The sequence below is a fragment of the Panthera pardus genome, unplaced genomic scaffold, assembly GCF_024362965.1.
Source record: "Panthera pardus isolate Hobbes unplaced genomic scaffold, ASM2436296v1 HiC_scaffold_1, whole genome shotgun sequence".
NCBI lineage: Eukaryota > Metazoa > Chordata > Mammalia > Carnivora > Felidae > Panthera > Panthera pardus.
Window position 1 is genome coordinate 2,827,464 of NW_026526654.1, and position 144,179 is coordinate 2,971,642.

The 144,179-nt window shown below is 39.8% G+C and overlaps 3 protein-coding genes and 1 pseudogene across 4 annotated transcripts; 2 read left to right on the forward strand and 2 right to left on the reverse strand.

Annotated features, from left to right (window-relative positions):
- Positions 1-21,882: 21,882 nt before the first annotated feature.
- LOC109260333 (heterogeneous nuclear ribonucleoprotein A3-like) lies at positions 21,883-22,939 on the reverse strand (annotated as a pseudogene).
- Positions 22,940-40,463: 17,524 nt separating this feature from the next.
- Positions 40,464-93,904, forward strand: NLRP3 (NLR family pyrin domain containing 3). Of its 2 annotated transcripts, XM_019438493.2 has the most exons (10): positions 40,464-40,681; positions 41,060-41,388; positions 46,406-46,504; positions 47,224-48,985; positions 51,615-51,785; positions 53,751-53,921; positions 59,121-59,291; positions 88,742-88,912; positions 89,627-89,797; positions 93,261-93,904. In XM_019438493.2, exons 2-10 carry the CDS (start codon positions 41,106-41,108, stop codon positions 93,358-93,360), a joined length of 3,099 nt encoding a protein of 1,032 aa, XP_019294038.2. In that variant the 5' UTR covers positions 40,464-40,681; positions 41,060-41,105; the 3' UTR covers positions 93,361-93,904. The 2 variants fall into 2 exon arrangements, with proteins under 2 accessions (XP_019294038.2, XP_019294039.2); XM_019438494.2 differs by lacking the exon at positions 59,121-59,291.
- Positions 93,905-107,313: 13,409 nt separating this feature from the next.
- Positions 107,314-108,240, reverse strand: LOC109260329 (olfactory receptor 2H2-like). The gene has a single exon (XM_019438486.2). It carries the CDS (start codon positions 108,184-108,186, stop codon positions 107,314-107,316), a length of 873 nt encoding a protein of 290 aa, XP_019294031.2. The 5' UTR covers positions 108,187-108,240.
- A 30,703-nt stretch (positions 108,241-138,943) lies between these two features.
- On the forward strand, positions 138,944-139,912 carry LOC109260328 (olfactory receptor 2B11). The gene has a single exon (XM_019438484.1). The coding sequence runs from the start codon at positions 138,944-138,946 to the stop codon at positions 139,910-139,912; it is 969 nt and encodes a 322-aa protein (XP_019294029.1).
- The last annotated feature ends 4,267 nt before the right edge of the window (positions 139,913-144,179 follow it).

Below are 144,179 nucleotides of genomic sequence, written 5' to 3' on the forward strand. Positions count from 1 at the left end.
ACAGAGTTAAGTGGCCCTGAGAAGCAGGAAAATGAAGGGGTAGATGGACAGCACCCAGTTTTGCAGAGCCCACTCTTCGTTCTGTGGGTCCAGGACCCAAGCTCCCCTCCTGCAGGACTTTCTCTTTGTGGGCTTCCTAATAATGGAGCGAAGACAAAAAATCCCCAGGTCACTGGTTGGCCCCAACTGCATGACCTAACTACCATTAAATTAATGGTTTTTCACCCCTGGGGTGTATCACATAGAGTTTCCATGGGAAAAATAGTTCGGTGCCCAAAGCACAGCTCCCATCTGGAGCACCAGGCTCTGTGAATGCACGACCCACAGTCACATATGAACCCGTCTTCCGTAATTCTGGTTCAGTGTCTTTGAGGAGAGCACTGGCCATCTTTTTGAAGTGACTCATCCAACTTCTCTTTTCAGTCTCGTCATCCCTAATACAGTCTCCAGATTTCTCTATGAAGCTCTAACAAAAATTTTGATTTTGTTTGATAGGTCAGAGGTTAACATAATGATGTGCAATAATGACATAGGATGTGAAAGCAGCACGTAGAGTTTGGGAGACACTCACCCCAGATGTACAGCTATAGTTCTTAAAATGTGGTCAGGGAAACCCTGTGGGGCCCTGGCATCCTTTCAGGGCATCTGCAAGGTTAAAACTATTTTCATAATAATTTGAAGACATCAGAGGCACCTGGGTGGCTCAGTCTCTTGAGTCTGGCTCTTGATTTCCACTCAGGTCATGATCTCACAGCTCGTGAGATAAAGCTCTGTGTCAGGCTCTGTGTTGACAGTGTGGAGCCTGCTTAGGATTCTCTCTCTCACTCCCCCTCTGCTCCTACTCCACCCTCTCTCTCTCAAAATAAATAAATAAACTTAACAATAATTAAAGAAAAAACAGAGTGTTATGAAATTGTTAGTAGGCTGCATGATGTATGATATTGCAACAGACTGAATACAGGAGCCAATGTGAGAACTCAGCTATTTTTCACTAAGTTGGACATTCATGAGCTATGCAAAATGTAAGCCAATGGTACTCTTCCTACTAGCAATTTGTTTGAGGAAGCAGTTATTTTTAAGAAAAACATGTTACTTAGGTTCATGTGTTTATTATTATTTTAATTAATTTTTTAACGTTTATGAGCTACTCAGGTGCCCCTAAAATAAAGTAATAATTTAGTTAACATCTTTCCTAGTTTTAATTTACAACACCACAAATATTGACAGATATGATCCCCACACAAAAACCATCTGGAGTTCTCTTGCTTGAGAAAGTGTAGGGGACTTTAGAACAAATATTTTGAGTAGTGGTGGTCTAGACATGCAAGTTTTTTAAACCCTGAGCAAGCCAACCTTTCGGAGTCCCAGTTAAAGGGATAGTTTCTAATGTCTCTTCATTTCTAAACAATTGAAGGTGACTTTTCAGGAGCCTTCTTGTGGATGGGTTTTGATGAGGCATTTGTGGCCCTAAGTGAGGGTGGAGGGAGGGGAGGCCCCCCCCTCCAAAGTAAGTGGTCTGCCGTGTGGGGCTGAGTTTCCAGAGAAGGCATTTCTGCTTACCTGGCCCAGAGTTTGGCTGCTTTCCTGTTCAGGTATGAGGAATGAACCGCACAACCAGATTAAAATATTGTGGAGGGGTGGGCATCAGTAGGGTGGGGTACTTTATCTGAATAAAGGATATAACATTACAGGCTGTCACTGGGAGGCTACAGCACATCTTTGAAAGGGTATGAAGTCACAACCTCCACCGGTGTTCCTGGATTCCTAGACAGCCAGTGGTCAGCGCTGAAAAGGGTGTAAAGAGCCTTTGATCCAGCTTCCCAGCAGAGGACAGGCTTGCCTCCCATGGCCTCTGGAAGCAGGAAGAGAATCTAGAGAGGGACCCGTGGGCTGACCAGCTGCAGCACGGAAGAGGAGTCATATCCCTTCCCTTCTGGAAGAGTGAGGCTCTCTGGGGAGAGTGTTGGGTGGAGGACGTGTGATTCAGATTTCGGGACTGATGGCTTTTGCAACCACATGACTTATTTCCCAGGAAGCATCAAAATCATCACTGTATGCACTTGTCCTGCCCCACCCCTGCACCAGCTCTATTATTCCTCCAGAAAAACAGCATCTTCCACCAGTACTCCTCCCGTGCCACTCTTCTAGCGACGTCAACGCAACATGCACTCTGTCCTCCAGTGAGTGACTTTCTCCTTTTTCCAGCCTCTGCAAGCTCCTCTGCCCTTCCTTTTCTTCCTTTTCTCTCCACTTTGGGAGGACAGTGCAGGATTGACTAACAGCCATGACCAGTGGAGAGCAGCAGACAGCAGGAGGAGTGAAGTCAGGGGCATCCCCATCTCTCCCCAACCCCTAGTAAAAACAGGAAGCTCCTAGTCAGCTGTTAGGGTTGCAGATGCAGGACAGCCAGAGAGAGACAGAGACAGAGAGAGAGAGATAGATAGATACAGAGGGACAGACAGAGTGACAGAGAGACAGAGAGAGATACAGAGGGACAGAGAGAGACAGGGATACAGAGAGAGATACAGAGGGACAGAGAGAGAGAGAGAGACAGAGAGAGAGATAGATAGGGAGAGATACAGAAGGACAGAGAGAGACAGAGAGAGAGACAGAGAGAGATACAGAGGGACAGAGAGAGACAGAGAGACAGAGAGAGAGAGACAGAGGCAGAGAGAGATACAGAGGGACAGAGACAGAGAGAGATATAGTGACTGAGAGAGAGACACAGAGGGACAGAGAGAGACAGAGAGACAGAGACAGAGAGAGATACAGAGAGACAGAGAGAGAGACAGAGACACAGAGAGAGAGAGAGACAGAAACAGAGAGAGGAAGAGAGAGAGACAGAGAGATACAGAGAGACAGAGATGGAGACAGAGATACTGAGAGACAGAGAGACACAGAGAGACACAGAGAAGGAGATAGAGAGAGACAGAGAGTGATACAGAGAGACACAGAGACAGAGAGAGTGGTCAGGCCAGACTGGGGGTGTTGAGATTCCCCCAGCTTAAGATGTGGCTGCACTCAGGTTCTGGAAAGGAGAAGTGCCCAAAATGTGGGAAAAGTATTGCAACAGCAGTTTGAGGCCACTTCCATTTTTCTCCCCCCACCCCCGCCCCTGTTTTTGATTTGAGAATCCAGTAGTGCATTAAGAAAGAAGAAGGAGGAGTGACAAAGCAGGGTTACAAAACTGGCATGTTTTAAATGGTTACCTGGAAGAAACCCGTGTCTGTGTTTAGTGCAATGATATCTTATTTCTATGTGTGCAAAGGAGACAGCAATGGAGCTCTCTGACCAGATGCAAAACTTTAACTTCTGTTTTGTTTCTTAGCACAATAATCTCACCTCCGGGACTCTAGATGAACTGGGGCATTTTTTACGATTAGAAGCTTGAGCAACAGTCATTGATAAAGAGAAAAAATATTCTGACACTTGCTAAAGTGGTTAAGGAAGACCTCAAGGGACAGTTGTAATGGAGGTATTGCAGTAGGGGAGAGACAGCTGGCTCAACTTTAAATACAGTAAAGATAGCTGGGCATTTACAGCCACTGAGAAGAGTGGTGGTCAGTGGCTGAAAAATTCCTAAGAGGATACATCAAGGGGAGGAGGATTCTGGTTAAACCAACCTAACAGGATTCTTGTTAAAGGCCCATTGGATTTAGACTTCAAGGGTGGGGGATGAGAAACCTGATCAGATATCCAAGGTGATCCTATAGCAAGGGTGGAAGGATGATTTAGCAGGAATCCTGCTGAAGCTAGCTTGGCAGGCAGAACACAGTGTGAGGGCCAGTTTCAGGCTTAAAGGGAGGCGCCTGGGTGAGTCAGCTAAGTGTCAGACTCAGGTCCTGATCTTGCCATTGGTGAATTTTATTGGGCTCTGTGCTGACGATGCGGAGGCTGCTTGGAATTCTCTCTCTCTCTCTCTCTCTCTCTCTCTCTCTCTCTGTCCCGACCCTGCTCGCATTGTCTCTCTCATAATAAATAAACTAAAAAAAAAAAAAAAAAAAATGCCTCAAAGGAACCTGAGTGAATTTCCATCCAGGTGAGAATCTTTGTCACTGTTCAACATTACCTGAAAAGTTGATTTTTTTTAAATTTCGATTTTTATTAAAATTTTTAAAAAATGTTTATTCATTTTTGAGAGAGACAGAACACGAGTGGGGAGGGGCAGAGAGAGACTGAGACACAGAATCAGAAGCAGGCTCCAGGCTCCCGGCTGTCAACACAGCCCAATGCAGGGCTCCAAGTTACAAATCATGAGATCATGACCTGAGCTGAAGTTGAATGCTCAAAAGACTGAGCCACCCAGGTGCCCCAGGCTGATTAAAACAAAACAAAACAAAACAAAACAAAACAAAAACCCTCCTATCATACTTAAAAATATCTTGCAATAATATTGTGCTTTGAACAAAAGAGTTACAGAAATATGAAAAAAATATTAGAAGGCTGTATTACAGGCCAATAAGTCCATCTATCACATAGTTACCGTTTCTTTTACTGCTGAGAATATTCAAGATCTACCGTTTTTGCAACTTTCAAGTGTGTAAAACAGCATTGCTGGCCATAATTCTTGCGTGCTGTCATTGGAAATGAAAATTGTTTCAGCTACTTTGGAGAAGAGAATGGAGATTTCTCAAAAAACTAAAAATGGAACCACATATCCATCCCGCTATTCCACTTCCGAGTTTACATCCAAAGGAAATGAAAACAGGATGTCAGAGGGATGTCTCTATGTTCATGCGGCATTATCCACAGTAGTGAACATGAAACAACCTACATGTCTATCGAAGGAGAGTGAGTGAGCTTTGATCTAGTTTGAGGCCTCTTACATCCTGCATCAGAGAGGTGAAGATGCTGGTGTTCTGCCCTGTACATAGACAAGCATCTTTCTTTTCCTCGGGGTCTCCTCGGTGGTTATTCCCTGCACATCCTCTCCCAGCCCTGAGACCTCTCTTTCTCTCTCATCAAGGCCAACCACTGGCAACATGAACCTCCATCCACCCTGATTCTTCTTCCAAATACAAAATTCTGCCTTTCTTTTTACCAATATCTGTCCTCAGAGGTGGCATGGATGGACCTGTTTATGTTATGTGAATTTGAGGCTCTGCATTTTTCACATGGGACAAAAGGATTTGTTATGTGAGAAGGCAGTTCTAGACATGAGCTGAGAAGCTTGGGGAAATGTATTGGCGGGCAGGAGGCCCTCTCTAATACCCCTGTAGTCAGAATGGGGTCAGTTGCCCAAAAGTCAGTTTAATACCAGTTTAATGCCCAATGCTCAATCACATTTGCCCCAAAATTGTACAATTCAGACTTTGCTTTCACATATTTTAGGATAGTTTCAACACGTTTTGTGATTTTGTATGTTAGATGGCATTTCCTATTTGTCTACAACTTATCATTAAAAAAAATGTTCAATACCTATGCTGCTTTATTCTTAGGTTACTAATTGAAGAAAAAAAACACTTTTCTTTTTCCTTCTTCCTTTTTTTTTCTTTCTTTATTTATTTTGAGAGAGAGAGAGAGAGAGAGAGAGAGAGAGAGAGAGAGAGAAAGATACAGAACAAGTAGAGGAGGGGCAGAGAGAGTGGGGTCAGAGTATCCTAAACAGGCTCTGTCCTGACAGCTGAGAGCCCAATGGGGTGCTTGAACTCACAAACTCATGAACCATGAGATCATGACCTGAGCTGAAGTTGGATGCTCAATCGACAGAGCCACCCAGGAGCCCAAATCTGAACGCTTTTATTATTTACTTATTTATTTTATTTTATAGAGAGAGAGAGAGAGAGGGAGAGAGAGAGAAGGAGCAGGGAGAGGGGCAGGGGAAAGAGAGAGAGAGAGAGAAATAGACAGACAGAGAGACAGAGAGAGAGAGAGAGAGAGAGAGAGAGAGAGAGAGAGAGAGAATCTGAAGCAGGCTCCACACTCAGCATGGAGCCAGATTCAGGGCCCAAAATCACAAACCATGAGATCATGACCTGAGCCGAAATCAAGAGTTGGATGCTCAGCCAACTGAGCCACCCAGGCTCCCCTAGCAAAAATAGGTTTATTCAGGAACAGCAGAGAATTGCAACTGGTTCAAGCAAGCTAGGACAGAACCATAGGCAAGTTTGCCAAACAAAGGAGAGAAGCATTCATTTCCAGAGGAAGAGGGAGGTTGGGGAGGCTGTTATAAACAAAAAGTCTGTTGGAATAAACTGGGATTTGGAAGCACAGTGGCTTTTCACTGGCTGGGCAGAGACGGTGTCTCACTGGCTGGGCTGCTGCTGAGGAAGAAGGAAATCTTCCTCCTGCTGTGGAAGTACAGTATCCACCCTGGTTAACCTTGTGACTCCATTTTCCCGAGGTTTCCCTCTATTGATTTTAAAAGCTGAGTGCAGGAAATTGGGTAGAATGTAGCAAGGCCTGCTCATCGACTCCTCCCTATGTCCCTTTTCTCTTGAGGGATGATAATCTCCTTTTCTCTAGAGACAAGGAGTGCACCTGTCACATGAGGGTTTTATGACTGCTTCAGGGGAAGTCAAAAAGTCCTTCTTGCACATGCCATTTCTTAATTCCTTCAGCTTGAAATACTTGGTTCTGCCAAGGTGTTGTATTTTGGGGCAGGGCATCCTGAGCTCCATTGGAGGAATCTCTAATGCTCTACCCAGAGTGTAAGGGAGGCTGTAAAGACATCCAGGGGACTTATTATCATCCTGCAGTTCCTGAATCATGATACCCCTAGGCAGTCTGCTTTCTTCTTGACAACTCCAAGAGACTTCCTACGCTTCTTTGTTGTCTTATGTCCAGTATTCTTTAGTTGTGCAAAGGGGGACTGGGGATAGAACTATTTCATCTTGGTGGAGTCACAGGTCCCCACCTCAGGTTTAAAAATAACCTGCTTATTATAGTACAAACTGCTTCATCCTTTTTAACAGCTGTGGAGCATTCCATGGTGTGGAGTTTTATTTATATGGTCCCAAGTTTTATTTAAACTGTAGAACAGCATTCGTTGAAAATAAACTCTTGTAACCCCCATTGGGATTTTCATGGCTCATTTTCCTTTAGGACCACCAATAGGTGGGCACCCATGAATATTCAAGCTGCCGCCAACCAGCTTGAGGGTAACATTATTAAAAAACTTCTGATTCATATAACTGAATTGCCTTCAAAAATTTTATTTGCCAGGTGTCTGCGTGGCTCAGTTGGTTGAGCGTCCGACTCTTGATTTCGGCTCAGGTCATGATTCCAGGGTCATGGGATCAGGCCCTGCGTCAGGCTTCATGCTGAGCATGGAGCCTGCTTGTGATTTTCTGTCTGTCTCTCTTTAAAGTTAAAAAAAAAAACAATTATTTGCCTTATACATATATTTTTATGCAGACACTTACAATGTAATTTTTTAAAGCCAATTATTGTTTTCTATGTGTCTTCTATTCTAAACTTATATTGTCCATTTTCCTCTAGTGGTAAAATGACTAATTTTTTTCTTTTTATGTTTCTAATGTTTACTATATTTAAATATTAAAAATTCTGCTTTTATTTGTTCATGTGCATGGTCATATAATTAAAATGTTATAAATGGAGACAGTGGGAAGCAAGTCTGCTTTTCATTTAGATTTCTAGTTTCCAAATTTCTCTAGTCTTTCTTCCCAAAGTCGAATCCTGTTTGCTGAGTTTTTATAACTCTTTCCAGAAGTCTATGTGATTAAATACACCTTTCCTTGTTTTTACATAAACACACCTCAAAACATTAATCTTGTACACATACACACATGCTCACATTTTTTTCATAAATGTAAAATAACTCAATAGTTATTTCTCATTCTTTTTTAAAAAGTTTATTCAATTACCTTGAGAGAGAGAGAGAGAGAGAGAGAGCAAGCCAAAGTGGAGGACAGGCAGAGGAAGAGAAGGATAGAGAGAGAATACTAAGTGTCAGCAAGGAGCTGAACACTGGGCTGGAACCCATGAACCATGAGATCATGACCTGAGTTGAAGTTGGGAGTCACATGCTTAACTGACTGAGCCACCCAGGCACATCCCATCCCTGCCTTTTTTTTTTTTTTTTAAGTTTATGCTATTTCTCATTCTTTTCCAAAACCGATTTTTTTTGGTTGCACTAAAATTGACTTATATGGTCCCCTAAACCACTGTGACTGAAAAAGCCAGTCCATGAGATAAGGAGGCTCCTCCAAATGGAAAGCAGCATATTATCTTCTTCCCTGAGGCAGCCTTACCATGTGCTAAGCTATGTGGTTAAGATAAATGCTGGCACAAGTTTCTCACTGTGGCACAAAATGGAAACAAAACAGGTCCCAGGCTACACCTCACCTGTGGTAGTGCTATCTTGATATCAGGTTGTTTCTAGCCTTGACATATCACAAGCAATATTTCAACAAACGTTTCTACATACATCACATACCTTTTGTAAACATTACAAGTATAGCTGTAGGATAGTCTTAGAAATAGAAATACTGGTTCATTGGATGTGTTCATTAAAAACACTGATAGCTATTGGTCAAACTGTGAAAATAGTCATAGCAATTGACACTCCCATACATATGGTGGTGGCTATTTTCCCACATTCTTGCCAACACTGTGTTTTACCAAATATTTTAATCTTTTCTGAAATGTAGAAAGATGATTTCTTTTTTCAATTTCTAATTGTTTAAGCATATTTTAAAAATATTTTAAAAGTATTTATATATTTGTCTTTTCTGTGAACTACATGTTTAAATTCTTTATTTTCTATTGGAATGTTACTCTTTTTTAAATTTTGAAAATTTTTAAAGGTTTTTATTTTGTTTATTTATTTTGAGGGAGAGAGAGGAGAGAGAGAGAGGAGAAAGAGAGAGCGCACAAACAGGGGAGAGAGAGCAGGAGAGAGAGAACCCCAAGCAAACTCCACACTGTCAGTGCAGAGTCTGATGAGGGCTCAACCTCAGGAACCATGAGATTATGAGTGGAGTTGAAATCAAGACTTGGACACTCCCTCAGAAACCATGAGATCATGACCTGAGTTGAAATCAACACTTGGACACTTAGCCGACTGAGCCACCCAGTGCCCCTGCAATGTTACTCTGTATTGAGTCAATCTGTAAGAACATTTTATATATTTAATTTAATTTAATTATTTTATTTTATTTTATTTATTTTTTTCAAATTAAAAAAAAATTAACATTTATTCATTTTTGAGAGACAGAGAGAGACAGAGCATGAGCGGGGAAGGGGAAGAGAGAGGGAGACACAGAACCCGAAGCAGGCTTCAGGCTCTGAGCTGTCAGCACAGAGCCTGACGCGGGGCTTGAACTCACGAGATGTGGGTTCATGACCTGAGCTGAAGTCGGACGCTCAACCTACTGAGCCACCCAGGCACCCCCATTTTATATATTTTAAAAGTGACTCTTGGGGTTCCTGGGTGGCTCAGTTGGTTAAGCGTCTGACTTCAGCTCAGGTCATGATCTCACAGTTGGTGGGTTCGAGCCCCATGTCAGTGTCTGTGCTGACAGCTCGGAGCCTGGAGGCTGCTTTGGATTCTGTCTCCCTCTGTGCTCCTCCCCTGCTCATGCTCTGTCTCTCTCTCTCTCAAAAGTATACGTAGACAAAAAGGTGACTCTTTGTTGCTAATATTATTTTCTAATTTTCTCTTTTTTTATTATCGTAAAAATGCCTAATTTTTACATGGTTACCAGTATTGTATGAAACTTGGTTTTGTATCATAATTTAAAAACCTTTGTCAATCCAAGATTATGAAAAACCTCCTCCTTTGCTTACTCCCACTATTTGTATATACTTAAAATTTCACTCTACATAACAATGTTATGGGGCAGAAGAAACTACTACCCATAGTGTGTGCAGAAGGAGATGGAATTAAGAAGAACAAGCATATATAAGAAGAAGACTTCATGAGTGTTTTGAAGTGAAAGATAAGTTGCTGTAGAATTTTATGATTCACTGGATCCAGAAAGAAGACTTTACCATCATTATTGATCGTCAGTGGTTTGACTGCTGGTATGCTTATGGTCCAGGCTGGAAGGAAACTCTATGCACAAACGTGGGTTTATGGCAGCCCAACTGGCTATTTGTAGGTTAGTATTAAAGCATAAACATGTATAAGTCTCCAGGCAGTGGAATGTGCTATGTGGTTTATTATTGGCAGACACCTGTTATATCAAGTTGTCTCCTGAATTTAATAAGAAGAGTAAATAAAGCCTTGTTGACTGAACATTGGGTAAACTAGAATTTCTTTTTTTATATTAAATATAATTTATTGTCACATTGGTTTCCATACAACACCCAGTGCTCATCCCAACAGGTGCCCTCCTCAATGCCCATCACCCACTTTCCCCTCTCCCCCGCACCCCCACCAACCCTCAGATAAACTAGAATTTCTGACTGAAGCCAATATGCAGTTGGTCTTGGGCAAACAAACATGGTTCTACAACTTTAGAAAGAAGCTGCTGGAAAGGGAACAGCTAAATAGTTTATGCGATCCTTGGCATTTCCTGTGAACTAATGTCATCTTCAGATTATTAGGACTGTATGCTTTGTTATTGTTGTGTAACTCATACGGGTCCATTCATGAACATTAATCAGTTATTTTCAATGTCTTACAATTTGACTAGTCCAACTCTTATCAGTAAAGTATTTAGTATCTTGCAGGTATGGAATATTTAGCTTTTTGCTTAATTGCCTCAAGTGAGTGAAAGACATTATATTTAAGTATCAAGAGGGATATAAGAAAAAGGGCAAGAAATGTTCATGGGGAAGAAACTCTGACTAGCTCATGTTTTTGTTGTATTGCATCATTAGCTGAGTTTATATTTGCAAAACAATTAAAATTTCTATTATAAATTTTATGTATGTATGTCATCTCTAAATTGAACATGGGGCTAGAACTTATGATCTTGAGATCAAGAATCACATGCTATATCCACTGAGCCAGGCAGATGCCCCTATTTATTTATTTTTTAATGTTTATTTATTCTTGAGAGAGAGAGTGGGGGGAGCATAAGTGGGAAAGGGCAGAAAGAAAGGGAGACACAGAATCTGAAGCAGGCTCCTGGCTCTGAGCTGCCAGCAGAGCCCAGTGCAGGGCTCAAACCCATGAATGGCAAGATTATGAACTGAGCCAAAGTCAGACGCTTAACTGAGTGAGCCACCTGATGCCCCCAGATGATCCTATTAATATATATTTATAACAGTCCTAAAGTCAGAACCTTTTCTAATTAGATCAACATAAATGTAAATTCTGCAATTACTTTGAATATCTTGGATATACTCTAAGTTTAAATTTTAAGAAGAAATACCATTGGAATTTTGTTGATTGTAGCTGATTTTAATATGTCACAATGAACTGAGTAAGATCATTTTGAACATCATCTTTCTTATGACTATACTTATATTCTCACAAAAGTTCTATAAAATATATTTGTCAATTTAAAATTTTTGTACCAAAATGTTTGGAAAATTAGATGCTTCTTTTTAATGTGTGTTGGTATGACTTGAATTATTATTTTCTAAAATTAAAAGCCTTGTATCTATGTGTAAATCGTTTCACATAATATCATTTAATCCTTTGTGTTATTATTGTTGATTTAAAGCTTAGTTATTATTTACCTTTTCTTTATAAGGATTCCATCAACATGCATGCTTTTATGTTTTCCAGAAAAAGATGCGTTTGGATGAAAGTATAAGAAAAAATAAAATCTTTCACTGTCAAAAAAAAAAAAAAGAAAAAAAAAAGAAAAAACTACTACTCATAGTGTGTGCAGAACAATGACATGGGATTAGAAGTCAACCTTACTTGGGGCGCCTGAGTGGCTCAGTTGGTTAGGCATCTGACTTTGGCTCAGGTCATGATCTCGTGGTTTGTGAGTTCAAGCCCCACATCAGGCTCTGTGCTGACAGCCCAGAGCCTGGAGCCTACTTCAGACTCTGTGTGTCTTTCTCTCTCTGCCCCTCCCCTGCTCATGCTCTGTCTCTTTCTGTCTCTCAATAATAAATAAATATTCAAAAAAATAATAAAAAAAAAGAAGTCAACCTTACTTTCTTATGGGACATTAGGAGCCAAGGCCACCTGCTACACCAGATCAGTGGTACCTCCTTGGAGAAAGGGGATACATCAGAGGAAATAACTTGTCCTTAAATTTGGAGTATCATCAACAAAACAGATAGTTTCATACCCAGCTGTATAAGAGAAGCTCCTCACTCCCAGTTGATAAGACTCACCCATGCCCTAAGAGCCTTACTGTATTATTTTAGTGCCTCACTGCTAAATATAGCAGATAATCAAGGATCTAGAGACATTTAAGGAAAATCTGCAAGATGAAAGAAAAAAAAATGTGAGAAAACATAATGCAGACAAAAAAAATCACACTAAGAGAAAAAAGTGTACAAATACACTTGTAGAGATAGATAAACAAGAACAGGATGTTATAAAGTAAGAATAATCTGATAACTAGAACTTTTAGAAGTTGAGATGCTTAGAGTCAAAATTAATAAGAAAATGGAAGGGATAGGGTGCCTGGGGGGCTCAGTCAGTTGAGTGTCTGACTTCAGCTCAGGTCACGATCTCATGGTTCATGAGTTCAAGCCCTGCATCAGGATCTCTGCTGTCAGTACAGAGCCCATTTCAGATCCTCTGTCTCCCTCTCTCTCTCTGCCCCTCTTTCACTTGCATGCTCTCTTTAGAAAATAAATTTAAAAAAAATAAAGAAAATGGAAGGGATGGAAGCTACTGTAAATAGAATCTATTAGAAGATAAATGTAAATGATAAACAGGTGAAAGACCCTGGTAGATCAAACCACAAAGGTTTAAAAAGCCAATTATTGGGGCACCTGTGTGGCTTAGTCAATTAAGTGGTTGGCTCAGGTAGTATCTCCTGGTTTGTGAGTTCAAGCCCTGCATTGGGCTTGCCGCTATGAGCCTGTCAGCATTGTGCCTGCTTCAGATCATATCTCTCTCTCTCTGTCTGTCCCCCATTCACACACTCTCTCTCTCAAAAACTAAATAAAACATTATAAAATTTAAAAAGTCAATTATTAAGAGATTGAGAAAAATAAAACAGAGGAAATGGGTGAGGGGGGCAAAAATCAAAGAAATCATATTAAGAGGTTTTTCCAGTACTGGTTAGCATTCTTTTTCAAATTAAAATGGATCCTTGAGGGGCGCCTGGGTGGCTCGGTTGGGTGTCCAACTTCAGCTCAGGTCATGATCTCACGGTTCTTGAATTCAAGCCTCATGTCGGGCTCTGTGCTGACAGCTCAGGGCCTGGAGCCTGCTTTCAATTCTGTGTCTCCCTCTCTCTCTGACCCTTCCCCGTTCATGCTCTGTCTCCCTCCATCTCTCAAAAGTGAATAAACATTAACAAAAATTTTAAAAAATGGCTCCTTGAGTATCCATGCATAAAATAATCATATTGTTTTGAAATTTTAGGGCCAGGGAAGAAGTGATCTTATAAGCATCCAGAGAAGAGGAGAAAATTAGCAAAGAGAAAGAAATCACATAGAAAGGAACAAGAATATGGATGTCCTTGTGTTTCTCAAAAGCCACATTTGATACTAGAAGGATCACTGACATAAATTTTTCAACCTAGATAAACTATTAATCAAGTGTGAGGACAATTATAAACACTGTCTAGCATGAAAGGCTCAGGAAATTTATCAGATGATGCTTTTCTCAGGGAGCTACTGGAAGAGGTACTTCTGCAAGTCAAGGAAGTAAATCAAGACAGAGAAAAGATATGGGATCCTAGAAATGAGGGCACTGACACAGGTCACTCAAGGAAAAGTTCTGGATAGATGACCTTGTAGACCTAGTGAGAAACCTGTCCAACTTATGTCAGGAGAATTGACAACCTGGAGGACAGTTTTCAGAAGAGACAGAGATAGAGAGAGACAGAGAGAGAGAGAGAGAGGCAACTGATGGCTCAGTCGGTTAAGCGTTCAACTTTGGCTCAGGTCATGATCTCACGGTTTGTGAGTTTGAGCTCCACGTCAGGATCTGTGCTGACTGTGTGGGGCCTGCTTGGGATTCTCTTTCTCTCCCTCTATCTTAGCCCCTCCTCCACTTGCATGTACGTATGCGAGTATGTACATGCACATGCACACGCTCTCTTTCTCTCAAAATAAAGTTTTTAAAAAAGAGAGAGACTCATAGGATTGATGGTTTGATAGCATATGTAATGGAGTGTTCAGATACACCAAACAATAAACAAACAAAAAATATGAAAAAACATAGGCAATTTTTAAATCATGAAAAGAAAAAGAAACAACATATAAGAAGATAATCTTGGAACAGTCCCTGACTCTGCAGTGAAGAGCGCGAGCAAAGCCATAAATCTGTAAATTGAACGGTTTACATTAAAGTGTGATGAACTATGTTGATAGAAAGGAGGGACAGGAAGTGGAGAAAAGATGTAACATAACTAGATCTGCAACTGTCATAAAAGAAAATGGACAAGGTCTAAAACTGAAAAATCAAGAAATTGCAGTATAAGCAGGTTTAAAGAGATGCAGGAAAGACTGTCCAAATCACTGAAAGTAGGTGCTTCTGAGAGAGGGACGGGATGGAGACAGCAGTTGTTTAGGATTGTTGCTTGGATGCACTGGACAAAAGCCCAAATTGCAGTGACTTAAACAAGAGTCTGCTGTGTGTTTTCTATTCAGAGGAAGGTGACAAGGTCATGGTGTCGCTGAGGCCCCAGATTCTTTCAATTTTTTATATGCAGTCTTCCTTGGCACACAGTTTTTGTTTTCATAGATTCAAGATGGCTTTCTTTTTCCTTATTTTTTAAAAAAATGTTTCTCTATTTATTTGGAGAGAGAGCACAAGTGGGGAAGGAATAGAAAGACAGGGAGACGGACAGAGTCCAGGGCAGGCTCCATGCTGTCAGTGCAGGGCCCCATGCAGAGCTGGGACTCACAAATTCTGACATCATGACCTGAGCTGAAATCAAGAGTCTGATGCTCAACTGACTGAGCCAGCCAGGTGCCCCAAGACATCTTTTGTACCCTCAGGTTCTTGCAGTTGCATTCCTGGCAGGTAGAAGAGAAAGAACAAATTCTAAAAGGCACATGTCAATGATCTTCCTTTTTTAAAAATAAGAGCCTAAAAAAATAATAGTTTTATTGATACAGTGTTAGTCACAGCCTTTACAGTTCAGCTATTTAAAGTATCTCATTCAGTAAAAAAAATATAGTATGCATGCAGTTCAAAAAATTTTAATATATTCGTGGAGTTGTGCAACCATTGCCACAATTAATTTTAGAACATTTTCATGACCACAAACGTTCTAGTGGGGAACATTCTGTGCCCACTAGAAATCACTGTCCGTTTCCTCCCAAATCCTTGGTCCTACGTGACCAAGTACATACTTTCTGTCTGCGTAGCTTCTTTCTCTTGACATATGTTTAATAATCATTCCTATAGGGGCACCTGGGTGGCTCAGTCGGTTGAGCATCTGACTTCAGTTCAGGTCATAACTTCGTGGTTTGTGAGTTCTAGCCCTGCATCCAGCTCTTTGCTGACAGCTCAGAGCCTGGAGCCTGTCTGGGATTCTATGTCTCAATCTCTCTCTGCCCCTCCCCCACTCGTGCTCTCTCTCTATTTCAATAAATGAATAAACATTATTTTTTTAAATTGTCCATGTAATTATATATGTCAGTGATTGGTTATGTTTTATTATTGAATAACATTTCATTAGGTTGACATACCACAATTTGTGTATACACTCAGCAGCTGGTGATTTTTGGTTTGCTTCCACTTTTTGGCTCTTATGAACAATGCTGCTGAGAACGTCCATGTAGAAGTTGCAGGCATGGAAGCCTACCTACCCTGAATGAGTGGGGTTACATGCCCTCAGCTTACCATGCCACAGGTAGAGACAGGAATTTGTCCTCTGCAGCTTGGAATTGAGGGGGTGATGAGGAATACTGGCTTCTTGTCCCTTCCCTTTCTTGGGACATACTATATGCCTGGATTGAGAGATGAGGGTAGAGGGGGCCATATTTTCTTGACTTCATTCACCCAGACTGGAGCTTTCCTCCTGCCGGGGAGGAGACAGGGCGGATAGGATGGGTAAGAAGGATGTGCTTCTGGCTTGAGGGTCACAGATTCTCACTGTTCCTATGAAGATTTAGTGGACTGGGCACCTGGGTGGCTCAGTCAGGTAAGCCTCTGACTTTGACTCAGGTTATGATCTCAGGGCTCATGAGTTTGAATCCTGAATCAGGCAAGCCTGAGCCCCACTTCAGGTGAGCACTGCTTCTCTCCCTCTCTCCCTTTCTCTCTCTCTCTGATATTCATGGGATTCTCTCTCTCTCTCTCTCTCTCTCTCTCTCTCTCTCCATCTGTCTCAAAAGTAAATAAATAAATAAATAAATAAATAAATAAATAAATAAAAGATTTACCGGATTTTCTTGAGTAAACCCTTCTTTGTTTGCTATCTACCTTTAGGACAATTTTCAGAAACTTTTATTTTTGTAATATATTTTTAAAGTGTATTTATTTATTTATTTATTTAATTCATCTCTGCACTCTGGAGAGGGGCAGAGAGAGAAGGAGACACAGAATCTAAAGCAGGCTCCAGGCTCTGAGCTGTCAGCACAGAACACAACATGGGGCTTGAACCCACAAACTGTGAGATCACGACTTGAGCAGAAGTCGAAAGCTTAACCGCCTGAGCCACCCAAGGAAGTGCCCCAAGTGATTGTTGTTTTTACAATTTTTACCAGTTGTGGTTGTTTGTCTTGAGAATGGGTCTTTGGGGCTCCTCGCAGTACCATTCTAGAAGTGAAACACTGTAAATTTTTTTTCCCCTTATAATACTCATGGTATTTATTAGACCATTTAATTTTTAATCATAATCTTGAAACTCCTTGCATGGAAAAGCAAAATCTCAGTGTAAAGCAAAACTTCTGCTTCTGGCTATGATGAATAGCAAATGTCAGACAAAATCTTGCACCAAGAGGGACTCTAAAAGCTTGATTTATAAACACATGGCTGTTTGATGGTCAGCGAACAAGGCAGGCAGGACTTGAAGGGCTGAGATCCTGACCAGAAGGAATCACCAGGAGATGAGCCTAGCATTGTTAGCCACTTTCCTCCTCAGAGACATTTGCTGATTTGCAGATGGTGCAGCTTAGAGCATATCCAGTGTCCTCATGGTCTGGTTCTTTTGCAGCCTCTCAGCTCATAGGGGTGCAAACCGCAGTGCTCTGTCCAGTCCCAACCTTCCATCATCTATCAGTTGGTTTCTTATAAAGGATACAGACGGACAGCCAGATGAGGAGGTCCACAGGGTGAAGTCCAGCAGGTCCCAGTGCAGGAACTTCTCTGCATGTGGAACATACATAAGAGCTTTCTAAAAAGGAACTCAAGAACTTCGGCTACAATGTCCTGAGCCAAGATTGTGACAGACAGATGGCAGCTCCTGCCTGTGAAGGAGGCTGGGAATGAGCACCTTAACCTGATATATAAACACCCCACATAGAGATGGTAGAAAGTGGGTTTAACTAGTATTGTTCCCACATAAGGGTTAGACTACTGTGTGCTTCTTAAAATCATGTGTATAAATGATTACAGTGGAATTTAATTTCAAAAGTATGAAAACAAATTCAGTTGCTGTGTCATTTTACAATATTTTCTCTTTTGTTACAGGTTGGCTCTAAGTTTTCACTTTAACAAGGTTGTGTGTGTGTTGGGGGGGGGTTTCCCCTCCTTTTCCAAAAAAAAACAGGCATTGGGATGGTATTTTTAAGGTTCTTATGTATTTAAAAATGTTTTTCTTGACTACTGTTTGCTTAAATGAATTGACTGAATATATACAAGTCTTCTTCATTTTTTTTTTTTTTTTAAGTAGGCTTTATTCCCAGCACAGAGCCCAGCGCGGGGCTCGAACTCACGACCCTGAGACCAAGACGTGAACTGAGACCAAGACTCAGCCACCTGACTGAGCCACCCAGGTGCCCCTGCATATACAATTCTTAAGCCAAACTTTGCTGTAAGATTTCGGTTAAATGATGCTGAGATTTTGATCAAGTGTGTGGGCAACTTGATTGTTATCCTTTATAAATGCCTTTAGCTGTTTGCTTTTGCCTATTGGATTATTTCTCAGTCTTTGAAAGATATGACCAAATACTGTACATCCTGAATCATTTTTCCATGAGACATATTGTGCCTTTTCAATTGGTAGATTTAAGCATGACTTTATTTTAGGAAAGTTGTCTTTAAGTCTTTGATTTGTTTTGAAGTTTTTTTCTATTGCATTTGCTCTTGTCTTCAGGGACAAAATTTATGTATATATTGGATCTCTTTTTTCTCCACATCCTCTCCAACACTTGTTGTTTCTTGTCCTGTTAATTTTAGCCAATCTTGGGGCGCCTGGGTGGCTCAGTCGGTTGAGTGTCTGACTTCAGCTTAGGTCATGATGTCACAGTTTGTGGGTCTGCGCCCGCATCAGGCTCTGTGCTGACCACTTGCTCACAAAGAGTAATGCAAACTCACAACTTTATTTTCCAAAACTCATTTGTCTTCATGCAGCACCCCCCCCCCCCCTGCCACATCACGTTTCTGCCAGGTGTTTTGCTTCAGTCACTTGCAGTTTACAGTGTAGTTTTTCCAGGAAAGCCTAGCAACCTTGGCACTCTGTGACTCCTGTCTCTTCCCTTCTCCCTCATAGAGGGAAGGTGTGCAGCTCCTGGTCTTCCCTCCATCTCAGCTACTGGTCTCCTTCCCAGTTACGTTGGGCACCATGTCCTCATTCCTCTCTGGCCCCTTGGGACTTCTGGTTGTCCTAGAATGTATGCTCTCTCCTTGGGCCTGGGCCACGAAGGGTTTGTGAATATGTCATGGTCTGCCCACCTGGCATCTCCCACACCATTTCCTAGTTTCTGAAAGGGGATTTCTCTGAGGGCTGTGTGCTCTCTCTGGCCTACATTTGGGATAGCGAGGCATGCTTTCTTCTACTTTCAGATCCCTCCACCTACTAGTATCTTCTGTTAATTCCTCATCATGGGAAACAGAGTCAATAAGATATGTGTGTATATATATATATATATATATATATATATATATGTAAATACATGTGTATATATAAATACTATATACATATATCAATGCTATAAACTGAATGTTTGTGTTCCCCCAAAATACATATGTTGAAACCTGATCCCCAGTGAGATGGTATTTGGAGATGAGGCCTTTGGGAAGTGCTCAGTTGATTAGAATGTATTTAGAGCTCTGGTATAAGATCTCAGAGAGATCCCTCCTTCCTCTTGCCATGTGAGGACAGAGTAAAAAGATGGTTTTCAATAAACCAGAAATAGGTCCTTATCAGACACTGAATCTGCTGACTGCATCTTCGACTATACAGCCTCCAGAACTGTGAAAAATAAATGTTTATTTTTTTCAACCACCCCTTGTATGGTATGATATTTTGTTATATCAATCTATATGTATTTATTTACCTCTCTCTCTCTCTCTCTCTCTTGATTTTAAGGAATTGGCTCATGCAATTGTAGAATCTGTTAAGTCCAAAATCTGCAAGGCAGGATAGAGACCCAGGGAAGAAGTGATGTTGCAGTTTTCAGTCTGAAGTCAGCTTACAGGAAGAATTCCTTCTTCCTTGCTTTTCTCTTAAGACCTTCAACTTATTACATGTGGCCCACCCACATTATGGAAGTAATCTGCTTTCCTCAAAGTACTGATTTAAATGTTAATTTTGTCTAAAAGATACATTCACAGCAACATCCAGACGGTGCTTCACCAAATATCTGGGTACCATGGCCTTGCCAAGTTGTCACATTAAATTAACCTTTATGGGATTCTCCATTTCTCCATTTCAGTTTCACATTAAAATATTCATGTTCTTTAAAATTGTTCTTACATTACCTCACTGTCTTCCCTGTGTTATAGTATATGGGGCAAAATTTATTTTCTGAATTCATGAATGCTCATGCTTTTGGGAGCTCAACAAAGCTTTTCTCTTTCAGAAAAACCTATTTTCTGTCATAAAAGATCCTTTGTTTAAGGGCCCTCATTCTAACTTGAAATTCAGAGTTGGCTGGTAACTCCTTATTTTGTGGCCATGTTGCCACAGGGAAACCTATGAGGATTAAATAGTAAAGGCATGGTAGTGGCTGATAGCAGGAGTGTTATATATAAATAAATATAACATAAATAAATAAATAAATAAATACAAAAATAAATACATATTTATTTATTTTATTTATTTTAGAGAGAGAGTCCGAGTGGAGGAGGGGGAAGAGGGAGAAAGAGAGAGGATCTTAAGCAGGCTCCACACTCAGCACGGAGCCCAATATGGGGTCTGATCCCATGATCCTAGGATCATGACCTAAGCTGAAATCAAGAGTGGGATGCTCACCTGACTGCACTACCCAGCAGGAGTGTTCTTGAGAAATATTTAGCAATCCTTGGGCACATACATCCACCCATTATCACAGCCACAACCTGTCAGCAATGTTGCACCTGTACTAGTGACTCTTAGTTCAGTGTCAACTCCAGGGAAATGGAAACTCACAGAGAAGACTGGTCATGTCTGAAAGATGGCATCTATTATGCCTGTGGCCTTTGGATCTCAGGAACAGAAAAAACATATCAAATTGGCTTAAATATTGAGGCATTTTATTGTTGGGCTGGTTGCTCCAGTGCACACGCTCTTTCCATTTCTGGCTCTGCCATCCTTACTGTTTCATGCTCTCTCATAGCCACAAAATGACCTCGATAGTTCCAGGCATCATACACCAATGTAAGCTCCTCTACTGGTACAGGATCACACATTACCAAAATTATTTTTTAGGAGCTCAGACTTTGTTTTCTTTTTCCTGTGATCTTGGTCTTCACAGGACCTATTCACTAGCCCACTCCTTAAAAAAATCATACTTAGGAGAACAGGGTCTGATGATTGGAATATATAAACTGGAATACACCCTTGGAGTTGCAGGACAGAGCTAACTTTTCCTGAGTCTTGTGGGGAAAAGGTGGATACTTGTGCAAAACTGGGGTCCTGTTACTAAGGGAGAAGGCAACCAACAGATGCTGGTCTAACCATCTCAAGGATTGCTCCAGTCCTGTGAGTTCTACCCTCATTATAGGGTAGAATACATACTTAGCCTTTTATAGTTCATGCCTCGACATGGATTAAAAAGTGTGGGAGAAAGAATTAGCACCTACTGGGGAAAGAGAAAAAAGGCCATTATTAGATATGGGACTGGAATACTGATGGAGGCTGGAAAAGTGGGGAAGCCCTGCTACCTCTATCATCTTATTGAGGCCACCAAAGTTGCACTAACTTGATACATGGGTTAGGTAACACACTCTATATTGTATTGTATTGTATTATTTAAAAATTTTTACTTTTTAAGTAATCTCTACACCCAACACAGGGCTTGAACTTATAACCCTGAGATCAATTTCACATGCTTCAGTGACTGAGCCAGCCAGGTGCCCTTTTTCTTTTCTTTTCCTTTCTTTTCTTTTCTTTTCTTTCTTGTTCTTTCTTTCTTTCTTTCTTTCTTGAAAAATTAAAAATTCCTTAACTTTTTTTATTCCTGGTACCACTACAACAAAGCACATGGCAATATACCTGATGTAATGAAAAGAAAAAGAAGACAACATTACAACAGACAAAAGACCTCGAGAATGTACATCTAATTGACACTACATTGCGTTAATCAATACATTGCACTTCTTGCAAACAAAAAGGGTTTCCTGTTTAAGCTGCAGTAACCTTTCTGACTATGGATCATTGCTCCTTGTGTGACAGATTTCTATAGTTCCTCTAATGCATCTGAGATGACTGTCTCAAAGTAACCTGAAGCTTTCCTGACAACTCCCAGCTCCCTTTCCTGATAAGAACTATAGCCCTTCTCTTCTGAAAAATTTTAAAACCTTCTGCTACCATATCCATCACTTCCACCACCAGATCCATAACCACTGCCACAGGGACTGCCCAAGCTTCTTCCACCAAAACTAACCCTCTTCATGGCTCCATGATTGTTGTTGTACACTATAGTTTCCAAAAGCATTATAGTTCCCACCACCACTATGGTTACCATCTCCAAAATTTCCTCCTTCATTGTAACAATCATATCCTTCAACATCACCACCATAACCACCTCTTTGGTTTCCATATCCTGGTCTACCACCACCATAGCCTCCTCTACTACTATAACCCTCCATAGTTGCCACCATTACCTCCAAATACATTATATCCACCATCACCTCCTCCATAACTACCTCTGCTGTCATCACCTCCACCACCATAGACTCTTCTTCCACCAAAGTTTCCTCTATGACCCATAAAGTTGCCAGATCCACCTCCACAACCTCTTTGTGATCCAGCAGACTGCATTTCCTGTTTAGAAAGGGCCTTTTTCACTTCACAATTAGGCCCATTAGTTGTGTGGTATTTCTGAACAATTTTATCAACTGTCTCATGATCATTAAATCCTCTCTTTTTTCCACTCTGCCTGTCCTCCATAACTTTTATGGTTTCAGTCTTGCCATACTTTTCAAAGTAGACTCTCAAGTTATTTTCTTCTATATCTTCTTTAATACCACCAATGAAAAATTTCTTCACAGTTAGATGGGCACCAGGCTTTGCAGAATCCTCTCTAAATCAGCTATCTTTGGTTCTACTACACATCCATCAACCTTGTGCGTTTGAACACACATTGCTGCATTCACTTCTTCCACACAAGAGTAAGTCATAAAACCAAAACCCCTAGAAAGTTTTGTTTGGGGGCCTGTCATCACCACACAGTTTGTAAGTGTATTCCATTTTTCAAAATGTTGTTTTAAACTATCACCTATAATTTCAAAGCTCAAACCACTAATAAACAGTTTTCTCAACTGCTCTGGTTCCTTTGGATCATGGTCCTCCTCCCTCTGAGGGCTGGAGTTGAGCTGGGTCCCACTGGGTGGTGATTTTACTTCCATTCTGAGACCAGACTCACCTTTTACAACTCAAGTTCAATATGGGCTCTTTTTTTCTTTTTAAATTACAAAGTTATATATGCTTGTTGGGAAAAAAAAACCCAATTAATAAAGAAATGTACAAAATAACAGCATTCTCAATTAACATGCAAAATAAATATCCTCTGTATTATTTTACTTCATGTTTGTAGTTTCAAATACAGTTCTTCCCGATTTGTCTACACATGTACTAGTAAGTGCATGTTTATATTAAAAAAAAAATAAGTAGTACCAAATATACTTTCAGCTATTTGCCTAGTGTCTGATAGAATAATAATTCCATCTGTCATGGATCATTGTTCCTTCTGTTGCAGATTTCTACAGTTCTTCTAATGCATCTAATTTTTTAAAAGTTTTTAAAAATTTTATTTATTTTGAGAGAGAGACAAAGTGCAAGTTGGGGAGGGGCAGAAACAGAAAGAGATAGAATCCAAAGCAGACTCCACACTATCAGCACAGAGACTGATGTGGGACTTAAATTCATGAAACATGAGATCATGACCTGAGCCGATGCACCCCTGGATCTAATTTTTTAATGTTCTCAACCAAGAGAAGTTCCAGGCAGCCCTTCCAAGTAATCAGACCAGGGCTAACAAATAAAACTGTGTGGTTGATGCACATGTTCTATTTTGTGCTCTCCTGACATGTGGTTATTGAGTCCTCAAAATGCCACTAGTGCAGCTAGAACTGACGTGATAATTTTAATTAATTTAAAGTTGAATCAACCAATACCACAGGAATACAATTATGAGAGAATATTATGAAAACCTATATGTAACAAATTGCACCACCTAGAAAAAATAAATGAATTCCCAGAACATATAGACTATAAAAACTGAAATAAGAAGAAATAGAAAATTTTGTACAGACCCATAACCAGCAAAGAAATTGAATCAGTAGTCAAAACACTCCCAAGAGGCACCTGGGTGGCTCAGTTGCTTAAGCATCTGACTCTTGACTTTGGCCCAGGTCTTGATCTCATGGTTTGTGAGATCCAGCCATGTGCTGGGCTCTGTGCTGACAGCATGGAGCCTGTGTGGGATTCTCCCTCTTCCCCTCTCTCTATGACACTCCCCTGCTCATGCTCTCTCTCAAAAATAAAGAGTTCCTGAAGATGGTGGCATAGGAGGATGCTGGGCTCACCGCATCCTGCTGATCACTTAGATTCCATCCACATCTGCCTAATTTATCCCGATAATGACCAGAAGACTAACAAAACAGACTGTCCAGAGCCAAGTGTAGACGAGAGTCCCACAGAAGAGGGTAGGAAGGGCAGAGAGGTGGTGCGCGCTACACGGACTGGCGGGAGGGAGCCAGAGAAGTTGGAGGGGCAGCCAGCCCACCCAGCAAGGCAGAGCCCCGAGTCTGGCTTGCAAAAATGGAGACGCCAGACAGAGTGTGTTCTGACAGCCAGCGGGACTTAACATCTGGAATGTTGTAAGTCAACAGTCTGCTCAGAGAGTGGGAGGGAGAGTTGTTGAGCCCTGGAGGACAGAGGTCAGCTTGGCGGGAAACAAAGATGCTGGGAAGCGTCTACTCCCTCGCCCATCCCTCAGCCAAAATCCCAAAGGGAACCAGTTCCAGTCACAGAACTTGCTTGCACAGTGCAAACACCTAATGCTGTGCTTCTGAGGATCCATCCCTCTGATGGGTCTGCCTCCCACCTGGTGCTGCAGGTCCCCTCCCAAAGCAGACACCCAAGGCAAAGAGAGCTGAGCCTACCCCTCCCCCACCCCTGTGCACCTTGTGGATCCACCCCAGCTAATATGCCAGATCCCATTGAAGCAGTACCACAAGACTGACAGTGTGCAAGTAGCCCAGACAGAGGCCACACCGGTCCACAGTGAGTTCTGCCCCTGGGAGAGGGGAAGATAAGGTACACACCAGTGGACTGTGGCCCCAGGGGTGGGCTGGGGGCAGACATCAGGTCTGACTGCAGCCCCGCCCACCAATGTAAGTTACTCAAGACAGCACAGAGGAAGACCCCTGCAATACCCCGCCACTCCAGGGACTATCCAAAATGACAAAACGGAGGAATTCTCTTCAAAAGAAACTCCAGGAAGTAGTGAGCTAACGAACTGATCAAAAATGATTTAAGCAACATAGCAGAAAACGAATTTAAAATAATAGTCATAAAATTAATCTCTGGGCTTGAAAAAAGTATAGAGGACAGCAGAGAATCTATTACTACAGAGATCAAGGGACTAAGAAACAGTAAGGAGGAGCTAAAAAAGGTATAAATGAGCTGCGAAATAAAATGGAGGCAACCACAGCTCGGATTGAAGAGGCAGAGGAGAGAATAGGTGAATTAGAAGATAAAATTATGGAAAACGAAGAAGCTAAGAAAAAGAGAGATAAAAAAATCCAGGAGTATGAGGGGAGACATAGAGAAATAAGTGACATAATTAAACAAAATAATATATGCATAATTGGGATTCCAGAGGAGGAAGAGACAGGGAAAGGTGCTGAAGGTGTACTTGAAGAAATAATAGCTGAGAACTTCCCTGAACTGGGGAAGGAAAAAGGCATTGAAATCCAAGAGGCACAGAGAACTCCCTTCAGACATAACTTGAATTGATCAGCATGACATATCATAGTGAAACTGGCAAAATACAAGGATAAAGAGAGAATTCTGAAAGCAGCTAGGGATAAACATGCTCTAACATATAAAGGGAGACTGATAACACTCGTGACGGATCTGTCTACTGAAACGTGGCAGGCCATAAAGGAATGGCAGGAAATGTTCAATGTGATGAACAGAAAAATATATGCAGCCAAGAATCCTTTATCCAGCAAGGCTGTCATTCAGAATAGAAGGACAGATAAAGGTCTTCCCAAACAAACAAAAACTGAAGGAATTCATCCCACTAAACCATTCCTACAAGAGATCCTAAGGGGAATCCTGTGAGACAAAGTACCAGAGACATCACTGCAAGCATGAAACCTGCAGACATCACAATGACTCTAAACCCACATCTTTCAATAATAACACTGAATGTAACTGGACTAAATGTGCCAACCAAAAGACATAGGGTATCAGAATGGATAAAAAAAACAAGACCCATCTATTTGCTGTTTACAAGAGACTCATTTTAGACCTGAGGGCACCTTCAGATTCAAAGTGAGGGGATGGAGAACTATCTATCATGCTACTGGAAGTCAAAAGAAAGCTGGAGTGGCCATACTTATATCAGACAAACTAGACTTTAAATTAAAGGTTGTAACAAGAGATGAAGAAGGGCATTATAGAATAATTACAGGGTCTATCCAACAGGAAGAGCAAACAATTATAAATGTCTATGTGCCGAACACGGGAGCCCCCAAATATATCAAAAAATCACAAACATAAGCAACCTTATTGATAAGAATGTGGTAATTGCAGGCAACTTTTTATTTTTTATTTATTTTTTATTTATTTTTAATTTTTTTTAACGTTTATTTATTTTTGAGACAGAGAGAGACAAAGTATGAACGGGGAAGGGTCAGAGAGAGAGGGAGACACAGAATCTGAAACAGGCTCCAGGCTCTGAGGTGTCAGCACAGAGCCCGACGTGGGGCTTGAACTCCCGGACCGTGAGATCATGACCTGAGCTGAAGTCGGATGCTTAACCGACTGAGCCACCCAGGCGCCCCTGCAGGCAACTTTAATACTCCACTTACAACATTGTATAGATCATCTAGAAACAGGATCAATAAAGAAACAAGGACCTTGAAAGATACATTGGATCAGATGGACATGACAGATATATTTAGAACTCTGCATTCCAAAGCAACAGAGTGTATTTTCTTCTCGAGTGCACATGGAACATTCTCCAGGATAGATCACATACTGGGTCACAAAACAGCCTTTCATAAGTATACAAGATTTGAGATCATACCATGCATACTTTCAGACCACAATGTGATGAAGCTTGAAATCAACCACAGGAAAAAGTCTGGAAAACCTCCAAAAGCATGGAGGTTAAAAAACATCCTACTAAAGAATGAATGCATCAACCAGGCAATTAGAGAAGAAATTAAGAAATATATAGAAACAAATAAAAATGAAAATACAACAATTTAAATGCTTTGGGATGCAGCGAAGGCAGTCCTGAGAGGAAAATACATTGCAATGCAGGCCTATCTCAAGAAAGAAGAAAAATCCCAAATACAAAATCTAACAGCACACCTAAAAGAAATAGAAGCAGAACAACAAAGACACCGCAAATCCAGGAGAAGAAGAGAAATAATAAAGATCAGACCAGAAACAAACAATATAGAATCTTAAAAAACTGTAGAGCAGATCAACGAAACCAAGAATTGTTTTTTTGAATAAATAAACAAAATTGATAAACTTCTAGCCAGGCTTCTCAGAAAGAAAAGGGAGATGACTGAAATAGATAAAATCATGAATGAAAAGGAAATTATTACAACCAATCCCTCAGAAATACAAGCAATTATCAGGGAATACTATGAAAAATTATATGCCAACAAACTGGACAACCTAGAAGAAATGGACAAATTCCTAAACACCCACACACTTCCAAAACTCAAACAGGAAGAAATAGAAAGCTTGAACAGACACATAACCAGCGAAGAAATTGAATCAGTTGTCAAAAATGTGCCAAACAAATAAGAGTCCAGACCCGAAGGCTTCCCAGGGAAATTCTACCAGACATTTAAAGCAGAGATAATACCTATCCTTCTCAAGCTATTCCAAAAAATGGAAAGGGAAGGAAAACTTCCAGACTCATTCTATGAAGCCAGTATTACTTTGATTCCTAAACCAGACAGAGACCCACTAAAAAAAGAGAACTACAGGCCAATATCCCTGATGAATATGGATGCAAAAATTCTCCATAAGATACTAGCAAATCGAATTCAACAGCATATAAAAAGAATTATTCACCATGATCAAGTGGCATTCATTCCTGGGATGCAGGGCTGGTTCAACATTTGCAAATCAATCAATGTGATACATCACATTAATAAAAGAAAAGATGAGAACCATATGATCCTGTCAATCGATGCAGAAAAGGCCTTTGACAAAATTCAACAACATTTCTTAATAAAAACCCTCGAGAAATTCGGGATAGAAGGAACATACTTAAACATCATAAAAGCCATTTATGCAAAGCCCGCAGCTAACATCATCCTCCATGGGGAAAAACTGAGAGCTTTCTCCCTGAGATCAGGAACACGACAGGGATGTCCACTCTCACTGCTGTTGTTTAACATAGTGTTGGAAGTTCTAGCATCAGCAATCAGACAACAAAAGGAAATCAAAGGCATCAAACTTGGCAAAGATGAAGTTAAGCTTTCACTTTTTGCAGATAACATGATATACATGGAAAATCTGATAGACTCCACCAAAAGTCTGCTAGAACTGATACATGAATTCAGCAAAGTTGCAGGATACAAAATCAATGAACAGAAATCAGTTGCATTGTTATACACTAATAATGAAGCAACAGAAAGACAAATAAAGACACTTATCCCATTCACATTTGCACCAAGAAGCATAAAATACCTAGGAATAAGCTTAACCAAAGATGTAAAAGATCTGTATGCTGAAAAGTATAGAAAGCTTATGAAGGAAATTGAAGAAGATATAAAAGAAATGGAAAAACATTCCGTGTTCATGCATTGGAAGAATAAATATTGTCAAAATGTCAATACTACCCAAAGCTATCTACACATTTAATGCAATCCCAATCAAAATTGCACCAGCATTCTTCTCGAAACTAGAACAAGCAATCCTAAAATTCATATGGAACCACAAAAGGCCCCAAATAGCCAAAGTAATTTTGAAGAAGACCAAAGCAGGAGGCATCACAATCCCAGACTTTAGCCTCTAATACAAAGCTGTCATCATCAAGACAGCATGGTATTGGCACAAAAACATAGACCAATGGAATAGAATAGAAACCCCAGAACTAGACCCACAGAAGGATGGCCAACTAATCTTTGACAAAGCAGGAAAGAACATCCAATGGAAAAAAAGACATTCTCTTTAACAAATGGGGCTGGGAGAACTGGACAGCAACATGTAGAAGGATGAAACTAGACCACTTTCTTACACCATTCACATAAACAAACTCAAAATGGATGAAGGACCTGAATGTGAGACAGGAAACCATCAAAACCCTAGAGGAGAAAGCATGAAAAAACTTCTCTGACCTCAGCCGCAGCAATTTCTTACTTGACACACCCCCAAAGGCAAGGGAATTAAAAGCAAAAATGAACTATTGGGACCTCATGAAGATAAAAACCTTCTGCATTGCAAAGGAAACAATCAACAAAACTAAAAGGCAACCAATGGAATGGGAAAAGATATTCGCAAATGACATATGGGACAAAGGGCTGGTATCCAAAATCTATAAAGAGCTCACCAAACTCCACACCAGAAAAACAAATAATCCAGTGAAGAAATGGGCAGAAGACATGAATAGACACTTCTCTGAAGAAGACATCCAGATGGCCAATAGGCACATGAAAAGATGCTCAATGTCGCTCCTTATCAGGGAACTACAAACCAAAACCACACTCACATACCACCTCATGCCAGTCAGAGTGGTTAAAATGAACAAAACAGGAGATTATAGATGCTGGTGAGGATGTGGAGAATTGGGAACCCTCTTGCACTGTTGGTAGGAATGCAAACTGGTGCAGCTGCTCTGGAAAACAGTGTGGAGGTTCCTCAAAAAATTAAAAATAAACCTACCCTATGACCCAGCAATAGCACTGCTAGGAATTTACCCAAGGGATACAGGAGTACTACTGCATAGGGGCACTTGTACTCCAATGTTTATAGAAGCACTCTCAACAATAGCTGAATTATGGAAAGAGCCTAAATGTCCATCAACTGATGAATGTATAAAGAAATTGTGGTTTATATACACAATGGAATACTACGTGGCAATGAGAAAGAATGGAATATGGACTTTTGTAGCAACGTGGATGGAACTGGAGAGTGTTATGCTAAGTGAAATAAGTCATACAGAGAAGGACAGATTCCATATGTTTTCACTCCTATGTGGATCCTGAGAAACTTAACAGAAGACCATCAGTGAGAGGAAGGAAAAAAAAAGTTAGAGAGGCAGGGAGCCAAAACATAAGAGACTCCTAAAAACGGAGAACAAACTGAGGGTTTGTGGGGGGTGGGAGGAAGGGGTGGGTGGGTGATGGGTATTGAGGGCACCTGTTGGGATGAGCACTGGGTGTTGTATGGAAACCAATTTGACAATAAATTCATAAATAAATAAATAAATAAAAACAAAAACACTCCCAAGAAAGAAAAGTCCAGAACCACATGGCTTCACAGGGTACGCTACCAAACATTTAAAGAAGAGTTAATACCAATTCTCAAACTTTTCCAAAAAATAGAAATGGAAGGAGAACTTCCAAATTCATTCTATTATGCCAGCATTACCTTGATACCAAAACCAGACAAAAATTCCACTAAAAAAGACAATTATTGGCCAATATCCTTGATGGACATGGTATTTCTCAACAAAACACTTGCAAATCTAATCCAATAGTATATTAGAAGAATCATTAACCATGATAAAGTTAGATTTATTCTCTGTCTATAGGGCTGGTTCAGTATTTTCAAATCAATCAACTTGAAACACCATATTAATAAAGGAAAAGATATATTCCATATGATTCTTTCAATAGATGCAGAAAAAGCATTTGATGAAATACAACATCCATTCATGATAAAAATCCTCAACAAAGTAGGGTTAGTAGGAACATACCTCAATATATAAAAGCCATATATGAAAGACCCACTGCTAATATCATTCTTAATAGGGAAAAACTGAGAGCTTTCCCCATAAGTTCAAGAACAAGACAGGGATGTCCACTCTCTCCATTGTCATTTACCAGAGTATTGGAAGTCCTAGCCTCATCAATCAGACACAACAACAAATGAAAGGCATCCAAATCGGCAATGAAGAAGTTAAAGTTCCATTATTTGCAGATGCCATAGTACTCTCTGTAGAAAATCCAAGAGACTACACCCCAAAACTGCTAGAATTAATACCTGAATTCAGTAAAGTTGCAGGATACAAAATCAATGCACAGAAACCTGGTGCATTTCTATACACCAATAATGAACCAGCAGAAAGGGAAATTATGAAATCAATCTCATTTACAAAATCACACTCAAAATAATAAGATATTTAGTAATAAACAAAACCCTGAAAACTGTAAAACACTGATGAAAGAAATTAAAGACGACACAAAGGAATGGAAAGACATTCCATGCTCGTGGTTTAGAAGAAAAAAAAACATTGTTAAAATTCCTGTACTACTCAAAGCAATCTACACAATGCAATCCCTATCAAAATACCAACAGCACTTTTCACAGAGCTAAAACAAACAATTCTAAACCTTGTAGGAACCACAAAAGACCCTGAATAGTCAAAGAAATCTTGAAAAAGAAAAGCAAAGCTGGAGGCATCAAAATTCCAGACTTCAAGCTATAAATCTTCAGTATGATCAAGATAGTACGATACTGACACAAAAACAGACAAATAGATCAATGGAACAGAATAGAAATCCAGAAAGAAGCCCATAATGAGATGATCAATTAATCTTTGACAAAACAGGAAAGAATATCCAATGGGAAAAAGTCTTACCAACAAGTGTTGTTGGGAAAACTGGACAGCAATATGCAAAAGAAAGAAAGGGGATCACTTTCCTACAGCATACACAAAAATAAATTCAAAATGGATTAAAGACCTAAATGTGAGACAGGAAACCATCAAAACCCTACAGGAGAAAACAGGCAGCAACCTCTCTGACCTTGGTCACAGCAAATTCTTACTTGACATATCTTCAGAGGTAGGGGAAATAAAAGCAAACATGAACTATTGGGACCTCATCAAGATCAAAACTTCTGCATGGAGAAGGATACATCAACAAAACTAAAAGGCAACTGACGGAATGGGAAAAGATACTTGCAAATGACATATCAGATAAAGGGTTAGTATCCAAAATCTATAAAGAACTTATCAAACTCAACACCCCAAAAAACAAATAATCCAGTGAAGAAATGTGCAAAAGACTTGAATAGACACTTTTGCAAAGAAGACATCCAGATGGTGAACAGACACATGAAAAGATGCTAAACATCACTCATCAGGGACATGCAAATCAACACCACAATGAGATACCACCTCACACCTGTCAGAATGTTACCAACTAAGGAAACAACAGATGTTGGTGAGGATGCAGAGAAAGGGGAACCCTCTTGCACTGCTGGTGGGAATGCAAACTGGTGCAGTCAATCTGGAAAATAGTATGGAGGTTTCTCAAAAAATTAAAAATCAAACTATCCTGTGATCCAGCAATTGCACTATTAGGCATTTATCCAAAAGATACAAAAATGCTGATTTGAAGTGGCTATTACACAGTGTTAATAGCAACTCTATCAACAATAGCCAAATTGTGGAAAGAGCCCAAATGACCATCAACTGATGAATGGATAAAGAAGATGGTGTGTGTGTGTGTGTGTGTGTGTGTGTGTGTGTGTGTATATATATATATATATATATATATATATATATATATATGACTACTACTCAGGGATGAAAAAGAATGAAACCTTGCCATTTGCGACAATGTGGATGGAACCCGAGGGTATTATGCTAAGCAAAATCAGTCAGAGAAAGACAGATACGTGATTGCACTCATATGAGCAATCTGAGAAACTCTACAGATGAATATAGGGGAAGGGAGGGGAAAATAAGATAAAAGCAGAGAGGCTAACGGCTAACTATAAGAGACTCTTAAATACAAAAAAGAAACTGATGGTTGCTGGAAGGGAGGTGAGTGGGGGGATAGGCTAAATGGGCAATGGCAGGAAGAAGGGCACGTGTTGGGATGAGCACTGGGTGTTATATGGAAGTCATGATTCACTGGAATCTACTACTGAAGCCAAGGCTCGCTGTACGTTAGCTAACTTGAGAATAAAAAAAGAAGAAAAGAAAAGAAAAGAAAAGAAAAGAAAAGAAAAGAAAAGAAAAGAAAAGAAAAGAAAAAGTGCTCAACATCACTCATCATTAGGGAAATACAAGTCAAAACTACAATGAGATGCCACCTGACACCTGTCAGAATGGCAAAAATTAACAACAGAGGAGACAATAGGTGTTGGCGAGGGTGTGGAGAAAGGGGAACCTGTTGCACTGTTGATGGGAATGCAAACTGTTGCAGCCACTCTGGGAAACAGTATGGAGGTTCCTCAAAAAGTTAAAAATAAAACTACCCTATGACCTAGCAATAGCACTACTAGGTATTTACCCAAAGGATACAAAAATGCTGATTTGAAGGGGCATCCCGATATTTATAGTAATGCTATCAACAATAGCCAAATTATGGAAACAGCCCAAATATTTATCAACTGATGAATGGATAAAAAAGGTGGTATGTATATACAATGGAATATCATTCAGTCATAAAAAAGAATAAAATCTTGCAATTTGCAAAGACGTGGATGGAGGTAGAATATTATGCTCAGTGAAATAAGTTAGAGAAAAATACCATATGATTTCACTCCTTTGTGGAATCTAAGAATAAAACAAACTAGCAAAGGAAAAAAAAATGAGAGAGAGAGAGACCAAGAAACAGACTCTTAACTGTAGAGAACACACTGATGGTCACCAGAGGGGAGGTGGGTGGGGGATGGGGTAACTAGGTGATGGGTTAAGGAGTGCACTTGTGATGAGCACCGGATGTTGTATGTAGGTGTTGAATCACTGTATTGTACACCTGAAAGTAATAGAACACAGTACATTAACTAACTGTAAATAAAACTTAAAAAAAACATGCTCAGGAAAGTGGGGAAACCTTTTGAATTTCAGTAGACACAGGTGGCTAGTGGCCACTAGAATGATCAGTGGAGAGCTGACAAATGAAAAGTAGCACAGTCGCTGCAGACTAAGACAATATCTCTTCCAGGAAAGCAAAGTGCTCTCTCATCATCCATGTAGAAGTGAAACTGGGGATGAGAATTTTTTTCAGAATGCAGAATAATGCTCAGAGCACAGTGATATTTTTCTTGTCTAGTTTTAATTTATGATTAAAGTACCTTTCCAAAATTCTGGAATGATAGTTGAACAATGTACTTTGCATTTCTCTTTCAGGTGTTGTGTTTTTGAGCCTCACAGCAAAGAGCGTGGGCCAGCTCAGAGGTACAGCGTGAACTGAGAGTCAGAGTGGTGAAGTCTGGAAATCATATCTGTTCTTCTTGAGCCTCTTGGTGACTAATGTCCTTAAATCATTGTAAGTGGTTCAACGGCATGGATTTTCAAAATACCTCTTTGTTAATTTCCTTAGTGCATTACACACCTGTTACAATGGCTTAAAGAAGTAAAATGCAACTGATTCTGGCAAGTGCTGGGAGGGAGGCAAAGGAACTGGAACCCTCATGCATTGCTAGTGGCATAACCTCTTTGGAAGACAGTTTTGAAGTTTCTCATGAGGTTGGACACAGTCTTGTCACACAATCCAGCCATTCCACTCCTAGATACTCAAAAGAAATGAAAATATACACAAAAACCTGTATGTGAATGTTTTAGTGGTTTTATTAACAATTGCCCAAACTGGAAACGACCCACATGTGCTTTGTGTGGGAAAAGAACAAACACAGGGTGGTTTGTGCACAGCATGGAATACATCCCATCAGTAAAAGGGAAAGAGGACACAGCAACAGAAGCGAATCTCACATGTGTTCCAGTGCGTGGAAGGACCTGGATACAGAAGGCTGTGTGCCCTGGGGTTCTGTTTATGTGACGCTGTTGAAAAGGCTCAGCTTTAGCTATAGAAAGCAGGCCAGGGGATGCCAGCGTCTGTGGGTGGGGACACAGTTGATTAAGAAGTGGCACAAGAAGGATGGCAGATGTTGGAAGTGTTCTCAGTGACCGCTATGGTGGTGGTGATGGGACCACACATGCCTGTCAGCCCTCACAGCCTTTTACAAGAAGAAAGCATGCGTTTTTACCGTATGTAAATTAACCTGATTCACTCACTCAATTTATGTGAATAAAACAAAGGAAAAAATCCTCAGTCAACAGATCTAAAGAATAAACTACAATTCAATATAGCCTAACCATTTGTTATGTCAGAAAAAATCTTTATATATCTATATCTTTATGTATATATCTATATCTATATCTATATCTATCTATCTATCTATATATACCTACATATATACATATACAGATACATAAAACACTGATAGGAAAGCATGAAAAGTACATAATTATTCAAGGAGGGAAATATTCACAATTAGCTGTTTTCATCACCTTAAAATGAAAAATGTTTTTTTTTCTTTCTGCGTTATTTTTAAATTTTATTTATTTACTTATTTAATTAATTTATTTTTAAATTTACATACAAGTTAGTTAGCATATAGTGCAATGATGATTTCAGGAGTAGAATCCAGTGATTCAAAACAAAAAAAAAAATGTTCTTGTCCTAGAAGTCAGAAATCTCAAGTTCAATGTCAATCCCACCTTGGCTGTATCTTTAAAAATGCCTAAATCCACCCTGTTACTATTCCTTTATCTGTAAAACTATATTTAACTTGTCTGCCTCTTTCACAGGCAGGTTCTGATAATCATTTAAATGTGAAGGTTTCCTGGGGCTTCTGGGTGGCTCAGTCCGTTAAGCATCTGACTCTTGATATTGACTCAGGTTGTGATTTCATGGTTGTGGGATTGAGCCCATAATCCAATCCCACATTGAGCCTTGGGTCAAACCCCTGCACTGGGCACAAAGCATGCTTGGGATGCTCTCTCTCCCTCTGCCCCTCTCCCCTGCTGACGCTTTCTCTCTCTCTCTCTCTCAAAATAAATAAGTAAATAAACATTAAAATAATAAATGTGAAGGCTTCTTTTAGATGTATTATGAAGTAGTATTTAGCTTATTTATTTCTTACTCATGAGTAATGTTTATGGCAACAAAATATAATTCAAATAGTACAGAAAGAATTAAAGGAAAAAGGAGGGGCACCTGGGTGGCTCAGTCAGTTAAGCATCTAAGACTCAGGACATGATCTCATAGTTCATGAGTTCAAGCCCCACATTGGGCTCTGTGCTGACAGCTCAAAGCCTGCAGCCTGCTTCAGATTCTGTGTCTCCTTCTGTCTCTCTGCTCCTCCCCCACTCATGCTGTCTCTCAAAAAATAAATAAATGTTAAAAAAAATTTAAAAAAAGGAAAAGCTCATTCATACACACACATACGCGCGCGCACACACACACACACACACACACACACACACACACTCCTGTACCTGGTTCAGCCTTATCTGTTTGAGCATGATTGATCTGTGTAGCCTGAGTGTCTGAAGCCCTTGATGCTCCTAATGACAGGCAGAGCTTGAGGCTCAGGTCTGCCATTCTTCCCTTGCAGGATATAGTAATAGGTACCACTCTTTCCTGTCTCAGAGCATTCTGCACACAATTACAACAATGGTAGTAACAGGTGTTAACCACTGACACCAGCTTCTCCAAATCAGGTTCTGTTCAAGAGGCCTCACATTTATTCATTTGTTCAATCCTTACAATCCTTACAAAAACCCTCTACAATCGGTGCCATTGTTTCCCTCATTTTACAGGTGAAGAAACTGAGGCACAGAGAGACAAAGTCATTGGCCAGTGGCTCTCCTCTGGATTTGGACTCTTGTCCTTCTTGCACCAGGGTCCCTGAACTTGCCTGGGGTGCTGAGCACCTCTCATTCTTTACGCTCTGTTAGACCCATGTCATTGTCACTGGTTCTGCAGCCACTGCAAGTACTGGAGAAGGTGGTCTGGGTGTTTATCCTCCAAGGTCCTCTTGGGTAAGGCAAGGTGCTTTTCAACTTTGTGTTATTGCCTGGTATGCACCAGGTGCTCCATAAGTGTTAGGAGAACAAGTGCCTAAGTGAGTCAGGGAGTAGAGTGCCTATCCAGAGGAATTGAGACCAGGATCTCGAAGAGATCACACTGCCCATGGCAGCATCACCCATGATAGTTGAGATATGGAAACACCCTAAGTGACCATAAATGGAAGAATGGATAAAGATATACTCTATCTAGGTGGGTGAGGGGTATTGAGGAGGACACCTGTTGGGATGGGCATTGGGTGTTGTATGGAAACCAATTTGATAATAAATTTCATATTAAAATAAATAAATAAATAAATAATGAGAAAAAAGATATACTCTATCTATCTATCAATCTATCATCTATCATCTATCCATCATCATCTGTTATCTATTATCTATCATCTAGCTATCATCATTTATTATGTATTATCTAGCTATCATCATCATCTATTATCTATCATCATCTATTATCTATCATCTATTATCTTTTATTATCTGTTACCTGTCTATGTATCTATCATCTATCTATCTATCTATCTATCTATCATCTATCTATCTATCTATATCACATGATGGATATTATTCAGCCACAAGAAAATAGAAAATCCTGGGGGCACCTGGGTGGCTCAGTCAGTTAAACATCTGACTCTTGATTTCGGCTCAGGTCATGATCTCACGGCTTGTGAGATTGAGCCCTGCGTCAGGCTCTGTGCTGACATTGTGGAAACTGCTTGGGATTCTCTCTTTCTCTTCCTCTCTCAAAATAAATAAACATTAAAAAAATAATGGAAATCCTGCCATTCATAACATGGATGGACCTCAAAGACATTATGCAAGGTGACATAAGTCAGACAGAGAAAGACAAATACTGTATGACATCACTCATATGTGGAATCTAGAATAGTCAAAATCATAGAAACAGAGAGTGGAATGGTAGTTGCCAGGGGCTGGGGAGAGGGAAAGTGGAGAGGTATTAGTCAAGGGTATAAAATTTCTGTTATGCAGGATGACTAAGTCCTGGAGATCTGCTGTACAGCACAGTGCCTACAGTTAATCATTCTGTGTTGTGTTTATTAAATATTTGTTAAATATTTATTTACCAATTATTATTTATTCATTTAAATATTTATTTAAAGGGTAGATTTTGTATGAAGTCTTCTTCCTATAGACACAAAATATTAACAATAAAATAACAACAACAGCAGCAGCAACAAGAACAATAATAAAGGAGTGGGAGGGAAGTTTGGGGGGTGATAAACAGGTGGATTTGATGGCAATGATAGTTTCACAGGTGTGTTTTTTTTTTCTTTTTAAATTTTTATTCAAATTCTAGTTAGTTAATATACAGGGCAACATTGGTTTTAGTCCTTTTTTTAATGTTTATTTTTGAGGGAGAGAGAGAATGAGTGGAAGAGGGGCAGAGAAAGAAGGACAGAGGATCTGAAGTGGGCTCTGTTCTGACAGCAGAGAGCCCAATGCAAGGCTCGAACTCAGAACCATGAGATCATGAACTGAGCTGAAGTCGGACACTCAACCGACTGAGCCACCCAGGCACCCCTTCACAGATGTATTCTCACTTCAAGAAAGTGGTTAAAACAGACCAGCTGGTGATGAGCAGACCCTACTCTGCCTGCCGACTGCCTCCACGTAGTGGCTTGAGAGAGCAAGGATCTATAGTGTGATGGGCCAGTCCTGCTCCTGATTCTCCACTTGCCAGCTCCGGTGGATCCTCCATTCTACCCTCCTATTTGTCATCACAACACTCAAACAGCAGCTGTGAGAGCCGGAGGGAACATCCACTGAGCACCAGCTTAGTTTCCCCCAACTCCCCTCCCCAGTGGGACACTCAGAAGAGTGCAGACATCTCTGGCAGCAACCAGAGATAAGAACACTCGTTTGGTTTGGAAAATCCAGCAATATGAGTAAACATTAGTCTCTAACTTTGTCTGTGATGCAAGCTTGTTCACTCCATGCTAGGCCACATCCTTCCTGCCCATGCTGGGCTGTGGCCACTATAAATTCATCAAGTTTCCTCTTGGGCTGTTTCTGAGGCCTGCATCTGGGTGAGTCCAGCTCTGTGACACTGTGTGGATGCAAGGGACTGGGGAGAAATGGGGAGGGGATGTCGAGGGCCAGATTTTTCTTGGTTAATGCACTAGGGATTCTTAGGCCAGCTTGAAAGTTTGTCCTTCAACGAGGATTTGGAATGTACTCTGATGTTTCTCATTATTGGGCTTTATGTGTTTGTGCAAGTGTGTGCCTAGGGGCAGGGGTGAGGGCCAGGACAGCAGACACAGCTTAGACCCACGACTCTGGGGGATTTGCCGAGCAGTCCCCCAGAGGTTGGATGGAGAGGATGTGTATGAGGAAATGAACATCCTAGACAGCAGGGACACAGGAGATAAAGGTTGGGATAGAGTACACTAGGGTTAGGGAAAGGGGGGCACTGAGGACAGGTACAGACAGTCTGGGTGTGGATGAGAAGATTGGTGGAGGGGGACCAGGGATGGATCCATCTGGAGGCGGCCCACCACCCCTCAAATGCATAAGGAATAGACTTGGCAGGTGCGTGGAGCCAGGAGTGAGATACAGAGAGAGGTGAGCATGTCTCTGTGTCTTGCACACTAATCTGTGGTCATTCTAAATTCTAATTTAAAGTGTTCCATAGCTCCACAGGCTCTCTCCCTCCCATCAGCATCATTTATGCCTTTAGGTTGATGCTGTGATTTTCCAAATTCATTGTGAAGGGACCAATCCCAAACACAATGAGCGCGTTCATCTATCCAAAATCTGGGAAAGGTGGAAGAGAAAAAGTTGTAGCAGCTGACCTCTGCTCTTTGTGGAACCCTAAATTTACGTAGGGAAACTGAGCTCAGTGAGCTCTGTAATACACGGCTGTGTGTGGCAAATGCTGGGAAAATGTTTTTTGCTTTTTAACCATCTATTTTACAGTCTTTGATCTTTTTTGTTTTGGATCTGACTGACAAACCTAGTTAAGTGATGGAAGAGATAGTTACACACCTTTCCACTCTGTGAACAGTGCAGTGTTAGGGATGTGATAAATCAGTGACCCTGATCTAAATCCTGGCTTTGAACCAATTTTTTTTTCTTTCTGTGAAACCTTGGACAAACCCCCTAGTTTCTAAGACTGAGTTCCTAAAAAAAAAAAAAAAAAGACTAAGTTCCTCTTCCACAAAACGGGCTTAAAAATATACTCATGTCATACAGCTTTGTGAGAGTTAGATAAGAAAAAGGATTAGTGCAGGACCTTAGCCCACAAGAGACTCTCAATAAATGTCAGTTCTAACAATTATAATTGTGAATTTTGCAAGGAGACCTTAAAGAGATGTTATGTGTTTATTCCACCCACCCCACCCCCGCGGTACCTAAGTTTCATTTCATTTGTTTCTATCAATCAGTGGATCAATAGACGTGCACTAGAAGACCATCCCCTTCTCTGCCTGCTTCTGTGTTCTTTCTCTGTCCAGCCATGTGCTGCTCTGTTACCATCATAGTTACTCATTTCCTGGGTCAAAACAAAAACGGGGAACCAGAGCCTTTCAATTAGAAGGAACTTAAGAGCCATATTTTCCACTCTGTCATTTTATAGATGAGGAAAGTGAAGGTGAGGAGTAATGAAGAGTTTATCGTAGGCCATAGCCCAGTAATTGGTGAGAACAAAATTCTCTCGGTGACATTTGGAGGTGACATCACAGAGCAGTTGGTTTGGGCATGTATAAGGCTGTTAATGCAGTTGCATTTGTGGGTTTAATTACTGTTTCTGTCCACAGGGACACCTTTCTTCCATGGCTCAGGACACACTCCTGAGTCAAGCTAACAGGAGAACATTCTGGTAGGTATTTGGTTCACTTTTTTTCCTTTTGATGTTTATTTATTTATTTTGAGAGAGAAAGAGAATGCGAATGAGCAGGGGAGGGGCAGAGACAGGGAGAGAGAGAAACCCAAGCAGGCTCCAGGCTCAGCATGGAACCCGATGTGGGGCTCAGTCCCATGACCCCTAGATCATGACCTGAGCTGAAATCCAAAATTGGGCACTTAACTGACTGAGCCACCCAGGTGCCCCTGGTTCACTTCTTAAAATTAAAGATGGCAACTCACAGTTGGGTTATAGTTTTTGTTTTGTATTCTGGATTTTTCATAGTTTCATTCTCTCTAAAGAAGTCAGAATTTAAAAATGACTCTCCTTACCTGTCTGTTTCCACTGTTCCAGCTTCCCAGTGTGGACCTATGCCCAAAGACCCTGACCAGAGCCACGGATGAACATGGCAAGTGTCCGCTGCAAGTTGGCCCGTTACCTGGAGGATTTGGGGGACACAGACTTTAAGAAATTCAAGATGCACTTAGAAGACTACCCTTCTCAAAAGGGGTTCAGCCCACTCCCTCGGAGTCAGACAGAGAAGGCAGACCACATGGATCTAGCTACTTTGATGATTGACTTCAATGGTGAGGAGAAAGCATGGGCCATGGCAGTGTGGATTTTTGCTGCAATCAACAGGAGAGACCTTTATGAAAAAGCTAAGAGGGATGAGCCACAGTGGGGTGAGTGGAAGGAAGACAACATTTTTAAAAATTGTGATAAAATACACATAACATAAAATTTACTCTTACCATTTCTAAACATATGGTTCAGTAGTGTTAAGCAGAGTCATGTTGTGCAATCAATCTCCAGAACTTTTTTTCATCTTACAAAACTCTGTACCCATTAAATAACAATTCTCCATTCCCTTCCCCTCAGCCTCTTGAGCCACCACTTTCTGTCTCTATGAATCTGACTACTCTTGGTACCTCTTATAAATTGAATCATAAAGTATTTGTTTGTATGTGGCTTATTTTATTTAAGATAAAGTCCTTGAGCTTCATCCATGTTGTCACACATGACATGATTTCATTCCTTTTTAAGGTGTAATAATATCCCCTGGTATATGTATACCACATTTTGTTCACCTATTCATCCATCAGTGGACATTCAGATTGCTTCTAGCTTTTGATTCTTGTGACTAATGCTGGTAGGAACATGTGGGTACAAGTTTCTTTGAGACCCTGCTTTCAGTTCCTTTGGGTGTATGTTCAGAAGTGGAATTATTGGATGATATGGTAATTCTAGGTCCAATTCTTTGAGGAACTCCCATAATGTTTTCCACAGTGGCTGCACCATTTTGCACTCACATCAACAGTGTACAAGGGTTCCAATTTTTCCTCATCCCCAAAACTTATTTTATTTTTGTTTTGATAGTAGCTATTCTAATGGCTGTGAGATGATATCTTATTGCAGTTTTGAGTTGCATTTCCTGATTGGCTACTGATACTGAATGACTTTTCATGTGGTTTTTAGCCATTTGTTTATCTTTGGAGAAATGTCTATTCAACTCCCTTTTCCCATATTTTAATTGGGGTATTTGTTGTTGCTGTTGTTGACTTGTGAGGACTCTTTTTATGTCCTGGATATTAACTATTTATCAAATATATGATTTGCAAATATTTTCTTCCATTCCATGGATTGCCTTTTCACTCTGTTGATGGTATCTTTTGATGCAATAAAGTTAACCTTTGTTTTTTAATAATTCCATTTATCATCTTGGCTTTATCCTCTTTCTTCCTCTCATGATACTGCCATGAGACATTGGAAGAAAGCAGTTTGGTTTCCTTCTAGCTCCTTTAAAAATCAAACTCATGGCCCATTTACCCCCTAGGAACTGTGGACATGTTGGGGGTAGAGTTTTTCTTTCTGGCTTGATGTTTTGAACAAGGGAAGGGTACAGGAAAGGGCTCAAAGGAACCTAGAAGATCACAGGATGATGATGTTGAGCTAATAGAAAGGAGGAATAAAAATGAATCAGCAGATCAGGAGAAGTATGGCAAATGGGTCAGTGATATGGACATAATGAGGGAGAGAAACATGATAATGGGGGCATGAGGTGGGGATGCACAGCAGCAGGATGTTATAAAAAATGCATATAATAATATAATTAAAATTGTGTCCTTACTTATATACTAATTAACCAAATTAAGGTGTAATAATCATAGTGGCAGAAGTGGTTCGCTTAAGCAGTTTTTATGGATTTTGGTAATTCCTTGTAAGAACTCCATGAGGCTGGCATTTTTTAAAAATTTTATTTGTAGGCTCTACACCCAACATAGGTCTTGAACTCACAACCCCTAGATCAAGAGTTGCATGCTCTACCAACTGAGCCAGCCAGGCGCCATGAGGCTGGCACTTTCAAATGAACTTTCAGTTTCATTACTAAATAAGACACTCCAGACACAAAAAGACAAACACAGTATGATTCCATTTATAAGAGCTACTACAGTGGTTAAATTTATAGAGACAGAAAGTGGTTGCTAGGAGCTGCAGGCAGTGGGGAATGGGGAATTGTTTAATGGTTATAGAGTTTCAGTTTTGCAAATAGAAGATCATTCTGGAGATTGGCCAACAACTTGAAGTGAGTCTGAAAGAGATTCTGGTTGCCTGAGACTGTTTCAGTCAGATCCAAGACCTGGATTCAGTGCCAGGTGTGCCTTGGGCTGGATTCTGGCTCTTAACTACTATGCTATCTTGGCTTCTGTAACTGGGATCTGAGATGGAAGAATTATAACTAGGGTTAGAAGTCTGTTTTTGTTTTTGTTTTTGTTGAGGGGGAGAAGATTGTAGGGTTAGGTTTTAGATTAAGAATTAAGTCATGGTTTTGGTTTGAGTTAATGTTTAGATTTTGTTTTGTGACCGAGTTATCAATAGTATTTGCATTCAGAATAAGTAGACACCTACCTGGAATCTTAAAAAAATTTTTTTAATGGTTATTTATTTTTGAGAGAGAGAGACAGAGTGCAGCATGGGAGGGGCAGAGAGACAGGGAGACACAGAATCGGAAGCAGGCTATAGGCTCTGAGCTGTCAGCACAGAGCCCAACGTGAGGCTTGAATTCATGAACCATGAGATTATGACCTGAGCTGAAGTTGGACAGTAAACCAGCTGAGCCACCCAGATGCCCCCTTACCAGGAATCTTTTATGTTGCTCTTGGGTTCCTGCTCATCTAAAATTATCTCTCAAATATTTCCCCTGGTTGCTTAGCACTTGTTCTATTGTACTTTAATTTCTCTGGTGAAATGCTTATTTGGGATGTGTAATTTAGTGACTGTTTAGATCTATGATTCTCAACTGTAGATGCATGTTGGAGCTTTCGAAATATATTGATGCTACAAACAGAAGAATGAAACTGGACCATTTTCTTACACCATTCACAAAAATAAACTCAAAATAAATGAAAGACCTAAGTGTGAGACAGGAAAGCATCAAAACCCTAGAGGAGAAATCAGGCAACAACCTCTTTGACCTCAGCCACAGCAATTTCTTGCTCAACACATCTCCAAAAGCAAGGGAATTAAAAGCAAAAATGAGCTATTGGGACTTCATCAAGATAAAAAGCTTCTGCACTGCAAAGGAAACAATCAAGAAAACTAAAAGGCAATTGACAGAATAGGAGAAGATATTTGCAAATAACATATCAGATAAAGGGTTTTTATCCAAACTATATAAAGAACTTACCAAACTCAACACCCAAAAAACAAATAATCCAGTGAAGAAATGGGCATAAGACTTGAGTAGACACTTTTCCAAAGAAGACATCAGATGGCAAACAAACACATGAAAAGACGCTCATCACTCATCATCAGGGAAATACAAATCAAAATCACACTGAGATATCACCCCACATTTGTCACAGTGGCTAAAATTAACAACTTAGAAAACAACAGATGCTGGTGAGGATGTGGAGAAATGGGGACCTTCTTTCACTGTTGGTGGGGAAATGCAAACTGGTGCAGCTGATCTGGAAAACAGTGTGGAGGTTCCTCAAAAAATTAAAACTAGGACTACCCTATAACCTAGCAATAGCACTACTAGGAATTTATCCAAAGGATACAGGAGTGATGATTCAAAGTGGTGCATGTACCCCAATGTTTATAGAAGCACTTTCAACAATAGCCAAATTATGGGAAAAGCCCAAATGTCCATCAACTGATGAATGGATAAAGAAGATGTGGTTTATATATACAATGGAATACTACTTGACAATGAGAAAGAATGAAATCCTGCCATTTATGACAACATGGATGGAACTGGAGGGTATTATCTTGAGTGAAATAAGTCAGAGAAAGACAGATAACATATGTTTTCACTCATATGTGGATCTTGAAAAACTTAACACAAGACCATGGGGGAAGGGAAGGGGAAAAATTAGTTTCAAACAGAGAGGGGGAAAACACATAAAAGACTCTTAAATACAGAGAACAAACTGAGAGTTGATGGGGGTGGATGGGGGAGAGGGGAAAATGGGTGATGGACACTGAGGAGGGCATTTGTTGGGATCAGCACTGGGTGTTGTGTGTAAGTGATGAATCATGGGAATCTAACCCCCAAACCAGGAGCACACTATATACAATGAATGTTAGCTAACTTGAAAATAAATTATATATATATATATATATATATATATATATATATATATATAATAGAGACTAAGAATGTGGGTATATATATATATATATATAATCTGTTTATTTAGTTTTGAGAGAGAGCGAGAGAGCACATGAGCAGGGGAGGGACAGAGAGAGAAGGAGTCACAGAATTTGAAGCAGGCTTCAGGCTCGGAGCTGTTAAGCACAGAGCTTGAACCCATGAATTGTGAGATCATGACCTGAGCCGAAGTTGGAAGTTTAACCGACTGAGCCACCCAGGCGCCCCACTGACAATAAATTATATTTAAAAAAAGAAATATATATGTATATATATATATATATATATATATATATATATACACACACACACACACATATATATATATATATATATATAACTTTTATTTTATATTTATTTATCTATTATTATACACAATGGTGCTGGACCCTACCTCAGATAAATTGAAAAATAATCACTGCGGGTGGAGTCCAAGAATCAGTATTTTAAAATATGTTTTTATTTATTTTGAGATAGAGAGAGGGAACAATCAGGGGCAGGGAAGAGAGAGCAGGAGAGAGAGAATCCTAAGCAGCTTCCAGGAGTCAGCACAGAACCTGACATGGGACTGGAACTTCTAAACCATGAGATCATTACCTGAGTCAAAATGAAGAGTCTGACACTCAACCAACTTAGGCTACCAGGTGCACCTCAGAGTCAATATTTTTAAAGCTTCCTAAGTGAATCTCAAGTCAGCTGGGATAGTGAACCACTGAGTTAGACAAACTTGATTGGTAATTCTTACTTTGGGAGACTAAGAATGTGGGTATGACTAATTTCAGACATTTGGGGGCAGGGAAGGATAATCCTGCTGGTCCATAGCCATCTTGGGGATATTTAGACATTTAAAAGTGCATGAATGCCACGAAGTGGATGTCCAGCTGCACACCTGTCATTTGCAGCTCTGAGCTCTGTTTTTGTTTGGGAGAGATCTGGAACAGGGGACTTTGAGCTGTGCCAGCTGTTGGGTACTGGGTCTGAATTATGTCACCTTAGTCAGGAGTCCTGTCTTTTAAATTTGTATTTCTTTTTCCTTTTGTTTTCAGATAATGCACATGTGGTATACCGGGAAGAAAGCCTTGAAGAAGAGTGGATGGGTTTATTCGGGTACCTATCCAGAATCTCTATTTGTAAAAAAAAGAAGGGTAAGCAATGGGAATAGTGCTTCCCATTGGGTTTGGAAATCCTGCTTTGGAGGCTGGGAAGCTTGTTCATCCTATATGTTCCTGCTCCTTGGGGGTACAGAGGCCCATTTCAGGAAATCCACTAGAGCTGAAGAAACAGATCAGTGTTCACATGGCTCCTTGCAGTCCCAAGGGAAGTCACTAAGGGGAGGCGATTGAGTGTTTCAGGTTTTAAAAAGTATGGGATGCCGGCCTAAAGGAATAAGATAGAAGAAAAATAAATGACTTTCTGGGGGCACCTGGGTGGCTCAGTTGGTAAAATTGATTTTGGGTTAGGTCATGATCTCATGGTTCATAAGTTCCAGCCCTGCAGCAGGCTCTGAGCTGACTGTGAAGAGCCTGCTTGGGAGTCTCTCTCTCTCTCCCTCTCTCTCTCTCTCTGCCCCTTCCCTGCACTCTCTCTCTTTCTCTCTCTCAAAAATAAATAAATAAACATTGTAGAAAAGGATTTTCTAGTAGGTGACAGTGCCTGTGGCACCTTGCTGTTCTTCTGCTCAGCTGTGTATAGGAAGATTTTGACATCCTAGATTTTCTGGGACCGTCTGTACCTGTGCAGTGAAGAGAACCTGCACTTTCCATTTCTTAGCTCTGGTCATCACTCCCTATGGACCAGAGACCCTTGTTGAGAGCTCTCGTGTGCTTGGGCTTCTCCCAAAGTCTACCTTTCTGTTTTGCCTCAGATTACTGTAAGAAGTACAAAAAACATGTGAGGAGCAGATTCCAGTGTATCAAAGATAGGAATGCTCGTCTGGGTGAGAGCGTGAACCTCAACAAACGCTATACCAGGCTGCGTCTTGTCAAGGAACACAAGAACCAGCAAGAGAGGGAACATGAGCTCCTGGCCATTGGCAGGACTTCAGCCAAGATGCTGGACAGCCCTGTGAGCTCCCTGAATGTGGAATTACTGTTTGAGCCTGACGACCAACACTCTGAGCCTGTTCACACGGTGGTATTCCAGGGAGCAGCAGGCATTGGGAAAACAATACTGGCAAGGAAGATCATGTTGGACTGGGCATCAGAGAAAATTTACCAGGACAGGTTTGACTATTTGTTTTATATCCACTGTCGGGAAGTGAGTCTCGGGACACGGAGGAGCCTGGGAGACCTGATTGTCAGCTGCTGCCCAGATCCAAACCCACCCATATGCAAGATTGTGAGCAAGCCTTCTCGGATTCTCTTCCTCATGGATGGCTTCGATGAACTTCAGGGTGCCTTTGATGAGCACACAGAGGCGCTCTGTACAAACTGGCAGAAGGTAGAGCGGGGAGACATTCTCCTGAGCAGCCTCATCAGAAAGAGGCTGCTTCCCGAGGCCTCTTTACTTATCACCACGAGACCTGTGGCTCTGGAGAAACTACAGCATTTGCTGGACCGGCCCCGTCATGTGGAGATCCTGGGTTTCTCAGAGGCCAAAAGAAAGGAATACTTTTTCAAGTATTTCTCAGATGAGCAGCAAGCCAGGGAGGCCTTCAGGCTGATTCAGGAGAATGAGATCCTCTTCACCATGTGCTTTATCCCCTTGGTCTGCTGGATTGTGTGCACTGGGTTGAAGCAGCAGATGGACAGTGGCAAGAGTCTTGCCCAGACATCCAAGACCACCACTGCAGTGTACATCTTCTTCCTCTCCACTTTGTTGCAATCCCGCAGAGGGAACCAGAACCACGATGTCTCTACTAACCTCCGGGGTCTCTGTTCCTTGGCCGCAGATGGAATCTGGAACCAGAAAATCCTGTTTGAGGAGTGCGACCTTAGGAATCATGGCCTTCAGAAGGCAGATGTATCTGCTTTCTTGAGGATCAACCTATTCCAGAAGGAAGTGGACTGCGAGAAATTCTACAGCTTCATCCACATGACCTTCCAGGAATTCTTTGCTGCCATGTACTACTTGCTGGAAGAGGAGGGACAGGGAGACACAGGGAGCTTGCTGTTGAGTGGTTCCAAGCTTCCCAACCGAGATGTGACAGTCCTTCTGGAAAACTATGGCAAGTTTGAAAAGGGGTATCTGATTTTCGTTGTCCGTTTCCTCTTTGGCCTTGTCAACCAGGAGAGAACCTCCTACTTGGAGAAAAAACTGAGTTGCAAGATATCTCAGCAAATCAGGCTGGAGCTGCTAAAATGGATTGAAAAGAAAGCCAAGGCCAAGAATCTGCAGATCCAGCCCAGCCAGTTGGAGTTGTTCTACTGTCTATATGAGATGCAAGAGGAGGACTTTGTGCAAAAGGCCATGGGCCATTTCCCCCAAATTGACATCAATCTCTCTACCAGAATGGACCATGTAGTTTCTTCTTTTTGTATTGAGAACTGTCAAGGTGTGGAATCACTTTCCCTGAGGTTGCTTCATAACTCTCCAAAGGAAGAGGAGGAGGAAGAGGAGGAGGAAGTGCAACACTGTGAGGTGGACCACTGTGTCCTCCTAGATCCTCATGCTGCCTATACTCACCGGTAAGACAATTTGGCTTCAGGCAGGTGGTAGAATGGTAGTGTTGCCTTCACTTTCTAGTCACCTTTCTCTGGGCACTTTCTCTCTTCCCACTTCTCAATTGTCTTTAAAATGTGGTTGCAACAGAGGCACCTGGGTGGGTCAGTCAGTTAAGCATCAGCCTCTTGATTTTAGCTCGGGTCATGATGACATAGTTCATGAGATCGAGCCCCACATCGGGCTCTGCACTGACAGCATGGATCCTGGTTGGGATTCTGTCTCTTCCTCTCTCTCTGACCCTCCCCTGCTAGTGTGCGTGCTCTCTCAAAATAAGTAAATAAGCATTTAAAAAATGTGGTTGCAACAGCTACATAATAATGCCACCACCACCCATTTCTACCAGACTCCTTCAGCGGCAGAGATTGACTAGTAGAGGAAAGGTAAGTGGACAAATGGATGAGAAAAAAGCCAACACCACCACCACCAACAACAAAATAAACGTTTGGTGGATGTGAACTCAGTGCAAGGTATTACGTGGGGAAGAGAGTTGAATGCAAGTGTTGTGAACTCAAATTGCTTGTAATCTACTTGGGGCTCTAGTGCATAGTATCCAGTCAATTCCCAAGCAGCAAAACAATCACAGTGACTGTCCCAGGAACAGAGAGGATAGAGGGCCTTCGGTGCTGGAGGGAGAAGTTTCTCAGAGGAGTGAGGTTGGAGCTTGCCATGAATGATCTGTAGGATGTGAGTGAGTGTAGGAGAAGGTAAAGGGATTTTGGCAGTGGTGTCTGTGTAACAAAGTATAAATATGGTCTGAGGAGCAGTGTATGTAGGAGACTATGGGGGACTGACATGACTTCATTGGAACAAATATAATGAGAGAAACTGAAGGAAATAGGGCTGGAAAGGAGAAGGTATTTTTAAGCTTTCACACTGTGTTTATAACAAGGAAGTCACCAAGGTCTTCCTCTTCAAGAGCACCCTCTTCAAGGTCTGTTCACCGACTTTGCAGGGGATTGGAAGCCAGTTTCTGTGTCTGTACAGCAAAGCAGTTCAGTTCCCTGACCTCTGAAATCCCTGCTTGGACAGCGCCACAGCTACGGTGGGAAGGTAGATGCTCTGCATGTGCTTGAGTTTAACCTGCAAAAACAAAACAAAACAAAACAAAAACAAACAAAAAAAACAATCCCCCCCCCCCAAAAAAAAACACTCGACATGAGACAAAATTAAAGAGATAGGGGGCTGGCCCTTCTACTAGGAGCAATGAATTTTCATCTCCCTCTGTCCCTCTTGGCAGCACTTCCAGGATAATATTTATTTATCATTTGGTCATCAAGGACCACCCACTGGGGCTTCAGTGTCACTGAGACCCAGGCCCTGCTCACAGTGATGTAAGGTTTGGTTGTGGGGACAGTTGGGACACAAGAATGGACTATAGGGAGGAATCATCTATGGCAAGAACACCTGCAGGATGCACCAGAAGCCCACCGTGGGGAGCCCTTGAGCAGCTGGACTCTGAAGGATGGATCATGAGGAGCCAAGCATGGGCAAAGGCAGCTCAAACAGAGGGGATAGTGGGTTCATAAGGCAGGAGTTGGGGAAGCAGGATATGTCTCTATGGTGGGAAATAGTTCAGAATAGCTGCAGGGGGGTGGGATGGGGGGGAGAAAGAGACAGGAAGTGAGGGAAGGAGGCATACCTGCTCATTAGGGCCCTAAAAACCAGTCTGAGAAGAGACCTGACCATGCTTACACAGCCATGGAGAAGGCTTGCAGAGACTTAGACTAAAAGTCCTGATAAAAAGCCTGACACCCATCTTGCTAGATGACAGTTATGTTCTTCAGAAGGTAGGAGCTTGCTTTGTGAGTTCTGGAACCTTCTGAAGCCAGCAGCATGGGCATCCACCTCATGCTTGTTAGAAGTGCAGAATTGCAGGCCCAGTCCTAGACCCACAAAGTCAGAATCTGCATTTCAACATGAGCTACACATTGGAAGCACTGGAAGTCTTAAAAACATTGATATGCTTGGTCCCATCTCAGAGATTCTGACTTATTCCTATGGAGAGGCCTGGCCTAGGGGTTTTTGAGAGCATCACAGATGCTGTTATGTAACCAGTGTCAGAACTAGGCTCTGAATCACTTCCAGAGTGTCCATGGCCTTGGGCAGGACAGCTGACCAATGAGAGGGGAGGAGAAGGACATCTGACAGAGGGGATAGGGGGTGCACAAAGGCAGCCAGTCACAGGCTCAAGCCATTTCCATAATAAGGTGTGTAGGACAGTCGTACCAGGGCCCCCTAGCCTTTGTTATTCCTCAGTATGCAATCTTTGTTTCTGTGAGTCATTTCTTTTTTTTTTTCTCTAAGTTTATTTATTTATTTTGAGAGAGAGAGAGCAGGGGAGGGGCAGAGACAGAAGGAGGGAAAGAGAATCCCAAGTAGGCTCCACACTGTCAGCACAGAGCTATATTCAGGGCTCAATCCCATGAACTGTGAGATCATAACTTTAGCTGAAATCAAGAGTCAGATGCTTAACTGACTGAGCCATCCAGGCAACCTCTGTAAGTCATTTTATAATGCTTGGGAAGTCTTGGTCTGGTGCCAAGCCACTCCTGATTTTCCTTTCTCTCTTTCTTCCTTCCTTACAATTTCTAGGTTGGTGAACTGCCATCTCACTGTTAGCCTTTGGCAGGGTCTCTTCTCAGTCCTAAGCACTAGCTGGAACCTCACGGAACTGAACCTCAGTGACAATGCTCTGGGGGACCCAGGGATGATGGTGTTATGTGAGATGCTCCAGCGTCCTGGCTGTAATGTTCAGAGATTGTGGTAAGAACCTGCATGTGTGTGTGTGTGTGTGTGTGTGTGTGTGTGTGTGTGTGTGTGTGAATGAGATTTAGGGAGGCCTGGAGGAAGACCTCAGGGTCCAGATAAGTGGTTTATTAGTTTTCTAGGGCTGCTATAACAAAGTACCACAAACCCAGAGGCTTAAACAACAGAAATTCATTTTTTCACAGTACCAGAAGTCCAAGATGAAGATGTCAGCAGGGCTGGTTTCTTCTGAGGCTTCCCTCATTGGCTTACAGATGGTGGTCTTCTCCCTGTGTCTTCACACGGTCCCTGTATTCATGTCTGATATCCTCAAAGACACCAGTTGCATTGGATGGGGGTCAATTTAATGACCACTTTTAACTCTTTAAAGCCTGATCGCCAAATAGAGTCACAATTCTGAAATCCTAGGATTAAGACTTCAACGTATAATTTTTGGAAGGAATGGTGGACACAATTCAGCCTATAAGAGGTGGGAAGGCAGAATGAATTGGAGGCCAGTTGTTCAGGAAGTTTCAAATGGGGAAGAATGAAGGAGAAATGAAATTAAGTCATTTGTTGGTGATGTGGCAAAAAGTGCCTGACCTTCAAGGTCTTCCATTTTCTCACCGGCCATCCTCTTAGATGAGAATCAGAGAATTTCATCATGTATAACGGCTACCTAGGCTGGACCCCATCAAAACATTTTGTATACATTGAAATGTCACAGGGACTCTCCTTTAGCTTTCTTAATAAAGAGTGGTTGCTCTGAGCCCAAACTGTGAGTCAGACTTACATGCCTCAAGAGGAGCACACAGGTGTCTGAGACATCACCCAAACTCTCTTCCATAACACATCTGCATTTTGGATGGGCTACACAGCCAGCGTTAGAGTCTACCACTCCAGGGTGTTTTCATAAATCCCTCTCTTGATCACCATACCCACCCCAACACCAAACTTATCAATTTTACCTCCTATACAAACCACTAGCCCAAGTCCAGCAACCATGATTACTTGCCTGGATTTTGTAATGGCCTCCAAGACCATCAGCTTCATGGGTCAGGATTCATGTTTATCTTTCCATTGTCCCTGAAATGTCAGGATAAGTGTCTCAGCAAACATTAGTGCTCAAAAATACATACTTAATGAATATTGACTGGTCTCCCCACATTCACTTTCACCACCTACAATTCTAGTCTCTATATAGAAGTCAGAGGGTTATTTAGAAAATTCTACTTTGATCATGCCATTCTTTTGCTTCTCTCTGCTATTTTGATAAATTACAAATCCCCTTCTTGCCTTCAAGGTCTGTTTTTGGCTCTTTACCTGTCTCTCTATATCTATCCCACGCCATTCTCCCCACCTCCCTGGTGGGTGTCCCTGTGTGATTCCAGAGAGTGAGACACAAACCAGGAGACATGGGTGATAATGATTTATTTTACCACAGTGATTTAGTCATACATTTACTTCTAGTTGGTGTGGAAATGGGGGCAGAAAGGAAGATTAGCAGGTTCTAGGATGATGAACTACTGTCCTGGAAAGGAGAATGTTATTCTTGCTCCTCTGACAGGGACACATAGTTGTTGTCGGTGGTGATGGTGATAGCGGTGTGTGTGTGTGTGTGTGTGTGTGTGTGTGTGTGGTTGTAAAACAAGTCAAGAATTAGAGCTTCCTGCTATTTCAGTGTAGGTGGAAGGCTGGGATTTAATCATCAAACAGAACAATGGGGACAAGATTAGCAAAGAGAAGTAGATGGGTAAAGCCCTAGAGTAGTGCCCACGTGAGGGATTTTCACAGTAAGTCTCAGGCTGTGTGCAGGAGTTCTGATAGGATGACACTTTACATAAGTTTGGTTAAGATTTTCCCTTTGTGACATGAGACCACAAGTGCCCCTGTTTGGTGCTGAAAACAAGCTTAGACTGGAAGGCAGTGACGAGATAAGCAGCCTGTGTTCTGATGCTTTCTGCTTCTGTACTTGACATGAAGGTTGGGGCGGTGTTGCCTTTCCTATCAGTGCTGCTTCAACATCTCCTCGGTCCTGAGCAGCAATCAGAAGCTGGTAGAATTGGATCTGAGCCACAACAGCTTGGGAGATTTTGGAATCAGACTTCTTTGTGTGGGACTGAGGCATGTATTCTGCAATCTGAAGAAGCTCTGGTGAGTCTGAGATATTTTCCTTCGTGAGGAAAGCAGGAGCTGTGGCTTCAATGAGCCAAGATGGGCGATTTTATTTTATTTTATTTTATTTTATTTTATTTTATTTTATTTTATTTTATTTTATTTTATTTTATTTATTTTATTTTATTTTATTATTTTTTAAATATGAAATTTATTGTCAAATTGGTTTCCATACAACACCCAGTGCTCATCCCAACAGGTGCCCTACTCAATATCCATCACCCACCCTCCCCTCCCTCCCACCCCCATCAATCCCTCAGTTTGTTCTCAGATTTTAAAAGTCTCTTATGGTTTGGCTCCCTCCCTCTCTAACCTCTTTTTTTTTTTTTTCCTTTGCCTCCCCCATGGTCATCTGTTAAGTTTCTCAGGATCCACATAAGAGTGAAAACATTTGGTATCTATCTTTCTCTGTATGACTTATTTCACTTAGCATAACACTCTCCAGTTCCATCCACGTCGTTACAAAAGGCCATATTTCATTATTTCTCATTGCCACATAGTATTCCATTGTGTATATAAACCACAATTTCTTTATCCATTCATCAGTTGATGGACATTTAGGCTCTTTCCATAATTTGGCTATTGTTGAGAGTGCTGCTATAAACATTGGGGTACAAGTCCCCCTAGGCATCAGCACTCCTGTATCCCTTGGGTGAATTCCTAGCAGTGCTACTGCTGGGTCATAGGGTAGGTCTATTTTTAATTTTTTGAGGAACCTCCACACTGTTTTCCAGAGCAACTGCACCAGTTTGCATTCCCACCAACAGTGCAAGAAGGTTCCCATTTCTCCACATCCTCGCCAGCATCTATAGTCTCCTGTTTTGTTTATTTTAGCCACTTTGACTAGCGTCAGGTGATATCTGAGTGTGGTTTTGATTTGTATTTCCCTGATGAGGAGTGACATTGAGCATCTTTTCATGTGCCTGTTGGCCATCTGGATGTCTTCTTCAGAGAAGTGTCTATTCATGTTTTCTGCCCATTTCTTCATTGAATTATTTGTTTTTTGGGTGTGGAGTTCGGTGAGCTCTTTATAGATTTTGGATGCTAGCCCTTTGTCCAATATGTCATTTGCAAATATCTTTTCCCATTCCATTGGTTGCCTTTTAGTTTTGTTGGTTGTTTCCTTTGCAGTGCAGAAGGTTTTTACCTTCATGAGGTCCCAATAGTTCATTTTTGCTTTTAATTCCCTTGCCTTTGGAGATGTGTCAAGTAAGAATTGCTGCAGCTGAGGTCAGAGAGGTTTTTTTCCTGCTTTCTTCTCTAAGGTTTTGATGGTTTCCTGTCTCACATTCAGGTCCTTCATCCATTTTGAGTTTATTTTTGTGTATGGTGTAAGAAAGTGGTCTAGTTTCATCCTTCTGCATGTTGCTGTCCACTTCTCCCAGCACCATTTGTTAAAGAGACTGTTTTTTTCTGTTGGATATTCTTTCCTGCTTTGTCAAAGATTAGTTGACCATACTTGTGTGGGTCCAATTCTGGGGTCTCTATTCTATTCCATTGGTCTATGTGTCTGTTTTTGTGCCAATACCATGCTGTCTTGATGATTACAGCTTTGTAGTAGAGGCTAAAGTTTGGGATTGTGATGCCTTCTGCTTTGGTCTTCTTCTTCAAAATTACTTTGGCTATTCGGGGCCGTTTGTGGTTCCATGCAAATTGTAGGATTCCTTGTTCTAGCTTCGAGAAAAATGCTGGTGCAATTTTGATTGGGATTGCATTAAATGTGTAGATAGCTTTGGGTAGTATTGACATTTTGACATTATTTATTCTTCCAATCCATGAGCACGGGATGTTTTTCCTTTTCTTTGTATCTTCTTCAATTTCCTTCCTAAGTTTTCTATAATTTTCAGCATACAGATCTTTTACATCTTTGGTTAGGTTTATTCCTAGGTATTTTATGCTTCTTGGTGCAATTGTGAATGGGGTCAGTTTCTTTATTTGTCTTTCTGTTGCTTCATTATTAGTGTATAAGAATGCAACTGATTTCTGTACATTGATTTTGTATCCTGCGACTTTGCTAAATTCATGTATCAGTTCTAGCAGATTTTTGGTGGAGTCTATCGGGTTTTCCATGTATACTATCATGTCATCTGCAAAAGTGAAAGCTTGACTTCATCTTTGCCAATGTGGATGCCTTTGATTTCCTTTTGTTGTCTGATTGCTGATGCTAGAACTTCCAACACTGTTAAACAACAGCAGTGAGAGTGGGCATCCCTGTCGTGTTCCTGATCTCAGGGAGAAAGCTCTCAGTTTTTCCCCATGGAGGATATTAGCTGTGGGCTTTTCATAAATGACTTTTATGATGTTTAAGTACGTTCCTTCTATCCCGACTATCTCAAGGGTTTTGATTAAGAAAGATGCTGAATTTTGTCAAAAGCTTTTTCTGCATCGATTGACAGGATCATATGGTTCTTATCTTTTCTTTTATTAATGTGATGTATCACATTGATTGATTTGCAAATGTTGAACTAGCCCTGCATCCCAGGAATGAATCTCATTTGATCATGGTGTATAATTCTTTTTATATCCTGTTGAATTCGATTTGCTAGTACCTTATTGAGAATTTTTGCATCCATATTCATCAGGGATATTGGGCTGTAGTTGTCTTTTTTTTTCTGGGTCTCTATCTGGTTTAGGAATCAAAGTAATGCTGGCTTCATAGAATGAGTCTGGAAGTTTTCCTTCCCTTTCTATTGTTTGGAACAGCTTGAGAAGGATAGGTATTATCTCTGCTTTAAATGTGTGGTAGAATTCCCCTGGGAAGCCATCTGGTCCTGGACTCTTATTTGTTGGGACATTTTTGATAACTGATTCCATTTCTTTGCTGGTTATGTGTCTGTTCAAGTTTCTATTTCTTCCTGTTTGAGTTTTGGAAATGTGTGTGTGCTTAGGAATTTGTTCATTTCCTCCAGGTTGTCCAGTTTGTTAGCATATAACTTTTCATAGTATTCCCTGATAATTGCTTGTATTTCTGAGGGATTGGGTGTAATAATTTCCTTTTCATTCATGATTTTATCTATTTGGGTCATATCCCTTTTCTTTCTGAGAAGCCTGGCTAGAGATTTATCAATTTTGTTTATTTTTTCAAAAAAACAACTCTTGCTTTCATTGATCTGCTCAATAGTTTTTTAAGATTCTATATTGTTTATTTCTGTTCTGATATTTATTATTTCTCTTCTTCTGCTGGATTTGGGGTGTCTTTGCTGTTCTGCTTCTATTTCCTTTAGGTGTGCTGTTAGATTTTGTATTTGGGATTTTTCTTGTTTCTTGAGATAGGCCTGGATTGCAATGTATTTTCCTCTCAGGACTGCCTTCGCTGCATTCCAAAGCATTTGGATTGTTGTATTTTTATTTTCATTTGTTTCCATGTATTTTTAAATTTCTTCTCTAATTGCCTGGTTGACCCACTCATTCTTCAGTAGGGTGTTCTTCAACCTCCATGCCTTTGGAGGTTTTTGAGACTTTTTCCTGTGGTTGATTTCAAGCTTCATAGCATTGTGGTCTGAAAGTATGCATGATATGGTCTCAATTCTTTTATACTTATGTATAAAATGTGACCCAGTATGTGATCTATCTTGGAGAAGGTTCCATGTGCACTTGAGAAGAAAGTATATTCTCCTGCTTTGGGATGCAGAATTTAGAACTCTGCAACCCAGAGATGGGAGATTTTAGCATGAGAATGACCTTCACTGCTCAGAAGATTTCCCAGTGTTTATCAATAATTCAGTCAGTTAGTGTTTCCTGTGGGAAGAGCCACATACCAAACCTTAGAAAGGAAGTTAAGTAATCAAATATATCATGCTTGCCTTTAAGGTATTTATAGTCTAGCTGAGAAAATAAAACCCCCATAATGCATTGTTCCAGAAGGGTTTTGGGACTTTATGACAAGCCCTTAGTCTCCACACTAAATAGGAAAAGAGGTGCTAACACAAGAGTGGCAGACACTTGATATTTTATGCAGCTCTCACTAAATGATTCTGGGAGACTTGAATTTTGAAGAAGAGAAAACACTTCAAAATGGTAAGGCCAAGTTATACCCATTTTAATGGCAAAAAAAAAAAAAAAGTAACGAGCATGAGCCTGGGTGGCTCAGTCCATTGAATGTCCACCTCTTGATTTCAGCTCCATTCAGGATTCCAGGGCCATGGGATGGAGCCCTGGGTCGGTTCCACGCTGAGTATGGAACCTGCTTAAGATTCTCTCTCTCTCTCCCTCTCTTTTCGTCTCCACTCCTGCTTTCTCTCTCTCTCTCTCTAAAATACAATTAAAAAAATAAAACAAAATGAAAAACAGGTGTTGGTGAGGATATGGGGAATTAGGAACCGTCACACATTGCTGATGGGAATGTAAACTGGTACAGCTGGTTTGGAAAACAGTACGTCAGTTCCTCAAAAAATTGGAAATAGAATCACTATATGATCCAGCATTTTCACTTCTGGCTATATATAGGAAAGAGCTGAAATCAGGCTCCCAAACATGTATTAGTACACATGTGTCTATAGCAGCATTATTCACAATAGCTGGAAGGTGGAAACATCTCAATACCCATGGATGAATGGATTAAAAAATGTGGTATAGGGTGGGGTTGGGGTGGCATTTGGGGTGGAGGAATGTGGTATATGCATGCATACAGCCTTAAAAGGAATTTAAATGAATCTTGAGGACATTATACTCATTAAAATGATCCAGATTAAAAAGTGCAAATATATATGATCTGGCTTATAGGAAGTACCTAAAATAGTCAGATTCATAGAGGCAGGAATACAAATAGTGGGTCCCAGGGGCTGGGGGAGGGAGGAACAGGGAATTTGTGTTTAGTGGATACCAAGTTTCAGTTTGGAAAGATGAAAAACTTCTGGAGATGGATGGTGGTCATGGTCACACAACAATGTGCATGTACTTAAATGCTACTGAATTGTGCACTTAAAGAGAGTAAATTTTATGTCGCATGTATATTTTAACACAATAAAAGTAAGTATAGGGAGCTGAAAAGATGTGGAGTTGGCATGGGCTTGGATGGTACTTTCTATTACACCAAATAAAATGAAATAAAAAGTTAGCATAGAGTTTAGGCCCACTTTTCCCATGTATGGATGGGAGTAGAGGTAGCATCAGATCACGTGCATCCTTGACTCACAGAGGTAAGAGAAGGTTTATGACATTCTGCCATCTTTATGGAAGGTTGGTCAGTTGCTGTCTCACATCAGCATGTTGTGAGGACCTGGCATCCGTCTTGAGCACCAGCCAGTCCCTGACCAGACTCTACTTGGGGGAAAATGCGCTGGGAGACTCAGGAGTTGGAATTCTATGTGAAAAAGCAAAGCATCCACAATGTAAGCTGCAGAAACTGGGGTAAGTCTTCATGGGTATCTCAGCAGAAAAGCATGTTCTCTCCATGGATGTATGTTTGGAAAATGTGGATGGGGGTTGCGGTATAAAAGACTATACGATGGAGTTGAGGGTAGAGAATGGAGGAGACAGACTAGATACTACCTTCTGCTAGTAAGGTATTTATGACTACAGAATTGGAAATTCTTAGAGTTGAAAGAAACCTTAGGGATTGTGCAGCCCAATTCTCCACCGAGTGAAACACTTTTTTCTAAGACATTCACATGGATAGTAACCGGTTTTGTGTGTGAACACTTCCAAGCACACCAGTCATTGCTGCACAATGTGGCCACTGCAGAGCAGAGAGTTCTTATTTCTATGCAGCACCTTCTTTGGTTTCTGTGCATTGTTCCCTGTTCTGCACCACCTCCCCCCCCCTCCCCCCCGCAACTCCACTGGGTTCTGCTGAGAGATGCGGATCTCAATTCCCCAGAGACAATACTCACACTCTAGGTCTTCTCATCTCTTGCCTGGATGACTCTAAATGCTCAGGTAGGATATGGCTTCACATCTTTACCTATGTAGTCATGCTGTCCTAGGTAAGAGCTGTTCTGTTATTGTTTCTATTTGAAGTACATTGCCCAGATCCAAACCTGATACTCTTAATGATGTATGGTGGAATTTTCACCTCCCATGGCAGGGTACTGTACTGTCTCAGGGGGAACTTGTTATTTCCTTGTTTTTGGCAGTCATATCAGATCACAAGTTCACATGTGTAAATAATAATGTGAAATTCTGGTAACCAAATATCTGCAGACACCAACTGGGTGTCTTATAAGTCAATTCCATTTTGACGCTATATACTCAGAGTTAGTGCAGACCCCCACCCCTTCAGGGCTCAGTCATACATGTTCCACACACTGGCAATGCTAGATACCGATTGCAAGCAGTGGGCACAGGTTACTTGCACTTCCTTCTGACTCAGCTATGAATTGGTGGTTTCCATGTTCCCCTCCTCAGGTTTGAAAATTTTCTAGAATAGTTCACAGAAGCCAGAGAAACAAAACTTACATTTACATTAATGATGAAAGATATTATGAAAAATACAAATAAACAGCCAGACGAAGAGTCACATATGGTGAGGTCCAGAAGGGTCTGGAACACAGGAACTTCTGTCCCCATGTGGTTGGGACAGTCTACCCTCCTGGTACATGGATGCATTCACCAGCCCAGAAGGCTCTAAATCTTATTTTCCAAGACATTTTATAGAGTTTAATCTCCAGCCTTCCTCCTTTCTCCTTCCTTGAGGTTGGTGGGTAGGGCTGAAAGTTCCAATTCTCTAATCACTTTGTCATTCTGGTGACCCACCCCATCCTAAGGCCACCTATGGCCTCCCTTTAGTCGTCTCATTAGTATAAACTCAGATGTGATCAAAAAGGGCTTCTCTGAGGGTCGCCTGGGTGGCTCAGTCACTTAAGCCTCCAACTCTTGATTTTGGCTAGGTCATGATCTCACAGTTTGTGAGTTCAAGCCCTGTGTTGGGTTTTGCACTGACAGTGGGAAGCCTTCTTGGGATTCTCTCTCTCCCTCTCTGTCTGCCCCTCCCCAGTCCCTGCTCTCTCTCTCTCTCAAAACAACAAATAAAAATTTTTAAAAAGGGGTTTCTTTGAATAGCAAAATAGACAGATAGGAAATTCTTTAATTTCCACTTAGGGGGATTAAAAAAAACACATTTAGGATATTTCAAGGGTTTTAGAAGCTCTGTGCCAGGAAATGGGGACAAAGACCAAACATATTTCTTATAATGGCACAAAAAATATTTACTGATAATCATGTACTTAAACATGTATCATTGCTCTTCCATGATCTTAACATAGTTTATCTCAGCGGCCTCATAAAAATTATGCCAAGTAGGTAGGTATCAGTGTCTCCAATTTAAATTAGGAGGAAGTGAGACTAAGAGCGCTTAGGACCTTTGCCTTGGGACACCCAGCTGGATGGCTGTGGAACCCACTGTCTGCTCCCTTAACTCCAGTAAACACTGTCTCATGATGTGTTGCTGCTGCACTTTCTAGAGGGCTTCTACATCCTGCTCTCTCCGACCTGTGTGGACCTCACATTTACCTCTGCTAAATTCCATCTTGTCTTTGTTTTGACTGATTGTTTAGGCATCTTTGAATTGTGATTCTGTCCATGTTACCTCTACCTACAACAAGCGAATTGTAAATGTCTTCATTCACATTACTGATGTAAATACCAATCAGATCAGCACCAAGGCAAAATAGAGCAAGAAGGTTCTTTACTGAGGAATAATCCATTAATCCATAATTAAAACCTCTATATGTTCATAACACTCTGATGTCTCCTACCTGTCACATCAGCCCAACCTCACATATCACCGTATCTCTTTCCTTGAAGAGGCCTTTATTGAATGCCTCCATATCCTCTCCTTATTAGTCTACCTCAGCAATTTGGCTTCTGCTGCTCTTGGTTAGTTCAACAGATATCTTTTGGCTACTTTGTTTCTGGTCACTTGTAGGTGCTGACAGTGGCAGTGAGTAAGAGATCAAGAGTCTGTTTTTACAGACATTCTTATGGGGGCTACAGACACTAGACTCTAGACAGTCAGACAATATACAACACACGTAAATAGTATAATAAAAACTGCAATCACGATGAGGGCTACTTTCTTGCCCACCTTCAGATCAGGTGCCATTGGATCAGGTACTACATGAAGTGAAAGTGTGAGCCATGCAGAAGCCAGGGGAGAAGAAATACTCCAGGAAAAGAACAGAAGGGAAGAGGCCCAGAGCATAGACTCTCTGGTGGCCCTCTGCGGTCCTGGCTGTAACTTGTACATCTTTCCCAGTTTTTATTTTAGTTGACATCTGTTGCCTTTAATTCCACTCATCTTCTTCCTGAAACTCTTATCTCTTGTTTTTGGGGTGCTACTCAGTCTTTCCTGCTAATTTTATAGCTTCCTCTTCTTTGGGTCCTGCATTGACTTTGCTTCCTGTGGTCTGGGGATTTCACCACTGGTTTTCTTTTTCGTTTTTTTTACTGATGTTTTTACACTCACTGGGAACTTTCATATGCCCCTTAGTTTCAAAAACAACATGTATAGAGATGGATCAGAAAAACAGGTCTTAAACTTATATATTGCTTTATTGCTTATTAGCCTTTAAAAATAGATTTTTATATCTTAGAGCACTTTTAGATTCACAGCAGGGTTTGAAGGAAGGTACTGAGACTTCCCACATACCTTCTGTCCCCACCATACATAGTGTCCCCCATTATCAACATAATTAGAGTGATACATTTGTTATAACTAATGGCTGACACATCATAATCACCCAAAGTCCACAGTTTACATCAGAATTCACTCCTAGTTATGTACATTATATGAGTTTGGACAAGTGTATAATGACATGTGTCTACTACTATAGTATCATAGAAAGTGGTTTCACTGCCCCCATATCCTCTGTGTTTGCCCTATTCATCCTTCCTTTTTGCTCATCCCTAGCAACCACTGTTTTTGCTTTTTAATTGAAGTAAACATACAATGTTATATTAATTTTAGGTGTGCAACAAACAGATTTGGCAATTCTATACATTATGCTATGCTCACCAAGATAAGTGTAGTTACCCTCTGTCACCATACAACGTTATTACAATCTGATTGACTATATTCCATATACTGTACTTTTCATCTTCATAACTAATTTATTTTATAACTGGAAGTTTGTACCTCTTAATCCCCTTTACCTATTTCACTCACTCCCCTACCCTCTGGGAACCACCACTTTGTTCTTTTGTATTTTTGATTCTGTTTTGTTGTTGTTGTTGCTGTTGTTGTTGTTGGCTTGTTCATTTGTTTTGTTTTTTAGATTCCACATATGAATGAAATATATGGTATTTGTAAATGGGATAGTTTTCTTAGTTTTTTTTCTTCTACTTCATTATTAGTATGTAGAAATGCAACAGATTTCTGTATATTAATTTTGTATCCTGCAACTTTACTGAATTCATTTATCAGTTCTAATAGTTTTTGTGGTGGATTCTTTAGGGTTTTCTATATATAGTACCATGTGATTGGCAAATAGTGAGTTTCCTTCTTCCTTACTACTCTGGGTTCCTTTTGTTGTTGTTGTCATCTGATTGCTGCAGCTAGGACTTCCAGTACTATGTTGAATAAAAGTGGTGAGAGTTGACATCCTGTCATGTTCCTGATCTTAGAGGAAAAGTTCTCAGTTTTTAACCATTGAATATAATGTTAGTTGTGGCTTGTTCACAAATGGCCTTTATTATGTTGAGGTATGTTCCCTCTAAAGCCACTTTGTTAAGAGTTTTTATCATGAATGGATGCTGTATTTTGTCAAATAATTTTTCTGCATGTATTGAGATGGTCATATGGTTTTTATCCTTTCTCTTGTTAAAGTGATGTATCACATTGATTTACAAATTGGTTTGTGATTTACAAACCAATCAATTGTTCATTGATTTACAACTTGGTTTGTGTGATTTACACATTGGTTTACAAATATTGAGCTACTCTTGCATCCCTGGAATAAATCCTCCTTGATCATGATGAATGACTTTTTAAGTATTGTTGAATATTTTGTTGAGAATTTTTTCATCTGTGTTCATCAGGGATATTGTCCTGTAGTTTTCTTTTTGTTGTGTCTTTGACTGGTTTTGGTATCAGTGTAATGCCGGCTTCATGGAATAAATTTGGAAATTTTCCTTCCTCTTCTATTGGGAATAGTTGAGAGGGATAGGTATTACTTTTCTTTAAATGTTTGGTAGAATTTATGTGAAGCCATCTGGTCCTGGAATTTTGTTTGTCTGTAGTTTTTTGATTATCAATACAATTTCTTTAATTGGTCTCTTCAAATTTTCTATCTTTTCCTGATCCAGTTTTGGAAAATTATGTTTCTAATAATTTATCTATTTTTTTTCCTAAGATGTCCAGTTTGTTGGCATATACATTTAAATAATATTCTTTTATACTCATTTGTACTTCTGTGAGGTTGGTTGTTATTTATCCTCATTCATTTCTTATTTTACTTTTCTGAGTCCTCTTTCTTTCTTGATGAGTCTGGCTAAAGGTTTATCAATTTTGTTTGTAAATTCAAAGAACCAGCTCTTGATTTCATTGATCTTTTTCATTGTTTCTTTAATCTCTATTTCATTCATCTATGCTCTAATCTTTATTATTTCCTTATTTCTACTAGCTTTTGGTTTTGTTAGTTCATCTTTTTTATTTTTCTCTTTCCCGTGTTAGGTTAGGTTGTTTATTTGAAATTTTCCTTGTTTCTTGAGGTAGACCTCTATTGCTACTAAGTTTTCTCTTAGAAAAGCTTTTGCTGCATCCCGAAAATTTTGGATTGTTGTATTTTCATTTCCATATGTCTCCATGTTTTTTTTTTTTTAAACTTCCTCCTTGATTTCTTGGTTGAGCCATTCATCGTTTAGTAGCATGTTGTTTAACCTCCATGTATTGGTGATCTTTCCAGATTTTTTCTTGTAATTGATTTCTAATTTTATATTGTTGAGGTCAGAAAAGATGCTTGATATAACTTTAAACTTCTTAAAGTTACTGACAATTGTCTTGTGGCCTAACATGTGATCTTTCCTGGAGAACGTTTTATATGCATTTGAAAAGAATGTGTATTTTCCTATTTCTCATTGGAATGTTCTATGTATATCTGTTAGGTCATCTGGCCAATGTGTTGTTCAAAGCCACTATTTTCTTTTTGATTTTCTGTCTGGATGATCTATCCACTGATGTAATTGGGGTGTTAAAATCCCTTATTATTGTATTACTGTCATGTTCTCCCTCTGTGTCTGTTAATAACTGCTTTATGTTTTAGGTGTTCCTATGTTCAGTGCATAGATACTTATAATTGTTATACCCTCCTTTTCAATTGTTCCCTTTATCATTACATAGTGCCTTTCTTTGTCTCTTGTTACAGTCTTTGTTTTCAAGTTTGTTTTTTCAGATATAAGTATTGCAGCCCTGTTTTTTTTTTTTTCTTCTTTTTCTACTTGCATGGTATATGTTCATCTTTTCACTTTCAGTCTGTGTGTGTCTTTAGGTCAGAAGTGAGTTGTTTCAGGCAGCATATAGATGGGTCTATTTTTTTTTATCCATTCAGTCAGCCTATATGTTTGATTGGAATACATAGCCTATTTATATTTAAAGTAATTATTGATAAGCATTATTTATTTCCATTTTGTTAATTGTATTCTGGTAGTTTTTGTAGTTCCTTTCTTGTCCTCTTGCTCTCTTCCTTTGTGGTTTGATGGCATTCTTTAGTGTTGTGCTTTGATTCTTTTCTTTTTGTGTATGTGTGTGTGTGTATTTATTTTGGTTTTTGATTTGTGGTTACCATGAGGTTCATATATAGCATCTTATGGATATAACAGTCTATGTTAAGTTGATGGTTGCTTGAACACATTCTAAAAGCACTACATTTTTACTCCCCTCCCATGTTGTATGTACATGATGCCATATTTTATATCTTATTTTAAATTTTGTGTATCTCTTGACTGAGGTTTGTAGATATAATTGATTTTACTACTTTTGTGTTTTAACCTTCATACTGGCTTTGTAAATGATTAATCTACTACCATTACTGAATGTTTGCTTTCACCGGTGAATTTTTTTCCTTTTATAATGTTCTTACTGCTAGTTATGTGTTTTCTTTCCACTGAAGACATCCCCTTTAACATTTCTTGTAAAGCTGGTATAGTAGTGATGAACTCCTTTAACTTTTGTTCATATGGGAAATATTGTATCTCTCTATTCTGAATGATGATCTTGCTGGATAGAATATTCTTGGTTGCAGAGTTTTTCTTTCCAGCATTTTGAATATGTCATACCAGTCCCTTCTGGCCTGCAATACTTTTGCTGAAAATTTTTAGAATTCTTTTGATCATTACTTTGTTGTCATTTAAATTATTATGTGTCCTTGTGTGAACCTCTTTAGGTTCATCTTGTTAGGAACTCTCTGGGCTTCCTGGACCTGGATCTATTTCCTTCCCCAGATTAGGGAATTTTTCAACTATTATTTCTTCAAATATGTTCTGTCTCTTCTCCTTCTGGGATCCCTAGGATGTGAATGTTATGCTTGACAATGTCACTGAGTTTTCTTAACCTATTGTAATATTTTATTCTTTTTTCTTCTTGCTGTTCAGCTTGCTTTCTTTCTGTTACGTTATCTTTTAGATGGTTGATCCATTCCCCTGTATCCTTAAATCTGCTGTTGATTCCCTCTAGTGTATCTTTTAGTGGATTGGATCTATTGTATTTGTATTGGATTGTATTGGATTCTTTATCCTGGCTGGTTCTTTTTTATATTTTCTATCTTTCTGTTGAGGTTCATCCACTCTTAAGTCCAGTAAGTATCTTTATGACCATTACTTTGAATTCTTTATCAGGCATATTGCTTATCTATGTTTTACTTAGCTCTTTTGTTGTAACTTTGTCTTGTTCTTTCATTTGGAACATATTCCTCTTCCTCCTCATTTTGTCTGACTCTTTGTGTTTGTTTCTATGTATTAAGGAGGTCGGCTATATCTCCTGGTCTTGAAAGCAGTGACCTTGTGTAGAAGAGATCCTGTGGTTCCCTATGATGCAATGTTCCTGGTCAACAGAACCAGGCATTCCAGGGATGTTCTCCTACGTGGGCTGCACACACCATCTTGTGGCTGCTGTGGGTGAAGTGAGCAGAGTTTGGTTCTTGCTCTGTTGAAGGGCCTTCTGAGGCTGCCATAGTCTCATAGGTAGGTGAGGTCTGCAGTCAGATTAGCTGTTTGTACTTAGCCTCTCTGCGACAAATGTACGTTTATGAAGTGGCAGGGCATTCTTCCTGTGTAGTCAGCTAAAAGGTTTAGTTGCTAAAACTGTGGTCATGCTGGTGTGTGTGGGTTATTTCCCTATCTTCCCAGGGCAGGAGTCACCTTGGAGTAGTGGGACTACTTGCTGGGGCTGCTTGCTGTTTGTGGTGGGGCAGGAGCCACTTTGGATGGACACTTACTGAGGTGGGTGATTTGGATGTGGTGAGTCTGCAGAAGAACACAGCAGGGCATGAAGTATTACCAAGATAGGTGGATACTATCCACCATAATGTTAATGCTGACTCTTGCACGTTTCCAGCTACCTAGGCTTGGGAAAAAAAAGAGAAATGGTGCCTACTAGCACTTTTGTTCTCAGAGAAATCTTCTGAAGACCCCTGCACCTCCAACACATGTTTTGAGATTAGTAAATAAATTTCTGTCACGTATTCCCAAGACACTTTTCAACTGCTGCTTTTGTGCTTGGGCAAAATTATTTATTATGCTGGCTATTTTTTTTTAATTTAAGTTTATTTTTTTTTAGTAATCTCTACACCCAATGTGGGGCTTGAACTAACAAACCTGAGATCAACAGTCACACATTCTTTCAACTGAGCCAGCCAAGCACCCCTATTATTCTGTCTATTCTAAGGTATGGATTAAATTTACCCTTGCCCTCTGGTCAACTGATTTTTAATATACCCAGAGTTAAGTCACACTGACTTTCAAAGCCAGAGTTTGTGGTGACTTGTTTTCCCAGTGTGGGTCTTCCATGCTTGGGGTGACTGGTGTGAAGTCTGCTTCTCTTCCTTTTCCATGTTTGTAGTATCCCTCTCATTTGTAGTTAGATTTTCCAGGAATTTCCTTCTTAACTAGGCCTCCATGTCTGCTATCCATTTCCATGTGGCCTCCTCTCTGTGGAATGTCTTTTCTGTCAGTTTTCAGAGTTTTGGGTGATAGATGAAGCTGTTGCTGTGTCTGTGGGACAAGATGAATTCAGGATCGTCCTACTCCATCACCTTTTTAAAACGATTTTATTTAGGGGTGCCTGGGTGGTTCTGTCAGTTAAGTGTCGGACTCTTGATTTAGCTCAGGTCATGATCTCACAGTTTGCGAGTTCAAGCCTTGTGTTGGGCTCTGTGCTGACAGTGTGGAGCCTATTTGGGATTCCTCTATCTCCTTCTGTCTCTGTCCCTCCCTCTAAATAAATAAATAAATAAATAAATAAATAAAGGTTTTATTTCAATTCCAGTTAGTTAACATACACTATAATATTAGTGTCAGGTGTACAATATAGTGATTTGGCACTTATGTACAATACCCAGTGCTCATCACAACAAATGTACTCCATAATACCCATCACATATTTAGCCCATCCCCCTACCCACCTCCCCTCTGGTATCCATCAGTTTATTCTCTATAGTTAGGAGTCAGCTTCTTGGTTTGTTTAACTCTCTCTCTCTCTTTCTCTCTCTCTCTCTTCCTTTGCTTATTAGTTTTGTTCTTAAATTCCACATATGAGTGAAATCATGTGGTATTTGTCTTTCTCTAACTGACTTATTTCACTTAGTATAATACTCTTTAGCTCCATCCAGGTCATTGCAAATGGCAAGATTTCATTCTTTTTGACAGGTGAATGGTATTTCATTATATATATCACTTCTTTACCCATTCATCAGTTAATAGACACTTAGAGACTGTTTCCATCATTTGGTTATTGTAGATAATGCTGCTATAAACATTGGGATGCATGTATGCCTTTGAATTAGCAATATTGTATTTCATGGGAAAATACCTAGTAGTGCAATTTCTGGATCATAGGGTGGTTCTATTTTTAACTTTTTGAGAAAACTCCATACTGTTTTTCAGAGTGGCTTCACAGTTTGCATTCCCACCAGCAATGCAGGAGTGTTCCCCTTTCTCTGCATCTTCGCTAACACCCCTTGTTCCCTGAATTATTATTTTTAGCCATTCTGACAGGTGTGAGGTGGTATCTCATCATGGTTTTATATTGCCCTGATGATGATAGATGTTGACCATCTTTTCACATGCCTGTTAGCCTTCTATATGCCTTATTTGTAAAATGTCTATTCATGTCTTCTGCCTTTTTCTTAACTGGATTCTTTGTTTATTGGGTGTTGAGTTTTATAAGTTTTTAAATGTATTTTGGATACTCATCCTTTAACACATATGTCATTTACAAATATCTTCTCCTATTCCATAGGTTGCCTTTTAATTTTGTTGGTTGTTTCCTTTGCTGTACAAAAGCTTTTTATTTTGATGAAATCCCAATAGCTTATTTTTGCTTTTGTTTACCTTGACTCAGAAGACATAACTAGAAAGAAGTTGCTACAGCCAATGTCAAAGAATTTACTGTCTATGCTCTTCTCTAGGATTTGTATGATTTCAGGTCTCATATTTAGGTCTTTAATCCATTTTGAATTTGTTTTTGTGTGTGGAGTAAGAAGTGGACCAGTGTTCTTTTGCATGTTATTGTCCAGTTTTCCCAACACTGTTTGTTGAAGAGACTTTTTCCCTTTGGATATTCTTTCCTGCTTTCTTAAAGATTAATTGACCATATAGTGGTGGGCTCATTTCTAGGTTTTCCATTCTGTTCTATTGATTTATGTATCTATCTTTTTTGTGCTAGTACCATATGGTTTTGATCACTACAACTTTGTAATGTAACTTGAAATCTGGTATTGTGATGCCTATAGCTTTCCTTTTCTTTTCAAGTTTGCTTTGGCATTTGTGTGTGTGTGTGTGTGTGTGTGTGTGTGTGTGGTTCCATACAAACTTCAGGATTGTTTTGGCTCTGTGAAAAAATCTGGTGGTATTTTGATAGGGATTGTGTTAAATGTGTCAATTGCTTTGGGTAGTACAGACATTTTAATTATATTTGCTCTTCCAATCCATGAGCATGGAATGTCTTTCCATTTCTTTCATCCTCTTCAATTTATTTCATCAGTGTTTTATAACTTTCAGAATACAGGTCTTTCACCTCTTTGATTAGGTTTATTCCTAGGTATCTTATTGTTTTATTTATTTATTTATTTATTTATTTATTTATTTATTTATTTATTTTTGTGCTATTGTAAGTGGGCCGATTGCTTAATTTCTTTTTCTGCTGATTCATTATTGGTGTATAGAAATTCAAAAAAATTCTGTGCGTTTTTCTTGTATCATGTGACTTTTTTGAATTTATATATCAGTTATAGCAACTTTTTGGTGGAGTCTTTCAGGTTTCTTATAGAATATCATGTTATCTGCAAACAGTGACAGTTTTACTTCTTTCTTGCTGGTTTGGATACCTTTTATTTCTTTGTGTTGTCTGATTGCTGAGACAATTGGCATAGTACTGGATTTCCAGTACTACGTTAAATGACAGTGGTGAGAGTGGATATCCTTGTTTTGTCACATCTGTAGAGGAAAAGTTCTCACTGTGTCCCCATAGAGAATGATATTAGCTGTGGGTTTTTCATATATAGCCTTTACTATGTTGCAGTATGTTCCTTCCAAACCTATTTTGTTAAGTAATTTTATTATGAATGGATGTTACATTTTGTTAAATGCTTTTTCTGCATATATTGAAAAGATCATATGGTTCTTAGCCTTTCTTTTATTTATTTGGTATATCACATTGATTGATTTGTGCATATTAAACCATCACTGCTGCCCAGGAATAAATCCTGTCTGATCATGATGAATAATTCTTTTAATGTACTCTTGAGTTTGATTTGCTATTATCTTGTTCAGAATTTTGGCATTCATGTCCATCAGGGATATTGGCCTTAATTTTCCTTTTTAATGGGGTCTTTGGTTTTGGAATAAGGGTAATTCTGGCTTAATAGAATGGGTTTGAAAGCTTTTCTTCCATTTCTATTTTTTGGAACATCTTGAGAGGAATAGGTCATAACTCTAAATGTCTGGTAAAATTCCCCTGGGAAACCATGTGGCCCAGGATTTTTATTTACTGGGAGATTTTTGATACCTAATTCAATTTCTTTGCTGATTATGGGTCTGTTCAAATTTTCTGTTTCCTGATTGAGTTTTGTAGTGTGTGAATGTCTAGGAACTTGTACATTTCTTCCCAATTGTCCAGTTTTTTGACATATAATTTTTTATAGTATTCTCTTATAATTGTCTTTCTGTGATGTTGGTTGTGATCCCTTCTCTTTCTTTTTTTTTTTTTTAATTTTTAAATGTTTCTTTATCTTTGAGAGATACAAAGCATGAGTGAGGGAAGGGCAGAGAGAGAGGGAGACACAGAATATGAAGCAGGCTCCAGACTCCCAGCTTTCAGCACAGAGCCTGACATGGGGCTCGAACCCACGAACTCTGAGATCATGACTTGAGCTGAAGTTGGATGCTTCACTGACTGAGCTACCTAGGCGCCCCATAATCTCTCTTCTTTCATTCGTGATTTTATCTATTTGGGTCCACTCTTTCTTTTTGAGAAGTCTGGCTAGGGGGTTATCGGTTTTGTTTATTCTTTCAAATACAAAAAACAAGTTTTAGTTCCATTGATCTAGTCTACTGTGTTTTTTTTTTTTGTTTGTGTGTTTGTTTCTCTATATTGTTTATTTCTGTTCTGATCTTTATTATTTCCCTTCTTCTGCTGGCTTTGGGCTTTATTTATTGCTCCTTTTCTAGCTACTTTAGGTATAAGTTTAGGTTGTGTATTTGGGAGCTTTCTTGTTTCTTGAGATGTATCTAGATTGCAATGTATTTTCCTCTTAGGACTTGCCTTTGCTGCATCCCAAAGTGTTTGGACTGTGTTTCATTTTCACTTGCTTCCATGTATTTTTTAAATTTCTTCTTTAATTTCCTGGTTTACCCATTCATTCTTTAAGGATGTTCTTTAACCTCCTCCATGTATTTGAGGTATTTCCAACACTTTTTCTTGTGGGTTGATTTCAAGTTTCATAGCATTGTGATCTGAAAATATGCATGCTATGATCTCAATCTTTTTGTACCTGTTGAGGGCTGATTTGTGACCCAGTGTATGATGCATTCTGGAGAATGTTCCATGTTTACTCGAAAAGAATGTATATTCTGCTGCTTAGGATGAAATTTTCTGAATATATCTGTGAAGTCCATCCAGTCCAGTGTGTCATTCAAAGTCATTATTTTCTTGTTGATTTTCTGCTTAGATAATCTGTCCATTGTTGTAACTGGGGTATTATTATGTATGCGATTAATTGATTTATATATTTGTCTTTCACATTGGGGGCATAAATATTGACAAATGTTATTCTTCTTAATGGATAGACCCCTTAATTATGATATAATGTCCTTCTTCATCTCTCATTACAGTCTTTCTTTTAAAATGTAGCTTGGCTGATATTAATGTAGCTGCTCTCCCTTTCTTTTGACCTCCATTAGCATGCTAGATGGTTCTCCATTCCCTCACTTTGAATCTGCAGGTGACTATAGGTCTAAAATGAGTCTCTTGTGGGCAGCATAAGATGGATATTTTTTTAACCCATTCTGATAACCTATATCTTTTGATTGGAGAATTTAGTATATTTACATTCAGAGTGATTACTGAAAGATATGAATTTAGTGCCATTGCATTATCTGTAGTTGTGGTGTTTCTGGTGATGGTCTCTGGTCCTTTGAAGTATTTGCTGCTTTGATTTTTTTCTTTTCCTCTCTCAGAGTCCCCCTTAGGATTTCCTGCAGGGCTGGTTTAGTTGTCAGGAGCTCCTTTAGTTTTTGTCTCAGAAAGTTGCTATCTATCCTTATATTCTGAATGACAGCTTTACTGGATAAAGTATTCTTGGCAGCATAATTTCCAGTCAGCACATTGAATATTTCCTGCCACTCCCCTTTGGCCTGCCAAATTTCAGTGGACAGGTCTGCTACGAACTTTATGTGTCTGTCCTTGTAGGTTATGGACTTATTATCCTTACCTGCTTTCAGAATTCTCTCTTTATCCTTATATTTTGCAAGTTTCACTATGATATGTCATGGTGTTGGCCTTTTTTTGTTGGTTTTGAAGGAAGTTCTCTGTGCCTCTTGGACTTGGATGCCTGTTCCCTTCCCCAGATTAGGGAAGTTCTCAGCTATTATTTGTTCAAATAAACCTTCTGACCCCTTTTCTCATTCTTCTTCTGGGACTCCTATGATACAGGTATTGTTTCATTTCATAGAATCACTTAATTCTCTAATTTTCCCCTCATGATCTAATAATTTCTTTTCCCTCTTTTTTCCAGCTTCATTATTTTTTCCTAATTTTAACTTCTATTTCACTTATTGTCTCCTCTGCTTCTTCAATCCTCACTGTCACTGTATCTAGTTTATTTTGCATCTCAGCTGTAGCATTTTTAAATTCATCCTGACTAATTCTTAGATCTTCGATTTCTGTATCAAGGATTTCTCTGGTGTCTTCTATGCCCAGGTATGAATCTTATGACTGTTGTTCTTTTTTTTTTTAATTTTTATTTATTTTTGAAAGAGAGTGAAAGAGACAGAGTGTGAGCAGGGGAAAGGCAGAGAAAGAGGGAGAAACAGAATCTGAAGCAGGTTCCAGGCTCTGAGCTGTCAGCACAGAGCTTGATGCGGGCTTGAACTCATGAACTGTGAGATCATGACCTGAGCTGAAGTCAGACACCTAATCAACAGAGCCACCCAGGCTCCCCTTATGACTGTTGTTCTAAATCTTGTTCATCTATATTGCTTATATCTGTTTTGAGCAAGATACAAGCTGGATGTGATTTCCTCTTGACCTTTCTTTGGGAAGAATTCCCCTGTCTTGTCATTTTGGCTAAATTTCTGTTTTTTGCATGTTTTAAAAGCATGTTATGTGTCCTGCTCCTGAGATTACTACTATATAAAAGTGGGTTATACACTGTCCAGGGCTTGGAACTCCAGGAATTGTTGCTGGTGTATGCTGTGTGCACTCTGCTATTGTGTTTTGGCTGGTCTATCCCACTGGCAGGTCCTCTGAAGATCTCTTCCTTGCTTGCAGTGGTGAAGTGTTAAGTCCTTTACCTAAGTGTGCTTTGATTTGTTTGTTAAAATAACCCTGGGAGTAAAAAGCAAGGGGGAAAGGTTTATTCCAAAAATAGAGAAAAGGAAAAGAAACAAAAGAAACCCAACAGAGAATCAAACAACCAAAAGACTGATTTCAAAGGAAGAGAAATGAAAAAAAAAAAAAGAAAAAAGCAGGAGAAAAGAAAACAGAATAAAAAAGAAAAGAATAAAAAAGTCTGATCAAAGAAAAAGAAAAAAAAAAGGAAATGGGGAAAAAAGGGAACTATGAGCCTGATTCTAAAAGAAAAAGAGAACAGGGAGGAAAAAAGAACAAAGAGTTGTCTGTTGGTTCCTGGGGGGTGGGGGATAGTGGCCAGCTGTGCTGGTCTGGAGGAGAGGCTGGCCATGTTGGCTCAGAATCAGTCCTGCCCAGTAAATAAGCAGTTTCCAGGCACAGAGGGGCAGGGTTGGTGTAAGCAGGTCCTGCTTCCATTGGCGGTCCATGTGTTGCTCTCTGAAGCCCCACTATTTTGGTGTTGGGGGGAAAGTGGCACCACCCCAATCTCTTGACCTTGGAGTGGGGATCTCAACCCCCACTGTCCAGACAGCCATCATAGAAGAGCAAGGGAAGTCAGCTTCCTCTGTGCCAAAGCTCTCTTGCTTTTATTCTTGGGTATGCAGCTGGGATTCAAAACCTAAAGTCTTAAAGGACCTGACACAGCACGGATCCACTCCAGTCCTCTCCAGGTTGGAGAGTAGAGCCTCTCCATCCTGCTGATGAAAGGCCTTTGGCTGGAATCTGAAGGGTCTTTTGTCCTTGTGGAGGCAATAAACTCTTTTCCAAAAGTAGTCAAGGAAGAGGACTTTTCTCACCCAGTTCATCCCAGAGTTCTCTACAACACACTATGCACTCTGGGGCCAGCTTCTTCCACCCCAGGAGCACGAGCCTCAGCTCCATTCCAGAAAAAGTCATGGACTTCCAAAACCTCAGGATTTGAGCTCCAAATGCTATTTTCAAAAAAGAACTGGAGAACTCAATACTTTTTGATCCCCAGTCTGTGGTCCAGAGAAGTTTTCCTCTTGTGCTAACTTGATACTGCACTTTCTCCACCCCTTTCTCTTTTTCTTCTTTCATCTCTCCATGGAAGTTTCCATCCTCTCTGTGGCACTGCCATTTTTCTCTCCCCTAAATCACATCCTTGCACCTGCCATGCTGTCTCCCACCAACTGTAGAGATCCTTCTGCCCCTTTGCAGATTGATTTCCTGGGTGTTCTAAGTAATCAGACCTCAATATAGCTGTGTTTGAGGGAAGAGAATCACAGTCCCCCTACTTAACTACTCCCTGAAATGATTTTTTAAATATACTGTTATATACTGTTTGCTAGTATTTGATTGAGAAGTTTTGCATCCATGTTCATCAAGGATATTGACCTATAATTGCCTTTTTTAGTGAGTCTTTGTCTGATGTTGGTATCAGGGTAATGCTGGCCTTATAGAATGAGTTTCGTCTTCTTTTTCTATTTTTTGGAATAGTTTGTCAAGAATAGGTATCAAGTCTTTAAGTGTTTGGTAGAATTCCTCTGTGATGCCACTTGACTCAGGACTTTCGTTTGTTGGGGGATTTTTGGCAACTGATAGATTTTCTTTGCTGGTTATGGGTCTGTTCCAGTTTTCTATTTCTTCTTGTTTCAACTTTGGTAATTTATATTTTTGTAGGAATTTAAACATTCTTCCAGGTTGTCCAATTTGTTGGCATATAGTTTTTCATAATATTCTCTTATGATTGTTTCTATTCCAGTGGTGTTGCTATTTCTCCTCTTGCATTTGTGATTTTATTTATAGGGGTATTTTCTCTTTTTTTTTTCTTTTTTTAGGTAGGCATGGCTATAGCTTTATCAGTTTTAATAATGTTTTCAGAGAAACAGCTCCTGGTTTCATTGATCTGTTCTATTGTTTTATTGTTGTTTGGCTTTTGTTTTGTTTTGTTTTGTTTTTAGTTTCTTTTTTTTTAATTATGAAATTTACTGTCAAATTGGTTTCCATACAACACCCAGTGCTCATCCCAAAAGGTGCCCTCCTCAGTACCCATCACCCACCCACCCCTCCCTCCCACTCCCCATAAACCTTCAGTTCTCAGTTTTTAAGAGTCTCTTATGTTTTGGCTCCCTTCCTCTCTAACCATTTTTTTCCTTCCCCTCCCCCATGGTCTTCTGTTAAATTTCTCAGGATCCACATAGGAGTGAAAACATGGAATCTGTCCTTCTCTGTATGACTCATATCACTTAGCATAACACTCTCCAGTTCCACCCATGTTGCTACAAAAGGCCATACTTCATTCTTTCTCATTGCCATGTAGTATTCCATTGTGTATATAAATCACAATTTCTTTATCCATTCGTCAGTTGATGGACATTTAGGCTTTTTCCATAATTTAGCTATTGTTGAGAGTGCTGTTATAAACATTGGGGTACAAGTGCCCCTCTGCATCAGTACTTCTGTATCGCTTGGGTAAATTCCTATCAGTGCTACTGCTGGGTCATAGGGTAGATCTATTTTTATTTTTTTGAGGAAATGCAACACTGATTTCCAGACTGGCTGCACCAATTTGCATTCCCACCAACAGTGCAAGAGGGTTCCCCTTTTTCCACATCCTCGCCAGCATCTATAGTCTCCTGTTTTGTTCATTTTAGCCACTCTGACTTGTGTGAGGTGATATCTGAGTGTGCTTTTGATTTGTATTACCGTGATGAGGAGTGACATTGAGCATCTTTTCATGTGCCTGTTGGCCATCCGAATGTCTTCTTTAGAGAAATGCCTATTCATGTCTTCTGCCCATTTCTTCACTGGATTATTTGTTTTTCGGGTGTGGAGTTTGGTGAGCTCTTTATAGATTTTGGATTCTAGCACTTTGTCTGATATGTCATTTGCAAAAATCTTTTCCCATTCCACATTTTAGTTTGTTGGTTGTTTCCTTTGCAGTGCAGAAGGTTTTATCTTGATGAGGTCCCAATAGTTCATTTTTGCTTTTAATTCCCTTGCCTTTGGAGATGTGTCAAGTAAGAAATTGCTGCGGCTGAGGTCAGAGAGGTTTTTTCCTGCTTTCTCCTCTAGGGTTTTGATGGTTTCCTGTCTCACATTCAGGTCCTTCATCCATTTTGAGTTTGTTTGTGTGAATGGTGTAAGAAAGTGGTCTAGTTTCATCCTTCTGCATGTTGCTGTCCACTTCTCCCAGCACCATTTGTTAAAGAGACTGTCTTTTTTCCATTGGATATTCTTTCCTGCTTTGTCAAAGATGAGTTGGCCATACGTTTGTGGGTCTAGTTCTGGGGTTTCTATTCTACTCCATTGGTCTATGTGTCTGTTTTTGTGCCAATACCATGCTGTCTTGATGATGACAGCTTTGTAGTAGAGGCTAAAGTCTGGGATTGTGATGCCTCCTGCTTTGGTCTTCTTCTTCAAAATTACTTTGGCTATTCGGGGCCTTTTGTGGTTCCATATGAATTTTAGGATTGCTTGTTCTAGTTTCGAGAAGAATGCTGGTGCAATTTTGATTGCGATTGCATTGAATGTGTAGATAGCTTTGGGTAGTATTGACATCTTGACAATATTTATTCTTCCAATCCATGAACAGGGAATGTTTTTCCATTTCTTTGTGTCTTCTTCAATTTCCTTCCTACGCTTCCTATAGTTTTCAGCATACAGATCTTTTACATCTTTGGTTAGGCTTATTCCTAGGTATTTTATGCTTCTTGGTGCAATTGTGAATGGGATCAGTTTCTTTATTTGTCTTTCTGTTGCTTCATTATTAGTGTATAAGAATGCAACTGATTTCTGTACATTGATTTTGCATCCTGCGACTTTGCTGAATTCATGTATCAGTTCTAGCAGACTTTTCATGGAGTCTATCAGGTTTTCCATGTATACTATCATGTCATCTCTAAAAAGTGAAAGCTTGACTTCATCTTTGTTGATTTTGATGCCTTTGATTTAATTCTGTTGTCTGACTACTTATGCTAGAACTTCCAACACTATGTTAAACAACAGCTGTGAGAGTAAACACCTCTGTCATGTTCCTGATCTCAGGGGGAAACCTCTCAGTTATTCCCCATGGAGGATCATATTAGCTGTGGGATTTTCATAAATGGCTTTTATGATGTTTAAGTATTTTCCTTTTATCCCAACTTTATCGAGAGTTTTTATTAAGAAAGGATGCTGAATTTTGTCAAATGCTTTTTCTGCATTGATTGACAGGATCATATGGTTCTTATCTTTTCTGTTATTAATGTGATGTATCACAATGATTGATTTGCAAATGTTAAGGCAGCCCTGCATCCCAGGAATGAATCCCACTTGATCATGGTGAATAATTCCTTTTATATGCTGTGAATTCGATTTGCTAGTATCTTATTGAGAATTGTTGCATCCATATTCATCAGGGATATTGGCCTGTAGTTCTCTTTTGTTACTGGGTGTCTGTCTGGTTTAGGAATCAAAGTAATGCTGGCTTCATAGAATGAGTCTGGAAGGTTTCCTTCCTTTTCTATTTTTTTGGAATAGCTTGAGAAGGATAGGTATTATCTCTGCTATAAATGTCTGGTATAATTCCCCTGGGAAGCCATCTGGTCCCAGACTCTTATTTGTTGGGACATTTTTTTTTTTGTTTTTTTTTTTTTTATTTTTTAATATATGAAATTTACTGTCAAATTGGTTTCCATACAACACCCAGTGCTCATCCCAAAAGGTGCCCTCCTCAATACCCATCACCCACCCTGCCCTCCCTCCCACCCCCCATCAACCCTCAGTTTGTTCTCAGTTTTTAACAGTCTCTAATGCTTTGGCTCTCTCCCACTCTAACCTCTTTTTTTTTTTTTTTTTCCTTCCCCTCCCCCATGGGTTTCTGTTATGTTTCTCAGGATCCACATAAGAGTGAAACCATATGGTATCTGTCTTTCTCTGTATGGCTTATTTCACTTAGCATCACACTCTCCAGTTCCATCCATGTTGCTACAAAAGGCCATATTTCACTTTTTCTCATTGCCACGTAGTATTCCATTGTGTATATAAACCACAATTTCTTTATCCATTCATCAGTTGATGGACATTTAGGCTCTTTCCATAATTTGGCTATTGTTGAGAGTGCCGCTATAAACATTGGGGTACAGGTGCCCCTATGCATCAGTACTCCTGTATCCCTTGGATAAATTCCTAGCAGTGCTATTGCTGGGTCATAGGGTAGGTCTATTTTTAATTTTCTGAGGAACCTCCACACTGCTTTCCAGAGCGGCTGCACCAATTTGCATTCCCACCAACAGTGCAAGAGGGTTCCTGTTTCTCCACATCCTCTCCAGCATCTATAGTCTCCTGATTTCTTCATTTTGGCCACTCTGACTGGCGTGAGGTGGTATCTGAGTGTGGTTTTGATTTGTATTTCCCTGATAAGGAGCGACGTTGAACATCTTTTCATGTGCCTGTTGGCCATCCGGATGTCTTCTTTAGAGAAGTGTCTATTCATGTTTTCTGCCCATTTCTTCACTGGGTTATTTGTTTTTCGGGTGTGGAGTTTGGTGAGCTCTTTACAGATTTTGGATACTAGCCCTTTGTCCGATGTGTCATTTGCAAATATCTTTTCCCATTCCGTTGGTTGCCTTTTAGTTTTGTTGGTTGTTTCCTTTGCTGTGCAGAAGCTTTTTATCTTCATAAGGTCCCAGTAATTCACTTTTGCTTTTAATTCCCTTGCCTTTGGGGATGTGCCGAGTAAGAGATTGCTACGGCTGAGGTCAGAGAGGTCTTTTCCTGCTTTCTCCTCTAAGGTTTTGATGGTTTCCTGTCTCACATTCAGGTCCTTTATCCATTTTGAGTTTATTTTTGTGAATGGTGTGAGAAAGTGGTCTAGTTTCAACCTTCTGCATGTTGCTGTCCAGTTCTCGTTGGGACATTTTTGATAACTGATTCAATTTCTTTGCTGGTTATGGGTCTGTTCAAGTTTCTATTTCTTCCTGTTTGAGTTTTGGAAGTGTGTGGGTGTTTAGGAATTTGTCCATTTCTTACAGGTTGTCCAGTTTGTTGGTATATAACTTTTCATAGTATTCCCTGATAATTGCTTGTATTTCTGAGGGATTGGTTGTAATAATTCCATTTTCATTCATGATTTTATCTATTTGGGTCATCTCCCTTTTCTTTTTGAGAAGTCTGGCTAGAAGTTTATCAAATTTGTTTATTTTTTCAAAAAACCAACTCTTGGTTTCATTGATCTGCTCTACAGTTTTTTTTTTTAAATTCTACATTGTTTCTGGTTTAATCTTTATTATTTCTCTTCTTCTGCTGGGTTTGGGGTGTCTTTGTTGTTCTGCTTCTATTTCCTGTAGGTATGCTGTTAGATTTTGTATTTGGGATTTTTCTTGTTTCTGGAGATAGGCCTGGATTGCAATGTATTCTCCTCTCAGGACTGCCTTCGCTGCATCCCAAAGTATTTGGATTGTTGTATTTTCATTTTCATTTGTTTGCATATATTTCTTAATTTCTTCTCTAATTGCCTGGTTGACCCACTCATTCTTTTGTAGGGTGTTCTTTAACCTCCATGCTTTTGGAGGTTTTCCAGACTTTTTCCTGTGGTTGATTTCAAGCTTCATAGCATTGTGGTCTGAAAGTATGCATGGTATGATCTCAATTCTTGTATGCTTATGAAGGGCTGTTTTGTGACCCAGTATGTGATCTATCCTGGAGAATGTTCCATGTTCACTCGAGAAGAAAGTATATTCTGTTGCTTTGGGATGCAGAGCTCTAAATATATCTAACATGTCCTTCTGATCCAATGTATTATTCAGGGCCCTTGTTTCTTAATTGATCCTCTGTCTAGATGGTCTATTCAATGTTGTAATTGGAGTAGCAAAATCGCCTGCAATGACCACATTGTTATCAATAAGGCTGCTTATGTTTATGAGCAATTGTTTTATATATTTGGGGGCTCCTGTATTCGGCGCATAGACATTTATAATTGTTCGCTCTTCCTGATGGATAGACCCTGTAATTATTCTATAATGCCCTTCTTCATCTCTTGTTACAGCCTTTAAAGTCTAGTTTGTCTGATATAAGTATGGCCACTCCAGCTTTCTTTTGACTTTTAGTAGCATGATAGATATTTCTCCATCCCCACACTTTGAATCTGAAGGTGTCCTCAGGTCTAAAATCAGTCTCTTGTAGAACAGCAAATAGATGGGTCTTGTTTTTTTATCCATTCTGATACCCTATGTCTTTTGGTTGGCGCATTTAGTCCATTTACATTCAGTGTTATTATTGAAAGATGTGGGTTTAGAGTCATTGTGATGTCTGCAGGTTTCATGCTTGCAGTGATGTCTTTGGTACTTTGTCTCACAGGATCCCCCTTAGGATATCTTGTAAGGCTGGTTTAGTGGTGATGAATTCCTTCAGTTTTTGTTTGTTTGGGAAGACCTTTATCTGTCCTTCTATTCTGAATGACAGACTTGCTGGATAAAGGATTCTTGGCTGCATATTTTTTTCTGTTCATCACATTGAAGATTTCCTGCCATTCTTTTCTGGCCTGCCACATTTCAGTAGACAGATCCGTCACGAGTGTTATCAGTCTCCCTTTATATGTTAGAGCATGTTTATCCCTAGCTGCTTTCAGAATTCTCTCTTTATGCTTGTATTTTGCCAGTTTCACTATCATATGTCATGCAGAAGCTCAGTTCAAGTTACGTCTGAAGTGAGTTTTCTGTGCCTCTTGGATTTCAATGCCTTTTTCCTTCCCCAGATCAGGGAAGTTCTCAGCTATGATTTCTTCAAGTACACCATCAACACCTTTCCCTCTCTTTTCCTCCACTGGAATCTCAATTATGCATATATTATTTCGTTTAATTATGTCACTTAGTTCTCTAATTTTCCCCTCATACTCCTGGATTTTTTTATCTCTTTTTTCTCAGCTTCTTCTTTTTCCATAGTTTTATCTTCTAATTCACCTATTCTCTCCTCTGCCTCTTCAATCCGAGCTGTGGTCACCTCCGTTTTATTTTGCAGCTCATTTATAGCATTTTTTAGCTCTTCCTGACTGTTTCTTAGTCTCTTGATCTCTGTAGTAATAGATTCTCTGCTGTTCTCTATACTTTTTTCAAGCCCAGCGATTAATTTTATGACTATTATTTTAAACTCATTTTCTGTTATATTGCTTAAATCGTTTTTGATCAGTTCGTTAGCTGTCGCTAGTTCCTGGAATTTCTTTTGAGGAGTAGTCTTCCATTTCGTCTTTTTGGATAGTCCCTGGAGTGGCAGGAACTGCAGGGCTCTTCCCCCATGCTGTCTGGAGTAACTTGTGTTGGTTGGTGGGTGGGGCCATAGTCAGACCTGATGTCTGCCCCCAGCTCACCGCTAGGGTCACCGTCAGACTGGTGTGTACCTTATCTTCCACTCTCCCAGGGGCAGGACTCACTGTGGGGTGGTGTGGCCTCTGTCTGGGCTACTTGCACACTGCCAGTCTTGTGGTGCTGCTTAGCTGGGATCTGGCGTATTAGCTGGGGTGGATCTGCAAGGGGCACAGTGGTGGGAGGGGCAGCCTCAGCTCGCTTTGCCTTTGGTGGTCTGCTTCCGGAGGAGCCCCTCTTCCATGGGCCTCCCATCTAAGCTTGGCTCCATAGAGTCTGTTCTGCTAGTCTTTTGGTGATTTTCTGGGTAAATTCGGCAGATGTGGGTGGAATCTCAGTGATCAGCAGGACGTGGTGAGCCCAGCATCCTCCTACATCACCATCTTCCCGGGCCTCTGGGTTATTTTTTCTGTATGTAAATTTTCTACCCTGCAACTTTGATTAGGTCTAATTTTTTTTTTTTTTTGGTTGAATCTTTTGTTTTATATATATATAAAATCACATCATATGTAACTAGAGTAAAATCTACCTTTTCCTTTCTAATTCTGATGCCTTCTATTTATTTTTGTTGCCTGCTTGTTCTGACTAGGATTTTGAGTATTAGGTTGAATAAGAATGCAAAGAGTGGGCACTCTTTTCTTGTCCCTGATCACAGTGGAAAGGGTTTCAATTTTTCACCATTGACTATATTGTTAGCTATGGGCTTGTTATATATAGCCTTTATTATGTTGTGATACATTTCTTATATGCCTAATTTGGCAAAAGTTTTTTTAATCTTGAATGGATGTTGAATTTTGTTAAATGTTTTTTCTTCTATTGAGAAAATCAAATTGTCTTTCATTTTATTGCTCTAATTTATCACATTTATTGATTTACATATGTGAAACCATCCTGTCATCCCAGGGATAAATTCCACTTGACATGGTGAATAATCCTTTAAATGTGCTGCTGAATTCAGTTTACTCTTATTTTGTTGAGAATTTTTGCATCTAAATTCATGAAGAATATTGGCTTGTGGTTTTCTTGTAGTATCCTATGTAGTTTGATATCAGGGTAATACTAGCGTCAAAAATGAGTTTCTCTGATTGGGAAAGTTTGAGAAGGATTGCTGCTAATTCTTTAAATGATGATAAAATTCATCAATGCTGCTATCTGGTCCTAAGCCTTTTTTTTGTTGGGAGTTTTTTGATTACTATTTCAATCTCCTTAGTAGTAGCTGATCTGTTCAGATTTTCTATTTCTTCTTGGTTCAGTTTTGGTAAGTTGGATGTTTCAAGAATTTTTCCATTTCTTCTAAGTTGTCCAGTTTATTGGGTGTAGTTTTTTATAGTAGCCTCTAATGCTCCTTTATATTTCTGTGGTGTCAGTTGTAATGTCTCTTCTTTCAATTATAATGCTGTTGATTTGGGTTCTCTCATTTTTTCTTGGTTTGTCTAACTAAAGGTTTATCAATTTTGTTTATCTTTTCAAAGGACCAACTCTTGTTTTGTTCATCTTTTTTTATTGTTTTCCTGTTTTCTATTTTTTTTTTATTTCTCTCTAATCTTTTTATTTTATACCTCTTGGTAACTTTGAAGTTTAATTTTTTTAAATTTTTTTAACATTTATTTATTATTGAGACACAGAGCATGAGCAGAGGAGGGGTAGAGAGAGGGGAAGACACACAGAATCTGAAGCAGGCTCCAGACTCTGAGCTGTCAGCACAGAGCCCAACACGGGGCTTGAACTCACAAACTGTGAGATCATGACCTGAGCCGAAGTCTATCGCCTAACCAACTGAGCCACCCAGGTGCCCCACCTCTTTGTAACTTTGGGTTCAGTTTGTTCTTATTCTAGTTCCTTGATATGTGAAGTTAGATTTTTTTAGGATCACTCAATTTTCTTGATATATTCATTTATAGCTAAAAACTTTTGAAATAGAACAGATTTTGCCATATTTTATAAGTTTTGGTATGTTGTGTTTCCATTTTTGTTTTTCTTTCTTTTTTGTTTTTTTTTAATTTCTCCAGCAAATTTTTTAAACCTGTTGGCTGTTCAGGAGAGTGTTGATTTCCATGTATTCTTGGATTTTCAGTTGTTCTCCTGTTATTGATTTGTACTTTCATACCATTGTGGTCAGAAAAGATACTTGGCATTATTTCAGTCTTTTTGAATTTGTTAAGACTTGTTTTGTGGCCTAACATATGATCTATTTTAGAAAATGCTCTGTGTACATGTGAAAAGAATGTGTATTCTGCTGTAGTTGGTGTGAATGATCCAACCACAATCTATTGTCTTCCAGCAGTGTAGGCTACTAGTCCAAGATCCCAATGTTGGCAGAGTTTGTTCCTCCTAGGGCTGTGATGAAGAATCAGTTTCATACATCTCTTTCAGTTTCTGCTGGTTTGCTGGCAATGTTCCACATCCTGGGCTTACAAATGCATCACCTCTTAGCTTTCATCTCTACATGGTATTGTCTCTGTGTTGGTGTGTGTCTTTGTATCCAAATTTCCCTGTTATAGATATAGAAGGTACCAGTCAGGTTGAAATAGGGCTCACTTTCTTGACTTCTTCTTAACCAATTGCATCTTCAATGACCTTACTTTAAAATAAGGTCACATTCTGAGGTACTGGGGGTTCAGACTCCAGCATATGAGGTTTTGGGGAACATAATTCAACCCATAATACTATCTGTCAAAACCAGAATCATAATATGAATGCTTTCTTATTATTTCTTCTTAAATTTATCAGGGATTTATTGCCATGCTGGTATATACAGATCTATAAATTTGGGCATAATATTACATAATATTCATTATAGTGATTTATTTAAGTTCTTATTGAATAGTGAACCTTTGGATGAATTTGTCCCTTTTTACTATTACAAGTAACTATGAAAAACATATTTGTTTTTTAAAATTTTTAAAAATATGTTTTCAATTTATTTTTGAGAGAGAGAGAGAGACAGAGCATGAGCATGGGAGGGGCAGAGAGAGAGGGAGACACATAATCTTAAGCAGGCTCCAAGCTCTGAGCTGTCAGCATAGAGGCCCCCACGGGGCCCAAACACACAAACACACAAACTGTGAGACATGACCTGAGCCAAAGTCGGACGCTTCACTGACTTAGCCACCCAGAAAAAAATACTTGTTTATATAACTTCATGTATGTGTAGATATTTCTTTTGCGATGGATACCTATAAGTGTAATTAATGAGGGAACACTTGTAGGCATTTTATATTTTGTTAGGCATAGCCAAATATCTTGAACTTTAGAACTTTATCTCTTGTTGCATTTTGCACCCCCTACCCCCAATATTACACAACTGCCACAAGGTAAGCATTTGCAAAATTCTTTAATTTTTATAACTTACTCCCCACCCTCATCCCTTTGTTGCCTGCCTGTCCTTTCTTTACTGCCTTGTTGAACAGTGGCACTTTCCAGAGGCTGATCAGCCAATAAACACAGGAAAATCCTCGATTTTCTTTACTTTCAGTTCCTTCTACCTTCTTTTTTCTTTTTACAAACACCGGAGGAGTTTTCTAAAATACAGATTTGATAATATTGAGTCATTTATTTAAAACAAAAACAAAAACAAAAACCTCCAAAGTTTGTGTTTCTTTGCATGGTACGTGAAACTATCTGTGACCAGCTCTAGATCACTGTTTCTGCCCTTTCACCTAACACACCCTTCACTCCATTTTGAGTCATATTGAATTCGCTTTTAGTTTTAGGAACCTGGCCTCTTTCACCCTTCCTCCTCTTGCTTACTGCCTTCCTTTTGCCTGTATGCAAAATACCCTCCCACCCTCACAGTCCATCTAAGAAGCTTCTTCTTATTCTTCAAGTAATTTCCCTGTTACTCAGCTTTTCCATTTAAAAATAAGGATAAAAACAATACCTGCATCTTGGTTTTGTAGTAATTCAATGTGATAATCCTATTTAAAGTCATTGTCTTGGCAAAACATATAGTAAACCCTCAATAAATGTTAAATTTACTTCAATATTTTTTGGAACACATATTTATAACCTAAGGCATATCATTAGTAAATTAAAAAAAAAAAAAAAAAAAGACAGGAGCACCTGGGTGGCTCAGTTGGTTGAGTGTCAGACTTTGGCTCAGGTCATGATCTCATAGTTTGTGGGTTTGAGCCCTGAATCAGGCTCTGTGCTGACAGCTCAGAGCCTGGAGCTTACTTTGGATTCTGTGTCTCCATCTCTGCACTTCTCCCACTTACACTTTGTCTCTCCCTCTTTCTGTGAAAAATAAATAAATGTTTTTAAAAAAATTTAAAAAAAACCCAATAATTTAACAATATAGTACATGGCAAAATATCTGTGCTCAGTGAATGTAGAACTTAGTTGAATGGATTGCTTGATACCAAGATGTACAATGTTGGTTACATCTGTTGAATCAAGTGGATTGGTTGGTAGAATTGGGTGTTCAATTGACTAAACATTTTATTATGCACTCCACGTACCCATCACTCAGTCTCAATGTTATCAATATTATCAATGTTTTGACAATACATATGTGACTCATTCTCAACAAAGTCATCCTGTGCTTGTAACTGTTGTCACTTCATGGTGCACTGCTCCTCAAACATCTGTTTCATAATCTTTTCTAATCCTTTTCTGGGGAAGATGGCAAAGCTTGCCATTTTGTAACTTTCAAATGGTCTTTCCTTTCTTTTTGGATGACTATCTTCAGTCTTCTGGAATGTTGTTCATCTTTTCCAGTGTCTTAGTCTGTTCAGGCTACTGTAACAAAAATACCATTTTCTGGGTGACTCAAACAACAAACATTTATGTTCAAAGTTCTGGATGCTGGAAGCCCAAGATCAAGGTGCTTGTAGATCATCTGATTTCTGGTAAGAGCTATCTTCCTGGCTTTCAGACAGCCACCTTCCTGGTGTGTCCTCACATGGCAGTAGAGGCATGGGAACTCTCTGGGGTCTGTTTTACAAAGGTGCTAATCCCATCATGAAGACTATACCCTCAAGACCTATTTACCCCTTAAAGGCCATACTTTCTAATACTATCACATTGAGGATTAAGATTTCAACATATGATTCTGAGAGGACACAAACATTCAGTTCAGAACAGCCAATAATCCTGCAAATCCCTTGTACATGTTAAATAGAGTCCATCTGATAAAATTATTCTTAACTGGCCATTCTTAACTCACTAGAAGCCCCTCAGAACTTGCCTTTTGTTTGTTTGTTTGTTTGTTTTGTTTTGTTTTGTTTTTACTCCTCCATTTTGGGCTTCATTCCCTTCTTTGTCTTGCTTATTCTATTTTTTAAATTATGATTCTTCCTTGACTGGGAAAACAAGTACTTCTGTTTTCTTTTGATCACCTGCTCATGCTACTTTTATATGTTTCTATTTTTCCTGATTCTAAGACATCTTGGAGCTTAAAGGCATGTCATTGTTAAGGATTGTGGAAGGAGAGAATATGATTGCATGAGATGTTCTTAAGTCAAGGTTTTGTTGAGGCCCTAGCATATGTGGCTTTCTGTATACTGTATACCACCCTCTGAGCTTCTATGCTGGAGTGATGTAGCTCTCTACTTCAAAGCCCTCATGCTTCTGTTGGTGATAGAATATGTTCAACTTGACCCAAGTGTAGTACACCAAAAATCTTAATCCCACAAAGTGTAATGCAAATTTAGAGCTTTATTCTCTGAGAGACTCCTTCCAAGGCAGAAGCAAGAAGAATATGGATAGAAGGGGCAACAGAGGTGAGATTGCACTAGAAGGCTTAAGTCCAGGTCCCCCATCCACTGAACGCTTCCTCTTTGACCTTAAGAGAAACATATGCTTTGATAAACCTAAGATTTCTGATCTGTAACAGATACATAATAGTTATTGCGGCACTGCTAACTTGCTCAGTTAATGTGAGAGTCAAATAAAGCAAGTCTGTGCAATGTGGTAGGAATTATCAGTGACATACAACCTGGGATGCATTTCTTGAAGATGTGGTGGTAGGGAGCATGCATGGCAGAGGGAATATGCATAAGAAGGAAGAAGGATGTGGAAGGAATCTGGATTAATTTGCTTTTGCTCTGTCTCTTCTACTGATCCCAGCCAAGCATCTGCTGAGACTATTATTTGTCTCTTTTATGTGGCCAGAGACAAGGAGTCATGTGCTCCTCAGATTGTATCCAAGATGCTGGCTCCTCATCTTGAAGTTGAAGGATGTAGCTTTTTAGATAAGAAGAGATTCCTCTGGTGAGAGAGCTGTGCAATGTTCAAGGAAGTCTGAACACTGATGACTCTTTTTCTTGTTCCTTCTCCAGGTTGATGAATTCTGGACTTACATCAGGTTGCTGTCCAGCTCTGTCTTCAGTGCTCAGCACTAACCAGAAACTCACACACCTTTACCTAAGGGGCAATGCTCTTGGAGACACGGGGGTGAAGCTACTCTGTGAGGGCCTCTTGCACCCCAGCTGCAAGCTTCAGATATTGGAGTAAGTCCCTTAGCTTTTTTTTTTCATTTTTGCTTATTTATTTTTGAGTGAGAGAAAAGCAGAAAGAGAGGGAGAGAAAGGATCACAAGCAGGCTTTGCACTGCCAGTGCAGCTTGAACTCCCCACGTGGGACTTGAACTCACACACTGTGAGATCATGACCTGAGCTGAAACAAAGAGCGGCTTAAACAACTGAGCCACCCAGGTGCCCCAGTCCCTTAGCTTATTACAATGATGTGGATGCATGGTGGCTAAGGTGTGTATGTGTGTGTGGGGGTAATGATAGAATGATTTGTACCTGAGAAGTAATGATGTTCTCCTAAGGTTTGGCTTGTTACAGGATCATGCACCTGGGAAGAATTCTACTTCTCAGTGCTGTAAAGGTAAATACTGGATTTGGATTTGTGGATTTCACCACAAAAGAATAGAAAGATATGACACTTGTGTTTTAGGGAAATTTAGGAAGAGGCATAGAATTGGGGAAAAATCAATTCACAAACTACTATTCCTAATTTGATCTGCACAATCCAGTAGACTGGAAAAAAAAAATACTATCATCTGAAAAGGAAAGAAGAATAACCACAGGCACAGAGGATTATTCTAAGTTTGTTAATCCTGTGTTTTTTGTGCATTTGAAACATTTCAGGCTGAGATCTGGGGCACCTGCTGGGATGGCTAAGGGGACATTTTCTTTAAATCACCCTGTTTCTTGCAGATTGGACAACTGTAGTCTCACCTCACACTGTTGCTGGGACCTTTCCACACTTCTGACCTCCAACCAGAGCCTGCGGGACCTGAGCCTAGGCAACAATGACCTTGGTGATCTGGGGGTCATGCTACTCTGTGAGGTGCTGAGGCAGCAGGGCTGCCTCCTGAAACGCCTGAAGTAAGTGTGCTCTTCAGAATTCACGTGGTGAGGTTCAGAGTACAAAGGACAGGTTGACCAGTTATCAAAACCTGGGAGGGCTTCATTTGTACTCAGACTGAGGTTTTTTTTTTATTTTTTATAAGTCATGTGAGTCATGAACCACATATTTAACTTCATCCAGACTTTATGCAGACATTAACTTTGAAAATCAAGTTTCAGTTCAGTGTGAAAAGAGTTTCCATTCATTTTCCTGAAAGAAACCCAAGCCCCAATGAAAGTTGCCAAATAGAATTACATGGCTATGCAAGGGACTGGACTTTGCAGAACTGGAGGAGTCCATGGTTCACTGTAATTGCCAAGGTCTTTGCACAGTGGGGTGTTGTAGGTCTTGTTTCTGAGGACTTCCAAATGGAAAGAGAGTTTCAGAATCAGCAAGATTAGAAATGCCACAGACATCAGTTCATCTGCATTGTGTTGGGTTTCCTTATTAGTAATATCACTCATTACCTCTTGAGTAAGAACTCCCTAGTGAGTCTCCTACCTTGGTCAGTCAGGACAATCACAGTCTCCACTGAAGACATTTCCCTCACTTTGCTTTAGAGGCAACACCCTGGACTTTCTTCTACTTCATGAGCTGTTTCTGCTCAGTCTCCTTTGTGGATTCTCTTTATCAACCTGACCTGCACATGCTGCATCCCCAGGATGCAATCATTGAGCTAATTTTTCTTCTCTAAACTCTATCTTGTGTTTGCATCATCTAGTCTTCTGGCTTTATCATATATGTCCTGTGTCACCCAATTTATACCTGTATGAATTCCATGTCCAAATGCTAGTCTGACTTTCCATTTGTCTAATAAACCTAAACTTTACATGTCCAAATTCAAACCTGCATTATACCCCCCACCCCATCTAACACCTGCTTCTTCCCCATCTCCACCAATGCTTACTCATTGTGAATTGCTCAGGCCAAAAAAGAAATCCTGTGTCACCTTTGACACCTTTTTCTTATGCACATGTCCAACGTGTTGGCATGTCCTAATAGCTCTTCTTTCATAACATACCTGCTTGTTGATCTCTTCTTGCCAACTTCATGACTTGTACCCTGGTTCAAGCCATTGTCTCCTCTTATCTGGATTGTTCTGGTGGCATTCTGCCAGGCTCCTCTGCATGTAGTATTCTTACCATGGCAGATGGAAGGTGCAACTAAAACATGTGTCAGGGGCACCTGGGTGGCTCAGTCAGTTAAGCATCTGACTCTTGATTTTGGCCCAGGTCATGATCTCATGGTTTGTGGGATCAAGCCCCACCTCAGGCTCTGTGCTGACAGTGTGGAACCTGCTTGGGATTCTCTCCCCCTCCCTCTCTCTGCACCTCCCCTGCTTGCTTGCTCTCTTTCTCTGTCTCTAAACAAACAAACATTAAAAAAATGAATCAGTGATCATATTATTCCTACCAACATGCTCTAGTGACTTCCTATCACATTTCAAGATCCACAAACTCATAGTATTGTGTAAGGCCTCATGTGATCTGGCTCCTGTTGCTTCTGCAAATTCACCTTCTCCTAATACTTGTTCTTTGTGCTCCACTGATATCTTTGCAGTTTTGCAAAAATACTGTCACCTTTTCATGTGCTGTTTCTTCTGCCTAGAACTCTCTCCCCTTTGATATCCACATGTCTTGTTTCCATGTATCCTTAAATTCTCTGCCTAAAGGTCTTCTACGTGTCTGTCTCTGACCATCCTAATGAAAAGAACAGATCAGCATATCCTTCTTGTTTTTGCCTTTTTTTCTTATTTTCCTCTGTAGTATTAATCAGCAGCATACATACACGCTATATCATTTCAGCAGAATACTTACATGCTATATCATTTTCTTTTTCATTTATTATCTATATCTTACCAAGTAATATAAATTATATTATAACAAGGACTTCTGTTCTTGTTCATGACCTCAAGGCTAAGAACCAACTGGAATGTAAGTTTGAATAAACAGAAGTTTGGATCAGCATTGCATCCTTATGCAGACACAGTGGAGCATGTTTACTGCAGGAAAGCCAACATTCTCAGAGCTAAGATAAATAGAGGGACAAAGTGTAGGATATGTCAGGATGAAGCCAGGGACATTACTGTATGTGGAGTCCTGACCCACCCCAGAAGGACACTCTGGAGGTAAGGGACAAGCTTCAAATAGGCTGAAAAGCCCATGGATCCAATCAACCTATCTCATTAGCTCAGGCTGCCTTAAACAAACAGGCATTTATTTCTCACAGTTTTAGAATACAGAAAATCTAAGATCACAGTGCCAAGTAATTCCACTTCTAGTGAGAGCTTTCTTCCAGGCTTACAGAGGGCTGCCTTCTTCCTGTGTCCCTATATGGCAGAAAGAGAGCAAGACAGGAACAGGGAAACAGAGTGTGGGCATCTCTTATCATAAAGGCAGTGATACCATCATGAGGGCCCACCCCCATGACCTCATCTAACCCTAATTATATCCCAATGGCCCTATTTCCAAATACCATCACATTGAGAATTAGGGCTTCCGTGTATGAATTTTGGAGAATACAAACATTCAGTTCATAACACAACCAAATCAAGGTTGTTAGAAATGATGCAGGACAAATGGTATGATTTCTTAGCTAAGTTGCAAGGGAAACTTACAAAAATAAAAAGGGGGAAAAATGTATCAAAGAACACTTTAGAGGCTGCAATGTGTGAGCTTCATATGGCTCCTGATTCAATAAACATAATATAAAATTGTATCAGTCAGTTGAGGAAATTTAAACACTGATTGGACATATGTTGATAATAAGAAATTATTGTTAATGTAAAAAATTTTTTTTAAAGTTTATTTATTTTGAGAGAGAAAGAGAGAGCTTGAGCAGGGGAGGGGCAGAGAGAGGGAGAGAATCCCAAGCAGGCTCCACACTGTCAACACAGAGCCTGACACGGGGCTCAAACTCATGAACTGTGAGATCCTGACCTGAGCCAAAATCAAGAGTTGGGTGCTTAACCCACTGAGACACCCAATTGTTAACTTTTTACAGTGTGAAAATGGCATTGTGGTTGTGTTTTAAAAAGGCTTCATTTAGTGTCACATAGTTAAATATTTATAGATGTATGAAATGCTGTGTTTGTAATATCCATTGATGTGAGGAGTAGGGGGGCAATAGATAAAACAAGATTGGCCATGAGTTATTAATTGTCAAATCTGGGTAATAAGCATATGGGGATCCCTTATACTATTTTCTCTAAATTTACATATGTTGAAACATTTCCAAACTTGAAGGTTAAAAATATAACAGAAACAACATTTGGCATGAGGTGTAGCATCAGAGACCTTAGAAGTGTGTTAGGTTAAGGGGAGTAAGGAGATGAGATTTATTAGGCAAAAACAAACAAACAAACAAAAAAACCCAAAACAAAACAACTCTGAGAGTGTTCTTTGAAGAGTAGAACCCAAGGCTCTTTTTTGCTTTTTACAGGTTGTGTGGAATGTATTTCAATTATGATACAAAATGTGCATTAGAAATACTTCAAGAAGAAAAGCCTGAGTTGACCATTGTCTTTGAGCCTTCTTGGTAGCAGTTGAAGCTGGCCGCCAGTTGCCAGCGTTTTGGCTCCCTGCTGTCCCGGTGTAGACAAGTGGGAGGGAGCACTCCTCCATCCAGGGTTAAGACCATCACTCCACGATTCTTCTGGTCCAGTGTGGGACAGCGAAACCTTGCTGATGGTGCCTTTGTGTCGAGAATATGAGCATCTCCTGTACCCCTGGCTTGATGACACCAAGACAATGAAATCATCCAAATGATGTGGTTCTTATTGTAGAAACTCAGTCGAAGAAGATGTTCCTCTTGGTGACCTCATATGACTAACTCATTTAAGAAAACACTTTTTCTCTTTTTACTCTCTCTAAATCTCCTTTCCCTCATATCTTTTTTCACTCCTCTTTGCTCTGTTTACTTTTACCCATATCATCACTCTTACATTATTTCCCTTTACTGAGGGTAACAGAAAAAGTAAACTATGTATTATGTTGCAATTTTGTGGCAGCAACTTATTTATTTAAAATTTTTGTAACAGGTATATTTTCTAATAAAATAATTCATGTTTATTTTACCTGGTGAAATTTCAAAAAATATAAAACCTTTTGTATTTATTGATTTAAACGCTCTCTTTTCCTTAATTAAAGGTACCTAGAAATCTCTCTACTTTAAAGATAAGTTAAATTGCTTTATGGATTTAAAAAATCTCTTTACCAAATGGTTCAGTTGTAATGCATGGGGAAAAAAAAATCACCTTGCTCTCATTCTGATGGTTGAAATTTCAGCTCTGGTAGGACAGGAAGTTGAAAATCATATACAGGACAGTATTAGAGTAGATGGGGCCTGTACTCCTAAATAGAAGTATTGTGTAGAAAATACATTTTGCCTTCAATTATAAGAGCTTATCTTGGATTTATCTCAGGAGCAGTTCATCTGTCACTCTTTGCATAGCATTAAATCATTAATAAATATTGACTAATTGCTTCTCTACACATGGGGTAACTCTTGAACCATACGGAATTGTTCAGAATGGAAACATTGCTTCATCTGTCAAATGAACTATCCAGACTTTGCTACTCAAACTATGGCCTATGGACTGTTGATATAAGGAGCTTACGCAAGAATGTAAATCAATCCCATTCCTAAGTATGCTTTTTAGATAAGGTGACTTTTTTTTCTTGGTAAGACTGTCTCAATAAAGAAAGAAGTATATGATTTATATTCTGTTAGAAACTTTTTTTTCTTTTCTTTTTTATTTTTTATTTATTTATTTTTTTTTTGCCTAGGACCAGCCCTTTTTAGTAACTTTGGTCTAGATTTTTGTTTTTTGCATCTGGGTGAAGTGAACTATTACAGACTGTCTCCCTGCTAGAGACGTCTTGACACACAGGGTAAAATGTAATTAAAGCACAGTTAAGCTTGAAAGAGGAAAAAAAATGGGCACGAGGAACTTAAAACTGAGTTAGGAATTTACCCCTCACTGACCCAGAGGAAGATCTGAATTAATACACATTCCACAATAGGACTATTAATTTGGAAATATCCATGAGGCTTTCCACACCAGCAGAACTAAAAAATAAGTAAAGTTGCTGGATAGAAGATCAATCTATAAACATCAACAGCTTGCGATTGGAAAAAAAAAAAAAATCATTCTCAACCATCATAGTAAAGATTGGATCAGGTATGAAGCAGCAATGCATACTAAAATCTAAAGAGAAGTTTAAATCAGAGCAGGATATTTCTGTAGTCTGAGAGTTATCTCTCCTCAGTTGGCTAATCAATTGCGAAAGAAGAATAGTAACTTTATAAAGAACAGGAACTAGATAGTACCCTGACCACCTAAAAAAAAGATCGATGGGTGCAAATGGATGTCTGCTTTTGGGTGAGATAACTTGAGAAGGAAATATTGTCACTTGTGTGTAATTCTGGCTGAGAATGCATACCCAGAATCTAATTATCAGGAAACACCAGATCAACTCCAAATGAGGAAGTTCTATTAAAAAAGGAGAGTTCTATCATTATTATTATTATTATTATTTATTGTTATTATTTTTAAGGCAGTGAGTGGGGGAGGAGAGGCAGAGGGAGAGAGAGAGAATCTCAAATAGGCTCCACGCTGACCATGGAGCTCAATGTGGGTCTTCACCCCATGACCCTGGGATCATGACCTGACCTGAAATCACTCAGCTGACTGAATAACCCAGTCTTCCCTTCACTGTGGTTTAGATTTGCATTTCCCCGATGATGAGTGATGTTGAGTGTCTCTTCACGTGTCTGTTAGCCATCTGGATGTCTTCATTGGAAAAATGTCTATTCATGTCTTGGTGCTCATTTCTTAACTAGATTATTTGTTTTAGTTTTAGTTTTAGGTTCTGTTTTTTTTTGGGGGGGGTGTTGAGTTTAGTATGTTTTTTAATAGATTTTGGGTACTAACCCTTTATCTGATATGTTATTTGCAAATATCTCCTCCCATTCTGTAGGCTGACTTTAGTTTTGTTGGTTGTTTCCTTCACTGTGCAGATTTTTTTTTTTTTTAATCTTGATGAGGTCTCAATGATTCATTTTGCTTTTATTTCCTTTTCCTGCAGAGACATGTCAAGTAAGAAGTTGCTGCGGCCTCAAAGAGGTTGTTGCCGGTTTTCTCCTCTAGGATTTTAATGGTTTCCTGTAAAGATACATTTTAAAAGTAGAGCTAAATGTACAGTAATGTGACTATAGTTAACAATACCATATCGTATTCTTGAAATTTGCTAAGAAGGTGGATCTTAAGTGTTCTCATCACACATGAACATACACAACAATGTAAAAGGGTGACTATGTGAAATGATGGACATGTTAAGTAGCTTGATTGTGGTAATTATTTCACAATGTATACTCATTTCAAAACATCACATTATAGGGGCGCCTGGGTGGCTCAGTCGGTTAAGTGTCCGGCTTCAGCTCAGGTCACGATCTCGCGGTCCGCGAGTTCGAGCCCCGCGTCGGGCTCTGGGCTGATGGCTCAGAGCCTGGAGCCTGCTTCCGATTCTGTGCCTCCCTCTCTCTCTGCCCCTCCCCCGTTCATGCTCTGTCTCTCTCTGTCTCAAAAATAAATAAACGTTAAAAAAAAAAATTAAAAAAAAAATCACATTATACACTATATATTATATATATGTAAATAAATAAATTTGGATAAAAAAACAACAAATTGCATTGCATGACACGCAAGCATATAGACACAGATCAACAAACTAACAGAATGAAATTATAATAAAAGCATATTGTTTCCTTTGGGGAGAAAAATAAGTGTATAAACCAGTTAGAAGAAAATAGAGCAAAATATGTAAGATATAAGCTTAATATGTTTCTTGAAATAGACTTAAAATGACAAAGGTTGGTAAGTTAAATTATTTTAAAAAGTAAAATTTTTGAGTATTGTTGCAAAGTTAGAATTTTAGCCCTATCTTAAGCCCTCCTGTGCCGGGCTGGGGTCCACGTTTTACTCCAGCCATCATTGTGCTCACCAGCTGCACATGGATACAATGTGACAGACAGCATATCCCATCAGTGGACTGCTTTATCTCTCTGCCTTTCATCCTGGCAGCTTCTGTGAGAGTGCATAGGGCACTTGCAGACGTGTCCCAGGCTCAATCTGCCAGGACAACAAAGCTAATGACCTGTGGAGCTGACTTTGATCATCTGGGTGGGGGCCATGATGAAGACCCCTACTTCCTTTCTGAGATAACATTCTACAAGCCCTTCTGAAGACCTTGGTGGGTTTGAGTCCCTGGATTTAGTTGTAGGGGCCAATTTATTAGGCTTCCCTGGCATTCGCTTTCCTTTTGCTATGGGTCCTACTGTGTTGCCTCACCCCACCCAGGCCATTCCAAGTCACATGTTAAAATCCTAACCCCCAGTACCTCAGAGTGTGACCTTATTTGGAAATAGGGCCATTGCAGATGTAATTAGTAAAGGTAGAAATATAGTGGAGTAGGATGAGTCCTAATTTATAACTAATGTGACCTGATATAAAGGAGTGGAATTTGGACACAGATATGCATATGGGGAAAACACCATGTGAAGGCAGAGATCTACAAGCTGTGTGATGCCAAGGATTTCCAGGAGACAACCAGAAGCTAGGAGACAGGCATGGAATGGATTTTTCCTCATTGCCCTTTGAAGGAACCACCTCTGCTGGCATATTTCTAACCTCCGCAACTGTGAGGTGATACATTTGTATCATTTAAACCACACAGTCTGTGGCAGCTCTAGTAAATGAATATAGCCTATAACAGCAAAATGTATAGTCAGGTTAAAATAGCACCATTCACTCTCAGAATTGAGGCTATCACTGGCATTCAGTGGACCCTTCCCAGTGACCAGACTTTGAAGAAATGCTTGTGGAAATGAAGGAGGTCCACCTTATGTATGTCCTCATCTTATTTAATTACAACTGCAATTATGCTTTTTCGAATAAGGTCATATTCTGAGGTGCGAGGCATTAGAGTTTCAATATATGAATTCTGGGAAACACAATTCAACTCATAAATCTACCCTCTCCCCAAATTCATGTTCTTTTCACGTGTAAAATATATTCACTGTCTCTCAATGTTCCCTAGAGTCCTAACTCATTCCAGCATCTAATTTCAGGTAAATATCATCTAAATCAGATTTGGGTGAGATTTGAGGGAAGATACATCCTTTCCAGCCTTGAATGTGTAAAATCAGACATCATACCATGTGCTTCCCAAATACAGTGGTGGAGCAGATGTAGGATAGATGTCCCCATTCCAAGGGAGAAGAATCAGGAGGGAAATAGGAGTCATTGGTCCCAAGCAAGTATGTGACCTGACAGGACACATTTCATTAGATTTCAAGGCTTGAGAATAATCCTCTGTGGTTATGCTCTGCCCTCCTTGTCTGGCCCCTGGAACTGAGGAAGACACAATCCTACCCCTGGGCCTGTACCTTCTGGGCCTGATGGCCATGGCAGCCTTGTCCAACTCTGAACCAGCTTTGGGATTATTCTTTCCTTTTCTTGAAGGTTAATGTATATTTCCAGATACATAGCTTTGTTGGCCCTTTTCCTGCCTGTAGGATCTTACATGACAGCGTTCCCTCATTTCATTCTGTATCTGTCGCCTTAAGCTTCCAAGCTGTCGTGTTTCTGTGGATAAAACATTCACAAAAATGTTGTTGGTCTGTGCAATTCACAGGGATCCAAACCATCAGAGAAGTAGGTCTTTCATAGATCTTTCCATATACCATACCTCTATTCCTGGCTTCAGCTAAGAAGGTTGATTTGGTAATGTCATTGCTGGAATGTGAAAATTATATGTATAGCTATTTATAAATATAAATAAACTGCTATTTAAGCAAGGTATGGTTTAAATATTTACTGTTTATCTAGTGCCAAACAATTGGATTAAGAGGTCTTAATGTTTCAGTACTTTGCCTAGTGGCTCCACCTAGTGGATCTGCTTATTTTCTATATAAGGTAACCCCTTCTAATAACAGTTCTGAATCTTTCTCATTCTTTTACAACTTATTTTTCTCCTTAGTTTGTTCATTACATAGTTTTTGCTACTGGGAGTGGTTGTGAATTCTCTGTCATGCTCCAAGGTTTAATGGGAATCAATCTAAGATTCATAATTCTTGGCTTCTTTTACAGTAAAATTCTTGGCTTCTTTTACAAATTCTTGGCTTCTTAGCATAGTGGTTACAATTGGGACTCTAGGTCCTAGACTACTACTGGGTTTATTATTATTAATAAACAAGTCAGTATTTCATAGTGACATTTACTGTTTCAAAATAAGACGAAAGTGTTCTTAACTTCTTTGGCATTATTTATTTATTTTATTATTATTAGTTAATGTAATTTAGTATCAAATTAGCTAACATAAAGTGTGTAAAGTGTGCCTCTGATTTTTGGGATAGATTCCTGTGGTTCATAGCTTATGTACAACACCAAGTGCTCATCCCAACAGGTGCCTTCTTCAATGCCCATCACTCATTTTCCCTTCTTCCCCCACTCCCCATCAACCCTCAGTTTGTTCTCTGTATTTAAGAGTCTCTTAGGGTTTGCCTCACTCCCTCCCTGTAACTTTTTTCCCCCTTCCCTTCCCCCATGGTGTTCTGTTAAGTTTCTCAAGATACTCATATGAGTGAAAACACATGATATCTGTCTTCCTCTGACTGACTTATTTCACTTAGCATAATACACTCCAGTTCCATCCACGTTGCCGCAAAAGGCCAAATTTCATTATTTCCCATTGGCAAGTAGTATTCCATTGTATATACAAACCACGTCTTCTTTATCCATTCATCAGTTGATGGACATGTAGGCTTTTTCCATAATTTGACTATTGTTGAAAGTGCTACTATAAACATTGGGGTACAAGTGCCCCTATGCATCAGCACTCCTGTATCCCTTGGGTGAATTCCTAGCAGTGCTACTGCTGGGTCATAGGGTAGGTCTATTTTTAATTTTTTGAGGAACCTCTGCACTGTTTTCCAGAGCGGCTTCCCCAGTTTGCATTCCCACCAACAGTGCAAGAGGATTCATGTTTCTCCACATCCTCGCCAACATTGCTGGTTTCCTGATTTGTTCATTTTAGCCACTCTGACTGGTGTGAGGTGTTGAGTGTGGTTTTGATTTGTATTTCCCTGATGAGGAGTGACATTGAACATCTTTTCATGTGCCTGTTGGCCATCTGGATGTCTTCAGAGAAGTGTCTATTCATGTCTTCTGCCCATTTCTTCACTGGATTGTTTTTTGGGTGTGCAGTTCGGTGAGTTCTTTATAGATTTTGGATACTAGCCCTTTGTCTGATATGTCATTTGCAAATATCTTTTGCCATTCCGTCGGTTGCCTTTTAGGTTTGTTGACTGTTTCCTTTGCAATGCAGCAGATTTTTATCTTGATGAGGTCCCAATAGTTCATTTTTGCTTTTAATTCCCTTGCCTTTGGAGATGTGTCAAGTAAGAAATTGCTGCGGCTGAGGTCAGAGAGATTTTTTCCTGCTTTCTTCTCTAGGGTTTTGGTGGTTTCCTGTCTCACATTTAGGTCTTTCATCCAGTTTTATTTTTGTGTATGGTGGAAGAAAGTGGTCTAGTTTCATTCTTCTGCATGTTGCTGTCCAGTTCTCCCAGCACCATTTGTTAAAGAGACTGTCTTTTTTTCCAGAGTAAATTGGATATTCTTTCCTGATTTGTCAAAGATTAGTTGGCCATCCTTTTGTGGGTCTGGTTCTAGGGTTTCTATTCTATTCCATTGGTCTATGTGTCTGTTTTTGTGCCAATACCATACTGTCTTGATTACAGCTTTGTAGTAGAGGCTAAAGTCTGGGATTGTGATGCCTTCCACTTTGGTTTTCTTCTTCAATATTACTTTGGCTCTTTGTGTTCCTTTGTGAACTTCCTTGGCTTTATATTTTTATTTTATTTTAGATATAAAATCTTGGTTCCTAAGCACATTGACATCATTATGTATTTACTTTATCCAGCTATCATCTCTCTCTATCATCTATCATCTATGTATCTATGTATCTTTCTATCCATTTATCATCTGTCAATTATCTATCTACCCATCTATCTATTTATCATCTATTATCTATCATCAAATTTTTTATCTATCATCTATCTATATCATCTATGTATCTATCATCTATCTACCTATCTACATATCATGTGTCTATTATCTATCTATCTACCTATCATCCATCCTGTATATAGTTTCAAAATAATGACAAAATTCAAGGCCAGTAAATAAATGCATTATAAAATTTCTTTATGGTTCTTTTTGCCTGTGACATTTCCCTGTGGTTTGTACAGTGACAGTCTGGTTTGACGGCACTTTGAAACTCAGGTCTGTGTAGAGACCACACCCCTTTATGCTGAGATTGAAGCCTATTCTGATTCTTCTCTATTTCTTTTCTGACTGGATACCTTTAGATTCTGCTTTTTTATCTTTGAAGCTAAGTAACTTCATCAACGTTTTTCTCCAAAAACTGCATGTTCTGTTTCAGTTTTTGCCTTTTAATCCTCAGATTTAGTTTTCTTTCAATTTTCTACTGCACAGTACTCAGGCAAATAAGTAGTTTTATTTTCCTCCTGGACAGAGGGGACTGCATTAGCAGATTATGCTTTTGTTGATTTCTTTATTTATATTAACATTACTTCAAAAAATCCTGTGGAATGACACTTGTTTGAAGATGGATCTAATTTTCCAACTTAAACCCATCACACTGCATGTGGAACATGTATTAAGAAGACTTTGAAAGTAGAGAGAAGAGACCAGCGGGGGACCTCAGGACACAGGGAATGACACTGTGGTGAGGGCCCTAGGTTTGTGTCTCTTTGCTTGTTTGTTTTTAATTCCTCTATCCCAGACATGGAGCTGAAGAATCTCTTTTCAATGAGTGGTGCTGCAGCAATTGGATATCCACAAGCCAAATAAACAAACAAACCTTGGCCCAACCTTACATTTTGTGTAAAAATTAACTAAAAAACCAGTGTCTGGTTGGCTCACTTGGTGTAGCATGCAAGTCTTAATCTCAGGGTTATCAACTCGAGCCCCATGTTGGGTGTAGAGATTACTTAAAAATAATAAAAACTTTAAAAAAATGTACCATGGGTTTTATGTAAAATGAAAAACTATAAAACTTTAAAAAACAACATAGGAGAAAGTTTCTACAGCCTGGACATACGGCATGGTGAGGTTTTAGGGATGACACAAAATGCATGACCCATAAAGGGAAGAAATTGGCAAATAAGAATTCATCAACATTTAAAATGTTTGCTCTGTGACTTTGTTAAAATTATGAGAAAAACAAGCTACAGATTTTGAGGGGGGGCAGTATTTCCAAGCTATGTGTCTGACAAAACAAACTTATGTGTAGAATATTTAGGAAATCTCAAATTCAACAACAGAAAACAGCTAGAAAACAGGCAAACAAGATACATTGAGGAAGATACACTGATGAAAGATGAAAAGTGTTCATCATTGATAGCCATTAGAGAAATAAGTAAAATCATAGTGAGACATCATTAAACATCTACCAGAATGGGTAAAATTGAAAAAAAAAAAATAGTGACAATACCAAGTGCTTGCAAGGATGCAGAGAAACTAGAATGCTCATATGTTGTTGGGAATGGTAAACTGTATTCCTGTCCTGGAAAGCTTGTGGCAGTTTTTTACAAAATTAGACAGATATTTACTGTATAACTCAGAAATTGCACTCTTAGACATTTATCCCAGAGAAACACAATTCTAATGATCACACAAAAGCCTGTTCATAAATGTTCATAGGAGCTTTATTCTTATAGACCCAAACTGGAGACAGCTCAGAAACTTTCAGTGGGTGAAGGAGTCGATGAACCGGTACATCAATACACTGGAATAACTATTTGGCAATAAAAGGGAGAAAAAAAAAAAAAAACTATTGATACTCACAACGGCCTGGATGAATTTCCAGATTTATCCTGAATGGGAAGTGCCAATCTTGAAATGTTCTTCTCTACATAATTCCATTCATATAAACGTCTCGAATTGACCAAAATGTGGAAACACAGAATAGGTGGGTTCATGCCAAGATTTAAGAGGGTGTGATGGGGCTGTGAGAGAAGCAGGTGTGGCTGTGAAGGGCAACATGAAGGATCCTTGTGGGAATGGAAATACTCTGTATCCTGTGGGTATCAATGTGAGTATGCTTGTTGTTATATTGCAATACAGTTTTGCAAGTTTTTACCACTGGGGGAAGTGGGTAAAAGGTCTATGAGCTACCTTTATTAATTCTTACAGCTGCATATGCATCTACAATTATCTCAAAATACAATGTTTCATTTAAAATAAACCCAATGTATACAAGATATTTAAACACACTGAAAGCAGTTAAAGACTAAAAGGAAATGATTTTCCTTTAACACACTAAAAATATTACTGTATCTGAAAGGGGAAAAAAAGTTAATAGTAATCACTAGAAAGTTATTATCCTGAAATAATATAATTTGACTACAGTAAGAAGTTTACAGAATGTTAGAATGATGTAACATACCAATTAGTAGAAGCATAAGCTTTATCTTTCATGATTGCTCTGTTTCTTGAAGGAACTCAGAGAAGTAAGTAATTTACTATTGTGATTAACCTGATTGAGGTAAAGTATCATCAGAAGCTTCAAACTGCTAAAATAGAAATTCTAATCTTTTAACATGAATGGATTTCCATTAGGGATCATGTTAAAACCACCAACTTCATTTCAGGAGATGTCTTATCTCACATAAAGAATGTTGCTAGATATAAAGTGTCACTGGTTTACCTCTAAATGATCCATTCCCTTCAGAAAACAGAGTGTAGTTTTAATAAAATGGGACTTGTAAGTTTTTATTACATTTATAATAAATGCTTTTCAGTTTTATAGGCTCTTTGAAGGAGCAATTTAGTTTCTTTATTAAAACATGACTTTCTTTCACAACTTTATATCTTTCAATTTTATGTTGCTACCACTCTGAATATAAGTGAAGATATTGAAGCTTTAATAAAGGTATAGAGTTATTTTAAAGTTATAGAGTTATAGGCATATATATGGGATGTAAGTTTGCAAAATCACAGGGAAAAGTACAGAATATTAAAATCTCTTTTCAATCTGATTCCTTCTCTATCCTGTCCATCATATAAAACCTCTCAAAACCAATCAATCGTTATATTAAGGTATATAACATATTTGGATATTAATAAAACAGGATTCATGATATTGCCTTTTCAGAATACAGCATAATAAAATCCTTTTACATTAACTTATTGGTGCAGTAGAGAGTATACTAACGTTTAATTTAACTTGGTGGATATTTAATCAGTCTTTTTATTATACCTAGCACATCCATATAAAATTGACAGACATACTGGCTTTATTTACATCATTTAAGTTGAATCCAAGCCCAACAGCAGAGGTTATTACAAATGAACTAAAGGCAGATATAGGCAATTATGTTTGTTTACTTTCCCAACTAAAGAACCCATTATAATAAACACAGTCCTATTTAAGAAGTTGATATTAAAGAAATAAGTAAGGCATTCTTTCTGCCCATTAAAAACTCACTATCTGCTGGGGAAAAGGGAGAAAAGATATACAAACATTCATAATCCATTGTGATGTGGCTATAACAGATATCTGTATCCAGAACAGATAATGCAGAGCAGTAATGGGACCAGTGGGGAAGAGCAGCCAACTCTGCCTGGCAGAGAGAACACTTCATGGAAGTGCCACTTAACCTGGAACTTGAAAGATGACCAGGAGTTCACCAAACAGATTAAAGACATAAAGACTTTGTAAACAATAGGAAGAACCCACACACAATGGCTACTCAACTTTAGTGTCACTGCACAAATTAATAGTTTAATTCTTCCTCACGTTATTCAATGACGATCTCAAGAAAAATACAGTGTTATGGTTAAGAAATAAGGAAATTTTCCCAATCTATTTTTAGATTAAGTCTTCCACAAAGACAAATTCAGACCTACTCATACAATTCTGATTCCTATCTTAGCTTGTCTGGGTACTTGGGAACAATTCTTATCAATTTTTCTAAGGAAGTCATATGGAAAATCTAGCATCACACACGTGTTTAGAGGGCTCATAGACATCTTTTAAACACAAACTCTGCTTTAAATGGATATGCAGAACATGCCTACATCTTACAGCTATATAATGAAAATCAATGTGTTGTACCCAACTAACATTTATAATACTGAGGCAATTGCCTCAATTTCTTTTTTTAATTTTTTTAATGTTTTTATTTATTTCTGAGACAGAGACAGACAGAGCATGAGCAGGGGAGGGGCAGAGAGAGAGGGAGACACAGAATCTGAAGCAGGCTCCAGGCTCTGAGCTGCCAGCACAGAGCCTGACACGGGGCTTGAACTCACAGACTGTGAGATCATGACCTGAGCTGAAGCCAGACGCCTAATTGACTGAGCCACTCAGGTGCCCCGCAATTGTCTCAATTTCAAGAATGCAATCTTTATGCAATTTTTGGACAATTATACTCTACCAAATCCATGTGAAAAATTAGATATTAATCTCAAAGCACATTTTTCAACAAGTAGCTTCTTTACTTGACTAAACATATTTCAAATGCTGTAATAAATGTACCATTCCTAAGATAAAGAAGAATTGAGAAACAATGAAGTCAAATGAAGGATTTCTTTTTTCCTTTAATATCAGGTTATTAACTTCCACGATCCCTACTCTTGGCAGAAAAAATCAGTGCAATTAGCATCCACTAAGGGAACTTTTTCTGTACGCATTCTATATTTGATTCTATTTTACATATTCCATAGCCTATTTTCATATAATTATTATTATTTAAAGTATTTGTATTTATTTTGAGAGAGAGAGAGAGAGAGAGAGCACCTGTGTGGGTGAGTGAGCAAGAGTGGGGAGGGGCAGAGAGAGAGGGAGAGAGTGAATCCCATGTAGGCTGCACATTCACAGTGGACCCCTGACAGGGGGTTTGAACTCACCAACCATGAGATCATGACTTGAGCCAAAATCAAGAGTTGGATGCTTAACCAATTGAGTCACCCAGGCACCACTATTTTCATATTATTTTAATTGATTGTGGCTGTACTGGTGATAGTGGTTTTAAAGTACAAAAGGAAATAGGGTGAAATGACAGGTAGGTTGTTAATTTACTCTTAGTTTTAGAATCAAATAGGTTTAGACAGAAATTCTTGGATGTTTAAATGAGAGAATTGAAGTATTTGAATTGATAAAAACATAAATAAGTAAGCCAATGTACCAGGCAGAGTGAAGATGCATTTAGTCATAAGATTGTAACAATTTTGATGTTATTGTTTTCTTTAGGGTACCTCATGAATGAGAAGTCATATACTTGCTTCTTGTCATTATTCTGGTCAGACATGGAGTCCTTACTTCACAAAAAGTGATGTGTGGGAATTATACTGACCTTAATCCATAAAATGACCACAGCTGTGCCTTCCTCTTGATTAGATTTGTATTCTGGATTCCTTTTGTAGAGTTAAGAATTGTGAGATGCCAAAGTCTGACAACTCTAACCCACACTTGAATCACTCAGCCTCATTGTGAGGCTGGTGCCAGGAGTGTGCATGTCGTATGTTTGTTTCGCTTGCTCATTTCTTATTAGGCCTCATGCATATGGGGTGATACAGGCAGGTGGGCTGCAGGCCAATGTTGGGAAGGAGACTCGCTCTTTCCTCTTTGCTTCTTTGGTGTCTTTCTTGTTCGTTTAATCTGCAGTAGATTAGGTAAAAGTGGTTGAATCAGCATTCTCCACTGGGTGGTGAGCAAAACCAGCATTTCCTCAGTGACATCAGCCCAGCTAGCAATACTCCTGACTCACAAGTAGGAGGTCAGAAAATTTATGCTTCCAGGGGTCTCTTCTCTAGGCCATCAGTTTAAAACATTCCTGTTCTTTCCTTGTGTTCTCCTAGTGCTAGAGGCTGCTCCTTTGTGCACTTTGTCTCCTTTAATATCTGTCTAGCTAATAATTCCTTGTAGCAAATGCTCTTTTTTTATTTTTATTAAAAATTTTTAAGTTTATTTATTTTTGAGAGAGAGACAGAGACAGAGAGGAGCAGAGAGAGAGGGAGACACAGAATCTGAAGCAGGCTCCAGGCTCTGAGCTGTCAGCACAGATCCCAACTCAGGGCTTGAATCCACGAGGTTATGACGTGAGCTGAAGTCAGATGCTTAACTGACTGAGCCACCCGGTACCCCATGCCGTCTTTTTATAATAATGAAAATGGTGTCTACTTCCTGATGGTAGCTTGACTCAGAGCAATGTTTCTCCTACATTTAAGTTTAAGAATAACATTGCCAGCTGCATCACATTTACTTTTCATTAGTTCACTGTCTGTACAAAGCACGCAATTGGCCCCTCTCTTCTTTAGAGTTGATGATTGAGAGTCCTCATGCATGCAAATCAGCAAATGAACTGGACAAAAGCTGACTTCCCCTTGAGTCTGAGCCCCTCCTCACTCTTCACTGGACATTCTGTATTTCCCTAGGAGCCTCCTGAAAGCTCGCTTCATGTCCTTGTTCCTTAAAGTATAGATGAGGGGGTTGAGAGTGGGGGTCACCACAGTGTAGAAGAGAGTTAGAAATTTCCCTCCCTTCTGGGAAAAATGACTCCGGGGTTGGATATAGACAGCGGTGACACTGCAGTAGAAGAGAAAAACAACAGCCAGGTGGGAGGAGCAGGTATGGAAGGCCTTACTCCTTCCATTCTGGGACTGGATGGCCAGCACTGCCTGGGTGATACGGCCATAGGAGACAAGGATGAGCAGGAGGGGCCCCATCAGGAAGATGGCACCAATCACTGAGATCTGAAGCTCATTGACATGTGTGTCTCCACAAGCCAGGCGGATCAGTGCAGGGACCTCACAGACAAAGTCGTCAACCTGGTGGTGATGGCAAAAGGAGAGTTTCATGGTAGTGGGAGACTGCACCAATGTCCCAAAAACCCCACTTGCCCAGACCAGGAAAGCCAACTTGTGACACAGGGGTGGGTGCATGATTACTCCATAGTGCAGGGGCCGGCACACTGCCACATAGCGGTCGAAGGCCATGACCAGCAGCAGAACACATTCTGAAGCTCCGAGTCCCAGGAAGATGTAGAGCTGGACTGCACACCCCAAATAGCTGATGGTCTTGTCCGAACTCCAGAAATTCACAAGCATCTGAGGGATGCAGCTGGTGGTAAAACAGAGGTCCAGGATGGAGAGGTGGGTGAGGAAGAAGTACATGGGGGTGTGGAGGTGGGGGTCCAGGTGAGACAGGAGTATGATGGTGGTGTTGCCCACTAGTGTGACTGTGTAAAAGACAGAAACCGCCATAAATAGGGTCATTTCTAGCCTAGGGTTATCTGAGAAGCCCAAGAGAATGAAGCCATCTGGGACGGTGCCATTAGCATGTCTATCCAGCGCCCACCTGAATCTACAAGGAACAACACATCAGTTAGAACACCACCTAAAAGAGGTAGAGAAAGGTGATATTTGATTTTAGAACGTCACCCTTTCTCTATTAATATTTTCTGTAAACTTTTACTGGCTGTTCTTTCATCTCTGTCCCTTTTTGGACATTTTCATCTGTTAATTTCTTCAAAGGTGGATAATTCTAGCAAACTCCTAGAACATGAAATTGTGGTAGGTCATTCTTTTAAACTAACCCTTGCCAGTGTGCCTGAGTGGTTCAGTTGGTTAAATGTCTGTTGATTTTGGCTTAGGTCATGATCTCACAGTTTCAGGAGATTGAGCCCTGTGTAGGGCTCTGCACTGAGCATGGAGCCTTCTTGGGATTCTTTCTCTTTCCTTCTCCCTCTGCCTGTTCTCTGCTCATGCTCTCTCTCAAAATAAATAAATCAACGTAAAAAAAATAAAACTAACCTTTGCACTATGAACAACTTATGGCAACAAACTGCACAGCCTAGATATAATGGAGAAAAATTTGAGAAACATACAAACTACCAAAACTGAATCAGGAAGACATAGAAAATCTGAATAGATCAATTACTATTATACAGACTGAATCAGTAATAAAAACATCTCCCAATAAAGAAAAGCCTAAGACCAGATGTCTTCACTGGTGAATTTTACCAAATATTTATAAAAGAAATAACACCAAACCTCAAACTCTTCCAAAAAAATCAGAGGAAGGAACACTGCCAAACTCGTTTAAAAAGGGCAGTATTACCTTAATACAAAATCCAGATAAGGACACCAGCAGAAAAGAAAACTGCAGACCAATATCCCTGATGAATATAGGTGCAAACATTCTCAGTAAAATGCTAGCACACTGAATTCAGCAGCCCATTAAAAGCATTATGCCCCACGATCAATGTGGGACTTATCCTTGGGATGCAAGGATGGTTCAATATATGCAACTCAATCAATACATACAACATAAATACAATAAAAGAAAAAAAAGCATATTATTATTTTAATACATGTGGAATAAATGCTTGAAAAAATTCAGTATCTGTTAATGATGAAAACTCCTTAAAAAGTCTGAGTATCATTGACATTGTTGAGTATAGTCACATTAGTGTCAGGTATACAACAGAATAATTCAACAGGTTTATACATTATGCAATGCTCAGAACAATTGTAACCACTATCTGTCTCCATACATCACTATTACAATATCATTGACTATGTTCCCTGTGCTGTGCCTTTTATGTTCATGACTTCTTCATTCCATAACTGGAAGCTTGTATTTTCCACTCTTTTCTACCCATTTTACCTATCCTCCCACCCTCTTCCCTTTTAGCATCCATCAGTTTGTTCTGTGTACATATATATCTGATTCTGCTTTTTGTTTCTTTTTTTTTCCTTTTTATATTCCATACATGAATGAAATCATTGGTATTTGTCTTTCTCATTCTGACTTATTTCACTTAGCATAACACACTCTAGGTCCATCCATGTTGTCACAAATGGCACTATCTCATCTTTTTAAGATGACTGGATGATATTCTATTGTATAAGTATAACATCTTTCTTACCCATTCACTTATCAATGGACATTTGGGTTTCTCCAATATGTTGGCTATTATAAATAATGCTGCAATACAGTAAAATAAACAATCAACAAAACTAAAATGCAACTGACAGAATGGGAAAAGATATTTGCAAATGAAATATTAGATAACGGGTTAATATCCTTAATCTATAAAAAACTTATCAAACTCAATACCTAAAAAACAAATAATCCAGTGAAGAAAGGGACAAAAGACATGAATAGACACTTTTCCAAAGAATACATAGAGATGGCTAATAGAGACATAAAAAGATGCTCAACATCACTCATCGTCAGGGAAATAGAAATCAAAACCACAATGAGATACCATCTAACCGCTGTCAGAATGGCTCAAATTAACAACTCAGGAAACTATAAATGGTAGTGAGGGTGCAGAGAAAGGGGAAACGTTTTGCACTGTTGGTGGAATGCAGACTGGTGCAGCCACTCTGGAAAATCGTAGGGAGGTTTCCCCCCAAATTAAAAATAGAATTACCCTACGAATGTAGGATATGTCATTTCATGTTAAAGGAAATGATTGCCTTAATGACATACTGTTCAAAGTACAAGATTTAAATTTGAAAAGGAAGTTTTTTTAAATATGCACTTTTATTTTTTAAAAAGCAGTATTAAGAGGCTCCTGGTTGGCTCAGTTGGTTGAGCGTCTGACTTTGGCTCAGGTCATGATCTCACTGTCCTTGAGTTGGAACCCCGTGTCAGGCTCTGTGCTGACAGCTCTGAGCCTGGAGCCTGTTTCAGATTCTGTGTCTCCCTCTCTCTCTGCCCCTCCTGAACTCATGCTCTGTCTCTCTCTGTCAAAAATAAATAAACATTAAGAAAATTTAAAAAAGATAAAAAACAGTATTGAAATCATTTTATTTGGAGTGGAGACCTAGAGCTGGAAATGAATTTCCTTAAAATCTAGTTCTTGAGCTTTATCGTTACACCCCCATGTAAATGAGGAAATTAGAACTCAAAATAATCTTGTGCATAATACGCACAAAAAATCTAGCGTAATTTTAGTGTTCGGATTTCTATGACACTCTCTGTTTCAGAATTAATTAAAAGCAGAATCGGGGGCGGGGGAGGGATCAGATTTGTGATTACAACAGGTTTGTGGTAGGGGGTAAGGTGAACTGCAGGAAGGTGGTCAAAAGTTACCCACTTCCAGTTATAAAATAAGTAAATAAAGGATGTAATATATAAATGATGCCTATAGATAACACTGCTCTATAATGTATATGAACTTTGCTAAGAGAGTAGACCCTAAGGGTTCTCATCAAAAGGAAAACATTTTTTTTTCTTTTCCTTTTTTTTGCTTTTAATTGTATCTATCTCAGTAAGGGACATAATGATTTCATAATATATGTAAGTCAAACCATTATGCTGTACAGTTAAAATTTATACTGTGATTTATATCAATTATATCTTTAATAAACTGGACAAAAACCCACCTATCTTTGTTATTCTTTTGACACTAGCATAGTTTGATTTTTCTACCCTTTTGTTTTTAGAATCAAGTTGAGTTTCTGCTTAAGTTGTTTTAGGTTGAAATTTATGTTTTCTCTCTGGAAAAAAACCCCAAAAGTCCACTTCTGTACTTATCCTGAGTCACATCTGCTTTTTTCTAGAGCAGAATTTGACATCTAATGTGTCATTAAGTGATATTTTCATTGACTGATGAAACCACCATACATTTGAGAGCTAATGATATATTTTATGACTTTGCATGCTCAGTGTTCTCCTTTTTGTGACAGAGGGTGGAAACAAACAGCCACTTAGCAGCTCTCTTCCCACATCTGGAAAAGCCTAGACCAGTTGAACTTAGCATATTAATTTAGCATACATATTTGTCTCATTTGGCCCTCACTCCATAAGTTGGCTGTGGTTTTTCCTAATAATACATGTCTACACATCTCGACTTCTTGTGTGATTAAATATCAAAAGTGTCCCAGGGACATTTTCAAACTGCTTATAAAACACTGCTGACTATGTCACTTCCTTTGGTGTTCTGTGACCCTGTGTGACAATCTCTGCTCATATGAGATATTATCACTACTGGAATTTATGCTACTGATGTTGTTTGTGCAAGCTGTGTTAGAGTAGGCTACGGACACTCTCTCCATTCATTGCAAGTCTTTCCTATGCAACCAGCACTGTGTGGTCCCACAGTCTGTGCTCTGGACCTCAACTCTGCCAAAACCCCAAGGCAATGGCTCTGTGGTTCCTCCTCAGGAGACTGGTCCCTACACTTGCCTTTCCTGACCCATCTGTCTTACCTGTCCAGTCTTGATAATTCATGTAAAACACCAGTCAGAGCCTAAAGAAAGTTGTGGTTACAGATGGTGATGAACATTGGAGAATCTAGGTATACATTTGGGCAAGCCAGACAAATCTAAAACAGAGCAGAATAACAACAAAAGGAGTACCCCCTGAGGAAAGAACAATGTGTCACCTGGACTTTGTGCACATTCTGGGGGACTAAGAAGTGTTTCTGTGTTGGATATTATGGATTCATGATAAAACTAGGTCCCCATTGCACCCTGCACAGAGATCTTTGGTTGTTCTCTAATTTCTCACAGTTCCCTGGTTTTCCTTTGCTGACCTCATTGGGCCTGTCCACATGCACTGCATTGGCTCCCACATTCCCCCCACTGCCTCCAGCAATTCTGATGATCCGAACATCATGGTGTCTGCTACCTGCGAGGTTTTACAGAAATTAGTTTTACACCAGCAACTTGGAATTTAGGAAAATATTCTTTTGGCTGCTACATAATCATTTAATACAGTTAACATTTCTCTCCCCATCTGCACCTAAATACTTGAATTGTCAACAATTTTCAGTTTGTTTCACCAATGCATTCCTGCTGAAGTTTTTTTCTGTTTTTGCTACTAATATTTAAAATCATTAATGTATTAATTAAATTAGTATATTAATTAAATTGATATTAACTATTAATAATGAAATAAATGAATCTTACTTTTTCAGTTGTATTTATCTAATTTCATGCCTAATCCCATTTTCATTCTCATGTGACAGTTATCTATATTCTCTTACAAATGGCTCAGCTAGATGTTGAGCCACTGTGGCGAGTGCCTGGCATTGGAAACTCAATGCAAATACCAAAGTACTCTACCCTTAACTGAAGATGTGGATTTCTGAAGTTTCTGAAAATCCAGAGAACCATTGACTAGGGAGAACACACACACTAATCTCAGCCTCTTTTGAGTTTGTGCTTGGAATATATTCCTTTCCCTCTCAGCCTCTCAGTCATAGCCATTCCCAAAGACATCCGTGAGGTTCCCACTGCCTTTTTTCATAGGATTTGATGGTATGGTATCTCAGTCCAGGCTTGATCACAACTTGATCAGTGGGGTAAATGACTTACCTCCAGAATACCATAGTTGTTGAAAGGGGCTTAGATTTAAAGACCTGCTTTTATTAACATCTTGGTGCACAGAATCATGGAGAGATCACAGCAACCAGTGCCCTGGAAATGTCCTGCCTATCCCAGAAAGACTCAGCTTGCTAAGACTAATAAAGCCGCTGGGACTTCATCTCAGATGGAAATTAGCCTTTCATCTGAATGTCTTCTGTGGTGAGTTCTCAGTCACCTCAGCACTTACCTGCAACTGCTCTGAGCCATTAGAGATGGCGGACCCATGGGGGCACACCACGAAGGATTTCTCTCCTGTCTTTCAATCTGCCTAAATTAGACTTTTTTTGTTCATAATCTAATTCTGTCAATGGAAGGCTCAATAAATCCTATTGGTCTTTGAAGTCTTCTGCTCAGTCTGGTTCCCATTCTCATGCTTTCCTCTGATGAGCTGTTTGGATTCAGAATGCAGTGGTTTTTTTTCCTCATGGACAAAAGACAAAGATGCTCAGAAAAGACTTTGATCCAGAGGAAAGGATTTTTTTAATATGTTACCTATTCTTTTTTTTTAATGTTTATTCATGTGTTTTTGAGAAAGACAGAGTGGGGGAGGGGCAGAGAGATAGAGGGAAAGAACTCCATGCAAGTTCTGCACTGTCAGTGCAGAGCCCAATGTGGGTCTCAGTCCCATGGACCATGAGATCATGACCTGAGCCTAAACCAAGAGTCAGATGCTTAACTGACGGAGTCACTCAGGCTCCTCATAGGTTATTTATTCTAAATTTTATATGTGCTTATAGAAGAAAATTGTAATACTAAGTTGTATATGTAGTATGTCCCTGCAATAGTCACTGTCATGGTTTTATGTGTGTTCTTAAGGTCACATGAAAACTGAAATATATAGATTTTTTAAATTAATCAGTTACTTAATTGTTTTTCCTAAAGGTGGAGAGAAAATGGAAGACTTGAAATCATTAAGGCGAGCAAATTAATCCTTGGGTTTTTACAATCTTCTCCTTATCAGCACAAAGACAAAAAAAAAAAAAAAAAAAAAAAAAGGATAACAACCAAAAACCACATTCTGCTAGTGGGGCAAAACTGTTTTTAAAAAGATAAAAGTATTTTATAAGTTTTATCTCAGGTCCGTTAGCAATTGAGAATATCACTTTGCCTTTTATTTATTTATTATTATTTTATTATTTTTTTATTTTTTTTTTACCTAGTGACTCTCTGTTTTATTTATTTATTTATTTATTTATTTATTTATTTATATATGAAATTTATTGTCAAATTGGTTTCCATACAACACCCAGTGCTCATCCCAAAAGATGCCCTCTTCAATACCCATCACCGACCCTCCCCTCCCTCCCACCCCCCATCAACCCTCAGTTTGTTCTCAGTTTTTAAGAGTCTCTTATTCTTTGGCTCTCTCCCACTCTAACCTTTTTTTTTTCCCTTCCCCTCCCCCATGGACTTCTGTTAAGTTTCTCAGGATCCACATAAGAGTGAAACATATGGTATCTGTCTTTCTCTGTATGACTTATTTTACTTAGCATAACACTCTCCAGTTTCCTTCATGTTGCTACAAGAGGCCATATTTCATTCTTTCTCATTGCCACGTAGTATTCCATTGTGTATATAAACCACAATTTCTTTATCCATTCGTCAGTTGATGGACATTTAGGCTCTTTCCATAATTTGGCTATTGTTGAGAGTGCTGCTATAAACATTGGGGTACAAGTGCCCCTTTGCATCAGCACTCCTGTATCCCTTGGGTAAATTCCTAGCAGTGCTATTGCTGGGTCATAGGGTAGGTCTATTTTTAATTTTTTGAGGAACCTCCACACTGTTTTCCAGAGCGGCTGCACCAGTTTGCATTCCCACCAACAGTGCAAGAGGGTTCCCGTTTCTCCACATCCTCTCCAGCATCTATAGTCTCCTGATTTGTTCATTTTAGCCACTCTGACTGGCGTGAGGTGACATCTGAGTGTGGTTTTGATTTGTATTTCCCTGATGAGGAGCGACATTGAGCATCTTTTCATGTGCCAAATGCTCTGGATGTCTTCTTTACAGAAGAGTCTATTCATGTATTCTGCCCATTTCTTCACTGGATTATTTGTTTTTCAGGTGTGGAGTTTGGTGAGCTCTTTATAGATTTTGGATACTAGCCCTTTGTCTGATATGTCATTTGCAAATATCTTTTCTGATTCTGTTAGTTGCCTTTCAGTTTTGTTGATTGTTTCTTTTGGAGTGCAGAAGCTTTTTATCTTTATGAGGTCCCAATAGTTCATTTTTGCTTTTAATTCCCTTGCCTTTGGGGATGTGTCATGTAAGAAATTGCTGCGGCTGAGGTCAGATAGGTTTTTTACTGCTTTCTCCTCTAGGGTTCTGATGGTTTCCTGTCTCACATTCAGGTCCTTCATCCATTTTGAGTTTGTTTTTGTGAATGGTGTAAGAAAGTGGTCTAGTTTCATCCTTCTGCATGTTGCCGTCTAGTTCTCACAGCACCATTTGTTAAAGAGACTGTCTTTTTTCCATTGGATATTCTTTCCTGCTTTGTCAAAGATTAGTTGTCCATCCTTTTGTGGGTCTAGTTCTGGGGTTTCTATTCTATTCCATTGGTCTATGTGTCTGTTTTTTGTGCCAATACCATGCTGTCTTGATGATTACAGCTTTGGAGTAGAGGCTGAAGTCTGGGATTGTGATTCTTCCTGCTTTGGTCTTCTTCTTCAAAACTGCTTTGACTATTCAGGGCCTTTTGTGGTTCCATACAAATTTTAGGATTGCTTGTTCTAGCTTTGAGAAGAATGCTGGTGCAATTTTGATTGGGATTGCATTAAATGTGTAGAAAGCTTTGGGTAGTATTGACATTTTGACATTATTTATTCTTCCAATCCATGAGCATGGGATGTTTTTCCATTTCTTTGTATCTTCTTCAGTTTCCTTCCTAAGCTTTCTATAGTTTTCAGCATACAGATCTTTTGCATCTTTGGTTAGATTTATCCCTAGGTATTTTATGCTTCTTGGTACAATTGTGAATGGGGTCAGTTTCTTTATTTGTCTTTCTGTTGCTTCATTATTAGTGTATAAGAATGCAACTGATTTTTGTACATTGATTTTGTATCATGCGACTTTGCTGAATTCATGTATCAGTTCTATAAGGCTTTGGTGGAGTCTATCAGGTTTTCAATGTATAATATCATGTCTTCTGCGAAAAGTGAAAGCTTGACTTCTTCTTTGTCAATTTTAATGCCATTGATTTCCTTTTCTTGTCTGATTGCTGATGCTAGTGCTTCCAACACTATGCTAAACAACAGCGGTGAGAGTGAACATCCCTGTTGTGTTCCTGATCTCAGAGGGAAAGCTCTCAGTTTTTCCCCATGGAGGATGATATTAGCTGTGGGCTTTTCATAAATGGCTTTTATTAAGTTTAAGTATGTTCCTTCTATCCCGACTTTCTCGAGGGGTTTTATTGAGAAAAGATGCTGAATTTTGTCAAATGCTTTGCCTGCATCAATTGACAGGATCATATGGTTCTTATCCTTTCTTTTATTAATGTGATGTATCACATCGATTGATTTGCAAATGTTAAGGCAGCCCTGCATCCCAGGAATAAATCCCATTTGATCATGGTGAATAATTCTTTTTATATGCTGTTGAATTTTATTTGCTAGTATCTTATTGAGAATTTTGCATGTATATTCATCAGGGACATTGGCCTTTAGTTCTCTTTTTTTACTGGGTCTCTGTCTGGTTTGAGAATCAAGGTGATGCTGGCTTCATAGAATGTGTCTGAAAGTATTCCTTCCCCTCTATTTTTTGGAATAGCTTGAGAAGGATAGGTATTATTTCTGCTTTAAATGTCTGGTAGAATTCCCCTGGGAAGCCATCTGATCCTGGACTCTTATTTGTTGGGACATTTTTGATAATTGATTCAATTTCTATGCTAGTTATGGGTCTGTTCAAGCTATTTCCTCCTGATTGAGTTTTGGGAGTGTGAGGGTGTTTCGGAATGTGTCCGTTTCTTCCAGGATGTCCAATTTGTTGGCATATAATTTTTTATAGTATTCCCTGATAATTGTTTGTATCTCTGAGGGATTGGTTGCAATAATTCCATTTTCATTCATGATTTTTTCTATTTGGGTCATCTCCCTTTTCTTTTTGAGAAGCCTGGCTAGAGGGTTATCCATTTTGTTTATTTTTTCAAAAAAACAACTCTTGGTTTCATTGATCTGCTCTACAGTTTTTTAGATTCTATAGTGTTTACTTCTGCTCTGATCTTTATTATTTCTCTTCTTCTGGTGGATTTGGGGTGTCTTTCCTGTTCTGCTTTTATTTCCTTTAGGTGTGCTGTTAGATTTTGTATTTGGGATTTTTCTTGTTTCTTGAGATAGGCCTGGATTGCAATGTATTTTCCTCTCAGGACTGCCTTCACTGCATCCCACAGCATTTGGATTGTTGTAGTTTCATTTTTGTTTGTTTCCATATATTTCTTAATTTCTTCTCTAATTGCCTGGTTGACCCACTCATTCTCTAGTAGGGTGTTCTTTAACCTCCATGCTTTTGGAGGTTTTCCAGCCTGTTTCCTGTGGTTATTTTTCAAGCTTCATAGCATTTTGGTCTGAATGTGTGCATGGTATGATCTCAATTCTTGCATACTTATGAAGGGCTGTTTTGTGACCCAGAATGTGATCTCTCTTGGAGAAGGTTCCATATGCACTGGAGAAGAAAGTATATTCTGTCGCTTTGGGCTGTAGAGTTCTAAATATTTCTGTCAACTCCATCTGATCCAATGCATCATTCAGGGCCCTTGTGTCTTTATTGACTGTGTTTCTAGATGATCTATCCATTGTTGTAAGTGGGGTATTAAAGTCCCCTGCAATTACCACATTCTTATCAATAAGGTTACTCATGTTTGTGATTAATTGTTTTATATATTTGGGGGCTCCCATGTTCGGCACATAGACGTTTATAATTGTTAGCTCTTCCTGATGGATGGACCCTGTGATTATTCTATAATGCCCTTCTTCATCTCTTGTTACAACCTTTAATTTAAAGTCTAGTTTGTCTGATATAAGTATGGCTACTCCAGCTTTCTTTTGACTTTCAGTAGCATGATAGATAGTTCTCCATCCCCTCACTTTGAATCTGAAGGTTTCCTCAGTTCTAAAATGAGTGTCTTTAGACAGAAAATAGATGGGTCTTGTTTTTTTATCCATTCGGATACCCTATGTCTTTTGGTTGGAACATTTAACCCATTTACATTCAATGTTATTATTGAAAAATATGGGTTTAGAGTCCTTGTGATGTCTGTAGGTTTCATGCTTGCAGTGATGTCTCTTGTACTTTGTCTCACAGGATCCCCCTTAGGATCTCTTGTAGGGCTGGTTTAGTGGTGATGAATTCCTTCAGTTTTTGTTTGTTTGGGAAGACCTTTATCTGTCCTTCTATTCTGAATGACAGACTTGCTGGATAAAGGACCTTTGTTGCATATTTTTTTTTTCTGTTCATCACATTGAAGATTTCCTGCCATTCCTTTCTGGCCTGCCAAGTTTCAGTAGATAGATCTGTCACTAGTCTTATCGGTCTCCCTTTATATGTTAGAGCATGTTTATCCCTAGCGGCTCTCTGAATTTTCTCTTTATCCTTTTATTTTGCCAGTTTCACTGTGACATGTCGTGCAGAAGATTGATTCAAGTTACGTCTGAAGGGAGCTCTCTGTACTTCTTGGATTTCAATGCCTTTTTCCTTCCCCAGATCAGGGAAGTTCTCAGCTATGATTTCTTCAAGTACACCTTCAGCACCTTTCCCTCCTTCTTCCTCCTCTGGAATCCCAATTATGCGTATATTATTTCGTTTAATATTGTCACTTAGTTCTCTAATTCTCCCCTCATACTCCTGGATTGTTTTTTTATCTCTCTTTTTCTCAGCTTCTTCTTTTTCCATAATTTTATCTTCTAATTCACCTATACTCTCTTCTGCCTCTTCAATCCAAGTTGTGGTTGCCTCCATTTTATTTTGCAGCTCATTTGTAGCATATTTTAGCTCCTCCTGACTGTTTCTTAGTCCTTTGATCTCTGTAGTAATAGATTCTCTGCTGTCCTCTATACTTTTTTCAAACCTAGTGATTATATTTATGACTATTATTTTAAATTCATTTTCTTTTACATTGGTTAATTCATTTCGATCAGTTCGTTAGCTGTCGCTACTTCCTGCAGTTTCTTTTGAGGAGAATTCTTCCATTTCATTATTTTGGATAGTCCCTGGAGTGGCGGGGAACTGCAGGGCTCTTCTCCCATGCTTTCTGGAGTAACTTGTGCTGGGGAGCGGGGCCACAGTCAGACCTGATGTCTCTCCCCAGCCCACTGCTGGGGCCACCGTCAGACTGGTGTGTACCTTATCTTCCCCTCTCCCAGGGGCAGGACTCACTGTGGGGTGGTGTGGACCCTGTCTGGGCTACTTGCAGACTGCCACTCTTGTGGTGCTGCTTTGATGGGATCTGGCATGTTAGCCAGGGTGGGTCTGCAAGGTGCACAGGGTGGGAGGGGCAGGCTAAGCTCTCTACTTTCAGTGGTCCATTGTGGGAGGTGCCCTTCGGCACTGGGAGGGAGGCAGACCCATTGGAGGGATGGATCCATAGAGGCACAGCATTGGGTGTTGGCGTGGTGCAAGCAAGTTCCATGACGTGAACTGGTTCCCTTTTACAACTTGATGTTTTAAAATACATATACATGTGAAAGGATTCAGGTAGAGACACTTTAAATTTTTTTTTAATGTTTATTTATTTTTTGAGATAGGGACAGAGTGCAAGCAGGGGAGGGGAAGAGGTAAGGGAGACACACAATCCAAAGCTGGCTCCCAGCTCTGAGCTGGCAGCAGAGAGCTTGAGGTGGGGCTCAAACTCATGAATCACAAGATCATGACCTGAGCTGAAGTTGGATGCCTAACCAACTGAACCACCCAGTCGCCCCCAAGTAGAGACACTTTTAAAGGGGAAAAACACCCAAGGAGATTTTCCATACCAGATGTTAAAACTTTTATGAGGCCATACCCATTAAAAGCTAGTTATCACAAGGTGCAAACTTGCACGTATAGATAAATCAGTTTGAGGGATGTAATATACAATATGGGGACTACAGTTAACGATACTGTATTGCATATATGAAAGTGGTTAAGAGTAGATCTTAAAAGTTCTCATCATAAGGAAAAATTATAAATATGTGTGGTGTTGCTTATTAATTATTCTTATTGTAATCATTTTGAAATATATACTTATATCAAATTGTTATGTTATATACCTTAAAGTTATACAATGAATGTTGTATGTCAGTTACGTCTCAAGAAAACCAGAAAAAATACTGTGGTGATATTGGTGCAAAAATAGAAATACCCTGGTGAATGGGTGTGAATAAACAAATAAACCAAATAGAAAGTCAAGAAAGTAACCTCATTGCCTGGGCGATCAGAAGTAGAATTGTCATTAAGTGTAGGAAGAGCAGGTGAGGGTAAAAGAGACTAGGAGTTTGCATAAAGTCAGGGCTGTCCAACTAGACCTGTTCCCACAGTTATTATGCTCAGACATGCGGTGGTTTGATCCCAGAGTGAAGCTGAGCACTCCATGCGTCCAGTGCCTGCACTGAGAGTGGGTCTCACTGGCCACACCCGGCCTGGCTCTCCTGCCTCTTACTCTAATAGAAGTTCACCTTCCTAGAATCTACATGTCAGCAGTGATGGTGGTAGCTTGCTCCATTTTTCTTCCAGTTCAAGTTCTTCTATAAAACACTACTTCTTCAAACTGTAAGAGACTCTTAAATGCAGAGTAAACTGAGGATTGCTGAAGGGTAGGTGGCCAGGGGATGGGCTAAATTAATGAAGGGCCTTAAGGAGGGTACATGTTGGGACAAGCACTGGTGTTATATGTAAATGATGAATCACTAAATTCTATTCCTGCAAATAATAATACACTGTATGTTAACTAAATGGAATTTAAATAAAAATTTGAAACAAAGCAATACAGCTAATGTATTTCTGAAAATTAAAAAAGAATTCTGGGGTGCCTGCGTGGCTCAGTCAGTTAAGCATCCGACTTCAGCTCAGGTCATGATCTCATGGTTCGTGCGTTCAAGCCCTGCATCGGGCTCTGTTCTGACAGCTTAGAGCCTGGAGCCTGCTTTGAATTCTGTGTCTCCCTGTCTCTCTGTCCCCTCCCCCCCCCCCCCCCGCACATGCTCTCTCTCTCTCCTTCAAAATAAATAAAAACATTTAAAAAATTTAAAAAAATCTGACAAGTGCAAAAAATTGCTAATAATTGAGAACAGCACAAAGTGTCAGTGTGGGAGTTGATTGTATCATTTTATTATTTTTTTTTTTAAGAAAAGCTACTTTCTTATTTTCACCATTAAAAATTATAATCTAGGGGTTCCTGTCTGTTTGGTCAGGAGAGCATGCAACTCTTGATTTTGGGGACATGAGTTCAAGCCCCATGTTGGGCGTAGAGCTTACTTAAAAAATGTAATCTCAAGAGAGGAGAGGGTGGTGCCTTGCAAGTCTGGCATGAAGAGCCCAGGCAGGTGGAGCTGGGGGAGGAGGGGAGGAAATCCAGGAAGTTGGCAGCCCCAATATGTATCCTCAGCCTCCCTCTCTGCAAATTCATTCACCTTTAATTTTTTTTAATGTTTATTCATTTTTGAGACAGAGAGAGAGGCAGAGAGAGATGGAGACACAGAATCTGAAGCAGGCTCCATGTTCTGAACTGTCAGTCTAGAGCCTGACATGAGGGTCGAACTCACAAACCATGAGGTAATGACTTGAGCTAAAGTCAGATGCTCAGCTGACTGAGCCCCGCCCCCCCAGGCGCCCCCTATTTACCTTTCTAATTGGAGCAACAGAGTGGCCACAGAGTGTAAACCTCCTGAGCATGAGGTGAGCACTTGAGACCTCAGGTCTGCCAGGACCTCTGGAGAAAGCATGGATTACAGATTTCTTGCCAGTCCGTGCCCAGTGAGAGCTGAGCATCAGGATGGAAACAACCAAGGCCCTTGAGTCTTTTGGATTGTTGGAGTCGAGCCACAGACAGCTGTGAATCCCTGCCTAAAGGGGTGAGAGATTTATTTCTTGGAGACCTTTGAGCTCCTAGGATTTACTCCAAGCCTCTCAGCTCAGGTGTTGACAGTTTCTTCAGTAAGAACATTGTGACATGCTACTCACTGGAGCCTCATGGCCTGGAAGTCCATGGATGGATGACTGTCTCTTCCTCCCCTATGTTTCTGGCACCTGTGCTAGTTTGTCCCAGGTGTAGCTCTCATGCTCTAGGCAGGTATAGGTTGGGTCCCATAGGGATGCTCTTTATTTCCCTGTGGTTGGATTTGCCCCTCATTCCTCTCATACCTTCTGGTCCTCTTTATTTCAAGACCTTGTAGTGTGTAAGAGGAGCCTTCTGTAGTCAGGGTCTGTGGTATAATAAAAATATTTAGTCTTTATCTCTAGTGTTTGGCACAGAACTTCAAAAACGTTTCAGATTTCCTGAGTGAGAGGAGTGTCTTTTGTTGTTCATTAAAAATCCCTTTCAACCATACCTGGGTTTTTGCTAATGTAACTTACTGTGGGTCCTTGTGTGGTTTTAAAGGAGGGGCTGGCCCTACCAGAAAGATAAGCATGTGATTAGACCAAACTTTCTGCCTTATCCCCTACCTCTGAAGAGGGCTGAGGGGCTGGAGGAGAGCCAGTCACAAGTCAGTGAATTAATCAATCATGCCTATGTGATCAACTCCCCATCAGACTCAGGACACTGAATCTTGGCAGAAGTCCCCACATGATGTGCTGGGAAGGTTATGCACCTGCTCCTTAGGGATGGGACATGGAGGGTCTGCATCCTCCATCCTGAAGCTGAACCTTGCTCTATGCATCTCTCCCGTTTGGCTGTTTTTGAGTTGTATCCTTTATAAGAAAATGGTACTCATAAGCATAACACTTTTCTGTGGGTTGTGTGAGTTCTTTTAGCAAATCATCAAACCTAAGGATGGGTTGTGGGAAAGCCAGAATTTACAGCTAAATCATGCAAAAATTGTGGGTGGCCTCTGAGACTCTCAGCTGGCATCTGAAGTGGGGGGACGTCCTGTGGGACTGAGACACTTACATCTACAGGCTCTGTGGTAACTCCAGAGTTAGTGTCAACATTGGGCTGGATTATTGAACACATTATTGGGGGTGAACAATTGGCCAGCAAGTATGTAGGGTCCCAAATGCTTCACTCACTGTGTTACCATGAGTAAGTCACTCAAATTTCCATTATATGTAAAAATGCAGATAATAATTATATCTGTCTCATTTTGCTACTTTGAGATTTAAAAGGGTTACTGTTACATTCAGAGCAGGCCTAGGATAGAGTGAAGTCTATTTTCTTCTCTTTCTTCTTCCATCATCTTTGAGGGGTAAGTGTCAGATATAGGGTCATGTGTTAAAGGCTCAATTTCAGTTTCCATTCTACTGGATAGCATTCTCTGTGGATTAGAGGACTTACTTTGGAATGGAGTCCCTGGAACCCTACCTCCCAGGATAGAAAACTTAGTTCTGTGACCATAAACGGGCAGAAGGTACCTGTTTTCAACTTCATGATGTGTTGCTTAGCTGTATCAGGAATTACCTTAATAGACACGCAAGCCTCATTTTAGGAATTACAGTAAAACCTTGGCTTGCAAGCATAATTCGCTCTGGAAACATGCTTGTCATCCAAAGCACTTGTATATCAAAGTGAATTTCAAGAACCACTGGCTCCGTTGTGATCCTGTGACATTCGGTGTCATGTACTGTTTGTATTGCAAGACATCCCTTGTTTATCAAGTTAAAATTTATTAGCAATGTTTGCTCATCTTCTGGAACACTCACAGAACAAGTTACTTGCAATCCACAGTTTTACTGTTTTATTATTGATGCCTCAGGTCCGAGAATGTCTGTGTTACTGTGAACTCATTTTCATTAAGCATCTTTCTGCACCTGAAACTATGTTACGTATTCTAATTAAAGAGTTCAGGTAAGAGTCGTACCTTTTGATAATTCAGAGCAGTGATATCAACATATAAACAACATACAGGTATATCAGTAAGAACACAGCCATGTGACAGAAACTATACTGTTGTTTTAATGGAAGGAATTGAACATAAAAATGTTAGGGATTGGCTCTCTGAAAAGAAAAAAAAAAACAACACAAAGTTTTCATGGGAAGAGTGCAGCAAACAGGTAGTTGGCTTTATTAGAACTTGGATGTTTGGAGGAGGCCCCTGGGGAGCTGAGTCCTAGCCTCTGGGAAGGGAGCACTGTTCTGGGTGGCTGGTGCTGTCCTTAAGGGGTAGAAAAGGCTGGTTCTGCAGTTTCTGTGGAAACGGAAGTCAGTCACTGCAGCCAGGGTGAAGCAGCCTTGCTGAGGAAGCTTAGAGACACAGATGAAACAGAGAAACTAGGTGGAGAAAGTCCTCTGTCTTCCAGTCCCACAGAGTGACTGGCATACTTCCCACTGGATGTGTTTATAGGAAGTAGCTGACAGACAAAATCATTTTTGTTCTCAAAGTCCTAACTTGGCTTCTGAGCTCTCAGATGCCTTTTGGGGGAAAAAACATTGGAAAGTTGAAGCATACCTCCCTCAGTATCTCTCAAACATGGTCGTTCAGTTTCTTTGGACTACTCATGCAGCCTTTGGGAATTTTAATCATTTAACTTTAGAATGAGGGATGAGACAGGATGGAAGCTTTGTGGTCCTAATCGTAGGAACTGTGAAAATAACATTATCTGGAAGATAAACAGCTACTCGATGAGCAAATCTTCCTTGTGGTGTGTGGCGTTTGACTTCGGCTCATGTCTTGATCTCACAGTTCATGGGTTTGAGCCCTGCTGTCACCAGAGCCTGTTTTAGATCCTCTGTCTCCCTCTTTCTTTTCTCTCCCCCTGCTTGTATACTTTCTCTTTCTCTATTTCAAAAATAAACATTTAAAGAAAATAAAATAAATTTAAAAAATAAAAAAATATAGTGTTTCACAAACATAAATGAAAATCTGTCATCACAATCTGTCTGGCACAATATGTCTCTCTTAAAGAGCATTATTTGATTTTATACTAGCCTCTTACTTTCTTTTTGTCCTTTTAAAAATCTTGAGTCTTTAAACTTCTTTAGCTTATATTTCTTCATTCTCAAATCTTATGTTATAAAACTCTAATTTTTTCCCCATTTGGTTTTTCCTGTTTGGGTAACCTGAAAATGACCTTATAAATCAAATTTAATTTTTGGGACACTTTTCCCTCTGAAGGAATCCTTCATTTTTTTCTTTCATTAACAGTTAAACAGCCCAGATGGAGGGGAAGATGGCAGCATAGGAGGACGCTGGGGTAACCGCACATCCTGCTGATCACTTAGATTCCACCTACACCTGCCTAAATAACACAGAAAACCGCCAGAAGACTAGCAGAATGGATTCTCTGGAGCCAAGCACAGACAAGAGGCCCACGGAAGAGGGTAGGAAGGGTGGAGAGGCGGTGTGCGCTTACATGGACTGGGGGGAGGGAGCCGGGGTGGAGGAACAGCCCGCCAGCCAAGCAGAGACCCCGAGTCTGGCTTGCAAAAGTGGAGGGGCCAGACGGAGTGTGTTTGGACTGCGAGCAGGACTTAACATCTGGAAGGTTATAAGTTAACAGCTTTGCTCGGAGAGCGGTAAGCCTGGAGGACAACGGGAGGGAGAGTTGTTGAGCCCTGGATGACAGAGCTCAGCTCAGTGGGGAACAAAGGCGCTGGCCAGCGCCATCTCCCTAACCCATCCCCCAGCCAAAATCCCAAAGGGAACCAGTTCCTCCCAGGGAACTTGCTTGCACCCGCAAACACCCGACGTTGTGCTTCTATGGATCTGTTCCTCTGGCGATGGGTCTGACTACTTCCCGGTAATGTAGGGACCCTCCAGAAGTGGATCACTGAAGGATAAGTGAGCTGAGCCTGCCCCTCTCACCCCTGTGCACCTTGCTGATCCACCCCAGCTAATATGCCAGATCCCCAGCACCACAAGCCAGGCAGTGTGCAAGTAGCCCAGAGAGGCCACACCACCCCAGAGTGAATCCCGCCCCTAGAAGGGGAAAAGATAGTACACACCAGTCTGACTGTGGCCCCAGCAGGTGGGCTAGGGGCAGACATCAGGTCTGACTGCTGCCCCACCCACCAACACAAGTTATTCAAGACAGCACAGGGGAAGCGCCCTGCAGTTCTTTCCAAAATGACAAAACAGAAGAATTCTCAAAACAATCTCCAGGAAATAACAACAGCTAACGAACTGATCAAAAACGATTTAAACAATATAACAGAAAGTGAATTTAGAATAATAGTCATAAAATTAATCACTGGGCTTGAAAACAATATAGAGGACAGCAGAGAATCTATTGCTACAGAGATACAGGGACTAAGGAACAGTCAGGAGGAGTTAAAAAATGCTATCAATGAGCTGCAAAATAAAATGGAAACGACCACTGCTCCGATTAAAGAGGCAGAGGAGAGAATAGGTGAACTAGAAGATAAAATTATGGAAAAAGAAAAGCTGAGAAAAAGAGAGACAAAAAAATCCAGGAGTATGAGGGGAGAATTAGAGAACTAAGTGATGTGATAAAATGCAATAATATACGCATAATTGGTATTCCAGAGGAGGAAGAGAGAGGGAAAGGTGCTGAAGGTGTACTTGAAGAAATCATAGCTGAGAACTTCCCTGATCTGGGGAAGGAAAAAGGCATTGAAATCCAAGAAGTACAGAGAACTCCCATTAGACGTAACTTGAATCGATCTTCTGCACGACATATGATAGTGAAACTGGCAAAATACAAGGATAAAGAGACAATTCTGAAAGCAGTGAGGGATAAACATGCTCTAACATATAAAGGAGACCTATAAGACTCCTGACCGATCTCTCTACTGAAACTTGGCAGGCCAGGAAGGAATGGCAGGAGATCTTCAATGTGATGAACAAAAAAAAATATGCAGCCAAGAATCCTTTATCCAGCAAGTCTGTCATTTAGAATAGAAGGAGAGATAAAAGTCTTCCCAAACAAGCAAAACTGGAAGGAATTCGTCACCACTAAACCAGCCCTACAAGAGATCCTAAGGTGGATCCCGTGAGACAAAGTACCAGAGACATCGCTACAAGCATGAAACCTACAGACATCAAAATGACTCTAAATCCATATCTTTCTATAATAACTCTGAACATAAATGTACTAAATGCACCACCTGAAAGACATAGGGTATCAGAATGGATAAAAAAACAAGACCCATCTATTTGCTGTCTACAAGAGACTCATTTTAGACCTGAGGACACCTTCAGATTGAAAGTGAGGGGATGGAGAACTATTTATCATGCTACTGGAAGTCAAAAGAGAGCTGGAGTAGCCATACTTATATCAGACAAACTAGACTTTAAATTAAAGGCTGTAACAAGAGATGAAGAAGGGCATTATAGAATAATCACAGGGTCTATCCATCAAGAAGAGCAAACAATTATAAATGTCTATGTGCCGAATACAGGAGCCCCCAAATATATAAAACAATTACTCACAAACACAAGCAACCTTATTGATAAGAATGTGGTAATTGCAGGGGACTTTAACACCCCACATACAGAAATGGATATATCATCTAGACACACGGTCAATAAAGAAACAAGGGCCCTGAATGATACATTGGATCAGATGGACTTGACAGATATATTTAGAACTGTGCATCCCAAAGCAACAGAATATAGTTTCTTCTCGAGTGCACATGGAACCTTCTCCAAGATAGATCACATTCTGGGTCACAAAACAGCCCTTCAGAGGTATACAAGAATTAAGATCATACCATGCATACTTTCAGACCACAATGCTATGAAGCTTGAAATCAACCACAGGAAAAAGTCTTGAAAACCTCCAAAAGCATGGAGGTTAAAGAACACCCTACTAAAGGATGAGTGGGTCAACCAGGATTATTAGAGAAGAAATTAAAAAAATATATGGAAACAAACGAAAATGAAACTACAACAATCCAAACGCTTTGGGATGCAGTGAAGGCAGTCCTGAGAGGAAAATACATTGCAATCCAGGCCTATCTCAAGAAACGAGAACAATCCCAAATACAAAATCTAACAGCACACCTAAAGGAAATAGAAGCAGAACAGCAAAGACAGCCTAAACCCAGCAGAAGAAGAGAAATAAAAAAGATCAGAGCAGAAGTAAACACTATAGAATCTTAAAAAACTGTAGAGCAGATCAATGAAACCAAGAGTTGTTTTTTTGAAAAAATAAACAAAATGGATAACCCTCTAGCCAGGCTTCTCAAAAAGAAAAGGGAGATGACCCAAATAGATAAAATCATGAATGAAATTGGAGTTATTACAATCAGTCCCTCAGAAATACAAACAATTATCAGGGAATACTATGAAAAATTATATGCCAACAAACTGGACATCCTGGAAGAAATGGATAAATTCCTAAACACCCACACACTTCCAAAACTCAATCAGGAGGAAATAGAAAGCTTGAACAGACCCATAACCAGCGAAGAAATTGAATCAGTCATCAAAAATCTCCCAACAAATAAGAGTCCAGGGCCAGATGGCTTCCCAGGGGAGTTCTACCAGATGTTTAAAGCAGAGATAATACCTATCCTTCTAAAGCTATTCCAAAAAATAGAAAGGGAAGGAAAACTTCCAGACTTATTCTATGAAGCCAGTATTACTTTGATTCCTAAACCAAACAGAGACCCATAAAAAAAGAGAGCTACAGGCCAATATCCCTGATGAATATGGATGCAAAAATTCTCAATAAGATACTAGCAAATCGAATTCAACAGCATATAAAAAGAATTATTCACCATGATCAAGTTGGATTCATTCCTGGGATGCAGGGCTGGTTCAACATTCGCAAATCAATCAACACGATACATCACATTAATAAAAGAAAAGATAAGAACCATATGATCCTGTCAATCGACACAGAAAAGGCATTTGACAAAATTCAGTACTCTTTCCTAATAAAAACCCTCTAGAAAGTCGGGATAGAAGGAACATACTTAAACATCAAAAAAGCCATTTATGAAAAGCCCACAGCTAATATCCTCCATGGGGAAAAACTGAGAGCTTTTTCCCTGAGATCAGGAACACTACAGGGATGCCCACTCTGACTGCTGTTGTTTAACATAGTGTTGGAAGTTCTAGCATCAGCAATCAGACAACAAAAGGAAATCAAAGGCATCAAAATTGGCAAAGATGAAGTCAAGCTTTCACTTTTTGCAGATGACATGATATTATACATGGAAAATCTGATAGACTCCACCAAAAGTCTGCTAGAACTGATACATGAATTCAGCAAAGTCACATGATACAAAATCAATGTACAGAAATCAGTGGCATTCTTATACACTAATAATGAAGCAACAGAAAGACAAATAAAGAAACTGACCCCATTCACAATTGAACCAAGAAGCATAAAATACCTAGGAATAAGCCTAACCAAAGATGTAAAAGATCTGTATGCTGAAAAGTATAGAAAGCTTAGGAAGGAAATTGAAGAAGATATAAAGAAATGGAAAAACATTTCGTGCTCATGGTTTGGAAGAATAAATATTGTCAAAATGTCAATACTACCCAAAAGTATCTACACATTCAATGCAATCCCAATCAAAATTGCACCAGCATTCTTCTCAAAGCTAGAACAAGCAATCCTAAAATTTGTATGGAACCACAAAAGCCCCGAATAGCCAAAGTAATTTTGAGGAAGACCAAAGCAGGAGGCATTACAATCTCAGACTTGAGCCTCTACTACAAAACTGTAATCATCAAGACAGCATGGTATTGGCACAAAAACAGACACATAGACCAATGGAATAGAGTAGAAACCCCAGAACTAGACCCACAAACGTATGGCCAACTAATCTTTGACAAAGTAGGAAAGAACATCCAATGGAAAAAAGACAGTCTCTTTGACAAATGGTGCTGGGAGAACTGGACAGCAACATGCAGAAGATTGAAACTAGACCACTTTCTCACACCATTCACAAAAATAAACTCAAAATGGATGAAGGACCTGAATGTGAGACAGGAAACCATCAAAACCCTAGAGGAGAAAGCAGGAAAAAAACCTCTCTGATCTCAGCCACAGCAATTTCTTACTTGACACATCTCCAAAGGCAAGGGAATTAAAAGCAAAAATGAACTATTGGGACCTCATAAAGATAAAAAGCAATGGCTGTCATTGCAAAGCCCACTTCAGATCTTCTGGCCCTCTTTTCTCTGCGCCTCCCTCACTCACTCTCTCTGAAAAATAAATACATAAACTTAAAAAAAATAAATTTATTTTTTAAAAATAAATTTTCATGTTTATTTTTTGAGAAAGAGAGAGTAAACGTGAGCAGGGGAGGGGCAAAGAGAGGGAGGGAGACACAGAATCCAAAGCAAGCTCCAGGCTCCAAGATGTCAGGACAGAGCTCAATGCATGGCTCGAACTCAAGAACCACAAGATCATGACCTGAGCCAAAGTCAGATGCTTAACCAACTGAACCACCCAGGCACTCCCAAAAATTGAATTTCTAAAAAATTAAAAATAAAACTACCCTATGAACCAGAAATTGCACTACTTGAAATTTAGCCAAAGGGTATAAAAATGCTGTTTCAAAGGGGCACATGCACACCAGTGTTTATAGCAGCACTATCAACAGTAGCCAAAGTATGGAGAGAGCCCCAATGTCCATCATCGACTGATGAATGGATAAAGATGTGGTGTATATATATATATATATATATATATATATATATATATGTGTGTGTGTGTGTGTATATATATATATATATATACACACACACATATATATATATACACATATATACACATATGTATATATATATATATATATACATATATACACATATGTATATATATATAATGGAATACTACTTGATGATGAAAAAGAATGAAATCTTGCCATTTGCAACAATGTGGTTGGAACTAGAGTATATTCTGCTAAGCAAAATAAGTCAGTCAGAGAAAGACAAATATTATATGATATCACTCATATGTGGAATACAACAAACAAAACAGATGAACATAGGAGAAAGGGGGAAAAAGAGAGGTAGGCAAATCATAAGAGACTTCTAAATACAGAGAACAAACTGATGGCTGCTGGAGGGGAGTTGGTGGGTGGATGGGTTAAATGGGTGACGGGCATTGAAGAGGGCACTAGGTGTCATATATAAGTGATGAATCACTAAATTCTACACAGGAAATTATTATTATACTATATGTTAACTAATTTGGATGTAAATAAAATTATTATTTAAAAAAATAACGAAATTTCAGGAAATCTTCTTGAATGATCTGTCAGGATTACTTTCAGCCTCTTAAAACATAAAACCCAAATCAGTGCTGTAAACAAGATTGAAGGTTATCACTCTCACATCAGGAAACCTGGGGGTCAACAGGTAATGCACATCCATGATGATCAGGTGCCCTGACTCCTCTCAATGCTCCATCATTCTTAGTGTAAAGCCCTCACCTTCAAGTTTGCTTCAAGGTCACCCATGACTGCTAAGCCTCCAGCCATCAAGTCTACATTGCATGTATGAAAATGAAGAAAGATGGACAAGTATCTTCTGCCAGCTTTCCCAGCATCTCATTCATCTTATTGTCTTCCCCTATCAGGGAAGCTGGAAAATTCAATTCCTTCACAGGGCATCTTGCCTCCTGGAGTGACAGGGACTATGGACAATAAGCAGAAGCCAAGATATCTGAAAGGAGGTAAGGAAGGTGATGATCAACATAATGCTAAAGGGACCCTGTTTTCCTCTCAGTCACGAGAGTTTCCATCTACACGATTGTCGCACTTTATGGCATAAAACTGTCTAGTCCATCTCTTTTTCTTCCCCAAATTCACAGACATTTAAGCCTCAGCATTTCTGGAAGTTATCCCAACTGGACATCAAGACAATTCCCAAGACATTCCACATCTCACACCCTGCTCTTTCAGGTAGAGAACACAGCAGAGCAATGTTGTCAGAGAATTTTCCCACTCCATCCCCCAAGCACAATGTCCCTTGTCTTCCTTTGAGTCAGGGTTCGTCTCCCTATAATGTTAGACAAAATGCTTCCTAAAACTCCTAGAACATAAAAATGAAACCACTGCCATGATCTCATCGTATTCCCACTCCAACATCTAGAACTACCCAAAGAGGATCAAGTCAAAATCTACAGAGGAGAAATGACTGCCCAAAGGTGTCATTATCCATGATGGGTTCTAGCACTAGCTTTTATTCACATGAATAAATTAACGTGAATTAACACGTGCACCACTTCATGCTGATCATCTACCAATGGGCTTTCTGGCCATCCCTTCCATGTGATGAATAGAATAGGTGGCTGAGCCATATGTAGTAGACAGAAAAAAATCAAAGTTATTACCCTATGCCGTTCACTATCCTGAGTGCTTAACAAAACAAAAGCAAACAAAAGACAACTCATGTTACACTTGTAACAGAGTGTGAAGGCCAGTACTATTGCTTCCTATACTTTTCTGATCTCATGAATGTTGCCCAGAGAAGATATGTAATCTGTCCAAAGACACACAGTGAGTGGCTGACCTTGGTACTGAAGTCTGTGCCGTGCCCACACTCTAATTGAATTACATGCTATACAAGTTACTCTTCCACTCTGACTTTATGGCAACACCCACCTTCCCTAAGGAGTTAAAAATCCAGAGTCCTCATTTCCCGTTATTGGTCTATTTCCTCTGGTCTTCTGGTATTCGAAGATTTACCCTTAATTGCGAGTATTTCATGCTCGCACAATACATCAATTACCAGCTAACCCCTCAGACACTAATTAAACAAAACATCAGGGATAACTTCTCAGCAGAGGAGGGCAAGGTTTTACTCTAAGTATCTTGGGAGAAAGAACAGAGTCCTTATAGAAATAAATGGAAAGAATGAGGTTAAGTTTATCCTGATGGTAATTTTGAAAAGAGCAGGGAGCAGGACACGGGGATGGCTTGTCACCTAAGAAACTTCTTCGGAAGTAACCTCTGCCACATAAACGTATAAGCTAGCTCTTCTGTGGCCAGGGGACCATGGCTAGAGCATATCTGCTGATCTCATTTGTTACTTGGATAAAGACCAGAAAGCACTGAGTTTCCCCAGTGAGCAGACTCTTCTTCTGGACTGAGAATAATCTCTCCACACTTGCTCAGAGGGTAAAACTCAAGTAAGGTCAAAGTCCCAGGAGCTTTATAAGAGAAAACACGTTTTGTCTTTCTGAAATACAAAAAGCTTTTCCAATGACTTCATCCGTAAATGTTCCTCTTCAGACAAGACCACCAGAAGCTAATAAAGCCTCATGTCCTTAACCAAGCCCTCTGTAGAAGCCAGAGAACCATGGATATGAGTGATTAGTCCTCAGCATGAATGCTGGTCTATGTTGGAGACCAAGGGGACATGAGATGGAGGACAGGTGAGTCAGTGAGTAGCGGCCACACATTAAGCAGCATATGTAAAATGGTGTACTTCAAGCTAGAAAAGACAGTCAGGAAGAGAACAGGCTGCTCCTGCCTGTAGGTATACCAGTTGTCCAGTACTTATCAGAAGTGTGAATGTTGTTCACAGTGATGAGGGCCCTGAGGCTCATTTCTACTGCTGTTCAGTATTTTCGACAAAGCTGAGTTATAGTCACAAAAACAATATTAAGCCAAGCATGGCCTTATACAGAGAGGAATAGAGTGAGAAAGCTAAATATTACCAGCCCCCAGAGAAAGAAAGCTTTGAGGTGAATTTTAGCAGCAAATTGAAATAGTTAAAGGACAAAAATAGGCAGTGGAATGTTGGTGGGGAAGCAGGTGTGTGCAAGAGGGGTGTTTAACAAAAAGTCACGATATGAAACAGGACTGTTGATACTTTGAAAGCAGGTATCATGCATCCAGGGTTAAGACATCTTGAGGGTCTAGAGGGAGGTAACTTCCTTCCATATAAACTAGGAACAGGGGGCTTAAATATCTTTCTACATGAAGTCATAGTGTTGTGCTGACCTGAGTGAAAAGGATGTTCCTAACCTTTGTAGATTTCTCAGTTTTCCCATCATTATTGAAGGAGGATATGAAATGGCATACATAGTTCTTGGTATACAGATTGAGAGGTGATGAGTGCTCATTCATTGCTGAGTTATCTCCCATTTGCTTTTACTTCTTGTTATGAAATACTTGTCTAATCTCTAGAACTAAAGCATTTTGAAAAGTTATACCTCAGCCCCCTCGTGTGGATATGGTTATCAATGCCCCTCAAACCCCTTTGTACATGGGAGCTTACAGAGGATGATCCAGTGAGTAATCAGTGAAGATGGTTTTGGAAAGAGGCAGAAGCTGAGTTGTACTATGTGATGTGAGACAGCATTCCTGGTAGGAGGACCCACAATAAGCAAAGGTCTAGACAGGATGAGCAAGCCTGTGGGTACACCTGGCCACTGATTATATGCAAGGGGCTGGTGGATGATAGCAGAGCAAATCTGAAGAGGGCAGGGCTGAAGTTATGCATTAAGACTCTTCCTCACTGGGCCAGTTCACTTCTTGATTTTATTCTGATTGACCTTCTATCCAAGAAATAAGCATGTCATTGGGAAAGAACCAGAAACATAGACAAACCCTGAGAAAAGTACTTTTGGTGTGTGTGATAAAAGAGCACCTGTTAGTATCAGTGAAGAGAAATGTTGTCCATCATTAAGCCTTAACCCAAGACTCAATATCTTGCAGTTTAATCCTGATTATGACCTGGACAGTTAAATAGGTCCTTCACCTGGTTATCTGGGTGGTGGAAAGTTTAGGCTGAATGTTAGATTGAAGAAAGGGATCTCTTGGACTAATTGGCAATAAAACCCCATGGTCTAGTCCTTCTTCTCCCACCTCATAAACTTATTTCCAGATTTTCTTTTCTGTTTGTTGTAGATAATATGTTCTGTTCATCTCCAAGGGGAAGTCCACAGCCAGCACTAGGCATTATGATAATATATACATGAAAACAAGATATATGTATGTATGTATGTATGTATGTATGTATGTATATACACATACATGTATATACACAGATATAGGTATAGATATAGATACACAATGAGGATTATGTATTATATACATGCATGTATATACACAGACATAGGTATAGATGCATAATGAGGATTATATATCATACACAGAATGATACAGATCACAGGGTTTTATCAATGTGTTAAAAAATCTCCCTGGCCTACCAATAGGTATCGGGTAAGTCCTGTGACTGAAATATCTCAGGGCAGCTGCTAACAGATAGGGATGTGACAGTGATCAGAAGAAACTGCAGAGGATTGAGTGAAAGAATATAATCCCTACTCTTACCACACAACTGTTTAAGAAGACGGTTGTTTAGTTTTTAGGTAATTGAAACACTTAGAGATATATCTGCTTTTAAGACCTGTGTCTTAGAAAGATGATTCCCTTGTAAGTGGAGTAATGGGCTGGATAAGGAAAGAATTGTCTATGGGAAGACAATTATCAGGCTCTAAGTGGGGTCCAGATGGTCATCCTGGCCAAGGATGGCAGTGGCAAGGATGAAGATAGCTTGTACTATAACCTTAGACTAGTAAAGTCAATAAGAATGCCGTGGATAAAATGTAGACAATGAGGAACATTACCAGAAATAACCTGAACACTCTGAGTCAGGGTAACTGATGCAGAGGCAATCAGGAATGAGAATGAAGGTGCTGGACTGAAGTTAGAGGAACAACTGACAGGTTAAGTTTGGGATATACCAGTTGACAATGTCAGAAAGGAGGGGCATCCGGGTGGCTCAGTCGGTTGAGCGTCTGGCTCTTGATTTTGGCCCAGGTCATGATCTCACAGTTCATGAGATTAGGCCCCGTGTCAAGCTCTGTGCTGACAGCATGGAGACTGCTTGGGATTCTCCCTCTCTCCTTCTCTCTCTGACACTCTCCTGTGTGCTCTCTCTCTATCTCTCTCTCAAAATAAATATGTCAACTTAAAAAAAAACAATGTCAAAAGGGAGATTAGATATCAGTGAAGAAGTGACAGCTAGAGACACAGATCTGGAAGGACTCTGAGCGTAATTGTGGCAGATGTGGAAATTATTGTGTTTATCCAGGGAAGCGAGGCAGTGCCTTGGAGAACACCTCTATAAGGGTGATAGGAAGATAGAAGGAGGTCAAGGGGGTCCAGAGACTGGATCCAAAGCAGAGTTCTAAGTGGAAAGGGCTGGACCACAAGCCATCAAATTCAGAGAAGGGTCAGGTTGGGCTGATGTCTAGCTTTGCGGGCCACCAGCTGTGTGTGTGCCCATGGGTGCCTGGTACACTGAACCAGAAGTTAGAGGAAGTGCCTCCTCTTCAGTCCCCTCACCACTTTCCCTTGGATGACATTACTGTCCTGTTTCTGTCATTCTCTTCATCTCAGTCATGTGCATGGATACTGTTGCTGCTTTCCAGGTCACCAGCGGCTTTTTTTAAAGCAAAGAGAATAATGATTATGAGCAAGAGCTTAGCTTTCAATCTTGGCTTTATCACTTGCTGCTATTTAGGTAATGTAAAGTAGACCAGTCATCTTCCCCAAGCCACTCTGTTCAACAGCAAAATGGCGGTAAAAACATCTCCCTTACCGAACCGTTAAAGCACTAAGTAAGATAATCACATAAAGTTGTTATCACAGCACCTGGCTCATAGTGAGTGCCCAATAATTTGCATTAATTACTAACTATGACCTATACCTACCCATCCATCTTCTTTGGTTCTTCCATCCTTTTATATCTGTCCTCACCATCCTTATAACTTTTCCCATTCTTGTCCAGTGTAGACTCTGAGAAGAAACCTTGGAATGAGAAATCAAAGAAAGGGAGATGGTGTGATCACTTTTCATCTAAAAGGTGGGATAGCCTGATTTTCCCTTGCCCAGCCCACTAAATCAAAAATGGTGCCTTGAGCTCCCATTAGAGATAAAATAAGTGCATTGTGTAAGATTCACCTTAGAAGTACTTTCGACAGAATAATGGGAAGAAGTGTAATAATTGGGTGTTCCACAAGAACACTTAAATCCTAGAATTTGAATTGTTTTCAAGTAATACCAGGGGTGTTTGTTTTGTTTTGTTTTGTTTTGTTTTGTTTTGTTTTTGAGAGAGAGTACAAGTAAGGAGGAGAGAGAGAGAGAGAGAGAGAGAGAGAGAGAGAGAGAGAGAGTGGGGCTCATGCTCACCCAGTGTGGGACTCAAACTCATGAACCATGAGATCATGACCTGAGCCGAAGTCAAGTTCTTAACTGACTGAGCCACCCAGGTGCCCCAAAGTAATACCAGGGTTCTTAAGAATACAAGACTTGGAGGGGAAGGGGGGCACTTGTTTATTGCAGCACCACTGAATAGATCTCCATGAATATTATAGTCTATGCATAAAGTATCAAATAAGGGACTAAAAATGAATCTTTCATAAATTACTCTCACACAGGATTTAACTTCTTTTCGGTCTCATCCTGGACTATACCACCCTGCATCCTGGAAAGTGCACAGTCCTACAAAGAGTGTAGGAGGTTGGGGGCTGATGAAGCTCAGTGGAAAGGCCCCATGCATCAGCAGGTGGAAATCCAGGTGCTTTCTAAAAAATACAGAATCCAGACATCAAATCAGCTGTGTGCTCCAACGAGGAGAGGAAACAGCTGCTTGGTAAAGAGGTTGTACAGGGAGATCCAAACGTCACTCAAACTGCCCAATAAGTGTTGGCTCTGGAGGCAATCAGAACCTTCAGTAGCCAACTCCAGGGGCTATGTTCCTGACAGGGTGCAATATCTTTCTCCCTATGCTCTGGGGTCTTATTAGGTGCCTGGACCAAGTCAACCCCTGCAGTGACTTAACTCCTTCACTCCAGGGTCTCGAAGGATCTTGGTATGTGACTTTTTTCTGTTTGTTTTTATGTTTTGTTTTGTTTTGTTGTGTTGTGTTGTGTTTTGCTTGTTTTGAGGTTTTTTTTTTTTTTTTTTTTTTTTTTTTTTTTTTTTTTACTGCAAAGTGAGTGATAGTGCTGCCTATGTGTGGGTGACCATGGGAGAGAGACCAGCATGTGCAGAAAGCCAAAGAGCACCTGTTCATGATGAACAGAGACAGATGCAAGCCTTAGTAGGTGAGTCAAGTGTGTTCCTATCTTGCTTTATGCCACTTCTCACCTCCCTTCTACCAACACTTCCAAAAGGCAAAGGAAGAAAACCTAAGAAAGAAGTCAATTGCCTGTCAGTGAGTTTGCAGAGAGAGGTAAAACATTCTGATAGTTATGGGAGATATGACAGACTTTGACCAAATTGGAAGAAAATTGTTATTTATGGTGTACATTCACAAACATCATGTTGATCTATCATTTCCAAAACTTTGCATTTGAGGGAAGTATTTTCTCCCTGCATCGCAGATGCAGAAATCAAAGTTCAGAAAGATTAAATGGCATAGTCAAGGTCACAGAGCATAGGAGGCAGAATAAAACCCATGTGCATGTGCTGTGCCTCCTGATCCTGACTTCCCCACGTCTCAGTGTCTCTATGGAGATGACAGGATGCAACGTCTGTAGGAAAGCTCAGGCACAGGCATGAGGAAGACAGTTATCTCATGCTCTCAGGTTTTATTCACTTTGACTTTCTTGACTCATCACAGGCACAAAAACATGCCTCAACATGAGAGGTCATAACCACAGCATTCTGCAGGAACCCCTTAAAGACTTCATCCTTCTAGGTGTTTCTGACAGGCCATGGCTGGAGCTCCCTCTCTTTGCGGTCCTCCTGGTGTCCTACATTCTGGCCATGTTGGGGAACATTGCTATCATCCTGGTGTCTCGACTGGATTCTCAGCTCCACAGCCCCATGTACATCTTTCTCGGGCACCTATCCTTCCTCGACCTCTGCTATACCACCACCACAGTCCCTCAGATGCTGGTCAACATGGGGAGCTCCAGTAAGACCATCAGCTATGCTGGCTGCACAATGCAGTATGCAATTTTCCACTGGTTGGGATGCACTGAGTGCATTGTCTTGGCTGCTATGGCGCTGGACCGCTATGTGGCCATCTGTGAGCCTCTCCGGTATGCCGTTATCATGCATCGTCCTCTCTGTCAACAGCTCGTGGCTGTGGCCTGGCTCAGTGGCTTTGGCAACTCTCTTGTTCAGGTAGTGCTGACGGTGCAGCTGCCTTTCTGTGGGCGGCAGGTGCTGAACAACTTCTTCTGTGAGGTACCAGCCATGATTAAGTTGTCATGTGCTGACACAGCCATGAATGATACCACACTGGCTGTGCTGGTAGCTTTCTTTGTGCTGGTTCCCCTAGCTCTCATCCTTTTCTCCTATGGTTTCATTGCCCGAGCAGTGCTCAGGATCCAATCCTCCAGGGGAAGGCACAAAGCCTTTGGGACCTGTTCCTCCCACCTGGTGGTGGTGTCCCTCTTCTACCTGCCAGCCATCTACATGTACCTGCAACCCTCTTCCAGCTACTCCCAAGAACAGGGCAAGTTTATCTCCCTCTTCTATTCCATAATCACCCCCACCCTCAATCCTTTTATCTACACTCTGAGGAACAAGGATGTAAAGGGAGCCCTGAGAAAGCTCCTGTCAAGGATCTGGAGGCTCTGCAGATTAGGCTCTGAGATGTGACAATGTCCATTGGTTACAGAAACCCGGGAAAATGTATTGTGTGATTAAGAAGTCCACAGCCAGAGTTAAGTTTTTAGAGACATTTGGGAGCCCCTCAAGTCCTCTGTCAAAGCATTTTGGCTTCTGTGTGGTCATGGTGCCTAAAATCCCACCTCTCCCAATAGTCTTTAGTTCTAAGACACCGTATACTTTTAGGAATCATTTAAACACAATTGGTGTGCAGTAAGTTTTTGTCAAATTACTTAATTTCTACTTTCCTAATTCTTGCCCCCTTTTTTTCCCTCCCACTTGTTTCTTTCTGATCTTCCCTCTTCCTTTTTCATTACTCCTAAGTGTGCATAATATGAACCTGAAATGTAATCTTATATTACTTATAATAATTTTGTTTGTCTCCATATACTTAAATCTCCATAAATTTTATGTAACTTTAAAAAAAAATTCCCAAAATTAAGGGGATTGCTTTCTTCTTCTTGTGACTTTATGTGATGTGTTTGTTGTTGTTTTTTCTACAGTTCAGGTTTTCTTCTATAGAAAGTTTTCCACTCTATTGGCTGAAAGCAAGCATATTTATTTTGAACGTGTAAGACTCTATATTAGAGTCAAAAAGCATAATATCTTATCTAAAAAGCCAATGCTGGACTTGAGAATACAAGATATGTATACAATCAAGGTTAGGGACAATGAAACTTTAACTAACAAGTTCAAGGTCATTGTAACAAGTAACATTTGTAGAAGCCTTCCAAGATGTAGGTACTAGATTAAGTGTATTTGTGTATGCCATCTTATTTAATATACTCCCATGATGTGAGCTCTTTTATAACTTTCCATTGTCGTATAAGAAATGGACTATTGGAGAGGTTGCAATAACTTGGTCATGGCCACTCTAGGAACTGAGACCAGCACTAAAGTCCATATTGTCTGCCTCCTTTAGCAGAACGGAGTCATGATACTAGGACTCTATATTTGCACTTTTGTCACCTTTTGTATTTATTACATTTAATGTACTCATTTTTATCTCCTTGCCATGAGCATGCCAGATACTAATATAACCTAGCAGAGACAATAAATAATAATAATAATAATTATTATTATTTTTAATAATAATAATAATAATAATAATAATAAATGTATGACAATTAGGACAAAAGGGAAATTGAAGTCTTTCTGAGAGTAAAGGCAATAAGAAAATATAAATCACAGAGCTACAGCATTTGATTTCAGAATTGTGAAAGAACCACGACTATTCCTATTTCCAAAACCACAATTAAATTTTTCCCTGGGTTGCCATAGAGCAGCCACTGGGTAACAGCTAAAAGCCCTTTAAAACTAACTTCGTTGGGAATGCAAGCTGGTGCAGCCACTCTGGAAAACAGTATGGAGGTTCCTCAAAAAACTAAAAATAGAACTACCCTACGACCCAGCAGTTGCACTAGTAGGCATTTATCCCAGGGATACAGGTGTGCTGTTTCGAAGGGACACATGCACCCCCATGTTTATAGCAGCACTATCAACAATAGCCAAAGTATGGAAAGAGCCCACATGTCCATCGATGGATGAATGGATAAAGAAGTGGTATATATATATATACAATGGAGTATTACTCGGCAATCAAAAAGAATGAAATCTTGCCATTTGCAACTACGTGGATGGGACTGGAGGGTATTATGCTAAGTGAAATTAGTCAGTCAGAGAAAGACAAAAATCATATGACTTCACTCATATGAGGACTTTAAGAGTCCAAACATCTGTTTTAAGAGACAAAACAGATGAACATAAGGGAAAGGAAACAAAAGTAATATAAAAACAGGGAGGGTGACAAAACATAAGAGACTCATAAATATGGAGAACAAACAGAGGGTTACTGGAGGGGGTGTGGGAGGGGAGATGGGCTAAATGGGGCATTACACATGTAGATTAGATTAGATTAGAGTAGATTAAGGAATCTCCTCCTGAAATCATTGTTTCACTATATGCTAATTTGGATGTGAATTTTAAAAAATAAAAAATAAAAGTAAAAAAAAATAAAATAAAAAGAACTAACTTCGTGAGCATGTATAATAATATATAAGAGCTTTCTCTTCTAACTTTGCCTAATGGAACAGGTCCAGACACAATTCAGTGAAAGCAATGTGACATGACCCTGAAGAGGGTCAATTCATACACACAGCTATATCACAACCCAACTTCATTTTAGAACACATGTGAGAGGACTGAGGACTGTGTTTCTCAAAACAGAGGTGCTAGATTAAAGATATCTCAAAGTATTTTCTATTTCTGGGGTGCCCAGGGGGCTCAGTCAGTTGAGTGTCCAACTTTGGCTCAGGTCATGATCTTGCTGTTCATGAGTTCAAGCTCTGCATTGGGCTCCGTGCTGATGGCTCAGAACCTGGAGCCTGCTTAAGATTCTGTGTTTCCCTCTCTTTCTGCCCCTCACCCACTAGCACACTGCCTCTCTCAAAAAGAAATAAACATTAAAAATTTTAAAAATATTTTCTCTTCCGTGCAGTGATATATGAAGACTATTAGAATGAGCAAAAGTGATATTTTAGATCTTCTAAGGCAAGATGATAAGAAATCTGGCAGCTTCCAGCTAATTAACATTCTTTCTGTGTCTGTAAGTCACCAGGTGAGAAGGCTAACTATCCTAAGAGCCATGTTAAGGAGACTGTGGATGGATGCTGTCATCTACAGCTCTACCTCTGTCAGGCTTCCAGCCAGTTCTCCACACCTAAGTGGAGCTATCTATCCTAGACCCACCTGACAGACTTTCCCACCTAGTGACCTCGGTAGACACAACATAGAGCAGAATAATCTCCTAACTGAGCTCTGCTCAAAGTCCTAACCAACAAAATAGTCAGGTATAATAAAATGGTTGTTAATATAAGCCACTAAATATGGGGATGGTATGGCAGGCAGGTAGGTCCTCTACTGAGGACCCGTAGAATTTTCAGTATCACAGTGCTGTAAAACCACAAGATGAACATGGTGAATTTCCCAAAAGCGTCAATAGTATTAGATGTTTTAGGAGAAAATACTTAAATAATTCAACTGATAATTAAATGAAAGCATGTTTCCATTATGATAAACTGGCATAATAGGTAGAAAAACATAGACAAAATTTTGTAATGAAACCCAAGACTTCAATTAATTTGCATGCTTTGGTGCACTGCTGTATATTATGACAAGTTTCCCATCATTCACTTCTCTCTGCTTTTATGAGTACACTATGGGAAAGTGTGAGAAACACTCAAGAAGAAAACAGGATAGGATGTGTGCTTTTCAGGTACTCATTCAAAAGTATCACTCTGCCAGAAAAGCTTTGGAAACCTATTCGTGTGTGTTGTGCATATAGTGAGACTCTTTCTTTTGTGGGGGAGGGGGAAGGTAAAAATTAATTTTATTATATTGCATGATGAATTGCCCCCAGTGCAACATCCTATTGCTATACATTTCAAAAACATTCACATACTAAACAAAATTTTAGTTGATAAGTGGAAATGAATGATTGAAAAGTCTTTATGCACCTCACACATACAATATGCGGCTAGCTGAAATTGTGTGTCAACTAGCATTTAGATGTAAAAATCCTCATGCTAGTGTGTTAAATGCAAAAGCAATCAGACAATCATTTAGCTGCAGTGTCTACGGGAGGCTTTCAGACAATGCACAGACATGTGCTGCCCACAATGCAAGGTGGTGGAGGACTGAAACACGCAATATTTACATCTGCAGTGGATTTAGTCTTTATGGCTGGACTGAACTCCACAGCTGCTAGGTTTCAATCAATAGTGATTTAGACTTTGTGCAACAGCAGTAACAGAAATCCTTTTTTTCCCCTTTAAGAATAAACTCAATTACCTTTGGCAAATTTTATACCCATCTTACATGTTTAAAATTGTGTTTCTGGGGCGCCGGGGGGCCTCAGTCATTTAAGAATACGACTTCGGCTCAGGTCATGATCTCACGGTTCGTGAGTTCAGCCGCCCCACATTGGACTCTGCATTGACAGTGTGGAGCCTGTTTGGTATTGTCTCTCTCTCCCCTTCTCTGCCCATCCCCCACTCACTATTTCTCTCTCTCAAAATAAACTTAAAAAATAAAAAAAATATATATGTTTTCACTCTTATGTGGATCCCGAGAAACTTAACAGAAGACCATGGGGGCGGGGAAGGAAAACAAATGGTTAGAGACGGAGGGAGCCAAACCATAAGAGACTCTTAAAAACTGAGAATAAACTGAGGGAGGGGAAAGTGTGTGATGGGCATTG

Excerpts from the sequence above, each read along its gene's own strand:
- NLRP3 (XM_019438493.2), top strand. The coding sequence starts at position 41,106 with ATGAACATGGCAAGTGTCCGCTGCAAGTTGGCCCGTTACCTGGAGGAT. Across the intron at positions 46,505-47,223 it reads TATTTGTAAAAAAAAGAAGG|ATTACTGTAAGAAGTACAAA; the intron begins GTAAGCAATGGG and ends GTTTTGCCTCAG. Across the intron at positions 48,986-51,614 it reads CATGCTGCCTATACTCACCG|GTTGGTGAACTGCCATCTCA; the intron begins GTAAGACAATTT and ends TACAATTTCTAG.
- LOC109260329 (XM_019438486.2), bottom strand. The coding sequence starts at position 108,186 with ATGACCCTATTTATGGCGGTTTCTGTCTTTTACACAGTCACACTAGTG.
- LOC109260328 (XM_019438484.1), top strand. The coding sequence starts at position 138,944 with ATGAGAGGTCATAACCACAGCATTCTGCAGGAACCCCTTAAAGACTTC.